The sequence below is a fragment of the Thermobia domestica genome, chromosome 3 (genome assembly GCF_964235325.1).
Source record: "Thermobia domestica chromosome 3, izTheDome1.hap1.1, whole genome shotgun sequence".
Classification (NCBI taxonomy): domain Eukaryota; kingdom Metazoa; phylum Arthropoda; class Insecta; order Zygentoma; family Lepismatidae; genus Thermobia; species Thermobia domestica.
This window is the reverse complement of record NC_137456.1, coordinates 13,431,217-13,575,395: the sequence shown is the minus strand read 5'-3', so window position 1 is coordinate 13,575,395 and position 144,179 is coordinate 13,431,217. Positions and strand designations below refer to the sequence as shown.

Genomic DNA, 144,179 nt, shown 5'->3' with positions numbered 1-144,179 from the left:
TACCGTGTTAATATAATACTATTTGTTTCTTCCTTACAGACTCTTAAATCAGATATAGATATCGAAGTACGATGGATAGAACCACGTATCAACTTGTCTGGTATTACAGATCCAAAATTTGTATATGTTCTGAGTCCACAGGAACGGGAGATTATATGGCTGCCTGAAATAGCAGTGTGGAAAATGAAAGAACTTAAAACTGACCGAGGAATTTTCAATTCTCGATTTCTAACCGTTTATGGACAGAAAATATCGTACATTATAAGGTAATACTTACAGACCAATACTAAATTGCTGGTTTATTACGTGAAGTTAACGCATAGAGGCAAAGGGGGTAATGACACGCATTTTTTTTTTAAAAAATTACGGAAATTTGAAACCTTATACTGCGTACAATTACCTTGCAGTTGAGGGTAATAGCACGTAACCGTTGAGTTCTTAGTTAAATTCTTTTTTAAACGTTCATATGATGATATTCTCCTAAAAGTATTTGCTTTCTTCGCTCTTTTTGTTTCAGAAGACCCTTATGACGCATTGCTGTTAGAATTTCTGAGCTTTGGTGGTTTCCCTTCTGCTTCACTGACGATGGTTTTTACCTAGGAATTGAAGAAATTGCTGTTAACGGGACTATTGCGGAGAATTTTTCGGAATTGATGACTTCTCTTGATGGTCCAGCGACTGACAGTTCAGAAACGTCATTAAATGTTTGTTTCGTCGAGTCCATTCCATCATGAAAAAAGGTCTGCTTCCATATTCTCCTCAGTCTGACTACAGCACCGATCACTTGCAGCAAAATGAGAAGCTATAAAACTTCTGGATTCATGGGGAACGTACCACATTTTCCAAAGCCTGATGAGGCATTTTTAATCACACGCACTGTTGTGTTCACTCGTGCTATTACCCCAAATCAGGCCATCTTGATGTTTTTGTTCTTGACTGGCATGAGTAAATATTATAACAAAATTCTAACCCTATATTTATTCTAAATTGACTATTCACACATATTGACTACAAAAATACCGTACTCCAGAAGTAAGTTTGAACTTAACCACTAAAGAAAAACTCAATATATGGTCACACTCCGCAGTACGTTCTCTGCAGCGCTCTCCCACTCAAGTGAGGTTCGTTGGGCACGTTGTTGGTAGGGTTGAGAACCATGCAGGCCTTCTCCTTTTTCTGTTTCTTTGTAAACAGGGATGTGTGCAATTATACCCAGCGTGCCATTACCCCGTTTTCCCCTATTATGTTTTACATACTTTATATAAGTATAAGTGATTAGACTTGTTATCACATAACCAGCCCGGTAGCCAGCCCAAAAATGTAGCGGGTGCTCGGTAGAAGTTAGGGGGTGCCCGATCCAAAAATATTATAGTTCATTACCATATTATAGTTCATTTGCAAGCCTACCGTGAAACTTTTAGGGGGGGGGGTAGACCCCATGGATAAGGGGACTGCACATAACACAAAATAAGATAATTACAGTTAATCTTTTTATAAAAAACACAAACATATCAGTACGTAACCTTGATTCCTAGTACTAACCTGAAACGCTAATTTGTGTCGCAGGCTGTCTCCATACCCGATTTCAATAGATGACAATATATTGCATGGAATTTGCGAATTTAAAACTATTGAGATGCTTTAATTGCAATCTAATACGAGGGCTCTCCAGAAAGGAACAGACGTTTTGAGGCTTAAAAAGGTAACAGAATGATCAAAGCAAATTGTGTTATATACATTTGAAAGGCACACTTTTAAGCTATTTTTGCAAACAATCGCCGTGCACTTGTCATACCATGGCACAAGTTTTCCAATAGCGTCGCGGGAGAAATCTACCGCCAACGATTTCAACCACTGGCTTACACCGGCATGCAGTTCGGCATCAGTATCAAAGCGTTGTGTAGCGTGCCTTTTCTTCATCGCTGGGAAGAGGTAATAATCGCTTGGCGCCGAATCCGGGCTGTATGGTGGGTGATCGAACACATCCTATCCGAAAGCATCTAAGGTGCGGTTGGCCGCGTGTAGACGTGCGTTGTCGTGAGAAACAACACCTTCGGGCTAAGTTTTCCCCGGCACTTGTTTTGAATCGCGCGCCTTTACTTTTCAGTCTTTCAAAATACCGGGGTTTTGAATTATAGCGCATATTGCAACAACTTACAGAAAGCACAGTAAGAGCGTGACAGTCCTCTAGCTACAACAGCTGCACGCGTACTGAGTGTAACACCAAGATGGCGATTCTAACCCCGCTCACTACAGTGATACGCCAAATCATCTGGTACTTTTTGGACAGCATTCGTATTTGCAATGTTTTAATTTAGTTATTTGAAAATCTCGCAGAAATAGGAGAAATTTTGATTCAGTTAGCTAAGGACAGAAGTCATTTAAAAGCTTTTGCAAATATAGGGTTGAAAGGCCATAGAGTTAGTTAGTTAATTATTTCGGAATGGGACATTAGCTGTTACACCATATTTTGATTTGAGGGTTAATATTTGTGCAACCGAAAGTTGATTGCTGGACAAATTAAGAAAAGACCTTAAAGACAAAGAGCTCTTAATTAAGCACGATTGTAACCTATAGTATAGAACAGGCCGAAGGCTCGGAGTCAACAACTAGATCAAATAATAAATTGTGTTGCTAAATCTTAAACAGAGACCAACTTACCAGATGTATTCTAAAAGTAATAACGGATAAAATATACAGGATGTATTAAAAAAGACTACAACTGGAAACTGGATCGCTGCATATTTTGGTCCCGAGTGTGCGTGCTCTCTGTGTGTTTTGGTTTGAAGAGTCTGCAACAACTATGCAACGTAATTTTCATATCAAGTGTGGTAAAGATCCTCCAGTAGGCCTACTATTTATCAGTGGCATAAATGTTTCATTGAAACTGGATGTTTGGTAAAACACAACAAATCTTCAGATCGTCCCCGTATGTCTGAAGACGTTGTAGAGCAAGTGAGGCAAAGCTTTATGAACAGTCCTACAAAATCAACCCGGCTTGCTCCTCGACAGCTGGGCGTTCCACATATGACAGTTTGGTGTGCGTTGAGAAAATGGTTGCAAGAGGCTAATGACACCACAGCAAATTTCGAAGAAGTAGTGAAAACATTCATCTTCTAAATTTAAAAAAAAAAAAACAAATTCTAATTATTATTATTATCTCTTTCTGACCCAACATAGCATAGAAATGTCTCTTGGATGTTCGTTGCAGCATATTAGGATGTCTACTGGAATGCCCATTTTTACCAGTGGATGCTCAATGAATATCTAATAAAACTCCTCGTTTTCGCTTACGTCCCGGAAATGGGGCTTCATATATAATATTTCCGGCCATTTCTTGAGGAGTAACTATTGCTGACACATGACGAGAAGAACCGTAAAACAGGGGAAGCGGGGAAAGGTCAACGACACGGTCAAGTCCATTTTCGGTTTTTGAGGTGTGGTTTATACTTAGATGTCGTCTGCTACTCCGGGTAAAGTTATATGTGAGCTATTCCGTGGTGTCATTTGAAACCCCGTGCGAAAAGTGCGCGAGCCCATACCTACGTCATACTACTTCTGCTAGGGCTCTTCTCGTCATCTGTCCACTGTACATGTTGGTCTTTTGACATTCAAATATTGTACCGTAACAGGCAAATCTCATTAAAAACCAGAGGAAATTTGCTAGGTATCTTAATTAATCTCAAAGTTTTTAATCCAAATCGGGCTGTCCTGGGGTAAGTAAGATATCTGTGGGGCGTTTAATAGACAACTTATGGGCATGTTACACCGTGTGGAGACATCATAACTTTGACTTGTTCACTGAAACTACATCTTTTGAGACTATACGACTCACTACAGAGCAAGTGTTACAAATATATAACCATAACAAATGTTATCTACTGAAAACTATATTCTCTACAACTACACAAGATAATGTATCGTCTTCGTTTATTCACCCATCAAGGGATTATGCAACATGATAACGCAAAGCCACATACTGTTGCGTTGACACGTGAAAAAATATCGGAGTTTGGTTAGGAGGGTTTATCCCACACGCCTACTCCCCTCAGTTTGCCCCATTATACTTCCTCCGTTTCGAGATTTGCGCACCTCCTTCACTGGAAAGATTTTTATTTATGTATTGGCTGTGGAATGGCTTACGTGAGTTCTTTAACTCCAAATTCCCGAAGCTTTGCTAACAATTCGTTGATCATGTTAGACAGTCCTATGTGAGTTACATTTTGTGTTGTTTGTACTTTCATATGCACATCAAACACGAGCAGAACTTTTGCAGATCAAACCTACTCCACCTAATAATTCAAGTTTCCGCAATTGGAGCTTACCACTATGTTCGCCCAACCACCTCATACTATATATATATATATATATATATATATATATATATATATATATATATATATATATATATATATATATATATATATATATATATATACACATATATATATATTAGAGTTATAGTAAGTATGCAATTGCTATTATAACATGTAAACTAAATTTAAATTGCTAATTATCAATTCAATAATGTCTCTCGTATCCTTGTTTGTGTGGTAATCATAATGTTGCATTTATCGAAAACATATACATGAAAAAATATATTTATAATAGCTGTGAAACTAAAATTTTCTCCACGTTCTAATTGCGAAAATTCTATTTTAGAGGAATCCTGATCGTGAAATGTGATTTCGATTTTCACTTGTATCCTATTGATGTACAGATTTGTACTTTGAATATTTTAATAGGTAAGTTGAATATTCTGTTTCTGTTCCGTTTTCGTTTCTTTCTTTCTGTTAATACTGTATTCGAAACTGCCTTGTATTACTACAGTAACTTGTACTTCTAGATACAGCTAAGTTTCTTTCTGGTGAACAAATACCGTGTGCGTGAGTTTTCTTGGAGTTTTCCAATTTTCTTCATTCCAGTATCACCACCCATTTCATCATCACGCATTCCCTTAGCGTCGATGCACAATCGTCGGACGTTGGACTCCAAAATAAAACATAGTCACAACATAGCATGGCATAGATCAAATCACTAATATTTCAGTTTAAATATTACGTCACAAGCCTAATACCTTTAGGCTAAGGGAGACGAATGATCACGGCAAGTGAATCATGATGGACGAATTTGTGGAATGAGAATGTGGATGGGGGAATGGGAGTACCCCCAAAACAGGCATGGACACGAGTCAAAAATATTAATAATACGTAGGTTGACCAATAAAGACTGATGATCAATGTTTATGAGGTGAATAAAACAAGACACATAAAATAAAACACATCTGTGTAGTGCGAGAGTTTGAAGGCCATGACGTCAGAAATGTGACCTTGTCAGCCGTTCAAGCATACGTAGTTTCATTTTCGCCTAAGGCAAAATGAGAGTGACACTCGAAAAACAGTACAGTGCATTGAAAATTCCGTTTTCGTTTGAAGAAAACATCAGCTAAAGAATATGGGATGTTAGAGGAGGCGTGTGGGGAGTCTATTCTAAAGCACAGCGCGAAGATGGTTCAAAATGTTTAGAGATGAAACACAATCAACTTCAAAGATAGGTGGACTCGGCGGCTTTCCAGTAATGGCTCTGACAGAAGTGAACATCAACACCGCTGCTGTGATAGTGAGAGAAGATCGTCGAACCACGGTAAGAGAACTAACCCAAAGAATGGACATTTCATTTGGTTCAGCTCATACGTTGCTCACAGATAAACTGCATTGTCACGTAATTTTAAATAAATAAATAAATAAATATTAATAGCCTATATGCACTTTTCTTGTTCCCTTTCTATCATATCCAACAATTTCTCCCATTGCTCGTGTATATTCATACCGCTTGTCCAATTCATTAAGTTCTCCTCTTGTTCTCTCTTTATTCTTCTAGCCTCTTTCCACTTTCTAATAATCTTCCTCTTCTCTCTCTCTAAACCTCTCTCTCCCAGTCTATTTTATGTCCCATTTCCTTCACTTGTTCGTATATAGCGTTATTATCTCTTTTCACTCTAACATCATCCTTATGTTGTTTTAATCTGTCCATAAGCTTTTTCCCCGTCTCCCCTATGTATTTCACGTCACTCTCACTACACTTCACTTCATATATCACTCCTTCTTCTTGCTGCTTTATATGATTTTCCTTCCTTTTCCTTTTCTTCCTTATGCACTTCAACAAAGTTTCTCCTCCTTTTCTATAAGTCTTCACACCACCTTTTCTTAATAACTTCTTCAGCACTTCGGTCTTTTCGCCTATGCTCTGAATTCCATACCACGTCTTATCTTCCTCTTCTTTTCTATCTATATTATCTTCTTTCCTCTTTCTCCTAAACTGCTCTATCCTATATCCATTATTGTTCAATTGTGTGTAGAATTTTTCCAAATCTTTTTTCTTTCCCTCTTCCTCGCTATTGATGTTGTCTATCTTTCTTTCCATGTTCCTAATGAAATTCTTCTTAGTTCCTTTGTCTACATCACTTCTCCAGTGGCAATAAATACCTGCCCAACACGGTTTCTGATACCAACTGGTAGTCACTTTCTCACCTTGTTTCTCTATCTTTATATCCGTGAAATTGATAGAGTTATTTTCTTCAACTTCTAATTCTAACCTTATGCCTTTCTCTTGGTCGTCTATACTTTCAACATATTTCTCCAGTAGATTTCTATTCCCAGTCCATATGCCTAAACAATCATCAACATACCTGCAAAAGAACAGTAACTTTCCTTGAATCCAATGTTTAAACCTTCTTTTATCTTCACTAGTCTTTCTCCAATTATGCAATAGCTATTTTCCCACAGAGTCTTAAGCGCTCTTATGACTTTCTCTTTTTTCCACTGACGTATAACTTTCCCTTCCATCTCCTCTTCTATTGCCTTTATGACATAATCCTTTCTTATACTGGTGAACATAGCTTTAACATCTACACTAAACATTAACACCTTCTCCTGATTCCACTTAATCTCATCTATCCTCTTCCTCAATTCTTCTGTGTTCTTCACTCTGCATGTCTTTTGTCCTTCTCCGATGTCGTTCATTATCTCTCTTAATTCCTCCTCTAGTGGTTCAAAATAGTTACCTCTGCAGTTCAGTACTTATCTTAGCTTCACGTCCTTCTTATGTATTTTAGGAAAACCTTTCATGACAGGAATCCTTCCTTTTTCGTTGATCAACTTTTTAATTCCGGCCTTCTTGTACTATCTTCTTCAACACTTCATCTTTCATGTCCTTGTTACCGAGTTCCTCATATGTCTGATCACATAACACCCCTAGCTTCTCCTGGTACCATCCTTTCTCCATTACTACCAATGCGCCTCCTTTGTCCGCCTGTTCCACTACGATATCCTTTCTTTTCCTTAATCTTTTTAGTCCTTCCTTCTCTTCTTTCCTTAAGTTACTCTCCTTCTTGTTCATATTCTGCCTAACAATCGACAATGCTTTTCTCCTTACTCTCTCTCTCTCGTTTTTATCCTTTATGTCTACAAGGGCTTGTTCTACTGTGTACACCAATTCCTTCTTGTCCACTTCTTCCTCTTTAACCTTAAATTTATGTCCTAGACATAAGGACTTCTCCTCTTCTTCCGATAAAACTATGTCGCCTATCACTACCACTCTGTTCCTATTATACTTTTCTTCTCTCCAACCTAACAATGTTCCTTTGTTGGCTAATCTGGTATTAACGTTTCTTCAAAACTCCTTTCCCATTCTCTTAAATCTCTTATCACTGCTTCTCTCATAAAAATACTGACACCGTCCTTTATACGTTCCATATGTTGGTTAGACACTTCCTCACTTGTTTTCACTTCCTTACTTCTATTCCTTATGACGTCCTAGATCACTCCTTTTTCAATTTTCTTAACTAGTTTCTTGAAACTCACTGATTCACACACTAATCCTTTCTTTCTCACCCGTAGACCTTTTGGAGTAATTCCCTCTTCCAGATACCTCCTCAAGAACTTGATCTGCTGCACATACGAGATTTCCTTCCTCCTTTTGTCTTTCCACGTGTTAATCCCCCTTTTCAGACTTGGAGGTAGATCATAATGAACAAACTCCATGGCTCTGGATAAGTAGAGTAACAAATAAAACACAGTTCTGACCAGAGCAGAATGAAATATATTAAAAACTATACTTACAATGTGTTACAGTTTCAAGGACCTAAAGTCCTCTTCATCAGACACAAACACTGAGAAAAGACAGGTAACGGCTTTCTCGTGTATATAATGTCCGCTGTCTTTTCCATTTTCATGTCAAATAGTATTATTTCGTGGTCGCTGAGAGTGAGTTTATCTTCATCTGCCAATTTTCAATTCTACTTGTTATTTCAAATGTTCCGCATGTCTTATCAATATGAGAGCTGCCTCTATTCCCTACAAAAGTTGGTCTGTTTCCTATGTTTGAGATTAAAGTCCGTTTTGCATTACAAAATCTTTAACTATTTCTCCTCTATCATCTGTTTCCGGGGCACCCCATAAGATTGATTTTGCATTTGTATCGGCAAGGATTAATATTTCCGTATTATTCCTCTGCCACATTATCTCTTGAATTTTGTCTATGAAGTGACGTGTTTCTAAGCTGTATTGGAAATACGCATTTATTAGCCAGAATTTCATGTTTCCACACTTAACTTCAGCTGTTGTTATCCAATTGTTACTATATTGGGTTAGTTTAAGTTCTTCTATTTCTCTATTCATGAAAACTATAACTGTTTTAGATTCCTGTCCTCCGTACATTATTTTTGAGCTTGCTGGAAAGGTTGTTAATTTCCCTTTTAGTAAATATTGTTCTTGTATTGTTACGATATCAATCGTTTGGATTTCTATTAGTCTTCCAAGTTCCATTGTGGCTATTTTACTTCCTTGTGCGTCATTCTGCATAATTTTTAAATACTTCTGATTTTAATCCATATTTCGTATATATGTAGGCATCCGTTCCTGATTTCGTTGGGTCGAAGTATACTCTACCATGCGCACGCATCAGTTGTTTGTAAAAATTTTCTAGCGTCCAGTATATCCCTCGTCTCTCAAAAACCTCATCCATTAGATCCAGTAACTCCCATCCGTTTGCTGGGAGATCATAAATTCGCAGTTCAATTCTATCGGCTTCCTCCAAGGTTGGAAATGTTATGGTTTTTCCATTTATATGAATATCTCTTACTTTCTGTCTTAGTGCTGTCATTACGATTTCTTTTTCTTCAAATTTTGCTAACCTATACATATGGTTTATATTTTCGCATAATTGTACATTATTTATTAAAATATTTTCATTTAATGGGTTTACTGGAGTATTTTCTGTACTTGAAACTTCCGGATCTTGGATTTGTTGTATATGTTCTTCTTGAATTGGGAAAAGATATTTTTCTTCACCGTGGACAAATGATTCATTAATTTTCGGGGTCTGTTGCATACATTTATAATTCTCTTCGTTAAATTTCTTTTTCCTATTCTTTTTTCTATTTTCTAGAAGTGTTCCTAGTTCTCCTTTTTCCTTTTTGTTTTTCGTTCTTTCCCCATTTCGTTTTCTTCAGTTTTTATTTTCGATTTTTCATTTTCTTTTGTATCATATGTTTGTGTTTCTTTATCTATCTTTTCTTTAAGTAGTTGTCTTACTTGGGCTTTTTCTCTTTGTATTTACTAATTCTTTCTTTTTACTCTCCATAGTTTATTTTAGAAATTATCCTTTCTCTGGCTACTTTGTATGAGACACGTTCTTCCGTTTGTGGGTTTTGACATACTTTGTGTCTTAGTTTACATGGTATACATATCTTTTTTCCTTTGTTTTCACATTCGTCGCTTTTATGTTGCAATGAGCCACAATATCTGCATCTCACTATTTCCTTATTGTCGCAATATTTCGTAACATGACCGAATTCTTGGCAGATGAAGCATTGTGGAACGACCAGGAAATCTTTTATTCTATGTGCCTCATAATCGATGTAGACTTTTTTCTTTTTCCACTAATAGTTTCCTTATCTTTGGTTCAACTTCTATCACCAAGTGGCAATGTTTTTCTTGTTTCTTTCCTGCTCGAAACCTTGCTTTACTCTTTTTGGCTTCTTCCATCTCGTTTTCATCGAAATTCTGTTCGATAAAAGCTTGGAGTAGTTCTTCATCCTTTAATTCAGACGGTACCCCATATATGATCATCAGCGGGTTTTTCTTCTTAGTTTCTTCGCACTTGAAGTTTTTCCTTATTTCTTCTTTAGCCATTATTTTCCTAATGTCTTCTTTCGTTGCGGTTTCAAGTACTACCATATCTCTGGTAGTTCTTAAACCAGTTATCTTTAATTTCTCCTTTCGTGGATCAATAACTCCCGTTAATTTTTCCGCTGTTTGCTTTGATGTCTCTCCTTGATTCGGTTTTATTATCAATGCCGGTTTTGTTTTTGCTTGTATTTCCTGTATCTTCAGTTCTTTTTCAGTAGGTTTTCTTTTTTTAATTACGTCTGTCCATAGTTGTTGTTTGTCGTCGGTTTCCGTTTTTTGCTCTTTCATGCCTTTCTTCAATCTTTTTGGTTAGCGTTTGTATTTCATGTATAACTATGTCTGTGTCGGTCTTCTGTTTGTCTGTTAATTCTACGATTTTATCCCTATATATGTTTCTTTGTTGTTCCCATGATATCTCTGCTCGTCCGAAAGCTTGTTGTGTATTTATTAGTTCTTCTTTTTTTCTTCAAGTTTTTTTGTTAGGTATTTATGTTCATCTTCTAATTTATTTAACTTCCTTGTCTTTTTCTTGTAGTTGATTTTTTAAGTTCATTTCTGTTTTCTGTGAGTTCTTTAATTTCTGTTTCCAGTCTTTTATACTGCCTGTCTCTGTCATTCTTAATTTCTGCTTTTTCCTGTTTTAGCTCCTCTATTTCCTTTTCTAATTTCACGTTTATTTGCCGTAACTCTTCCATTTGTTTTTTCTCTTCAATGCGGCTGCCTTTCTGGCCTGACATCATTTCCATTTCTGTTATTAGTTTTTCTTTCTGGAGGTTGTCATATTTCTCCTGAAGTTTACTATTAAGTTTCTCCATTTGGTCTAGTTGTCCTAAAAGCTGTGCCCTGTCCTTAACCCATACTATGGCCCTCTTTTTTAGTTTCTCAAGGTGGGATCTTCCTATCTTTTTTCAATCTAAGAGATTTTCTATGTAATTCATTTCTTGCTCCAATTGCCCCATTGTGTCGAATCCTGTATCTTTCAAGGTGTTTTTTCTTAATTGATTGTTCGGATGTCGTGGATTCTTCTCTCGCTATTTTTCTTTGTTCTGTTTTCTTTGTTCCGTCCTAGTTTGACGTACTGTAGGATTTATTGGTGACTGGTCTCTAGCTGGCGTCCCTGTAGGGGAACGATACATCGCCATTTTTTCCGTATTACGCGTTTATGTTTTAGTTTAAATCATTAAAATTATAAATACTATTACACTTAGAGTTAATTCCGATAGGTAAAAGTTTTTAGTTTATGGGCCAATTTGCACAAAACCTTGTAGGGACACTTTTGGACACCCTTCCCGATCGATGGGATACGAGAGGGGTAAGGTTCCTGGGGGGGGTCACCGATATTCTTCCGAAAATGGGGTCAAAAGTCAAGACCTATCCCATTTTCGGTCGAAAATAGTTCAGAAAGGCGAGGGGGAGAGGGAGGACATGGGAGGGAATGAGGGGTTGAGAACCCACTTCCATAGTTTCAGGTCCCTGTTCCTTTCGGCCCGGGTGCCATAGTGTCCCAAAATTAGCTTAGAAGCCCATATTATATCACTTCGTGCTCGAGAGAAAAGTTAAGTCCAGGGCAGTGAAAAGAAAAGTTTAAAGATAATATTATATCCCAAACAGGAAATACTGTACTTACAGTTTTCATTTTAATGTTACGTCTAATTTCAACCAAGTATCGTGAACACTAGTGCACTCCAAACCTTCTAAAACCGAGAATCTATTCGACAGTTTAATCTTGCTCCCCTCTCACCTGACTCTCCTCTATTTTTTAAAAAATAAACAGCTTCGTTTTCAGATATTGAATATTGCCTTTATTGAACGATAGTCTGTCTCTTACTATCACAATCAACTCCTCTGAACGACCGAACATCAGTTGTGCTAGACTGTTCTTTTCTGTCTACTAAAACGTGATCAGTTTGAATATGTGTTTTTCCATCTGATGAAGTCCAAGGATATTTACGACTGTCGTGATGTTGGAATTTTGTGATCTTCACGATAAGGTTTCTGGATATTCACGAGTCTAATGCCATTGTCACAACCTTGCTTATGCAAACATTTCCTATAATAGGTTTGAAAATACCCTCTGGTCCTACCTTCGCATTGAAATAACCTAACAGAATTTTCATATGGTATTACAGGAGATTATCAAATACCCGTTCTATTTTTTCGTAAAAACTATATTTTTTAAATCGCCATCCTTATTGTCTGTTGGGGCATGTGCATTTAAAATAATATTACACCACCGACCGACCCTTAAGAGAAGTAAAAGAAATTTATATCATTAACAAATTCAACCTATGTAATTGCTGATATTACGTATTCGTTTGTGAACGGAAAGCCATGTTTCTAGTTGGTAATTTTTAATTTGTTCCCCTTAAAAGAACGTAAAATTTCCCGACTTCACTCCTCCATTTCTTTCTCATCTAATTTCCTGACATCCCACTAGGTCCAACCTCTATTTCTAAATTCATGTTTTACAAATTTTAACGTGCCTGCCCTATAGAGACTTCTTACATTTCATGTTCCAAATCTTATGTCGATTTTACTTTGCGCAATTCGTGCCAAGTTATCAGTTCTGATCCGAGGATTCTGCGAACTTATCTGAACAATCCGTTTTTTACAGGATGAGGTTTTTAGCCTCACACAAAATTCTCAAGCTGGATTATCACCCCTTGTCTGTCCGCGACTGCTTACTCACAAGGAAGGTCACGCAGTGGCTCCGCTGCGATCCGAACGAGACAATTGTGTTTGCATTTGATATGTAATAACTAGATGAATCGCAAAGTTATATGTGCCACCGGGCGGAATGTCGTGAGTTACAACATATTTTGTAATATAAAAGCTACAAAGCTGGCAGAATAGTTTGAACCGAATCATTTGTTCGGAAACGGTTGGGCAAATGAAACACTCGGATAATAAGTATCCCGTCATTTTCAAGGACACACTTTTTCTGATAAAAAAGTTTGCCCAGGGTCCTCGCAGGGTCCCAGAAGGGGTCCAACTCAAAATTTTCAAATGGAAGGAGAGGTTAAGTAGCACATCGTTTGAAAGCTGTTGTAAAATGAAAGAAAATGCAGCAAGTCTCGACTCTCTACGACAGCTCTGTGCAAAATGGCGGAGGGTCAAAATGTAAACAAAAACTTAATTGAAAAGTCTATGGCCACCCCTATAAATCGGAAATGGTAAGACAAATGTGAAAGTAGGAAAAGAAGTATGGCATTATTTTCAAAGTACAACAATTTAAGTTAAATCGTCTTGTCCCAGGGTCCCCACATGGTCCCAGGTGGGGTCCAACTGAAAAGTTTCAAATGGCAAGACGGGTTAAGTAGCTCATCGTTTGCAATATCTTGTTAAATGAAATTAGATGGAGCACGTCTCTACTCTCTACGACAACCCTGCCCAAAATTGCGGCTGGTCAAAATGTAATTAAAAGCTTAATTGAAAAACTATGGACACCTCGAATCCAAGATGGCCGCTTAAAAGTTACGTCATTCATAATAGTACAAATCTAAATCTCTATTTTTCTCTATTATGTATTTAGAAAAAATAGGAAGATTAAAAAACAATTGAACTTCGATTCACTTCAACTATAATTTCGTTCGGTAACAACACATATATGTTTTGTTCTTCATGCACTTTCGTCGCGGTTCCCTCGACATCATTTACTTGAATATAATGAATATGCGATGAACACACAACTCCGACTTCCTCTAATTATGTCATACGTAGTTCATGCATAAAGGACTTGCTGCACCAGTAGGTTGGTGGCTCTATTGTAACGTATTCATGGCGGTTACATTTGTATGTCATTCGTTGGTTTGATCGCAATACTCCAAGCAATACCAAATATACAATAAATAAATAAATAAATAAAAATCATTTACAAAATTGGCGAGTAGTACCAAGCCACGTGTAAGTCATTTCAGTACTTCGAGCTGCGTCAAACTTTGTTGGTTTAGTCACAATATTCCAAGAAATAACATATTTATATACAAACTCATTTTTCACGCTGGCAGCCATATCGGATTACAGATTATACTCTTCGATATTTTGTGGATATCTATTATTAACCATAAACGTAAATACCATATTTTGCTTCTCCAACACCAGTGGTTTGAGCTGGACATGCGTTCGATACATACTACGGCATTTTGAACTCAAGACTTTTCGTTTTTGAACATTTCGCATCTTTTCGCCACCCACTGATCAACATTCATGTCAAATTTGGTTTTCCTAGCTTCAGCAGTTTGGTATGCCTATCCTTTCGATATAGATTTTAAGCGCTCATCTTGGATTCAAGGTGGCCATAGATTTTCAATTAAGCTTTTGTTTATATTTTGACTCGGCGCAATTTTGGACAGGGTTGTCGTAAAAAGTTGAGACGTGCTCCATCTTCTTTTACTTAACAACAACTTTCAAACGATGTGCTACCTCTCTTGCCATTTGGAACTTCTTAGTTGGACCCCACCTGGGATCATGTGGGGACCCTGGGACAAGACATTTTCATTTAAATCGTTGTACTTTGAAAGTAATGCCACACTTCTTTTCCTGTTTTCACATTTGTCCCACCATTTGCGATTTATAGGCGTGACCATGGACTTTTCAATTAAGTTTTTGTTTACACTTTGACCCGGAACATATCAAATGCAAACACAATTGTCTCGTTCCGATCTCAGCGGAGCCACTGCGTGACCATTCCTTGTCAGTATATTCGCAGCTAACCTTTATATCCCAGAGGCCTTCTCCTCGATCCACAACCTGAGGACGCGCCGTGCCGTGGTGACAGGAAGACTACATTTTACGGAAATTAATACACCTATATTTCAGAAATACAACAGGTAATTATTATCGGAACACTGCTTTAAAACACACAGGAACAATCAATATGCTCGCATATATGGATGCATATTAAGACTGTGAAAGCTTCGATGCCGTAAAAATCGTAAATTAGAGACTAGTGTCAGTATAGAATTACATAAATGCATCGTACGTTTGACTATCCGAACTATTCTTGATGTATCACATTGTTTCGTTTTATAGCTATATAACGTTATAATATTTTTCCAAGTGATTATACTCTATTTTCCTGTTCTCTGTCAATAGCAACTGTATGAATTTATAATACAAAACTGAAATACAGAAGATTAAAATAAGAAAATAATGTGATATTTCACAGGGCATCCTACATAAAGGGCGAATTGTATTGTTCACAGGTTCTGTACTACCAGTCAGTATTTGAATTTATTAAACAAAGCTGGTATACAGGATAACTAAAACCACTTATCTATAATGTGATGTTTCGTAGGGCGCGTTATATAAAGAGCGCACTGTACCTTTCACGGGTTCTTCGCCAACAGTAACTGTGTTTATTTATTGTACAAAACCATGCTATACCAAACAGTAAATAAAATCGTTCATCTTTTGATGTGGACTCGCAAGGGCGCCTAATGTAAAGGGCGGACTGCACCTTTCACGGGATCTTTACCAATAAAACTGTAAGAATTTATTACTAAAAACTTGTACCATTATTTATAGTGTGATATTTCGGAGGGCGGACCAGGACACGTCCCAGTGTCCCGGTGGGCCAGCACGGGCCCGAGTGGAACTGGATCGAACCTAGAATTCTATCACATTAGTTTTCCCGTGAGAATTCTCTAGAATTTAAAAACGCCTTATTATTCCAATGCGAAATATCAGTTAAAATATTTCATTACGAAGGGTTAGTTTTGATAATTTGAATTGCATAGCAGGTAGGTTTCTTTTCTTTTAAAACACATTTGTATTTTATTTCCACAATTTTAACATGACATTTAATTTCGCCTTAAAATATGCAACAATAAAATTATTAACTAAGAAAGTAATAACAGTTGCTAGTTCGAGCGGGAAGTGTTTTAAAAAATCTTATAAACTGGTTGTTGTTCGTCAATATAAATATGGCTTGTAAAAATATTTCAAAAAATTATATAATATCTAGGACTGACGTTGAAATGGCTGTCAGATGAGTGTTGAAATTTGAGACTAACTCTTTCTTTCAATTTTTATTATTTAAACAATTTCACTTTTAGACAATTTATTGTTTGTTTCGACCTTTAAGTAATATAGAGAAATTTAAATATATATTTGTCGTCATTAACAAGTAATATATATATAAAGGTAAGAAAGAAAGTTCGTTGGTTTATGTGGAGTGCTGTCTTCCATTGGCCCTCACACCGTGAGCCGAATGAGAATAGAGATAAGGCGAAGGTAGTTGTTGGTGTGGGTAAATCCAACATATTACCTGCTTGTGCAAGTTCAGTTACATTGTGAACTTGCGTAGCTTGCGTAGAACATGGGACCTCCACAGAGGGAGATAAGTGCGTGTATGCTGTACGAGTTCAAATTGGGGTTAAACGCCGTTGCCGCGGGCGAGATATATACCAAGCCTTTGGTGAGAATATCGTAACAACGCGGACAGTGCAGTGGTGGTTTAACAAGCTTAAGGACAGTGGCGAAACACTCGAAGACCACGTGCCGGAAGACCAACACATATACAAATGAAGATTTTCAGACAGAAGTCGAGGCGAACGGTGGCCAGATATGTGAGGACCTGGGACTACAATTTAGTATGAGTGGAGAAACCATTCGGCAGCACCTCCATCAACTTGGGAAGCATTAAAAATTGGATCGATGAATCCCACATCATTTGACCCCGGTCAGAAGGCAGCAGGAACAGACACCCGTGTTTCTTTGCTGTCTCGTCTGAGGAAGGAGCTATTTCTGGACAGGGTGTTGACATGTAACGAGAAGCGGGTCCTGTACAAAGCTCCACGTCGCCGTCATCATTGGTTAGCATCCCATGATCCGGTTCCTAAACAGTAGAGACCAGCACGGCACCAGAAGAACGTCTTAATTTGTGTTTGGTGGGCTGCTCGCGGCATCGTGCATCAAGAACTTCTACTAGCTGGTTAGAGCATCAATGCAACTTGTACTGTCAGCAGTTGAGCTGTGTTCAAGAAAAAACTTAAAACTCTGTAGCAGCACTTCTGAATCTCAAAGTGGTCCTCCTGTTACACGACAACGATAAGCCCCATGTGGCTAGGGTGACCAGGGAAACCATTCTACGCCTTGGATGTTAAACGCTATTCTATCCGCCATACTCTTCGGAGATTGCGCCGTCCGATTATCGCCTGTTCCGTTCCTTGGACAATCACCTTAGAGGACGCCAGTTCAAATCCATAGCAGAGGTAAAAATGCATATGATACCTTCTTCGCTTCACGGCGCACCAAGTTCTATTGTGATGGAATCCATGGCCTTCCAGAACGTTGGCAGAGCGTTGTCGATGCTGATGGGTGTTATTTTGATTTTCCAGGTACATCTTAGTTAACATATTGATGTTCGAAGTTGGGGGTTAAGAAAGCGACAGAACTTTCTTAGTTACCTTGTACTTTCGATAAAGTGGATACTTTCATCTATCTGGAATCAATATTAACAGACCGAAACTATGTACACAAAAATTAAATATCGAGCAAATGCAGGGAATTCGTGTTATTATTCAGGTCAAAATATTTTGTCGTCACGAATTCTATCGAGGAATTTGAGGCCTAAAAATATATATAAAACGATAGTTATGCCTGTTGTGCTGTATGGTTGCGAAACGTGGTGTCGGACAAAACGCGCTTACTCTGAGGGAGGAACGTAGACTGAAAGTATTTGAGAACAAAATTCTGAAAGGGATATTCAGACCCAAGAGGAACTTGAATGGAAAATGGCGGAAACTTCATAATGAGAAGCTACATAATTTATACGGTTTACCAAACATTGTTAGGGTCATCAAATGTAGGAATCTTATTTTGGCATTCCATGTAGTCCGAATGGAAGAAAATAGGAACGCTTTTAAAGTTTTAACTGGAAGTCAAATTGGAAAACGACCATTAGGAAGACCTGGGCGTAGATGGGAGGACAATATTAAGATCGATCATGTAGAAACAGGAATACAAAATAGAAACTGGATCCAGTTGGCTGAAGATAGAAATTAATGGAGAGCCGTTGTGAACGCGGCATTGGATCTCCGGGTAGGCCGTGGAGTTAAAATTTAGTGAAGGCGAGTTAAAATCAGTAACGAATGAGTTAGAGAAATACAGGATAGACCTAATAGGAGTTCAGGAAATTAGATGGGAAGGAAATTGAACTGTGAATTCCCGAAAGTTTACGTTCTTTTACGGGGAAGGAAACAATAATCACCAATTTGGTACAGGGTTTTTCGTTCATAAACGAATTATATCAGCAATTAAGCGAGTTGAATTTGTTACTGCCAAATTTCATTTATTACTCTTAAGGGTTGGTGATATGATACTATTATTTTAAATGTACATACCCCAACAGAAGATAAGGATGACGATAAAACAAGACAGTTTTTACGAAGAAGTGAAACAGATATTTGAACTAGTCCCGTGATACCATATGAAAATTCTATTAGAGGATTTCAATGCGAAGGTACGACGAGAGAATATTTTCAAACCGATTATAGGGAACGAAAGTCTGCATAAGGAAAGTAATGACAACGGTGTTAGACTTGTGAACTTTGCAACATCCAAAAACCTTATCATGAAGAGTACGAAATTCCCACATCGCGACGTTCATAAATAAACTTGGATCTCACCAGACGAAAAAAACACATAATCAAATTGATCACGTTTCAGTAGATAAAAGAAGACAATCTAGTATAACTGATGTCCGATTGTTTAGAGGGGCTGATTATGACACTGATCACTACCTAGTAGCAGCGATAATTAAACAGAGATTATCGTTGAATAAAGGAAATATTCAATGTTCGAAAACGGAGAGACTTAATTTAAAGAAATTAGGAGAGAGCCAGGCAAGAGAGGAATATCAAATTGAACTTTCGAATAGATTCTCGGCTTTAGAAGATTCGGAGTGCATTAGTGTTGAGGATACTTGGATTGAAATTAGAGGTAGCATTAAAATCTCAGCAAAAGAAAAACTAGAACACGTGGAAATACGTAGGTCAAACCATGGTTCGACCAGGAATGCATAAAACTAGCAAAGAAGAGAAAACAGGCAAATTTACGTTGGATACAAAATTCGAAGGAAATAACTACACAAAATTTCTGAGACATCAGGCGGGAAACTTCCAAAACTTTTAAAACAAAGAAACAAGATGTTTTGAAAGCAAAAATTAAGGAACTTGAATATAATAGTAAAACTAAAATCATTCGGGACATCTGTAAGGGGATCAACGAATTTAAGAAAGGATGTCAACCTCGTGCTTATATATTAATGAAAGCTAACGGAACAGTTCTCACTGATACAGATAGCATCTTAAATAGGTGGAAAGATTTCTTTGACGATTTGCTTAACACGCAGCCAAAAACTAATGTGCGTGGTTAAATGGAAGTACACACCACAGAACCGCATTCCAGAACTTAACGGAATAGAAATAGGAATAGCTATAAAGAAATTAAAGAAACACAAATCTCCGGATGTAGATGAAGTTCCGGTTGAGTTAATTTAGCTGGAGGCGAGAAATTGTGGAACAAAATACACAAACTCATTTCCCTTATCTGGAACAAGGAAGAATTTCGACAAGAGTGGAAAGAATTAATCATTGTTCCAATCCACAAGAAAGGCAACAAAGCTGACTGTAATAATTATCGAGGCATCTCTCTTCTCTCAACATCTTATAAAATCCTTTCAAACCATTCCATTAACAAGATTGACTCCATACGCAGATGAAATTATTGGAGATTATTAGCGCGGATTTAGATGAAATAGATCAACTATCGACCAAATGTTTACCATTCGCCAAATACTCGAAAAAAATTGGGAATACAATAACCCGGTACATCAACCGGGTACCATCTGAAAGTATTATTGCTTTTAGAAAGGTTTACAATTCGGTTAGGAGAAAAAACATTCTGCAATGTTCTTACAGAATTTGGAATACCGAAAACGCTAATTAGATTAATTAAGGTGTGTTTAAATGAATCCCAAAGTAAAGGCCGAGTAGGATATTTTTCCCCACGAGCTTTCACGTCGAGAATGGCCTGAAACAAGGAGATGCATTGTCGCCATTATTATTCAACTTTGTCCTGGAATACGATATAAGGAAAATCAAAGATCGCAACCAGGGCCTAGAATTGAACGGTGTTCACCAGGTTATGACATATGCTGATGATATAAATTTAATAGGAGATGACAGAACAATAGAAAGAATGCACAGGTGTTATTAAATGTTGCAGGGTCACGGGTTTAGAAGTAAATACTGAGAAAACTAAATACATGGAAAAGAGTTGGGATAGTAATACGACATATTATGGATGCGTTTAAAAATTAAATAATACTTTTGATAAAGTGGATACTTTCAAATATTTAGGATCAATATTAATAGACGAAAATCATATTCACGAAGAAATTAAGTGTGGACTGAAAGCAGGGAATTCGTGTTACTATTCGGTTCAAAATCTCTTGTCGTTGCGAATCCTGTCGAGAAATTTGAATCTTAAAGTACATAAAATAATAATCATGCCTGTTGTTTTGTATTGTTGCGAAACATGGTCACTTACTCTGAGGGAAGAACATAGACTGAAAGTATTTGAGAACAAGATCCTGAGACGAATATTCGGACCCAAGAGGAAGTGCAATGGGTAATGGCGGAAACTTCATAACGAGGAACTACATAATTTATACGGTTTATGAAACATTGTTAGGGTCATCAAGTCTAGGAGGCTTAGGTGGGCAGGTCATGCAGCTAGGTAGAAACGCTTTCAAAGTCTTAACTGGAAGACCAATCGGAAAACGACCATTAGGAAGATCTGGGCGTATATGGGAGGACAATATTAAGATGGATCTAGGAGAAATAGGAATACAAATTAAAAATTGAATCCAGTGGGCTAAGGATAGAAGTCAGTGGAGAGCTTTTGTGAACTGGGCATTGAACCTCCGGGCTCTATAAGCCATAGAGTTAGGTAGTTATTTAGTTTAACAGCTGATGAGAAGTAAGCACCTAAAATTTAACAAACTTAATTAATTTTTGTGTTACTGAAGGTCAATTAGCTTTTATGCACAATTAGTTACATTCTCTTTGCTCGATGTCTAACATATGTTGTCAAGAAGGACACATAAACTTGGTATCAAGTGAAATTAAAGAAGAGAACAACAACAAAATGAAATAATATAAAAATTAAGCAACACTAAAAAAAGTAATGACTTACAACAATTAATCCAATACTTTCTCATCCTTCCTTTAATGCGTGCGGGAAGAACAAGGAAGCAACTATCCACGAAATTTTAAGTGATCGACAATTTTCTTCTACCGAAAGCAAAGAACATGATTTGGTCTCGGCTTTATATTTAAAGAAATTACTACTCTCATTAAAATCGAGTAAAATCAGAGTATTTAACGACTATGTTAGGGCTTTTGCTAAACGAAAGTCGCACCCGTTTTCCCTGTCACTCATTGAAGAAAGCCCCCTCGGCTCCACAAGGCTCATTACTTGATAAACAATGCTTACAGGCATAAAGCATTATCAAGAACAAACTTATTTGAGTGGTACTAACTCTTTCATGAGAACAATAAGTCTATGAAGTAGAACGAGCGAATATGACGTCCAAGCACGTAAACATATATCAAAACTGAATTCGGAAAGAAGTTTCCTTTCTGACGAAAATAATCGGACTTTACTAGAAATTGCTAATGTCCTTGCCAACACGTGTTTCATGCGAACTTTGGGAGGAAAAGCAAGTTTTGAACCTGTTTTATATCGTACATTCAGAATTTTGAATATAACAGCATCGACCATCAAGGCGAAGTGGGTTCTTTGCAAAATAAACTATTGTCACTTAGTTACAATATCGTAAGGATTCCCACATCACAACATGAGCACATGTTTAGCAACGACACGTGCTAACGTTTACAAACAAGCAGACGATACACCGAACAGGAAGACAGGAAGAGAAGCGAAAGAAGACGAGCCAATCGAAGAGGTTCCATAAAAGAGGAACCACAGAGAAACGAGGCATCAGTTGATCACTGATGGCCAACCCACTACAGCTCTAGAGGTCGCTTCCATCCCTGGAGGCTGCTCTGAAGCGAAGGGGATTCCTCAACACAACCGTACCTCACGAGGCTGCTATGAACTCAGGTTCCCTAGGACCATAACCAAGAATCACCATAAGACACCCCGGTGGCTGTTATGAGCAAGGGGTTCCCGTAAGAAACGATATATCCTTTAACCTTGGTCATAAAAGAGGTTCTGTTATAAGAATTTTGTAAACACATTTTTTATTATAAATAGGTGAAGGGTTAGATTCCTGGTCCGTTATTGACTCTACCTACAAAGTATTTCAATATAATGTTTCAAGTAAATCTTCTTAACAAACGACAATCATTGGCTTGGGACAGTCTTGGGAAACCAGGACCAATCAAGGTTCATAAGCAGAAGTCATGAGGCAAGTCTTCATTGATTGCCTTCTTTAGTGTCAAGGCTCGCTCTTCACGAATTTGTTCTAGACGGCAGATTAACAATACAAGTTTCTATCTAGAGGCCATACAACAACTCCTCCAGGAGACGACCCATATTCGCTGCCACAACTAATCAGCTCCAGAAATTGTAGACTTCTCCAAGAAAATAACACCAGGCACATTTCGGCCAGAAAGTAGATGAACAACATTCCATTTTTGTCATATCTGTCTCTAGGGAAAGTTGGAGTCAGGGGAAACATATTTGTGGATGAGTAACTCATCATGCGTACCATGATAAGGAAATTGAAAGGTATCCAAGAAGTTTATTCTCCAAAAGCACACTGCAGACACTATACCAATGACCAAGGTAGTTGCATGAAGACTGTGACTACGTAGACACCCGAAGCAACATATACACAATTCTCTTACTGCACTAAACCAGTCCGAAAACTTTATAAGCACGGCATGATATATATCATATACCAAAGTAACACATGATGAAAAAAATAGCTTAATTGAACAATAAGTGGTGTCCCAAGCAACCTTAGGTTTCCAACGCGTTTACACTATGCAATATGAGTCAGAAAAAGGTGCCTTGTAAGCTTAGAATTTGTAGAGCGACTAACGTATCTTACGTGAGGGTAACGAAGGTAAAACCGTATCCATTAGTGTATGGTGTCATTATAGTGACCATCTTGAGTCCACCATCTTAGATTCAGATCCAAAATTTTGTAATAGGAAGTGGGCCTATGACATGTTTTAAAGTATTTTTCACCGAAAACACACATCTAACGTAATTCCCAACATAAGTATCTTTAGTAATTTAGTATTTCTACCTTCATAATATGTGTTTATGAACTTACCATTTTTTCCCAATACCGTATACTTCTGTTCACAAGAACCTATACTGCTTTCCAGAGGATATGTCCGAAAAATGATCCTAGCTTTTATGAATTCCCTTTAGGTTTATATACTTTTCCCTTCATTTTACCACAGTCAGAAATGTTAAAGGATACACATTAAAGACAATAGAGAAAGGAGATGATATTTTAAATATGTATGTTCTAATATACTGTATTAAATAGCTGTGTTATAAATTTCTTACATGAATACATGAATGTTTGTTGTCAATAAAATGAAATTCTTTATATAAAAAAGCGTACGTTTTATAGTCATTATTCGAACCCATAACATTATCCAGTATCCCAGTAGCGAATGACGTTGACTCTCATTTGTTAGTTTTTGTTACTGCTTTGTTGACAATTACTCTCCAAAGTCTTGAATTTGACATCATGCAGAAGGCCAGTTTTTGACTTCTAGCTCCTTTTTAAAAAGTCATACTTGTATATTTCGATTGTTTTCTACATGCCACTTGTATATTTACATGGGAGCAATATCAAGATAGTCAATTTCTATTAAAGAATTCGCTTGTTGCTTCGTAACAGAACGAAGAGAATATACAGAGTTTGACCGGAAAGTAGTAGGACTATTTTTTTTATCACAATTTTGACACATCGTCTTAATTTTTCAAAATATGCCCCTTCTGAATCAACACAGCGTTTTCAGCGACGCTGCTAATCACTGAAGGCTCCCTGGAACACAGAAACTGGAATGCTCTCCAGATCCCCCGTTACAACCTCTTGAATGGCCTGGACCGAGCCGTGGTGCCGTCCTTTTATGACCATTTCCAATCGGGGAGGAGGAAAAAGTCTGCAGGAGCGACATCTGGGTTGTAGGGTGGTGGGGAAGCTGTGTGATGGCATGTTTGGTCAGGAAGATCATGACAGCAAAGGTAATGTGACTCGGCACATTCTCGTGATGAAGCTTCCATGATCCAGCGATTGCTGGACAAACGCGCGCCACTTATTTTCTGAGTCTTTCAAGTACTTTCATGTAAAATGCAGCATTTACGTCTGACCAGGCGGTACAAGCTCTCTGTAAAACACTCCTTTGCAGTCAAAAAAATGATCAACATCAAATTCATTTTCGACTTGCTCAATTTGTGACAGTCAAAAACACTTGATCGACCCATGACATCACTACCATAAGCAGTCTTGATCATGTCATGGTCTCATTTGCAGTTTTATCCAGTTTGACGCAAAACTTCATCGCATAACGTTGCTTAAACAAACGATTCATTGTGGAGATGACAAGACACCTTGGAAGGGGTTCCCTTAAGCTCGGTCTACACTCTTTGAAGGCTTGGGGACGACTGATGGCTGGTGCACAGGTAGCTAAGACCACTCAATTAGTACAGTAAATCAGTCCTACTAATTTAATTACAAACCTTGTATATTTCGCTTGTAAGCAAACTGAAAGAACGTAAGGAACTAAGTTCAATTTTTAATCTTAGTGTCTGGAAGGCTGTCATTTTTTTTTTATCAACAGAGGTGTACATGCATTCAAAACGTGATCTCACTTGGGACACCATTTAATAATAATATCTAATGGATTTATTTTCACATAGATTTCTTTGGATTGATATAGAACATTTTAAGGATGAGAGTAGGAAAAGAAGTAATACGTTGAGAAATAAAGAAAATCCTAATATATGTATATATATATCATTTGTATATTTCTTTACACCAGTGAAAACGACACCATGCCTTACATTCCAAATTAATGACTATTTATTATTAATAATAACTGAAAAATAAAATTTAGATGTTTCACAATGAACATTTTTACTAATAAATGGAAAAAATAAAATGTTCCTTCCATAGTTGGAATATACGAGGAGAATAACATGAGATTTGTTTGGTCAAAGAAAAATCGAGTTCGAAGAGAAGAGGAAGCGCTACCCTTGTACTATGTTAAAATATGTGCAGAGCCAAACCCGATACGGAGTAAAAGATCATCTGGTAAGTCTTTAGCAACACCAAATTGAATCGCTTTCTGTTAAAAGGGCGTATGTGCAATACTTTTTTTTGTCGGGAACTGAAAAAAAAACTGTGTTCTTGCCAAACGGTTTGGTTTATGAAAAGAAGAAAAATGCCTTATGTTTATAACACGTTACAAGAAACACACGTCCTTTTAACACTGTTACATCTGTATCTAAAATATTCATTTCTTAAAAATGTTAAAATTGTGAAAAATGTTACATACGCCCTTGGTGGTGTTTGGTTATAAGTAAACTACAAGGTTAGCATACATGATTTATTCATTTTTTACTTTTTATTTTTTTTGCTAGCCGGAGCTAGCACCCACCCAAAGGGTTACGCCCTTTATTTGGGAAGCGGAGTAAATAGGAACTGCAGGTGTAGGTTGATTGTCGTGAGGCAAAAGAGATTTTATAAACTTTATTATATCCATGTTTCATTCAAAATGAAAGGACATTATGGCCGTTAACCATAATCATCAGGACAGGGAAACATATGTACACTGGCGAGCAATTCATCAGAAGAGCGTGAAAGCAGAGCAGTGGTGAGAAATGAGACTATGAGGTGCACTTGACATCACAACACAACACTGAGAGGAGTGTTAGAGAGACGAATGAATGTTATCTTCTGTCCAGTTGCTACTCTGGACGTAATGGAGACGAGTGGAGCCCTGTTAGTGCGGTGAAGTCACTGTGCAACATAAGATGGAATGATGTATGGTGGGGGAATTGCAATGAGGAAGTCTTCGAGAAGTTGAAAGTCGGGACTATTTGGTGGGAGAACGTAGTGGTACAGAGTAAACAGCAGAGAGAGTGGAGAATGTCGGAGAATAGTTGAAGGATTGCGGAGAGTGACTTCGTGGTGCATAGCATCAAAGAGCAATAGGTGGTGAGTCTGGAATCGCTTCGTAACGTACCGGAGTCTGAGGTCTTCGAGGTGATAGAGGATTTGTGGAAAAGGTGTTCTCTCATATAAGTCGCGTGTAGGGCTTGGTAATTTAATTCTAAAGGCAAGGCGTAGGGCATGGCGCTCAAGAATTTGTAGCCTGCGGTAATATGACTCTGGTGCTGATAGCCAGGCTGTAAAGCCATAAGTCAAAACAGGGTGTAAAAAAGCCTTGTAGGTGTTGAGAAGTATGTTAGGTTTCAGGCCCCAGGTAGTCCCAGTTAGGCGTCGCAGTAAGTTCAGACGGTTGGTCGCTTTAACAGCAAGACTCTTGAGATGAGCAGACCATTTCAGATGGGAGTCGAAGATAATGCCCAGATATGTGACTGTGGGACTAACAGAAAGTGGTGTACCTGCAATCTCAATACTGAGATTGGATGGATTGCGATGAACCCGACTGCGTTTACCTGGTGGTAGAAAGACAATGGCTTGGGTTTTATTGCCGTTAAGTTGGAGGCGCCATGTTTCACACCATTGAATGAAAGCATCAATGGCAGGCTGAAGGATGCGATTGATGTGTTGAATAGTATTTGCCGTCGCCAGAAAAGCCGTATCATCCGCATATTGAAATAGACTGACGTTGGTAGGAAGGGCAGGAAAGTCAGCAACATACAGTAGGTAAAGAAGTGGAGACAAAGCTGATCCTTGAGGAACACCAGAATGGATAAACACAGGGTGTGAGAGAGCAGTATTGATGGAAACATAGGTCAGGCGACCTGAGAGAAAATGATAGATGAACCGAATGTAACACACTGGAAGGCGGAAAGAAAATAGTTTGTATAGAAGACGTAGGTGCCAGACTTTATCGAACGCCTTTTCTAAATCGAAAAGGACAAGACAAGAAGGCTTAGATTGGTTAAACTGAGCAGTAATGTATGTGGTCAGCTGAGCAGTTGATCGTTAATACTGAAGTTAGGACGGAATCCCGCATGATGAAGAGGAATAAGGTTGTGAGCGGTGAGATGGATGTGTAGGCGTGAGACAAGAATTCGTTCTAGTATCTTGCTGTAAACAAGGGTGAGTTGTATTGGGCGGTAGGAAGACACAGAAGGAGCTGTTTTTTTGGTTTAAGGAACATTAAAGTTTTTGATGTTTTCCAATCGGTGGGGATAAAGCCAGTACGGAGAATGAACGTGAAAATGAGAGACAGAAGATAATGGAGAATGTACGGCCCTTCTTTGATATGGCGGTATGTAATAGAATCTAACCCTGGAGCAGTGTTACGCTTACGAGCTATAATGGTAGTAATGTCTGTGACAGTGATAGGAGATGTTAATGGTGAATCGTCGGGCAGAGGATGTTCGATATGAGGTTGAAGTGATGGTGTATTGAGATTCAGCCGAGCTGTAGGATGAAGACGAGGTGTAAGGGCAGGTCTAAGAGGCGTGAAGACACCCTGAAGTTGGTCAGCAAAAGCATTGGCTTTTTCCTCGTCAGTGTGCAAGGGCGTATCATTAAGGATGAGTGGATAAGAAGTACGAGAGGTTTGACCGGTGAGCTGGTGAAATCGTTTCCAGTACTTAGTTGGATGGGCTGTATCGGAGAGAGTATTACAGGTTTTGATCCAGTTTCTGGTCTTGTAGGCAACAACATAGTTATGTACTGCCCGTTGATATTGGCGATGTTGCCAAAGCGATTCCAGATTGCCTGTGTGGGTAAAATCTCGGTAGAACTGGCGGGAACGGCGTATTAATGGTAAATACTGTGGCGGTAGCTTAGGTCTGTAGGAAGTTATCGTAGTCTGGGGTATGAACTCAGCGGATGCCTGGTGTATACTGTCAGTGATGGTATGTAAGGTATCGTAAAGTTCTGCCTCTGTAGTAGGGGCTGATACAGATGTGAGCCTATTAGAAAGGCATTCCCTGTACTTAGGCCAATTTGCACGGTCAAAACGAGCTACTGAACGGGGAGGAGCAGTTGGAGGTGGTTGAATAGATCCCTGTTGTTGAAGAGTGAGTCTGATAGGGACATGATCACTCCCCAGAGGATCAAGTACAGTCAAGGTAAGCTTACAGAAAAGGTTGGGTGAAGTTACGACTATATCAGGAGTTGTGTTGGATGCAGGCCTTGTTGGTTTAGGGATAGGATGTAAGAAACCTGTCGTGTGGGTCTGAAGATAGTTGCGAAAAGTAAGCTTTTGGTGATCTGAGCGACTGTGGTAGTTAACATCGGCCATGATAATGTAGCTGCGAAAGTTGTCTGAAATATACTGAAAAAAACTGAGAGGAATAGGTTGGCCGGGTCGTATATAGATGGTGGCTACCATGATGTAGCAATGTTTGAAATATAAAGTGGAGATAAGATGTTCAGGCAGCGTTAGGTCTCCTGTAGCGTGTATTCGATGAGAGATAGATGATGGAAAGCCAATAGCGACACCGCCACTAGCACGGCGAGCTGGGACGAGATTGTCGTGGCGAAGATGGAATATAATAAGATGGAATTTTACAGGAGATTTTCGGAGTGAGGAATGTCTCATTAAGTTGAAAGCAATGTATGTGTTCCTCAAGGAGCAGCTGTTCAAACAGAGGCCTGTTTTTATGGAGAGAGCGAATGTTCAGAAATAAACACTGAATTGCCATAATGAAGAGTAAGAAAATTAGATGGATAAGGAAATTAGACTGCAGATTCATATACAGTAGAATGGAAGTGTGCGTAGTTGTTGGAGTAGGTGCCCGTAAAATTGACATGCAAGATGGTTTTTGCGGCTAGTTGTACTTGGTGCAGAATATGTTGACGAAGGAAGGGATGAATGTTTTGCAATGTGACAGTAAGAAATGCCAAAAATTTGTCAATGGTAATCAGTTGATGTGCAGAAGTAGGGGGTGGTGTAGTAGAATCGGCGTTATAGATACGTATAGGAACGGTGAGCTCTGGTTTAAGTATCTCAGCAGCAGGTTTGGCCTTACATTTATAACTGTATGTGGGATGTTGATCCGGGCAAGTTGAGCATTGCGGTGCATTAGTAAGATTGGTGCACGACTTAGTCGAATGTGGGCCGGCACAGTACCCACATTTGAAAGGGTTCCTGCAGTCGTTGGTATGATGTGAGTTATAGGATTGACAGCGCTCACAACGCACTGGAAGTGGCGGTGGTGATCGAGAAGGTTCTACTCGATGCCGTTTGAAATATATGAACGCACCGTTACTGATGAGATCGTCCACGGTCTCTTGATTATTGGTTAGAACACTGACCATGTAGGTTGGTCCGGATATGTTCTTAATGCGAATGCATTTAATGATTGAATGACCCTCCATGTTGAGTTCCTCAGCGATCTCAGCATCAGTATATTGGGGATCAACTCCTCGGATAACTACAGAGAGAGCCGGAGGCTTGCGAGGAGGTGGAGGCTGCTTCGCTTGCTGAGAAGTAAGCTTTTGAAGGTTCGCCGATTTGCCAAAGATCTCAAAAGAGTAAGTATTGCGAAGTGTTGTTGCCATATTAGGATCTGTGGATCGGATGATAATACCATTCTTGGTGGGTATGAGCTGCTTTACGTCCGATCGTGGCACGTACTTAAGTAAGCGTAAGTAGATCTGCTTTAGATCATGATATTTGGCGTCGTAGTTTGTGAGGAGAAAAGAATGAACGATAGTTTTAGATGATGTTGCGTTGGCAGTAATCTCGGCATCCATCGTGCTAGATGCTGACGAGGACTCACTCAAAGTATGATGGCGTTTCTTTGGAGGTGTCATTTGGAGTGCAGCAGCAAAAGTAGCAGCTTTTGCAGATTGACCCATTGGACTGCTCGGTTCTGACTCCTGGCGGGCTTTGCGCTTATCAATCTTTGCCGCCGTCAGAGAAAAGCAGTGGGCAACAACAGGAGGTAGTCCATAATGACCGGTGCCTTGTCCAGATGCCATAGCAGGGGTCGTCTATTCAAGTAGGTTGCAGGTCTGAAAAAGACCACCCGTTTGGATAGTGGTCTAGGTGGGCCAAAGAAGCTATCAACCTGCGTAGGTATTTGATGAGTTGGGCTAGATCAGTCTCTCAACTAATACACACAGAAATCAAGCTTCAGAGACCAGGATAGTGGAAAAGGATAGAACAAAACTCGTCACTATGCTCAAGTGGCGCTTCAGAGCAAAGCAAAGCAAAGCTCTGGGAAAGTATGTTATTCATTTTGAAAATGCTATATTTTCAAACGTATTACACGTTCAGACACATGAAAGATATATGAAAAGAGCCATAAACTCACCAAGTTTACACACTCTCTACAAATGTTTACCGATATGTGCCCCTTTTGTCTTTTTTCTTGCTTTCCCTCCGGAAAGATTATATGGATTCGTGCTGCCACCTGGAATACACAAAACAAAATTGGTGAGTTCGAAGTTCTTTCCATATACAGTATCTATATATTTCATGTGCGTACGTGTAGTACTATGAAAATATAGCCGTTTCAAAACAATTGAATCATTTATGCTAACCCTGTATTATTTAGTGTTAGCTATTTGTCATTATCAGATTTGAAGTGGGAATATGTAACAGGCTATTTCGATTGATTGCACTAATTGAATTTAAGGAGAACCGAATGAGATATGACACTTCAACATATTACACTTTGATTGCTAATAAACAACTGTTAGTTTTTAAAGGATTTGATTCAAAAATGTAAATCAATTACGTTATCACCTTACTATAGACTTACAAGCGAAGTCACTGAAACTTTCAATTAGCATTATTTATTAAGTAAGTTCCTTGTGGATATCGAGTACAATATCTTACTTTTTAGTAAATGTATATTACTTTTGGCGTTGAATTTACATTCAACATTGCCAGGAAATAAATAAATAAGCAAACGATGGTTTTAAGTAAGTGACATTTTAAATCATAATTTGTAGGTTGTAATATTTAGATGTTAGTAACCACAGGCTCCTATACATATGGAAATAATATGCAGGGCGTTTCAAAACAACACCGACAACTTTTGAGAGGTGATTCCTCACACAAAGATATGAGAAAAAGTATGGACCAACCTGGGTGCACAAATGCTTTCTTTTGGAGTTATAGGCTGCCGAAAAAATGAACTTTAAATGTCCATAGCTCCAAAACTATGGGACCAACCGTAGTCGGGTCAAGACTTCACTTAGGAACTAGTATGTGCCATATCCAAATACCTAAGTTTCAGAATCTTGCGGTACTTTCGCAACAATTTTTATAGAGATAGTTGGTGAGTGCTTCAAATTATAAAGCTGTCGCCGAACTCACTTTATAAAAAGTGTTGCTTGACTACCTTAGGATTCTGAAACATGTATTTTTGGATAGCGCACATAGTAGTTCCTAAGTAAAGTTTTGATCCTACTATGGTAGGTCCCAAAGTTTTGGAGTTATTCACCTTTAAAGTTCATTTTCTTCGAGTTTTCGCCAGCCGTAATAAAGGATTTCTTCACCCAGATTTGTGATAACGATATCTCATGTAAAATAATATTGTAATGTCCCATCTGGTAATGTGTACAAACAACGTTTCACGCTTATGTGTATAAACATCACCACATGGTTTTACGACGGGATACTACAGACCACGTGGATCCACAACTACCTGCAGACGCTGGAATTCTGGCTCCTCTCACGGATCAGACAATGACAACGGAGCAGCAGCGCCACCGCTGTCTGGGGATCTATAAATTCACCAGCCGGCAGCGGACTAGTACCAGTTCTCTGGTGTCCCTCCTTCTGTTTGCTTCGGAACATTTGGAGTAACTTAACCCCAGGCCTAATGTCTCCTTCTGGACTCTTGGCTTTCCCTTTTTCCTAGCTTAGTTTGTTTTGGGGATCTGTTGGGAATCCTAACCTCAACCGCTTAGCCTGCTTTGGGGCTATGTGATCACCTAACCAACCAACTGCTTGCCACGGAGCATTGGGAACCGTAACGCCAATCTGCCTAGCCCGTTTCTTGGCTTAGTGGAGATCCTGTCTGCGACCTCACGGTAAAAGACTACCTATATCTAACCTTGCAAACTTATTATTCTTGTAGTATTTTTGTATAATAAAGTTATAGTGAAATTTTGTAATAAAAGCCGGTAGTGGGAGTCGATTCCGGACGCTCTTTTTTTATTAACGCTCTACCTACAACCTATATGGGACAGAGTTTTACATGGTGGAGGCGCCAGGTACCGATATCGGTATCGCATATAAAATAACATTGTCTAGCGAGCTCTTGTTCCACTTTTCGATTATCTTTTATCTATTTGAAGATGTCACATAATTACTATAAAATTAGCGGCATTTTAATTTCGTTGTGATGAGGCCTCTTAACCTTTATTCTGGAAAATGATGATAAATGCTAACTATTTCTGTTAGTAAACAGTCCTTATGTTAGAAGTGGCTATGAAGCAATGAGCCACAATGTCAAGTGCACGTATATTTATCTATTATATATTCACATATTTTAAGCATTTAAAGTAATTATGTTTTCTCTTTCTCCAGGCAAAACTGTACTAATCCTTAGGGTGCTTGTAAGTTTAGAACGTCAGATTAAGAGTCATCTGATACAGTTATATCTTCCAAGTACTATCTTTGTCATTCTGTCATGGGGAAGCTTTGCTGTTGCACCAGAAATGGTTCCTGGGAGAATGGCGCTACTCGTAACCAATCTACTGTCACTTATCACAATGTTGGTAGCTAATAGGTGAGTTCACAGTCTATATCACTTCATTACTCTATCTTCATATCGGCTATTTTACTATATCTTACAAAATACATTTTGATATAACACATAGTTATCAGAATAAGTTACATTGGAGCAATATGTTACATACATGTCCATGTTACATACAAAACCAGCTTTCTCTAACTTCTAGGTACACTCATGTCCAAAATGATTCTCGCATATCTATAACTGTCTTCTTGCGAGACTATAATTTGATAATGATTTTGCAGGGTATTTTTAATACTGATACTATGTGTGTAATTGGGAAATGTATATTTGTGGTAAATTTCATAGGAAAAGAATTATAAATACGAAAATAAGAATGAGTAAAACAAAATGTTGCTAAATGGACAAGAAAGATTTTTTGTTTTATTGTTCTTATTTATATGGACATGAAATTTGCCACATATATACATCTCTTTGCCGATTATACACATACTAACATTATAAGAAATACTGGTCGAATTCGTTATCAAATTACTTTTCTATAGCAACGTATTTATAGACATGCGACAATAATTATGGACATGAGTGTACATTCTAACTTCTTAAGTACTTCTTGTACTGACTTCGTAGGTACATTCCGGAAATAAAAACTGCGTGTATACCAATAAATGTTGAACCAGATGTACAAAGAAATATCCAAAACTAGAATAGGTATGATTTTTTGCCATCATGTCTACATTGTAGTATATTATATGCCATTTATTGTTAATGCTACTCTACCTCTTAAATATCACTTCAATGCAGATATCAGCATTTAAAATTGTGGGGTCAATATCTTACCGTAAAACTAAGAAAGAGAGTATACAATTCAGAATTAATTGGAAATCAGTGTCATAAATAATGACAAAACATCTCAATTTTGGGATTTAAAGAATTCAATTTACGTTTTCTTAAAAAAAATAGTCAGTGGAAATAGAAGTCTTGTATAATCGTGGTGTTTATAGTCTCCGGCATAGAAGGTACGAGTATTTCAAGATTAACAAAGATGTTACTCTGACGGAAGAACATAAACAGAAAGTATTTGAGAACAAGATCCTGAGAAGAATATTCGGACCCAAGAAGAATGGGAATGGGGAATGGCGGAAACTTCATAACGAGGAACTAATTAATTCGGACGGTTTACCCAACATTGTTAGGGTCATCAAGTCTAGGAGGCTTAGGTGGGCAGGTCATGTAGCTAGAATGGAAGGAAGTAGGAACGCTTTCAAAATCTTGACTGGAAGACCCATCGGAAAACGATCATTAGGAATACCTAGGCGCAGATGGGAGGACAATATTAAGATGGATCTCGCAGAGACAGGAATTCAAAGTAGAAACTGGATGTTTTAACTAGGGATAGAAGTCAGTGGAGAGCTTTTGTGAACGCGACATTGAACCTCCTGGTTCCATAGGCCATAGCGTTAGTTAGTTAGTTAGTTAGTTCTGTATGTGTAACACATAAGTTTATTTTTGATATTTTAAATGTATAGTATTATCTGTCTTTTCATTTTCCAGGGCATCTTCACCTCCATCGCTTGGCATAACTTGTGCTGAAGCATGGCTAGTAATCTGCCTCATATTCCTCTTCTTAGCTGTAGTGGAATACATATACATCCTAATTTTGACCAGGAAATCAAAGATGAATAAAGTCATGTACAGAAGTGAGAATTTAGAGTTGTTGGCAAGGAGGAACCTTTTCAACATACAGACCCAACAGACGGTAATAAAAATAATTTATTTTTCTCATCCCTTCAGGTTAATCCATACAATCAAACATACTAAGATAAAATAAATACCTTTGAAACAATTCGGATTTAATTCCAAAGAAGAAATTACCTAACACTTCAGCATAGTAAACAAATACATGTTTGCTTTAATCCAACTAGAGCTAAGTTTCTCAAAATGGGAGTCGCTAGAGGGTTTCATGGGGTCGCGAAAATAAGCGGAAGCGATAAATATAATCTAACATAATTAGATTAAATATAATCTAATACCCCGAAATATATTTAAATATTATTTTGAATTTAGTTCTGATAGGCATATTTTTATTTTTATACATACTCTTAAACATAACATAAAATAGTTCTACTAAACATTTTTAACAGGTGTAGAGTTGATTAAAAATCAATTTAAATGAGAGAAGTACAATACGGAACCAATGATACCTATGTGTTGAAATAGCAGAAAAATACAAATGCAATAAAACCTGCATATTGAAATAGAATTAAAATTGGAAGCTAATAAGATACCTAAGCATGGTATGATTTCTCTAGTGCAGCAATGTCCGGTTTCTATCTTCGTGACGCACATTATCAAGTCATTTTCAACTGATTAGCGATTTCTTGTCTCTGTTTTAATGTTTATCATGGAAGAAAAACCTCTCCGGCCAATAGTATTCATTTTGAAACAGTATGACAGATCGGATTCGATATTTGTAATATGAATGAACTCACCAAATTAGGTTTTAATCCATTCGCTTTTAGGGGAGTTACTGAATCCACTATATACAAGAAATGGATTCTACTATTATAGAAATAGATAGATATCGTGAGGTCTCCGCAATAAGTATATTAAAAATCTTATACACGCTTATTACAAATCAGAAATTATAAAAGGGTCTCTGGCAAGTGGATGTGATAAAATGGGGCCGTTATGGGAATTACGATAACAACTGAATTATACTAAGGAGTCTCTTCATGACTTTTCATCAGCCACATCCAGCCATAGATCTATTTGAGAGCCCCTCATTATATTTTATACTTTATTTGACTATCATTACAAGTGAATTTGCACATAATTTGGTGCTAGACGGAAGCTAGCTAATTCTGAGCATTACAATAGCGTTTGGAAATCCTTCCTTAGAAGTTGATGCGTAAACTATACTTGTATTGAGTGTTAACTAAGATAATATTTAATTAATTATGCATACATTTTGAAGTGGATTTCCTTACATCCTAATACTCAATCTAAAGAAACAGGATAAGTTACTGAAACCCTTATTCACACACAAAACGTGTTATCATTTAAATTTATGCAAACTACTTTCATAGCAGGTTAGAACAGAAAATACAACCTTTTGATTTACTTCGGAGGTGCCCCCATTAATATGTTATGTATATAAGTGCCTATTTCTTGCAGAATTAACGGATTTCATCCCATTTCGAACTTGGACAATCTTAATCTGCATTGACTTACTTGCTTGCACCACAATGCAAATACGTACGACATATGTATTAATATATCTTAAAGCATTGCATGTTTACTTTTGGAGATCATTATTTTTAGTTCAGTTTTGTACGAAGCTAGTTATTTAATTATACAGTTAATGATTATGATCACATGCTAAACAAAGTTAAGTTTGTGTGCCTGTGAGATTGTATTATACCTCTGCAAGTATGTGAAATGCAAAGGCGTTTTGCGAATATTGTTAAATTAGATGATTCGGGAAACTCTACCAGAAGACCAGATTTACTACATTATTTGTGTTTGCATGTGTTCAAACTGTTGTTACTCTTTGCACACACAACAAACAACGGTGCTGATTAAATATAAGGTTCAGACAAATGAAAAGGTCCAATTGCAAATATCCGGACAATGTGTTGAGGAAGATGTTAGTCCTGTTTGCTGTCTATATCCACAAATGTGTAGGTCATGATAAATGTTACATTTGTTGCTCACAGGAGTAATGTTGAACGTTAGCAGAGGTTGGTTACTTATCAATGTTCCTTTCTCTCCCCCAAGTAAAACGTGGTGTCATGTAACACCAATGGACTAGCCCTGACCAACGTTACCAAGGAAGAACAGCGGGGTGTGATACGCTTTCTTTGTGCGGAAGGTGACCATCCAGCAGACATACACTGGAAAATACAGGGTGTGTATGGTGCGAAGTGTGTTTCAGGCAAAAGTGGTGTCGGCCTTTTCGTGGTTGCAGGGAGACACTGACCAATGATGCGCGACCTGGGCAAGTGGCGAATCGTATTCCTGATGAGAGAGTTGCTGCCATTGATAATTGCATTCAAACTGATACACGTGTCTCCTTGGTCTCCTTGAATGCCATTACTGATCAAGTACAGGTGTCCCATGACATTGTGCGCAATAGCCTTGGTTACCGAAAGGTTTGTGCTCAATGGTTCCCCAAGTGTTTGTTCGATGAACAGCGATACAATAGAATGGAAATATCGCTGAACCATTTGACGCGATATTCGAACGAGGACGACGATTTCCTTGGAAAGATCATTGCCAGAAATGAATCCATAAACACACTTTTTCAACCGGAATCCAAACGTGAGAGTATGCAGTGGAACTATGCAGGGTCGCCTAGACCAAAGATAATCTGTTCCACAACACGAGGTACTAAGGTTATAGTGACCGTTTTCTTAAACGAGCAGGGGCGTCTGTTAGTGGAGTTCCTCCCCAAAGGAGAAACAATAAACGCCAGCAAATACAGCGACAGTCACCGTCGGCTGCGACTATCAATCAAGAATAAATGCCGGGATAACTTCATAAAGGACATTTTATTGCATGACAATACCCGGCCTCATCTTTTGGCGACACAAGGTCTTTTGGCGGCTTAAAGGTGGGAAGTGTCAAACCACCCTACGTATAGTCCTGACTTGAGTCCCTATGATTTACATGTTTTTGGGCTACTCAAGAAACACTATGGATCGGATGAAGACATACAAGCAAGCTGTGACAGAGTGGTACCACACTCAATCCAAAGAGTTCTTCTTCCAGAGCATTCATAATCCCGTGTCAAGGTGGAATAAGTGCCTCAACAGCAATGGTCATTATATACACGTATAACTCTATCCAGTAATAAAGTCCGTATATGGAAGTGGACTGTTTTATTTGACTTCACCTTAGATCCTATATAAATCCTCCCTTACAGGGCCGAATCTAGGTACATTGACAATCTAGCTGATGTTATATTTTTCCACAACTGTTAGATTTGTTCGCCCTCTAATTTAGTGATATTATTGATTCTTTTTACACACAAATAACTTTCCCCTAAACAAAAATATCCTCTTTACCTCAATGTAAGTTAATGTTATTTCCATTGCGATCAAGTACACTGTAAAGCTTGTTACAACTTGTTGTCATATACGATAGTTATAACAGTGGTGCCCAACCCCCTCATGTCTATGACGCACCCCCCCAATTGTCTATCCATAGGTGTTCTTCCATGAAAAAAATCTTCTTTTCGATTAATTTTACCCCCCCATCAAACATATTTATATAGATTTTTAACCCCCCAAATATTTCAATGACGCAGTTTGCGTCATAGCCCCCCCTTGTGAGCACCCCTGGTTATAATGTTAAAAGTTCTTACATAGCTTTAACTATTTGCCTTATTAATGTTACGAACTTTGCAAAGCAATAAATAAAAAAATAAAAAAAAATCATGCTTCAGAGTGCCCTAGGGGATACCTAATTAGCCTATTTGGACTAAAAGACTCTGCTTTGGAAACGCATCCGTTACAGGTCTACATTCAAATGATAAAATCTGTACTGTATGACATATCTTTGGTAGCTGATGAAGCAAATGAACCAATAAAATACGAGGTCGGTTGCCTTAAGTGATGTAAAGAGTTCCATTCATCATAGTCAGTGCTTAAAATGCATTCTAAGCTTTAACTACTTGACCTTTATCCAAGGAATGATAGGGAGCACAAACCTAGCATCCGAGAGGTTTTATGTCAGCTTTTGAGTAACCACACCTCGTGGAACTATATGAGTAAAAACTCGATATATCAGATCAGAGGCCGTATCAGATTTGTGATTTTATCTAACTCAATGTTTGGGCAGTGCTTGGGGTCCCGGGTTCGATCCTAGCTCCCGACAAGTGAACTTTGTGGTGGACAAACACCGTGTGCGTGGGTTTCCTCGGGGTTCTCCCGTTTCCTCTCACTTTCTTTATTCCGCCATTTCATTCATTACCCATCATCTTCGTCGTTTCCTTTAGCCTAACTGGCATAATCGTGGGACGTAAATCTCAAAGATTCCATTTCATTTCAATATTGGGGCATTCCTAGGGAGCTATCCGCCGTTGCACACAAAATTTTCCAAAACATTCATGTTTATCGCAAGCTTTATTTAAAACGAAAACTGTGTGATTCCACAGAATTGATCAAAATAACAGAATGAATTAAACACTTTTCGATACGAAAGTAATGAATGATTTTTGAGAAAAAGAAATACTACTAATTTTTTCACGTTTTCATTAACTTGTATTTAGGTAATGAATCTCATTTCAGAATCATGTCTTACACTTTATCGTCAAGTTTAATTGAAACACGAGTACATGTTATAATAGTTACAATATTATTAGTTGCTGACTCCTGATTCCAATCTGAAAGAATTTCGTGCTTTGGGGCTCAGTGTAAATAGAAAACAAATGAGTATCTTTTCACACTCTAAAGCTACGGTTGACTTCCAAACTGTGGGAATTAAATACTCAACCTTGAAGTTGTACACCTAGAACTACTAAATGCAATAGATTTAATAAGATCAAAAAAAGAGCCTGTTCCTTGTACATTGAATCCATATAAAAAAGCTATTACTTGTTATGCCTTATTGTTTTGGTTCTATGACGATAAAGGTTAAATCGGAAATTGTTAATTTGAACCGAATTCGGATCGAATGAGCAATTATGAATAGAGATATAACCTACTCTTGGGAAGCTAAATCGATTGCAAGAAACTGCATCTGAATAACTCTTATCATTACTGCTCTACGGAAAATAGTGTTGAAACAGGAAGTAGCAGTTATTTTCAACCGCTTCCGGTTTTCTGTATCGTGATGCAGGTTGGAATGGTATGTACATTTGAGAACCTGAACAGATTGCAGGAAACCTATTCGCTCTATCTATTATGATTTTTGTTGTGTGGCAATAAAAGTTGAAATCGAAAATCAACCACTTTCCGATTCAATAGAGAGGTAAGGGAAGAGATAGAACCTACTATTGGGAAGGTGAATTGATTACAAGGAAAATGCAACTCGATATCCCTTACTGATTTTACTCAACGGAAGTCAGTATTGATCCTGGAAGTAGTAATGCATTTGAACCTTTCGGTTTTATAGAGTGTTGCGGGTTGTGATGATATATTCTCTTAAGATATTGAATTGATTGCAGAAAAACGTTGTCGATATATTGTGTAAGTGTATATTACCGTTTTTGCTCTATGGCGATAAATATATTGAAACCGCAAATCATTAATTTGAATTACTTTCGACTTGAGTGTTGAGTTAACGGAAGAAATGTAACTTTTTTTCTTGTATTTCTTTCTTTTCTGCTGAATCGATTGTACCAAACAACATCTCGATATCTCTTTTGTAGTTTTTGTTCTGATACCTGTCGACTGACGGAGGGGTAGAAACAGTTCTATAGCACTTCCGACGCTTATGCATAACAAGTGCAAAAGCTTAATTTTTTAAAATATGTTTTATTTCTGAAACACATTTTTGCTTTAGATAAATGAGAAAACTCTGTGTAAAAACAAAGATGAAACTAATTATGCTAAGAATGTGCTTAGGTTAATTTCTAGTTAGATCTACGTAGTAACGAGAAAACAACGGCGATATTAGAACCTACGCCTCAGCGCCGTAACTTGCAAGAAGAAGGCAGACTTTGGTAAATAAACTTCGGGGCCATTTTTTGCGAGGAGGTAGTGTACATTTAAAGAGTTAATATTACAAACTGGGAGAGCGCAATGGCAAAAATAACGGAGAAAAACCGTCTTCCAAAGTTTTCTACTCGCCACGTATACTGTTTGACGCGCAAATTTATCAAGTGACGGCGTGGCAGATTGAGTAAAGTGTGCAACTCATATTCAGAGGATCCCGGGTTCGAGTCAATCCTTGTTTTGTTTTTTGCTTCAACTAATAAAGTAACCATTTGTAACTTTAAATAAAATATTAAATTCACCATATGTTTATAATGAATAAAATAATAGAAATTTTAAAATCACGTGTAAAATCTTTCAATATTCCATGTTAACTAGCAAGAAAATTAATTCTATTCCGTAAATATACTGATATCACGAGTTGTATTATGGTTACGACACTCAACGGCGCCCATTTCTCTGTAAATTTGAGGGGCATTAAAAATAATACATGCAACAATACATGTAACAATAAGAAATACATATTCATAAAAATACATTTGGCACATATGAACTTGGGCGGGACGGGTTCACCATGATCGGCGACAGTCATTGTGTAATAATGTTCTTGACGCTTCGTGTCTACATCTGTTGAAAGTGTGCGGTTTACAAAGGAGTTGAGGGGGGAGATCCCCTTTTCCCCTTTGCTAATACTGGATGTTGCTATAACCAAAGCAGATTTCCCCCCTCATTTCCCTTGTAATTCTCACACTGTCAGCAGATGTAGACACGGAGCTTCAAGAACAATTTTTACACGACTGTAGTAACAATAATATTTACAGAATAGATTAAATTTTGTTCCTAGTTAACATGGAAAATCAAAAGAATTTACAAGTGTTTGAAAATTTCTATTGTGTTATTCATTATAAACATCTGGTCAATTAATATTTTACTCATAGTTACAAATGCTCACTTTATTGGTTGACGCGGTGGCTCAGTGGTAGAGCGTTCACTTCCGGTGCTTGGGGTCCCTGGTTGGATCCGAGCTCGCGCCGTGTGGACTTTGTGTTGGACAAACACCTTGCTCGTGGGTTTCCTCGGGGTTCCCCCGTTTCCTTTCGCTTTCTTCATTCCGCCATTTCATTCATTTCTTATCATCACCGCCTCCTTTAGCCTAACCGGCATAATCGTGGGAAGTAAAACTGAAAGATTTCATTTCATTTTATTTTTTTATTGGTTGAAGCAAAAAACAAGAAAAGAAAGTTTGACTCGAGCGAGAATCGATTTCGGGACCATTTAAACTTGAGTCACTGATTTTTCTCACTCTGCCACCCCGTCGCTTCAGAACTGGCGCATCGTACGATATATGTGTCGAGGAGAAAACTTTAAGACGGTTTTTCTCCGTCATTTTTGTCCATTGCGCTCTCCCAGTTCGTAATATTAACTCTTTAAATGTGCACTACCACCTCGAAAAAAATGGCCCCGAAGTTCACTTACAAAAGTGTGCCTTCTCCTTGTTAGATTTTTCTGGGGGGAGGGGGGCGCAAGCATTAAGACGTGTATTTGGGCCCATAGAAAATGTTGCTTTTTTAATTCTTGGGCCCCCTTTTTCCATCTTTCTGTTACTCTTTATGTGTCCCCGTAGCTTGTGGGCCTTCTCACAAAGCAAGGTCTCTGGGGCCGTTAGTTACGCCCCTGGGTCCGTTCATGACAAATTAATTAAGGGGACAATATTGACAAATCACAAATGCATACGAATTAATATTGTTTCTAGGGCCTCTATTATTGGCCTTTTTTCTGAAATGGGCCCACGTTTCATTTTTGTTTTATTTGCTTTTTGTGTGCTGTTTTGTTTATGTAATGTAGTAAACCTGTTTGATGCTTCATTTATAATTTCATGAGTAAGAGAAAGAAATTGGAGTAGAACATATGGAGTAAGAAAATTTTGTCTTAAAATGGGTCCACTAAAAGGGTGGGGAGTTTCCCTGGGAGAAAGTAGTTCCCCCTGTCCCCCACAAATTACGGCTCTACTATGCTTCCTATAATTTGTAGAAACAACTTAATGAACAAGGAGAAGAGTGTACACTACATGAAAGAGTTTGGATTGTATGATGCGACAATTTTTCAATCAATGCTGACAATCAAGTGGTATAATATGTGTACCATTTCCGGTTTTAATAACCAGAGTAGAATAGAGATGGAATATATTCTTGGGATGCTTAGTTGATCCCAGGAAACTACTTCTCGCTATCTGTTACCGTTTTTGCTTCTTAGTGATCAATGACATAACCAAAAATGATTGATTTCTAACACTTCGTGTTTGAATTTTTTTGGTATTTATTTATAACATTTCGTATTTGAATAGCATTTATATTCGTTTCAAACACTTTGCATTTGAATACCATTTCTATTGATTTGTGACACTTCGTGTTTGAATACAATTTCTATTCATTTGTAACACTTCATGTTTGAATACCATTTCTATTCCTTCCTAACACTTCGTGTTTAAAAACCATTTCTATCGATTTCTAAAACTTCGTGTTCGAGTATCATTTCTATTGATTTCTAACACTTCGTGTTAGAATATCATTTCTATTGATTTATAACAATTCGTGTTTCAATATAATTTCTATTGATTTATAACACTTCATGTTTGAGTATCATTTCTATTGTTTTCTAACACTTTGTATTTGAATATCATTTCTATTGTTTTCTAACACTTTGTATTTGAATACCATTTCCATTTTTCTAACACTTTGTATTTGAATACCATTTCTATTAATTTCCAACACTTTGTATTTGAATACCATTTCTATTAATTTCCAAAACTTCGTATTTGAATATAATTTCTATTGATTTATAACAATTCGTGTTTCAATATAATTTCTATTGATTTATAACACTTCGTGTTCCAATATCATTTCTATTGATTTTTAACACTTCGTGTTTGAGTATCATTTGTATTGTTTTCTAACACTTTGTATTTGAATACCGTTTCGATGGTTTTCTAACACTTTGTATTTGAATACCATTTCTATTAATTTCCAACACTTTGTATCTGAATACCATTTCTATTAATTTCCAAAACTTCGTGTTTGAATATCATTTCTATTGATTTATAACATTTCGTGTTCCAATATCATTTCTGTTGATTTCTAACACTTCGTGTTTGAGCATCATTTCTATTGTTTTCTAACACTTTGTATTTGAATACCATTTCCATTTTTTCTAACACTTTGTATTTGAATACCATTTCTACTAATTTGAAAAACTTCGTGTTTGAATATCATTTCTATTGATTTATAACACTTCGTGTTTCAATATAATTTCTGTTGATTTATAACACTTCGTGTTCCAATATCATTTCTATTGATTTCTAACACTTCGTGTTTGAGTATCATTTGTATTGTTTTCTAACACTCTGTATTTGAATACCGTTTCCATTTCTTTCTAACACTTTGTATTTGAATACCATTTCTATTAATTTCCAACACTTTGTATTTGAATACCATCTCTATTAGTTTCGAACAGTTCGTATTTGAATACCATTTCTATTAATTTCCAACCCTTTGTGTTTCAATATCATTTCTATTGATTTCTAACGCTTCGTTTCTGAATACTATTTGTAACCACGAAGCCGATTGATTTTGATTGTTAACAACTTGCTCAAAATTGATGGCGATTTATAACTAGTTCTTGAGATTTTTGTCTTTCGAACGGACAGACGGACGGTGTGAATATATGAAAGAATTTTGGTAAACTAAACCCAGTAAATAAATTTAAAATTTATATTAAAATACAACTTAAACAACCTTGAAAAGATACATGATAATTATTTTTACATACATACACTTCTTGACGTTTCAAACATTATTTAAAATGAAATAAGAATGTATATTAGAATAAGAATGTATATTTTTAATAAGAATGTATAATAAGAATGTATCATTTTAATAAGAATGTATATTTTTAAACTTTCTAAAAATTCAAATGTAAACTAAAAATATAATAATTTATTATTATTGAAATCTTTGAGTTTTACGTCCCACGGTTATGCCGGTTAAGCTAAAGGAGACAGTGATGATGAGAGATGAGTGAAATGATGGAATGAAGAAAGTGGGAGGAAACGGGAGAACCCCGAGAAAACCCACGAGCACGGTGTTTGTAGACCACAAAGTTCACTTGGCGGGGACTGGGATCGAACCCGGGACCCCAAGCACCAGAGGTGAACGCTCTACCACTGAGCCACCGCACCCCCCTAATTTATTATTATTGATTGGTTATTATTAATTGATATTATATTGATAATTTATTATTATTATATTGATTGGTTACCTAGAACTAAAGGATACTGATACAATGTTTAGAAATTATAAGAAAATATAGTGTAAAAACAAGAACTCAATCTTATCTCTAGATAACTTTTTAGAAGTTGTAAGACATAATAAATAAGTTTGTGTAAAAGCAAGAACTCATTATTTCTAGCTATATTTTCTAGAAATTATAAACTTAAAAAAAAAGAAGTTTAAAGAACAAGATAGAGCTATTTCTAGATAATCTTTTAAAGGAACTATAAAATTCGAATTCAACTATTATAAAACCGAAAGCTTGTTGTATGTTACAATATTAAAATTACCCACACACACTAGACTCTCACTAATCCGGCCATTCCTCGCACATATGGGTGCCGGATTCGCGGAAATGCCGGATTATTGAGTTCTTTCCTTTTGATGTCATAAATAGTTACTTGTCCAACATTGAACTCAGTAGCAATGGCTTTCTGCAAAGAACCTCGATTTAACTTATCTAAAATTTCGAGTTTCTGTTTGAGATCTAGCGTAACGTGTTCCTTTTTAGAACACATGATTCCGAACTGTAAAACAATGCTACAGTTTTGAATACGTACAGTATATAAAGCATTGTTTAACTAAGCATTGTTGCGCATGCGCACGAAAATTCATTGTTCACGCGTTTTTTGGTTGGATGTGCGCCTGATTGCTGACAGGCCGGACTACTGAGGGCCGGATTAGCGAGAGTCTAGTGTATTAGATAAAAATTTTGAAGTTTCCGAAACCACCAAATCTGAATCGTGAATCTCCATTGTTGTCTTATCGTTCCCAAGAGAATTAATTACGAAGAAGAGGGAACAGGGGATCTGAGCTATTTACATAATACAGTATTTTTCTATATTATATGTGGTTTTTGTTTGCTTATGTAGAGTTGCTTGTTAATATTATTTTAAAATGTATTAAATATAAGGGAATGTGATTCTATTACAATTATGAATCTTACATATCTATATAATTTGATTGTTTTACAGTTGATTGATTAAATTCCACGCATTTTTCTTCTACATAAAAAAACAAACTCTGTACTCATACATATGTGTCTCTAACAGAAGGCCACTATTCATCATTTTTTTTAAAATAACGTCTTGTACAGTAAATTCTAAATAATTTATTCTCTAAATTCCTGAAATGAAGCTAAAGTTAACTATTAATTACTTTACGTTGTTCCTATTTCTTGCTTCCATGGTTACATCTTATCTTTGTTAAAATATTTTAATGAATCCGTTGACTAATTGTAAGAATTATTGTGGTATAATTAAGGAATCATTCCACAAAGTGATATGTTGAGAAACCTAATTAGTTTTATTACATATTCAGTGTACACATTATATATAGAGTAACATAGCTACATATTCAGTGGCTACATATTTACTTTGTCAATACAATTTATGAATTACAAAAACAATATAATCTTTAATTTCCAGGGCGTTAAGAAGGATGTTCGAAGTGGTTTTATGAAGAGGATGTCAACTGCAATCAAACGTTGTCTCACATCAAGTGAGGAACAATCTTGGGGTATCCAAGACAGAATTTCTATATTTTTGTTCCCCATAACGTTCCTGGTGTGTTCATGCATATATGTCACATGTATTATGAATGAGTATAATGTAGAGAATGCTTCTACATGGAAACCAATTCACGATTGTTGGAAGGAGCAAGAACTTCGCATATAATCATATATTATGGTGGCATTGGAAAACTAAAGTCACTCCAACACTATGAATGAGCTAATTTGGGTACCTTATGGGGTGGTTAATTTAGATATGAATATCTGTACTATATTTATTCAATGCAATAGTATGTTTTGGAGTACCTTACACACATCAGATGACAAAATACGATCTTACGAACCCTAAATATTTATCTACCGCCGTAAAATCGGTGATCTAATATATCTATATTCAACTACCTACATAAAATCAGTGTTCTAATAAATCTATATTCAACTACCGTCACAAAATCAAGGATCGAAAATATTTAATTTCATCTACCTTCATAAAATCAGTGAAATAAAATATCTATATTCATCTACCGTCATAAAATCAGTGATATAAAATATCTATATTCATCTACCTTCATAATATCAGTGAAACAAAATATCTATATTCATCTACCGTCGTAAAATCAGTGATACAAAATATCTTCATTCATCGACCTTCAAAAAATCAGTTATATAAAATATCTATATTCATCTACAGTCATAAAATCAGTGATATAAAATGTCTATATTCATCAACCACCTAAAATCAGTGATATAAAATATCTATATTCATCTACCGTCATAAAATCTGTGATATAAAATATCTATATTCGTCTACCGTCATAAAATCAGTTATATAACATATATATATTCATCTACCGTGAAAAAATCAGTTATATAAAATATTTTTTCATGTACCGTGATAAAAGTAGTGATCTAAAATATCTATATTCATCAACCGTGATAAAATCTGCAATCTAAAATATTTATATTCATCTATCGTGATAATATCAGTGAAATAAAATATCTATATTCATCTACCGTGATAAAATCAGCGAAATAAAATATTTATATTCATCCACCGTCATAAATTCAGTTATACAAAATATCTATATTCATCTACCGTGATAGAATCAGTTATATAAAATGTCTATTTTCATCAACCTCCTAAAATCAGTGATATAAAATATCTATATTCATCTACCGTCATAAAATCAAAGATCTAAAATATCTATATTCATCTAGTGTGATAAAATCTGGAATCTAAAATATCTATATTCATCTACCGTCATAAAATCAGTGATCTAAAATATCTATATTCAACTACCGTCATAACATCAAGAATCTAAAATATCTATATTCATCTACATTCATAATATCAGTGATACACAATATCTATATTTATCTACCGTGATAAAATCAGTTATATAAAATATCTATATTCATCTACCATCATAAATCAGTTACATAAAAATCTATATTCATCTACCGTCATAAAAAAGTTATATAAAATATTTATATTCATCTACCGTAATAAAATTTAGAATCTAAAACATCTATATTCACCTACCGTCATCAAATCAGTGATATAAAATATCTACATTCAACTACCGTCATAAAATCAGTGATATAAAATATTTATATTCATCTGCCTTCATAAAATGTGATATAAAATATCTGTAATCAACTGCCGTCATAAAATCAAGGACCTAAAATATATATATTCATCTACCGTCATAAAATCAGTGATATAAAATATCTATATTCATCTACCGTCATAAAATCAGTGATATAAAATATCTATATTCATCTACCGTGATAAAATCAGGAATCTAAAATATCTATATTCATCTACCGTCATAAAATCAATGATCTAAAATATCTATACTTTACTACCGTCATAAAATCAGGAATCTAAAATATCGATATTCATCTACCGTTATAAAATCAGTTATATAAAATATCTATATTCATCCGCCGTCATAAAATCAGTGATATAAATTATCTATATTCATCTACCGTGATAAAATCAGGAATCTAAAATATCTATATTCATCTACCGTCATAAAATCAATGATCTAAAATATCTATACTTTACTACCGTCATAAAATCAGGAATCTAAAATATCGATATTCATCTACCGTTATAAAATCAGTTATATAAAATATCTATATTTATCTACCGTCATAAATCAGTTACATACAAATCTATATTCATCTACCGTCATAAAAAGTTATATAAAATATTTATATTCATCTACCGTGATAAAATCTGGAAACTAAAATATCTATATTCATCTACCGTGATAAAATCAGTTATATAAAATATCTATATTCAACTACCGTCATAAAATCAAGGATCAAAATATCTATATTCATCTACCGTCATAAAATCAGTGATAGAAAATATCTATATTCATCTACTGTCATAAAATCAGTGATATAAAATATCTATATTCATCTACCGTGATAAAATATCTATATTCATCTACCGAGGAATTACTAGCGTGTGTTCACGCACCATCGACAATGGCTAATTTGGTATGAGATCATAAGATATACAGCACGCTTCTTCTGAACTTAATTCCATAATTTATAAGAAATGTTTCGTCCATATGTGTTGTAATCGATTTTATCTTTAAATGTGGGTGAATATTTTGCTGAACTCCCAACATTTAGTAGAAGATCACGTGTTTATATACCACTGAGTCAGTCCAGCGTGGTCTTGACAGAATATGCTTTCAACCGACGCTGGATAGGTCTCACTGCGGACCTAAGCCCTTTCAGAATGTGAGGATGATAGTGAGATAATACCACATGTGCTCCGGCAACGCCAATTGCCAGCTACGTTTAGGTTTACAGCAAGTGTCGATTGCATTGTGATACATAGATATAAATTTAGCATCAACACAACATACTACCTGTTGTAACAACTGCTTGTCCGTCAGTTCACTATAACTACACGTGCTATTGAAGTGAGATAAAGGTAAGTGCATCATTTTCTAAATTCTACATAACATGCTGGAGACACATTACTCGAGGTTACCTACCATCATAATGCTATTGTGTACCAACTTAGGTTCAAACCTAAAATTTTATCCTACGTGCTCTTAAATGCATTTCAAATAGTGTCTCATGGGTTAGGAACGACTGTAACATGTACACTCATGTCCATAATTATTGCCGCATATCTATAAATATGTTATTGTAGGAATATAATTTAATAACGAATTCCCCCGTATTTCTTATAATGTTAGTATGTGTATAGTCGGCAAAGACATGTACGTGGCAAACTTCATGTTAAAAGAGCAGTAAAGAAGAACAATAAAACAAAAATAAAACTTTCTTGTCCATTTAGCATAATTTTGTTTTCTCATTGTAATTTTCGTATTTATAATTTTTTCCTATGGAATTTACCACAAATACACATTTCCCGACTATACACATAATATCAGTATTAAAAGTTCGCTGCAAAAATCATTATCAAATTATATTCTTACAAGTAGTTATAGATATGCGACATTCATTTTGGACATGGAATGTAATTTTTAAGTTTTACGTCCCACGGTTATGCCGGTTAGGCTAAAGGAGACGGTGATGATGAGTAATGAATGAAATGGTGGAATAAAGAAAGTGAGAGGAAACGGGAGAACCCCGAGAAAACTCACGAGCACAGTGTAAGTCCACACGGCGCGAGCTGGGATCGAACCAGGGACTCCCAAGCACCGGAGGTGAACGCTCTACCACTGAGCCACCACGCCCCAATTTTGGACATCAGTATACATAATATTGTTTCTGGATTTATCACATATTACTCGTAAAATGGTACTGTTTAGTTAACCTTTAGGAATATGAATGTAGTGGTTATAATAATACGCTTATGGTTAAGAACAATTGTATATTATTAATTATTCTTTGACTGTGTAATGTGATACACTTCTTTCCATCTAAATTGGATAGATGTCAATATTATCAATTTACTTTAAGGCGCAAAATATGCCACTTGTTGCCAATAATAAATGATAGATGTGCCAATGATATACCAGGTCCTCAGATAGGTAGTGCTGTATTTGCACTGTATACGGTTGCCACTTGTGCTTCTGTAGCAGCCTATAAACTGGACTGGAACTCACGTTACATTGGATGGAGAGACGACGTGTGCTCCGCTTTGGTGACATCGAGAAGGAGGTTAGCACTGCCGTAACTAATGCGTCTTCTATTGCTGTCCGCGGTCGTCCACTATGGTGTCTGTCTGCGACCGTGCCTGTCTTCTCAAATTTGGTTAATTACTGTGCGACTGCTACATGTGAGACAGGTAGACACAGATGTAGTGTGTTGTGAATGACACTGATTGAAATCGGCTGCTACTGCAGGGGCACTTTTCCCATCCCACAGTCTGACGATCTGGATGCGTTCCTCAGTTGTTAAAGGTATGGTTCATCACCTGCAAGAAGAGGAATAATCACATTGAGTTGTCCATAACTTCTCACCAAATAGAGACACCAAATAGATTTCAGATTTGACATCCTGAGAAAATTCTAACCATGCATCGCATAAGCTAGCTATCGTTTGAAATAAAAAATTGAAATTCAAGATGGCGGCCGTCAGCGAAACACCATCCGAAAGGTTTGCTCTTGCCCTGCTGTATATTGCCTACATCAAGTTTTATATATATATATATATATATATATATATATATATATATATATATATATATATCAAATAATGGAAATACATTGTAAAATAAACTTATATTGCAGTTCGCAACAGTTTCGTTCTTGAATTAAATACACACAAATTCTATTGAGAAAGTGAATTAATTATTATTTATTATCATTTCGCTCAACACGTTCAGTCATATTAACAAACCAAAATCACTTTAGGTATTAAATAGATATGTAATATTAATACAATATATCTACTTTGTTGTATTTTATTAATAAATTAACAAAATTAATAGTACTCATGGAGAACTGCTGTGACATCTCAAACCCATAACCTCTCCCGACTAACACATTTACGTAGAAACATTTAAAATATTAACATCGTTCACCACTCGCTCAAGGAAAATTTCTATCTAATAGTAATTGAAGAGATTATGGGTATCGGCGCAGAAAACACATATATGGCTGGAATTGGTTCTGATGATGAATCCTGAAATGTGAAACCAAGCATTGTCATGGTGTGAATACCACTGTCTAGCTGTTCATCTTTCAGAATGTTTATGACGACGGATCTACGCTAATGGTTGTAACAAATGTCAGTAAAACTTCTTACTTACAGTTTAACCATATGGCACAAACTTGTGATGCATGATCCTCAACATATGACAAAAAAGAAATATAACTTGTCTATCGTTTTTGGTATCTACGATCCATGTCCCTTCCATTGGGATGACATTACATGGTCATATATGTAAGACCATTACTCATTTTTTGCGATGATACTAGCCAGGGCGATAGGAACGTTTATATTTGCTTTCTCCTCATTGATGGTGAGTGTCTTTTTAGTATTGCGTACAAATCTTCGGTACAAATTTCGCTCATATATGATCTATGCCAAGATCTTCGTGTAAGACTTATTGATATGATACGATGGAAGTATTTACTACAAAGTGTACAACTTTGCTTCCGCCGTTTTCCGATAAGTGGCTACAACGGTAAGTAGCGTCGAAATAAACAGATCGCAGACGTCAGGCAGTTAGCTTGGACCTCTGTCAACATAACCCCATTCAAGCATTAGTCGATTTGTGTGTGCATTGTAAAGTTATTCTCGATTGAAAATGTCAGGTTACGAGCCAAATTCTCGACATTTGGGGGAGGGTCTTCTTTTTTGTTTTAATATGAAGAAAACTGCGGCTGAGTCTCATCGAATGCTCTCAAGTACTTATGGTAAGGACGCTATTAGTGAGAGAACGGTGACTTTAACGTCGAAGACCGGCATAGTGGTGGAAGACAGAAAATTTTCGAAGATGCAGAATTGGAGATATTGCTGAGTGAAGACTCGCGTCAAACCCAAGAAGAATTGGCATGATTATTGGGAGTGACACAGCGAGCCATTTCAAAACAACTCAAAGCCATGAGTATGATTCAGAAAGAAGGAACTTGGGTCCCGGATGAGTTGAAACCAAGAGACGTTGAACGGTGTTTGTGTTTTTGTGAAGAGTTGCTTCAGAGGCAAAAACGGAAGGGATTTCTGCATCGCATTGTGATCGGGGATGAAAAATAGGCTTATTACGATAACCCTAAACGCAAAAAATCATGGGGATATCCCGGCCATGCTTCCACGTCGACGGCCAAACCGAATATTCATGACTCCAAGATCATACTCTGCATTTGGTGGGAGTAGCTCGGCGTCGTGTACTATGGGCTGTTAAAACCAAGTGTAACAATCACAGGTGATCGTTATCCAACGCAATTAATGCGTTTGAGCCGAGGATTAAAGGACAAACGGCCGCAATACAGCGAGAGGCACGACAAAGTGATTGTGCAGCACGACAACGCTCGACCCCACATTCCAAAAGTGGTCAAAACGTACTTGGAAACGTTAAGATGGGAAGTCCTACCCCACCCGCCGTACTTTCCAGACATCGCTTCCTCTGATTATCACCTGTTTAGATCGATGGCGCATGACCTGGCTGACCAACACTTCCGATCTTATGACGGAATCAAAAAGTGGATGGATTCGTGGATCGTCTCCAAAGATGAAACATTTTTGCGACGCGGCATTCGTACGCAGGCCGAAAGATGGGAGAAGATTGTGGCCAGCGAGGGACAATACTTTGAATAATGTCTGGGTAAGCAATTTGTTTCATTAAAGCGTCATATTTTGGGGAAAAAACGGCGGAAGCAAAGTTGTACACCTTATACCTTGCAGTTCAGAAACAGTCAGTTTCGATTGCCTCTAATAAATGAACTTATCTGGATAATTTTCTCTCCATTCTTACTGATCAACGTGCAACCTGGAGAGTCATTACCCTCCACGAACATTCATGCAGCTGGAGAAACATGCATACCAATGAAAAGAACGATCTTTAATACATGTTCGAATGCTACATGAAACATATTGTACGTATTTGCAGTTATTTTGTCAAGTTTGAAACGGCACTTATCACAGATTATCATTTTTCTTACAATCAATCATTTCGAATTTCAACATGGCTCACACAACACGGCGTACACAATCATGCTTCAGTCAAATTTACCTGTTAGGGGCCGCGGTGGCTCAGTGGTAGAGCGTTTACCTCTGGTGCTTGCGGTCCCTGGTTCGATCTCAACCAAGTGAACTTTTTGGTAGACAAACATATTGTGTGTGGGTTTCCTTGGGGTTTTCCCGTTTGCTTCCACTTTCTTCATTTCACTTATTTCTCATCACCACCGTCTCCTTTAACCTAACATGCATATACGTGGGACGTAAAACTCAAAGATTTCGTTTTTTCAACCTTTCCTGGACTCACATTATAAAAAATGCTGTGACGACATCCTGACGCATTGCCATACTAATTTACGTAGAAAATTCTGAGAGACAATAAACGTTTCCCAGAAAAAGAACAATGTGAAATTACATGTAAACTAAGAGCTGATGTAAAAACGGAAATTCAATTATAACATTTTTTTTTCAGGTACTCACTACTCGAGTTTCTCCATTATATTGAAAGAACTAAGAGACTTGTAACAAATGTATAAATCGTATTCAGTTCCAATTTGATTACAAGAAATTTGAGAAACACAGGAAACAAAAATGTGGCATTTACATTGACACATAATATCTTTCACTCAAGAGAAGCCCAGAACAATGAATCAAAATTCTTGATTAACTTGAGTTCATCGTATATGTTGATCTCGGTTTAAACATCAAACTTTAGACAATAATATTACATTGTGGTGTTATTACGAAGCATAGCAGACGAAAATACAACGCAGTTACCATCTAATGCATTACAGCTTATTATCTTTCCACAACAACGATGCCCATAATGGACACAAGCAGGGTTGGATCCAGGATATTCTGAGGGGGAGTGCACCAATAACTACCAATAACTACGCGGGCTGGGATCGAACCCAAGACCCTATGCACCAGAGGTGAACGCTCTACCACTGAGCCATCAGTAAAAGTTGGTCAGAATAGCCAAGTGGTTTCGATGCGTTCGGCTACAGATCATGAAGCGCAATCCACTGGGATTTCGACTCGCTCTGAAGAGCATGGTCGAAATTTTTACTGACCTGAATATATTTGTGTTCGTGTCCCTTTCAACTTCGGTAAGGATTAATATCCTCAACGAGAGAACTCGGGTACTCAGGAAACTAAGGAATAATTGATTGATCTTTTTTATTTTTATTTTTTAAAAAAAATAGAACACTTACCTATGGTGCATGGATCTGTGCTTCGATCCCTGATCAAATATCTTGGGGTGTTCCCCTTTTCTCCCACATTGCCATTTTACCGATTATTCTATTATCATCCACTTGCCTTAGTCATCTGTTCACCTTAGCATAAAGGGCCTAAACGTGGGACGTTAAACTACGAGTTTTCATTTCCTTTATTTTTAGTGTTACAGTTTAATATCCTGAAATGTATTTCGTTAACTCTTATAGGTAATAACGAACAATGGGCATAAAACAGAATTATTATTTTATTATCCTTTGAAGTATTCTCTGTAGTTTACATATCCACAAGTCTTGTTTATCATTTTATGTTTCTCGCGTGTTCAATTCACGATATGGTTGGTTATATTGATTTGTGTGGTCTTTCTCTTCCTATTGATATCACACTGTTGCTCCATAATCATACATTATGCATATATTATTATTGGTATCGTGACTGTACGACGATAATGATTTTGAGGTCTTTCCAGGTTATATCAATTCCACATATGAATCTATTTTAGAGCTATGTATACGGGAAGTGAATATGTCTTATAAGCAACAGCATAAATTTGTTCTTGAAAGGTAATATGTTTCAATTATAATTTTCAAAATATGTATATTACAATATCACTCTCTTAAGAGACTAAAGATTTAAATAACATATGCTTCCTTTAGAAAAGTTTCCAATAACTTATATTTGTCTGCGAACCTTTTTTTCAAAGTATATTCAAATATTTATAAATTTGATGGTAAGAACTGTAGTCAAAAACAGATCAGATATCAGGGTTGCCATTGGTTTTAGAACAAATGCAGAACTATGCGTGGAACTGTAGAACGGCCGTGTGCAGAGAACTGAGCATACGGTAATAGTGTAAAATGAGTGGTATATCTGATTTTCAAAGAGCAAGATTGTTGGCACTCTGTTATGTGGTGCAGGCGAGACGCAATTTGAGTGTGTCAAGAGGGACAACGCCCAAAGTAATGAAAGCCTACTTAACACACAGGGAAATCACATCGGTAATGAGGAACTCTGGTCGGAAGAATTTCCGCAGCGACAGATCCTGCCGAGCTTCAAATGGAAAGTCACTCAGAACTGTCATGTAACTTCGGTGAAGGAACTCACGCAGTTCCTTTTACAATCTAAGTAGATAATCACATTCCGCATCGAATTACGTGAACTTGACGTATAAGATCAGGTTACATGGGGTAAAGCACTGATATTGGGCTATAACGGTGTCATGTCACATGAATCACTGACCACTGGAAATATGTGATATGGTCTGAACGTCATTATTTGCGTTCTCCACGTTGTTAAAGTGTGGAGAACGCAAATAATGGCAAATGATTTACAGTGTTTTCGCCCAGGCGTGAAACAAAGGCGCTGAGTCTGTAACACTTTGTGTCGGAATATAATGGTTTTTGCTTAGTCCTGTGCTGACACTTACCAATGATGTCACTACCGTAACAGTTACGGAATGGGCCATGGAGCACTGAGTAAATTAAGTCATTTGGGTCACAATTTTTATTCGATTCATTTGTGTTCAAAAGTTAGGTACAAAGAGTTTCATTTTTAAGAAAAAAATTATTACAGAGTCAATACATTTGCTAAGAACTTTTCTATTTTTATATAATGTCAAGTTTTGTCAGTATTCAACACGGTTACTTTAGGTTGAAACTATTTAGAGACGAAGATGATCCACTAATCCTTATCCTTAAGAATGTAAATTTTTAACGAATATAATGATACATTTTCTACATTATTTTCATGAAATATAACATATGATCTATTTGTGACTTGAGAATTGGGTATATTTTGTAATGGAATCAAAAACACACATCGAAGCGAGCCCATTTCATGTTTCGAAAGTACACAGTAAAAAATGGTTTGTTAATTCAATTCAATTTTAACACAAGGGAGTGGTTCCAGCGTCACTACCACTATGCGGTGTTAGTTCAGCACATACCCCGCGGTGTTGGCGTTTAACACAGGGGTGTGTTATGTCTTCAACACACAACCGGTGTTGAGCCGTGCCATAAGCGTTAATGAACCACAAAACTACTCCCCCAAAATATATTAAATCGCCTATATGCGTAATGTGTTCACATTATGTTGAGTCTAAAAAAACACTTTAAACAAGTAAAAAAATGTATTCAAGTTGCGGGCGAGATTGCACGAACTACCAACCTTTCAATTACTAGCCGCGTGCTCTTCCGACTTGACCACGGAGGCGATGAAGAAAACGTCGCTTGTAGAGGAATAAACTGTTGAGGTCTTTTGAATTTGGCTAATCAGAATGCACCTTTAAGCCGCGTATATTCGACGTTAACCGTTCGGGATAAGATAAAATCTGCTCGCCATATTTTATAACCTAATTTTATAACAAAGTCACGACTGTCTATTTTATTCCATATTTACTTTCAAATGATCGGCGCCAGTTTCCATCTAATAAAGTTGATGCGTTTGTTGCTTCTAGTACACAATCGCGTAGAAAAAGAGGCAATAAATGCATCAAATGTGGGAGATGAATTTAGAACACATAAATGGCACATGCCTAGCACATCTTGTGCTGTTAGAGTTTTTCAGAAACATTATGTAAAACAATTGAAAACACATCGCGCAGTTTGCCTTTTGAAGTTTTGCGGATTTGTTTAAGCATTTATTTCTACTGTGTTTGTCTGTAGCTTCAATTCATAAGCCTTTATAATTAAATGCCCAACATATTTGGTAATCACGCAGAACACAACACCGATGATTCTACACTTGTGCTAATTTAACACTCAGGCTGTGTGTCATTTCAACTACCGGCATTTGCCACACAACCTTAAATAGAGAGCGAATTATTCTAACCACTTGTTTGTGTTATATTTTAACACAATCGTGTTAACACATATGTATGTCGTTGAAATAATACAACGATTTTTTACAGTGTAACATGTTTAACATGAAATATGATGTGCCCTTTTATTAGGCTTCTCAATCTTCGTTTATTTACTTATTTCTTTAATTTTACCATCTCTTTCAGCATAAAGAGTTTATGAGCCGGGGATTAGCAATTTACGGTGGAATTCAAAATACTGGGTTCAAGGTGGAATCCAAACCACCGGGAAAAGTAGTGTTGACAAGTAACGGGTCCAAATGGATGAATCTAGTTGCGGGATGACACTTAGTGCAACTGTTAGAAAACATGAAATGAAATCTTTGAGTTTTACGTCCCAAGGTTATGCCGGTTAGGCTAAAGGAGACGGTGAAGATGAGAAATGAATGAAATGGTGGAATGAAGAAAGTGGGAGGAAACAAGAGAATCCCGAGAAAACAAACGAGCACGGTGTTTGTTCCCACAAAGTCAGCACGGCGCGAGCTGGGATCGAAACAGGGACCCGAAGCACCGGAGGTGAACGCTCTACCACTGAGCCACAGCGCCCCCTGCACCTGGTAGAAGATGTGAATATATATGTGTGCAAAGTTGTAGCGGCTGAGCGCCATAAGAAAAGTAGGAGGTCAAAGTTGGTGGGGGAACGGCTACGCTATTGAACCGTGAAAATAGTAGAAGATATGCAACACAAACGGTGGTAGTTTTACACACTGGCAAAAGAATAATGGGCAGAATTCATTACAAACCTACGCCGCCATTTTGAAATCTGTGATTTTTTTTGAAATCGAAATGTAATCATATGATATATTAATTAGGGCCAGCATGTTCAAAAAGAGTCAATTTTGAGCTTTAGTGATTGTTGTCTTCACTTATTTGGAAGATTTAATATATCTTTATAGTTATTTACGAAAATGTAGGAGACTGATACTCGTATGTTGAAAGTTTGGATTATCACGAAAGCACGTTTAAGTTAAACATATCTACAAGCCAAGAAAATTAACAGTGAAATTTGAATAATAATATTGTAATAATATATAACGTGGATTTGGCCTAAATCTTCCAAATAAGTGCAGATAACGATTGCTAAAATTCATAATTGACTTTCTGGGAACACGCTAGCTTTAATTTATATATCACATGACTGGCTTTCCATTTAAAAAATATCACAATTTCAAAATAGCGGATTTTAAGATGGCGGCGGAGGTTCATGATATACTCTGCTCATTTTTCTTTTGCCAATATGTAAAACTACTACCGTTTGCGTTGTCTATCTTTTTCTATTTTCACGATTCAACAGTTTATTTGATGTATTTCAATAACATAGCATAGCCCTTCTCCCACCAACTTTGATCCCTCCCCCTCCGTTTCTTATGGCGCTCAGCCGCTATAACTTTACACATATACATATTTTCACATCCTGTACACAGAAATCCGTTCTCCGGGCAGCGGTATATTGTACAAATATACGGTATCCTCTTGCTTACTATAGAAATCAGTACGGAGCATACGTTATCCGTATGCTACATAGGCAGTATACTTAGATGTTACATCATGCCGTTGCAGAATGTCTGACATCTAACAGTTTTCCATATATCACATGCATATAGTTATGTTACCTTCGTCAGCTATATGTTATATACGTCCATTTGTATGTGAGATCCTGACCGCCTACATTGTTTCATACAGAAAGTACGTATAGATGGAACACTTATACAGCAAGTATTATAAAACATGCGTTTTCAGTTATACGTCTGCTGTACGTTAAGTGTAAAAACTACAGGAATTACGCATGTAACCTATCTTTTTAAGTACGCCACCTACATTTTTTCTCAGTGTATCAGGTGCACTGTGTTTCATCCCTCAACTTGATTCATCCATTTAGACCCTTTACTTGTGAGTACCGATGGACTATACACTCGCCAGTAGACTATCGGTGAGGGATCAAGCTTCCTAATGGAAACGATTGCTCCATTTGTAATCAATCAAGGACAAGGAGTTGAGTTCATCGTAATTACAAGGGTATTCAATACCACCTTCATCTTGGATATGTTGCGCTCATTAAATTATACGGGAAACTATTTTACTTTTTGCGCCGAAGTAAGACGGAAATTGAAGATTATGATTGTACTGATTTATTCTGTGTAGTTATTAGATTATCCTAGTTTCCTGAAAGTGAATTTATTTTGTACATAAATATAACATTATTGAAAATAGCAAAAAGTAGAAACTTTATAATGATTTGAAGTATTTCCTTCAGTTATGCTTGGAAATTAAAAGAAATGAGAAATATAGAAAGATAGCACAATGTCTTGGGAAAACAAAAGTTATAATATTAACGAGTTAGATTGAAGTTTGTGGGTTAAATTAGTAAAATTGTTATCATCAATTACTCATTTGTCTTATCTGTATCTCATATTGGCATCTGGTAGTGCACTAACGTACTCTGTAATAAGTGAAAGTTGGTCTGAGGGACGAATATGAAGCACATATTGATTCTGCTGTTCTCAAGCGCTAAATTCAAGACGGTTAATATTTGTTTGAAGATCTGGTGAGTGAAAATTAGGGATGGGCAAAATCGGTTTTTATAAAAACCGAAAACCGGTTTCTATAAAAACCGAAACCCGAAAAACCGACATTTCGGTTTTCTCCAAAACCGGTTCGGTTTTCACCGAAACCAGTTTCGATGAAAACACATTAAACTATTTCTGTGGAAGTGGATTCGGTTTCCGGAGAACAACGAAACACCATTCTGGTCAGAAATAGAACAAATTTTGGAAAAAAACCGGAATCGGTTTTGAAGAAAACCGAAACCGGACCAGGTAAAAAACCGAACCGGTTTTGTAGAAAACCGATAACCGGTTTCGGTGAAAAACCGAACCGGTTTCGAAGAAAACCGAAACCGGTTTTTCTAAAAACCGGAAACCGAAAAACCGGTTTTTGTGCCCACCACTAGTGAAAATCCAGCTGAAACAAACCGTTCGAAATGAAAAGCGCTCCACACACAATTGAAAAGCTTTCGGGAACGGCAAAGACCGGGTTCTACTTCCGCTCGGAAATCCTTCATATATTTGAACGTATTCTGATGGTTCGGATTCTACCTTAAAACTGTAGGTCCACACAAGCCCGTAGCCAAACATTAAGAGAGGGAGAAGTGAGTCCTTGTTTTGGGTGCTAACGGTCGAAATTTATCTTATATTTTTATATATACATACTAACAGAAAACTATGCGTCTCAGGAATGGTAAAGGTGGTCAGACCCATCCACTCTCTAACTACGGGCCTCAACGCTAAGAAGGAACCTAACTCAACCAGTAAACGATAAACCAAACTTAAGAGAGCAGATCACAGCGATTGTGTGATAAATTGACCAGGGTCTCTGCCGGTCAATAGCATGCACTTGAACACCTACATTATGGACGATTCGTATTCTACCCATATCCAGTGTGATGTTAATAAAATAGGTCTATTTTTTGTTGGATAGTTGGAATTTAATGTTCCTTTTCAGTACCAAAGATATATGTCACGCCGAAGAACAGTTCAAGATGGATTCAAAAATCAAAAATGTCTTAAAATTTCAAACTCTCTGGCTACAAGTTGAACCTTGCACCAAAGCTGAGTGCAGTAGAAAATAATGCTTTCTTTAATTTTTTGTGATCTCTATTTCCCGCACAAAAATAAGGAAAATAAATGTAGATCTTTCTTTAAAGAAATGATGCAAAAAGTTGTACAAAAATTCCTCCACTCCTCATTAAGTATACAGTGTTGTACGGAAAGTGATTAGACTGGCCACCGAGCAGCCCTTTAGTCGTCAAATGTTGGTGCACAAATGTTGGTGCACGAATCGTGGTTAACCAGTGCTACCTCGATCAGTCGTTGCTGAGTATTGGTAGAATAACGGTCTCTTATCGTGCGAACTATGTTTTAAAACTACGTCAAGATTTTTGGAAGCTCAAAATGCAGTATTCGCTTGAGAAGCAATGATGTCATTAATGCATACTTCAAGCTTGGGTAATCTTCTTCGCACTAAAAACTAACTAACTAACTCTATGGCCTATGGAACCCGGAGGTCCACTGCCGCGTTCACAAAAGCTCTCCACTGACTTTCTATCCTTAGCTAATTGCATCCAGTTTCTACTTTGTATTCCTATCTCTGCGAGACCCATCTTAATATTATCCTCCCATCTGCGCCTAGGTCTTCCTAATGGTCGTTTTCCTATGGGTCTACCAGTCAAGACTTTGAAAGCGTTTCTACTTTCTTCCATTCTAGCTACATGACCTGAACACCTAAGCCTCCTAGACTTGACGACCCTAACAATGTTGGGTAAACCGTATAAACTATGTAGTTCCTCGTTATGAAGCTTCCGCCATTCCCCATTCTCGTTTCTCTTGGGTCCGAATATTCTTCTCAGGATCCTGTTCTCAAATACTTTCAGTCTATGTTCTTCCCTCAGAGTAAGCGACCATGTTTCGCAACCATACAGAACAACAGGCATGATTATCGTTTTATATATTTTAAGCTTCAAATTCCTCGACAGAATTCGCGACGATAAGAGATTTTGAACCGAATAGTAACACGAATTCCCTGCTTTTAGTCGACATTTAATTTCTTCGTGAATATGATTTTCGTCTGTTAATATTGATCCTAAATATTTGAAAGTATCCACTTTATCAAAAGTATTATTTAATATTTTAACGCCTCCACAATTTGCCGTATTACGGTCCCGATGCACTTCCATGTATTTAGTTTTATCTGCATTTACTTCTAAACCCATGTCCCTGCAAGCGTTTAATAAGATCTCTGCATTTATTTCTACTGTTCTCCTCTCAACCCCTATTAAATTTACATCAGCAGCATATACCATAACCTGGTGAGTACCGTTCAACTCTAGGCCCTGCTTGCTATCTTTGATTTTCCTTATAGCGTATTCCAGCACAAAGTTAAATAATAATGGCGACAACGCATCTCCTTGTTACAGGCCATTTTCGACGTGGAAGCTCGTGGACAAAAATTTTCCTACCCGGACTTTACTTTGAGATTCACTTAAACATGTCTTAATTAATCTAATTAGCTTTCTCGGTATTCCAAGTTCTGTAAGAACGTTGTATAATGTTTCTCTCCTAACCCCGTCGTAAGCCTTTCTAAAATCAATAAATAGTTGATGTACCGGGGTATTGTATTCCCACTTCTTTTCGAGTATTTGGCGAATGGTAAATATTTGGTCGATAGTTGATCGATTTCGTCTAAATCCGCACTGATAATCTCCAATAATTTCATCTGCGTATGGGGTCAGTCTTGCTAACAGAACATTTGAAAGGATTTTATAGGATTTTGACAGAAGAGAAATGCCTCGATAATTATTACAGGATCTTCTTCTTCGGACACATCCCTGTAATCTTCTTCGGACACATTCCCCATAATTAAATAGACCTACCAGAACGCAGTATAAAAATACCGATAGTAGTCAAGAGTTAAAGAGACCTACTAGGACTAAGTCCTGTCAAGAGCTGAGGTTTTTCGTTAGTATAGAGAGTTCAAGAATGGACAGGAAGACGTGGAGGACGACGAACGCTCTGGACACCTTTCCACGAGTCGTATGAACGAAAATCTCATCAAAGTGAGTTAACTCGTCGTAGAAGACAGAAACTAACTAACTCTATGGCCTATGGATTCCGGAGGTTCAATGCCGCGTTCACAAAAGCCAGAGATATGGATTAAAAAAAACTAAAAATATATATATGAGAATGGATAAAAAAAAAACTTAAAAATATTACATTAATGTTGCGAAAGTATGGTGCCAATATAGGAGCTTGTATATCACTCGCCCACTTTTCCATCGAATAATTATAGTTTTAAGCTCATGGTAATGCATTTGGTCTCATTTCAGAAAAAATGACATACAGCATCTCCCATTCAACGTTTGATACATTTGAAAATCATTTGTATTGAAAGAAAGAATTTAACAGACACACAATAATTTCAGAAATGTAATACTAAGCTAAAATGACCAATATTCAAGGATGTATGATCCTAATTACTTCTGGCTATTACCTGGCGTAAGTATTTCACTTATACTAGACTTAATATTATATTATAACTTTGGATAAAGAGCTCCAATGATAGTAAATACTAGTAGCCTATCCTAGAATTTTTTTTTTAGTTTGCGAACCACTACAACGAACTTGATATTAAACTGTTTAATTAATGCTTGAATTCTGGCTATTTACTATGCAAATTGTTTTCAGTATAAGCACATATTTGTATCTAATGCGTTCAAGTTATATGTCTAGGTTAATACATCCTCTTTAAACTTCCTGAAATTGATCATACACAGTTCTATTGGAATTACTGAGAAAATGAAATCTTTGAGTTTAACGTCCCACGTTTATGCCTGTTAGGCTAAAGGAGATGATGTTTAAAGCAAGTGAATGATGATGGAAGAATTGATGGAGGGAGAAAATAGGAGGAAACGAGAGTACCCCTGGAAAACCCACGAGCACGATGTTGTCCTCCACAAACTAACTTGACCGGGCATCGAATCAGGGACCCCATACACCAGAGGTACCACTCAGCCACCGTGACCACGATTTAATAGGAAAATTTATAGATAAATCTCAATTATACCTGAACCACTGTATCTGTATAGTTTCTATAATGTGATTAGAATGTAAATGCATAAAAAATGTCCACAGATGAGACATACCAATCTCATTAAATTGAACAAAATTATATGGGTGAGCCTAAAATCTCATGAGCATTTTGTAAGAAAATTGAGCAACAAATTTGTTTATAACTCAAAAATAAAAGTAGTGCAAGAACTACGTCACTAATTAAAATGAATCTGATACTGGAGTATACACAGTCATTAGTATCTTTATTACGACATTAGTAAGATTACAGAACAAAGTATGGTTAATGAGCTCTTTCCCAATATTCTGGTTAACACTTAAAATATAATTTGTGTTTCACAAAAATAAAGTCCAAAGCTGATACATAGTGAATCGAAAGGTGAGGTTCAGCTGGACATTATATGACTGTCTGAGAGTAAATTCTTATTTGTTGGTTGTGAGAAGATTGAATACACGGGGTTGGTAACCTTATTACCTACCGTACTGGATATCATAAGATGATATGTAGTTGGCAGTCATATTACCTGGTGAACATCACATGGTGACATGGAGTTGGTAGGCCTATTACCTACTAAATACCATATGATGACATGAAGTTGGTAACCTTATTACATATTGAATATCATGTGATGATATGGAGTTGGTAGTCTTATTACATGGTGAACATCATATGTTAATATGTACTTGGTAGCCTTATTGCCTACCAAATATCATTAGTCTTATTACCTGATGAACATCATATGGTGATATGTCGTTGATAGTATTACCTACGTATTATCATATGAAGACATGGAATTGATAGTCTTATTACCTGATAAACATCATATGGTGATATGTAGTTAGTCTTATTACCTATTGATTCTCATATGATGACATGGGGTTGGGGGTTGGCAGTCGTATTACCTGGTGAACATTATATGGCAACATAGAGTTGGTAGCCTTATGCCCTAGTAAACATACAACAACACCGAGTTGACAATCGTATTGCCTACTGAAGAACTTATGCTGGCATGGAATTGCCATTTTCATTACTCATGAACGTCATATGGCACTCTTATTACTTGGTGAACATCATATGGTAGTAAGAAGTTGGCCGTGTTATCGTGCAGCAACATTTGAACTCACCTCGAAGTGCTTATTTAGAAAGTTCCTTGTTGAATGCAGTGTTCACACTCTCATTGGCACTGACGAATTCATTAAAGGAACATAATTGTCATAGAAGGCGAAGACCACTTGAGTGACATTGTGCTTTCTTAGTCAACTCTTTCTGGATCGCGGCAATACGGTAAATACAATTTTATTATTCACACCTTGAATTTTGAATTGAATTAGTATAATCAGGTTCCATATCTTGCGTGTATTGTGTGGAGAAGGAACAGAATGTAGTTACACATGATAATAAAATTTCCAGAGATTTCTACCTGTTTTTCTTCCTGCTTATCTTTCAGCTTCTGCTGCACAAAGTAGAAAAGTAAATTTCACTACGAAAACGAAAATCGGTAAAATAAATTAATAATAATTACCCAAATCCTCCAAGATGTAAGAAAGCTTGAAAGGCAGTCGGTGAGTGAAAGAAAGTTTTGGAAAGAAAAGAAAGCGAGAAATATATAGTTTGTTCCTTTGATTTATTAACACACTATAGAACTCAAAGTTCATATTTTAGTAAAATTAACTTGATTCATTTCAGCAGTATGTAGAGAAAATATTGTAGTCGAGTTGTAAGCTAATAATCGCCATCATTGAAATTATTACATTGTATATAAACAGTTTACAAGTTTCTGATTAACTTTAATGTCTCTATTTTTTCTTTCTTGGTAGTGTAATTGTTCATCTGTGCAAGGCTCGAAACGAATTGGAACTACCACCATTTACAGTACCTGAAGGTTACAATAAGAAACTACCTCCATATCAAGTGGTGGACGGAACAGGTAAATTCTTAACAGATACATTTTTAATATATAATTTCATTTCTTTGGATGAAAAGATCCACTATATTTCAAAGGAAAAATGAAATGAAATCTTTGAGTTTTACGTCCCACGATTATGCCGGTTAGGCTAAAAGAGACGGTGTGATAAGTAATGAATGAGATGTTGGAATGAAGAAAGTTGAGGAAACGGGAGAACCCCGAGGAAACCCACGCACACGGTGTTTGTCCACTACAAAGTTTACTTTGCGAGGGCTGGGATCGAACCCGGGACCCTAAGCACCAGAGGTGAACACTCTACCACTGAACCACCGCGGCCCTTTCTTCAAAGAACTTAACATGGCTAGAAAAGATAGAGACTGCATTTAGTATTATCTTTACACTTTAACCTTTCTACGCCCGCCAGCGATTTGAACAAAATTGTAGACTCTCGCGTTGGGGGCCCTGTTAACCCCTTAATTAAAACAGAGTCAAGATTGATACATCATTGGAAAGCTTATGGAACACGGATTCCAAAGGGGTAACGTTTGTGCAATTACCGATCTATTCGTAAAAGAAGAACAAACAAAAATTCCTAACAATATGAAAACAGAATTTGAGGGGGGGGGGCCTTTGCCAACATTCGAAGTCACCCTAAGCCGACAAAATGATGCTAATGTGTAGGCAACATATTTGTGACAATAATATAAAAAATAGCAATTGGTGCAATACAAAGGAAATATTCTCAAAAAAATTATTCGTAAAAGTTAGTTATTGACTTTGATATTCGCCCCCATAAGATAGTACCAGATTATATGCACATCATTTTCGCTGCGCACATCATGTACAGCAACAAGAATTACGCTTCTAGACCAATTCTAGAAAAAAAGACATCTTGTATTTTATGGAATTCTCCTGAAAATAAATGTAATTTACGCATAATAACTGAGACTCAAAAAATTGGCCAATTTTACCCCCTCACCTCTCCTACATAAGAAACAAGTACACATACATGGTATTATCATGTAGTGGACTACTTCATTGCTTTACATACTAATTCTTATGAGTGTTACCCAAAGGGAGGAATGGCCCCTATAAAGCCTGATACAAAAAAAGCAAACAAAATAACACTAAATTTACCCTCCCCTCCGTCGTAGTATCTCGACACACGTAAAGTGCATATAGGCGAAAGCTTCATTCTTCAGAAACAATACCATAATTATCTTTCTAGCATAATTAGGGGCTGAGATATTGAGGTTTAAAAGTTTAACGCAGCAGATGAGTCAATGCGCATTTAAAGGTTAAATAAACGATTAGGCCTATTTTCTTGAAAAGAAAATACACATGGAGTCTGATAGATCTTGAAATACTTTAATTATTTTAGTAATTAATACTACTATGTACCCAGAATATGTCTTAACGAGGTTAGAGAATGTTCAGCTTATTGATTAATATGGGAAATATTTCTCTGTTTTCCATGCAATGAACTGAATTATGTTGCATGTATTCTACTGACGAAAATACTGACGAAAATAAGGTCGATCTGTTTCAAAAAGCATCTTCATCCTGCAATGATGAGTAAACGACGAGAGCTTCTAACTTTCAGCTATGTTGCCTCTTCAGAACATCATCCAACCTCTCACTATCAGCTTCACTGTGTTTACAGTCTAAGATACCAAACTTGAGTACCTCACACGCTTGCGCTATTCTGTATATTTTGCGTCTACTGATTCCTGATTTATTACCTCTCAAACAGGTGATGACAGACAAGCATTTACTAATTAAATTGAAAACTGCAGTGGACAAGTAGCAACGATCACAACAAAACATTTCTTCTCACGCAGTATTCATGCACTTTCAATCCATTGGAATACATAGGACCTACGCCCACTACGCCGTGTTTCTTAATTTCCCATCAGCGCCGTGACTTAGATTTTTTCTAGGTTAGCAAGCAATAATACGCGAATTTCGGACACCTAGAATTTTTTTCTATTTCTTGGACGCCTCATTTCACCTTTCTCTTACTCTTTATGGGCCCTCGAAGCCTGTGGGCATTTCCACACTGCAAGGTCTGTGGGGCCGTTAGTTACGTCTCTGGGCCCGTTCCATACATGACAAATTAATTAAGGGATAACATTGAGTAATCTCAAAGTCATACGAATAAATATTATTTCTAGGGCCCCTAATAGCAATATTTTTTTTTACTGAAATGGGCCCACGACACATTTTTGTTTTATTTACCTTTGTGTGCTGTTGAGTTTATGTAATGAGGTGAACCTGTTTCATGCTTCATTTAAAAATTTTGTCTTAAAAATGGGCCCCCTGCGAACGGCGGAGAGCTTCCTTGGGGGCAGTTGCCCCTGCCCCCCACAAGGTACGGCCGTGTTTCCCATATCAAAGAAATGATATTAAATATGTTCTCATGTAATATGTATTTTTATTACTTCCTCAGCTGCAGTTGAAGGTGTTCAGAATTATCTTGTTCACGGTATTAGGATGAAGGTTCTTCCTGTTTGTTGCAACATTCTCTGGTTTTTGATAACAAAGCCAATAACAAATACGGTTATGGATGATTATTCACACTTCCAAGAAGGTTTTGAATGCAGTTTCAACTTTTTTCAGAACAAATTTTGGAATTGAGGTTCATAATTTGTTAGCTTGGAGTTTAATTAATTTCGCGCAAGAAAAGACGGTGTTATCAGTTTACAGCTTTACAATAACTTTACCAAACCCAGTGCTCATTAAATAACCTAAACTGCGAGTAATGCTTCTAGATACAAATAATCTACTACTAATATGAATTGGAATGAAATAAAATGTTTATTTTAACTTCAGGTAAATGAGCGAAGATAAAAGAAACAGTAATGATAACACTATATGTATGATTGTAGGGAGGAAGCGGGGGAACTGGAGAACTCCGAGAAAACACATACATGCACAAGACGTTTTCATTACAAAGTGGATTTGGAGCAAGATGGGATCAAACCAGAGACGCGATGCACATGAGGTGAAATTCTACAACTGAACCACTGCGATTCCCTGTTGTTAATAATGGGTGTTTCAAGGGGCACTGTGGCTCAGTGGTAGAGCGCTCGATCGATCAGCAGCAAAGTAAGTTTGTGGTGGACAATATCGTATCCGTGGTTTACTCGGGGTACTCCCCTCACCCCACCAATTCTTCTATCATCATTCATTTGCTTTCACCATCGTCTAACTTAAGCTAAAGGGTATAAACGAGAGACATTAAACGGAAAGATTCCATTTTAAATAAAAACATACACAATTAAAATATGAAATCAGTGCAGTATTCATCATTAATAATTAAATAATCTGTACTCTCGTATATCAGGTTGCTTTAAAGTATTTGGTCTTTGATTGTCAAAATTGAGAGTATATTTATGAAATCACAAAATGCACCATCTTGTTCGATGTCCCTCTGTCACAATACTTTCGTCACTATAGAAAATTTGTTGTATCTGGTAAAACAAAAAACGTGACACGTGGTTTTCACGGGCTTCATCTGAAGCCAACCTAACACCATTCAGAAAGCACCACAGAGACCGAAATAAATTGTAGTTTAACAGTACACAGTCCAGGTTATACGGTGCGTGCATTAAAACTTCTCAGCTATTTCGTCACAATTTCTGTCGGGTTGTTCAAAATGTAAGTGGTCAGTACTTCTCAACGTAGTATACGACACACTTTCTTTGGACAAATTTCAGACGTTTCTTTTGAATTGCCAGGCACAGTCGCGATAGTTGTTGACAGTAGTTGCCCTTTGGCAGCAGCTCGAGATGTAACGATACACTTCCACCCCCCCCCCTAACGTAAAGCATAACTTTCATGGGTATCAGTTTGCTGTCTGTGTTGCTTTTTCTCCAATGGAACAGGAACATTTTTTTCATATTATTGTCGTACTTTATCCACTTTTCATCACTCATGGTCAACCGATTTACAAATGACTGTTCTTTAAGTTCTCGTAGAAGTATTCAGATAGGAATTCGATCTATTAAGTGTTCGAGTCAGATCATGTGACACCCAAATGTAGAGATGATTTTTGTATTTAGTTTTCTCCAAATAGTTTAACACCATTAACAAACAAACAGTGAAAACGTGACTGACTGGACCGAGATTCAAACCAGGGACCTCCGCCATACCATTAAGATGGGTTAACCATTACGTCACCCAGCCCATTTCCCCGATCAGTCACTCATTGTCTCACTCTCAAGGTTAGTGATCTCATCTCGGACCGGGTGGGTCAGTGCTCTCATGTTGTGATTGGACAATCCTATGTCCATATACCGAGCACCTTATGACGGTTGTGATATTATATGCACTAATAAAGGGAGGTAACAACCAATTTTTTACACACTAGAATACTGCATAGGTGCGAATTCTATAACGCACAAAGAATGAAAAAGTGACTGATTGAACCGGAACTCGAGCCAGGGACCTCCGGCATACCAGGCCGGAACATTAACCACTACATCACTCAGTGGGCTCTTCTGGAAAGCGGATTGGGTGACGTAGTGGTTAAAGCACCGATACGGTATGCCGGATGTCCTGCGTTCGAGTTCCGGTCCAATTAATAACTTTTTCACTCTTTGTGTCTTATAGAATTCGTACCTACAGAGGATTCTGGTATGTAAACAATGTGTTGTTTCCTCCTTTTATTAGTATAGTTTAACATTGTTTGGTGATGGAAGTTTCTGTGATTGGCGGTATCATGACTGCTTACATGCCGATCTTGTTAGGCTTTTGACAATCAACCATTTTATACTGATTGGTCGCTCATTGCGAAAAGCATCTTAGATATCTAAATTTCTAGAACAAAACCAACTGAACCATCTATTGACGGTTGCTTTTGATAACGTACCTTGGTCATAAACAACAGAAATTTCTTTATGGGTCTGCGCAGCATTTGCGCTTTCATCGATGTAAAATTATAAAAACGTAGATCAGTTTTGCGAAAAGTTCTTTCATCTTCATGGTGCAATAATTTTTCGTTTCATTCCAACACTATTTGAACGGCTACTACCATCAACTATCAGTTGTGTAACAAAGCTAAATCTAGCCCGCTTAGACCTTTAGGGCCCTATGCAAAGTCGTTCTGACGTTTGATTTGTGCTATAACAAAAAGTTCGACTAACATGTGTTTCCTGCAGTAGTCAGAACTTTAGCATGACGCTAATCATATTTCAAAGCGACTCTGCATAAGGCGCATAATCTCCGAGATTGGGAGATTAAAGACTTCTCGTGTGAAAATGTTCAATACTTTCTTATGTTATTTGATAAAAAATACTATTACTATTTTCATAATATGTTCTTTCTAATTTTAGTACACCCAGCTCAAGTGTCGTTTGCCCTGAAAGTCGCAAGGGATCCTATAATAGAAGAAATGAAACAGGTTAGAAGATAAGTTTTGGTTGCTTTGTTCAAGAATTAGCCAATATTGGTTCAATTCTAGTAATCCGTCTTTGTACATACTGTTAGCCTAGTCTACTCTAGTTAAAAGTAAATGTAGGGATTGTAGCTTGAATGAGAAGACCTAACTAAACTTAGAGAAACATCTGAAATTTCTCTCTTAAACATGCCCCTGAAAGTTTGGCAAAATGTGTAACATAAAGGTTAAGAATAACTTATGTTGTAATTAATGAAAATGTTATTGAAATCAGAGAAAAGCTTATCATTCATTTTATAACAGTTTATTGGTCATTGAATTTAGTGTTCTTAGATTTGACTTGTTTAAATGTCTGAAAGGTTGTGAGGAATAAAAGTAAGGAAATCTGGCCATAAGAATATCATACCTTTAGTACTTCTGGTTCCATGTTGTCAACAATTTTACTCTGCAGTTCAGCTTTTGGATGTTATAAAACGTCCATGGAAAGATGAAACTTGACACTCGTAAAATATTCGTAAATAAGACTTATATGTAACTTTCCGAAAATTTAAACTGAAATGTCTTATTCCGTTCCGTTACTTTATATATAATCTCGTACTGTAAAGTAACATGTTCGTTTACTAGTTCGACGCGTGTGATTTTGTGTTCCGAGTTTTCACTTGATCACTTTATGACTTGATCTAATCTTCTGATCTTATCTTAACTTATGATTTCTCTTTCCAAGGAAACGGTTTTATATAATCGAGAAATGAGGTTGCAGATTTCAGAGATATTTCATGACAACAACAGACTCCAGTTAGCACGTAAAATTCTTGAGAAAACTCAGTTGAGACAGGAATATTATGCTGACCAAAAATCCTTAGAATCTCCATGCACAATCTCTCGGATGATTTAAATTTTGTTAATCTAAGAAATTTCTGAAACAAATAAATACAGAATTCTTACAATGTTACAAACATTCTGTACTCAATTCTGAAAGTAAAATGCTGATCCAATAGTGATTGTTTAACGGACATAATAACCTCATTATGTGAATTCTCTTTTGAACATAATGCTAACTAGGTTGCAGTATTTGCTTTTCGTAATGAAGATAATAATGCATCAGCAAAGTAAATAATTTTCATAACATGATGTCCTTCTTTTTATTTGTATAACATGATTTTAATGAACAAAAATGATAATGTAAATAAAATTAAGTTAAATAACATAAAATATTGTAGCTTTACCAAGAATCGAAGTCTAATACTATGACATCTAATAATATCCCATAAATATCCTAAAACATCCTATAACAATACTTTTGATTGATCTTTAAAAGCTCAAAAGTACGTTACAAAGTGCTACAGCGCTCACTACTTTTAGTGTCGAAATGAAATAATTGGTATCCAATTTGAAAGAAAACCATGTTTGAAAAGGCATTAACGGAATAGTTTTATGAGATTCAAACAATAATATGCTACTAAACTATTCAGAATTTTCTTAAATAGTACGTAAATTAATATAACTATTCTATCTGGCCTTGTTTTCATATTGTCAAACTAAACACAACAACACATTGAACAAGGCTATGTGATAAAAATATATAAAAACACAAACATGTAACAGTTTCAACACACAAACTGAGTCTCTATCAGACTTCCTCTCTTGGCTACTTGATAGTCACCACTTATATAATTTCTAAAAATCAACTTTCAGTTAGGTTCCGCTCCATTCGACAAACGTAATGAATGGTGGTATGTTGGTGAGGAAGTGAGAAAAATTCTCTAGTTATAATAATAGCTAAATTTAGATTGTAAAATTTAAGTAATAAATCCTCGTGCTACACAGACTCTACAGTTCCATTAAGGTTCTAGAATGCACGCTCTGCATTGGGCTCTGTAAGTGTTTTGTATGTCATTAATGATAGAAAGAAGCTAATTCATCGTAGAATGATCAGATTTAAATGTTTTGTGTTGTTTTAATTACTTACCTTCTGCGAAGTAACTGTGCAGTCTGTTTTCTACAATATTTTCAAATACCTCGATAGAATATTTGTAAGTGATGTTTATCATAAATTAATAGTTTTGTTAGACAATTTGCCTTTTATCGTTATAAGAATTATATTGGATATATTCTAGGCGCTTAGTATATATATCCAGTATAGTTGATTCTGAACAAATCAAGTAATATTTGTGATAATATAGTGACCATGCTTTACAGTATTTTTATAAAATCACGACTAATTCTGTGTTTGTTGAGCTTTGTTCCCTCTATATTTGATTATATCGGTGATCTTATCAGTTCTTTCCGAATAAGAGCTTAACTTCTCAACATTTACAGATATCTGACTAAAGATGACTTTTTATGATATTCAGAATGTTTGATGTCATCTTGAATTGGTAACGTATTTGGAACATTTTTAAAATTGTCGTTGGGTAACGCAACCGTAGAATTAATTCTCCTTGTTATGAAAAAATACATGAGATTTGATTTGTTTAAGTTTGCCTAACAATTTTTTCTTCGTTTTAGGACAAATACATTGTTGCGATTTAAAGATGCTTTTGCAAGCAAAGATATTTAAATTTTTGGCAAAACATTTAGAAATCTTTAGATATAAAGCTTTATAATTCTACAATACGAATTTAATTACAATTTCGTATAAAGGTAACCAAGAAAGTTCCGTTCTTTGTACACCCATTATCTTCGAACATCGATATATCACTTAAGACGTACCTGCAAGATCAAAACTAGTCCCCATCAGCATCGAAGACCTTCTGCCAACGTTCTGGAACGCCATGGATTCCATCGCGGAAGGACTTGGTGGACCGTGAAGAGAAGAATGTATTAAGCGCATTTTGTGCCTCTACAAGGGATTTGAACTAGCGTCCTCTAAGATGATAGCCCAAAGAATGAAACAAATGATAGTCTGGGGAGTAAGGCGGGTGAAAAAGTGTTTCCCATCCAAGGCATAGAATACACTGAGAAAAAAAATTGTAGGTGGCGTACTTAAAAAGATAGGTTACATGCGTAATTCCTGTAGTTTTTGGACTTAACGTACAGCAGACGTATAACTGAAAACGCATGTTTTACAATACTTTCTGTATAAGTGTTCCATCTATACGCACTTTACGTATGAAACAATGTAGGCGGTCAGGATCTCACATACAAATGGACGTATATAACATATAGCCGACCAAGGTAACATAAGTATATGTAAGTGATATACGGAAAACTGTTAGATGTTAGACATCCTGCAACGACATGATGTAACATCTAAGGGCAGTGCCTATGTAGCATACGGATAACGTATGCTCCGTACTGATTTCTATAGTAAGCAAGAGGATACCGTATATTTGAAGAATATACCGCTGTCCGGAGAACGGATTTTTCTCAGTGTAGTGTCCGCGGTCATCCTAGTCACATGGGGCTTAGAGTTGTCTTGTAACATGACCCCTTTGCGATTCAGAAATACTGGCTACAGAGTTTTGAGTTTTCTTAAACATGGCTCAACTGACAGTACACAGTTGCACTGACGCTCTGACTAGAAGGTAGCGGTTCCTGATGCACGATGCCGCGAGCAGTTCACTAAACACAGAGGAGGAACTTTTTCTGGTACAGAACTGGTTTTGGCTGTTTTGGAACCGATTCATGGGAAGCTAACCGATGATGACGGCGCCGTGAAGCTTCTTACAGGATTCACTAGTCATCACATGTCAAAACCCTGTTCAGAAATGGCTGATTCCTCAGACGAGACAGCAAAGAAACACAGGTGTCTGCTCGTGTAGCCTGGAGTCAAATCGTGTGGGACCCAACTTGTAGTGCTTCCTAAGTAGGTAAAGTTGCTGCCGAATAGTTTCTCCATTCACACTGAATTGTAGTCCAGATTCCTCATGTGTTTGGCCACTGTTCGGCTCAATTGCTGCCTGCAGATCTTTATTTTGTATATGTGTTCGTCTTCCGGCACGTGGTGCGTCTTCGAGTGTTTCGTCACCATCCTTAAACTTGTTAAACCACCACTGCACTGTCCGCGTAGTCACGATACCATCATCAAGAGACTGGCATATATCCACCTCGTTGCAGCGGCGTTTGGCCCCATTTTAAACTCGTACAGTATCCACACTCTTATGATGCTCTGTGGAGTTCCTATGTTCACTCTGTCTTTAAGCAAGTTCACGGTGTAAATGAACTGCCACAACGACCTAGTGTGATGGATATACTCACACCAACAACTGACCTTTGTCTTATCTCCATTCGCATAAAACTCAAGGTATGAGAGCCAATGGAACACAGACCTCCACAAAAAGGGACATATATTTTGGTTACCTTTATATATTTGATTGAGTGGACTCTCAAAACTCCATCTTAAGAATTCGTATATTGGGAATAAAGCTCGAAATATTGAATATCTACAAGTATGAAGGATTATTTTATGCTTAAGGGTTCGACTATCATTAACACATGTACTATAAAATTATGTTTACTTCGAAAATTTTCTCAAATATCTTGCAGGAAGTTATAGTGGATACAGATCTCTATTTTGTATGGAAAGATCATCGGTTGGTTTTCAATAGAAAGGACGAAGTCTTGATTTTATCAGAAGAGTTGGCGAGTCAAATATGGATTCCGAAAATTTCATTTTATCCAATGAAACACCTTAACCTGATTCAAGGAACAGACAAGTTTCGACAAGTTTTGCTAACTAACGAGACATTCATTTATGCCATGAGGTAATTTAATGATTACCGAATTAGAACATAAGTAAACTTTGTTTAGTTGTTCCATCTTACGCGTAAATAAATGTAGAATTCTGTAGGAGGAAAATAATGGTGTATTCTTTTACTAGGCCGTCCCAAAAGTTCTGCACCATACAAGGAGGAAAACGAAACACGAATATCAGAAACAAACCTTTATTCAGCAAAGTATTGGCCATCACGTTCGACTACCTTTACTCATCTTTGGGACAACGATTCAATCTGATGGCGATACCAGATGGCAGGTTTAGAATTGAAAACCTCGCAACAGGCAGCATGCACCTAATCATATGAATTGAATTACCGACCACATAAGAAATGTGTGAGAGAGCGAAATCAACCCTAAACTGAGGGTGCAACATCTGGACTCTAGGCAGGACGAGGTAACCACCGGCACCCACTTCTCATCTCCTGTCACAGTTCTCGTCCAGAAACGAAGATAATGCTGGTTTTCTGGCAAAGCCTGATAGAAATTTCTCGGGGCTGTTTATTGACGTAATCCATGTCATGCAATCGACGGTTTACTGTCGGTTTGGATGTCCCAACTACTCTTGTTAACAGATGTGTACTCAATTGTGGTTCAGCGTTTACAAGATCTTGCAGAGGGTCGTTAATGTTCATCGGAGGTCTATCCTTGCAGGGCCCCGATGGTTGAATCATCCTAAGTAAATTTTTGAACCAACGGGAAGGTGTCGATCGATACAGTACTGCTTTGTCCTCTACACACGCATTACTTGCCTTCACTTGATCCCACGAACCTGTCCTCTATGTCTGCCAACAGTTTTCAGTGGTGGCGCCAACTATCTTCCCAAAGTTTTACCTTATGCAAGTCAATGTGCTGATGGTGCAGAACGATTGGAAAAGTCTGGTAATACATTAAAATTTGTGAGAAATGGCTTTACTTCTCTAAATGCAATTAATATAGTGGAACATTTATAACATTCTAAATTGAACACATGTATCCTGAAGGTGAATATTGTTTTCGCTTACAATATTTATTCAGCAGTACATATCATTTATTATTCTTCGAATTCTACCCTTCATTAGAAAAAATCAATAAGTAATTTTTATCTGAAGTATTTATATGTTGCAATGAAAATGCACTTGAACTCAGAGTCTTCTCCAGTACCGATGATATATGAGAGTTGGTCCTACAGGTTGATTGTGATCCTAACAAAATAAGCTCCCTGGAGAACCAAACTTTCGCCTATCACGCGTACCATGAGGGAGCTCGCATTTATTTGAATAGTGAAACGACCACTTACAATCGAAAGGCTTTTAATACATTGAGAGTTACTTCTATATACAGTACCTTATAAGGAGTAACGTCATCATCTATATTTAGTAGAGTGTGAGAGTTGACGACTTACCTAATAATGTTGAGGGCTCCGTTTCATTGGATCACTTCATGAACTCTCCTGGGAAGAATTTTATTAAGTTTGTGAGAGCAATCAGATGGTTTGTTAACAACCTAATCACTGGTCTATGTCGCATTCAGTGCGGATGATAAATAAGGAAGATAATGACGTTAAAAATGACCCCACAGATACCCCTTCAGATTGAGATTGTGACACTCATGAGGCCTACCTAAACATTTCACGGATTAGCTAAAATATCGATAATCGGTCACACGGATCACTGCTATTTTGATTGGAACATTATACAGTTAAATAGATTGCCAAAGTGAGGGATGTATAAAATTGTCTGTAAAGTGCAGGTACTGTGCATCCGTGCTCCCTTTCTTATTACGTTATCAACCATTGACTTTTAACGTTGATTCAATTAGATTGTAATATTCTCCGCTGTCATACGAAACAATGGCGGCATCCAATGACGAAGACGTTTTGAAAATCACATAATTTGTTCCTGTGTGTAATCCTAAGGCAAACCGAAACCCTACAGACCTTTAGGATCACAATGAAACGTGCTTTCGTTTGACGGCGAAAACCAACAAATTTGTCCCATTAACGGATATACTGTAGATTGTATCGTGTTCTCTTTTTCCTCTCACAATATCCAGAATCACTTTTCAAACAAAACCGTTATTCATTTGAGAACATTTCATTCGAATATCTGCCTTATTCGGAGTGTACGATGCTCTCTAGATCATTTTAATTTACTTTAAGCTCTAGATCGCTTTAATTTAATCTCCCCGAAATTGAAAGAACACAAATCATGCTTCCGTAGTTACTTTGAATAAAGGTATCATAGAATTCTAGATTCATCGAAAATAGCTGTCCAAATTGATGATTCCATACAGAACACATCACTAGATTTTATCAGAGAAAAGTGAAAGTAAACGAAATTAAGCATGAGGGAGTGACAAAATTTGCCGAAGATCGAACAAAATTGTCAAGATCAACTGTATTATATAGACCGAGCAGACTGTAGTACTCAATCCTATACTCAATCGAAATGCCTAAGTCTGCAAGCACAGTACTATAAAAGCTGCATTATTTCAGTATCCATTCTTGACTTCGGATTTCCAACCATGTGCTAGCAGTTGTGAGAGTATGCAAGTTTATAAAAGAAAATATAATAATATTAATAGAAAATATCTAACTAATTTGAAGGCAATATGTATTTGAAGTATTATAGCTTTCGATTTGTGTTTAGCAAGATATACCGCGTATTTGTCAGGCGTAACAAACTCTATAGCCTATGGAGCCCAGAGGTTCAATGAAGCGTTCATAAGAGCTCCACATTGACTTCTGTCCTTAGCTAACTTGATCCAGTTACCACTTTGTATTTCTATTTCTGTGAGAGTCACCCTAATGTTGTCCTATCATCTGGGCCTGGGCCTTCCTAATGATCGTTTTCCGATAGAATTTCCAGTTAAAACTTTAAAAGCATTCATACTTTTCTTCACCTCTGGTAATATGACCTGCCCACATTAGACTCCAAGACCTGTTGATCCTAACAATATTTGGTAAACAGTATAAATTATGCTGTCCCTGGTTGTGAAGATTCCGACATTGCACATTCCCGTTCTTCTAGGGAAAAACATTCGTCTCAGTATTTTATTATCAAATATTTTCACTCTGCTTTCTTCACTGAAAGTAAACACCATGTTTCGGAATCACAGATCACAATATACATGGTTATCGTTTCATAAATTTTAGATTCAAATTCCTACACAGAATTCGAGACGACAAATGATTTTGAAATAACATCAATTCTCTGCTTCCAGGAGACATTTAATTTCTTCGTGGTATGGTTTTGGCCTGTTAATATTGGTTCTATCTGAAAGTATACACTATGTCGAAGTATTATTTGATGTTTTGACGTATTACGATCCTGGCGAACTTCCTATGTTTTGTTTTCTCTGCATTTATTTGCAATCTCCCGTTCCTGCAGGCACTTTATAATACGTCTGCATTTTTTCCCGTTGTTCTTCTACCATCGCCTATTATATTTACATCACCACCACGCGCCAAAACCTTGTGAATACAATTCACCTCTGGATTGTGGCTATTATCTTTGATTTCCCTTATAACGTACTCCAGAATGAAGTTCAATAATAATGGAGACAACGCAGCTTGTTTAAAACCATTCTCGAGTGAAAGCTCGCGATCAGGCTTGTTTCTACTCGGACATTAGTTTGGGATTAATCTAAACATCTCTTAATTAATCTAACTAGCTTTCAGGGTATTCCACATTCTGTAAGGATGTTGTACATTGTTTCCTTTTAATCGAATCGTAGGCCTTTCTAAAATCAGTAAATAATTGATATACCGGGATATTGCATTTACACTTCTTTTCGAGTATTTGTCGAATTGTAAATATATACTTGATAGTTGGTAGATTTGTTCTAAATTAGGAATGATAATCAACAATAATTTTATCTGTGTATTTGATCAATCATGCTAATTGAACGCTTCAGAAGATTTTATAAACTGTTAACAGAAGAGAAATGCCTCGTTTACAACCAATTTTGTCGCCTTTCTTGTGAATTGGAACAAAGAGTAATTATTTCCACTATTGTGGCAATTCTTCCTTGTTCTAGATAAGGAGAATGAGTTCGTGTATATTTTTGTATATTATTATTATCCTCCAGCTAATATTAACTCAGTCGGAATTTCGTCTACACCCGATTTCTATTTCTTTATTTTTTGTAGCGATTTCTACTTTCTTCCATTAGCCTCTGTAATATGAATTTCAGTTATATGGATCTCACTTTCTCCACGAACATTAGTTTTTGTGTCTGTGTTAAGCCAATCGTGAAAGAAATGTTTTGATGTATTGAATATACCATCCGTGTCAGTACGATCTATTCGGCCGGCTTTCTTGAAAATACAGGGTGATTTTTTTAAACTTACGAATTTCATTTGGGTCTAGAATTTCTACCTGAAGTCCGAATTTCATGCGGTTTGTGGAAAATGATCAGGGAAGGATGGTAGATTTATGAAACTATGTTCACTGGTTTAAATTTATTCGGGATAATAACGACGACAAATTAAGAAAAACAGGAAATTTTAGCCAGTGTACCTTACAATTGGAATGAGGTACGGTGCGGTGTGGAGATTTGAGTTTTCTTTTTTTAGATGGCAACCTCGCCTAGTTCAATAAGAAACAGGAAACTTGGCCGTTGTATTGGGAATTTTTCTGTACAGTTGTGTGCCACTATGTATGTTCAGAACACAGTGAGAATAGTGTACTCTTTGGAGCAACATGAGTTTAACGTTAAAAGTTTTTGGAGAACGGAATCTGTTGTTGCTACGCAAAGGGCATTTAGAAACAAATTTGCCTCACGTTCTGCTCCAGACAAGAACATAATACGATTGCCAGTGAATAAACTGGAAGAAACAGGATCGCTTCTGAGTGAGACGCAAAAGTATCGGCCCCTGTAGACAGCTCTTGTGGAAGATGTCAATTATCGACTCCTTGGGTCGCCCAAGAAATCTCTTATTCGTTTGTCACAAGAAACCGGTTATAGCTATTCAATATGTGATTTATGGGTGTTACCGGTAACACTTAATTTGTATTCTCAGTAAAACTTAATTTGTATTCCTCAATTTCGCTTCAAAAATCCAAAACCTCATTCCAATTGTAAGGTACACTGTAATATTTGCTGTTTTTCTTGAGGCCTGGACGATATTAACCAATTTAAACCAGCAAACATAGTCACATTAATTACCCATCCTTCCTTGATCATTTACCGCAAACCGCATGAAAATCGGACTTCAGTTAGAAATTCTAAGCCCAAATGAAATTCGTGAGTTGTAAAAAATCACTCTGTATAAGCGTCAGGTTGATAGCTTTTCTTAAATTTGTTGATACTCTTATACATTTCGCGAATGTATTTTTTTTAAATATTATCTTTAAGTTCATTAACTTTAGCTTTCACAAAATCGAATTTCTTTGTTCTAGGTGTTTTGAAAGCTTTCCGCTTGATGTCAGTAAAGTGTGCTGGAGTTATATCTTTCAGATTTTGTAGCCTTTGTAGATTGGGCTGTTTTTTGGTCTCTTCTAGTTTAGTGCATCCATGGTCAAATCACAGTTTATTGCTATCTATTTCTGCATGGGCCAAGTTATCTTTTGGTGAAATCCAGAACACTAGTGTGCTCCAAACCTAAAACGGAGAATCTATTCGACACTTCAATCTGAGATTCTCCTTTCATCTAGCTCTTCTCTAATTTCTTTTAATTTAACCGCTTTCAGATGTTGAATATTATATCAGATATTGAATATTACGGAATCTTATTATAGCTGCTACCAGGTAGGGATCAGTGTCACAGTCAGATCCTCTGAACAAGCTAACATCTATTAGGTTAGACTCTTCTCTTCTACCTACTAAAACGTGATCAGTTTCCTTATGTACTTTTCCATCAGGTTAGGTCCAAATATATTTGTCAGGTATATATTTTTATATTTCTACCATATATTATGTATTGTTTTTATGATATTTATAAATAGTATATTTTTAGACTTACAAGTTAGTTCACATTTTCAGACCTTTTACAAGCAACATTTGAAAAATATTTGTTTCAGTGCCTCACTGGATCTCATTTGCGAAATGGAGTTTGAATTATATCCTGTGGATGTACAGCTATGCAAATGGTATATCTATTCCAGTAAGTTGAGTTTGGCAACTGAAAAATATAGTTTCTTCTAATGTTAATATCTAATATATTTTCAATTTTATTACACATGAAATAAAATAATATCCATTTATTCCCACCGTAAGTAATAGTTTTTCGAAAGAGTTCTCTCAGTTGGTTCGAAATAACTAATTAAATCTCGAACAGATTACAAAAGACGTTTTATATCATAGATCAGTTTTTCTCAACCTTTTTGAATAACGGTACGCTTTATTGAACCGTTCGGAACATCACCACACACTTGTTTGATACTTTTATTATAAATAATAATAATAATAATAATAATAATAATAATAATAATAATAGTGAAACCAATTACCTTTTATAGCGACTCTATATAGCAATGTGCATTATGGGATCACTGGTAGTCTGCCACGGTTTTAACTAATTATTATTAAATTCTTCATGATTTTTAAATTCTAAAATTTTGGGACAGACCTTAAAAGATTGCGTGACACATCAGTGTATCGCTATACACCGGTTGAGAACCACTGTCATAGACTATACATACTTATATACTTTATCGCATTAATTATAGAAGGTAAAACATCCATGATGTCAGTAAATGTCATGATATTACAAGTACATATAAGGAATCATTTCAGGAGTAGCTAGATCTCATGATAATCAAGTTTTGTGTTGTCCTATAAAACGTCTACTTAGTGAAAACTTATTACATGTGAAAAAGTATTAATTATATCTTTATTATGTTGAAGCGCACGTTGGTGTACTATTTCAGTTTGATTTTAAGGATATATAATATACATATGTTACTCACATTTAATTTCATTTTATTCTGAACAATGTTCAATGAACACATCGAAACCTAGTGGAAACGTTGATAATCGTATGGTTACAAATACCTAGATCACCTAGCTCTAGGTGTTTATCTAATTGTACGAATATTGGTGTTATTTACGTGGTCTTGTTATATGTTAATCGATTCCGAGGGGAAATCTTGTATTAGATTTGTTACATGGTAAGACATGCTCATTACTTAAAATACAATGGCAGATTGATTGTAGTAATACTAACAAGGAAAGGATATGAAAATGTCAACGGGACCTCCTAATCAAACCTAGTCCATTAGATAAACTTAACAAATGTATGTTTATGCACGAAATATTAGATCCCATGGACAACGGAGTAAGTCTCTGGGGTCCATTGACCCTGTTAGTGTAAAGGAATTCGTAGACTCAGAGTGACATAGCTATTGCATCAACACTGTAGAAAAATCATGATTTATAGTTCTCTTTAGCATGAAACAAGCTTTCCAGAGATGCTACGTGTTCGGGCCTATAACGTACTTAAACAGGGAAAATTGGGAGAATGTCCGGAAAATTCCCTTCAGGAATCCCTCCCATCAAGTTTGGACCCGGCCGGAGTGGCCCTCGGTGAGAACACACAATCCAAATATATCTCAAAAGTTAGTATAGGGGATAAGAAATGCGTATACAAAGTTTTTATTGATAGAGAGAATAGATAAGGGGAAAAGCTTGTATGTCAATACACGATTTCTCTCATACCTCTTTTCTTGGAGTTTTCCCGTTTCTCCAACTTTCTTAATTCCACAATTTCATTTATTTCTCATCATCACTGTCTCCTTTCGCTTAATCGGCATAACCGTGGGACGTAGAACTTAAAGATTTTATTTCATTTTCATTTCCGCTGCTGACGCGAAACGTCGTCTAAATTATAACATTCCTAGCTTCTTCCTGTTCTATTTGCCTTTGTTGTTCCTTTTGATCGAACATCGGTTGCTTCTCAGACACCTAGCGTTTGCACTAATACTGAGTGTTTCTACAGCCAAGAGCTCTGAACTAAAACCACTGCTGTCAGTATCTCACGGATTATCCACAACATCTCGTCTTGGTAAAGGTGGTTTGATGCTAACGCCACCTCATTGACAGTACCGTATTTTGCTGCCAGCAAGGTAAGCCAGCACATTCGTCGACGTAGTAGTGAGAGAATTCTCTCTCAGGTGAAACCAAAACTTACGGCAATCCAACAGGCTTCTTCGATTTTAGTGAAACTAGATATGATGAAAGACCAAGTGGTGGATCAAGAGTGAACGGTAATTGATTTACTAGTAAACTCTCATCTTTCACGTTAATTTTATCAATTATGACGCTTCTATTGTGGAATCTTAACGTATTTGGCAGTCATCTTGAAGAATTAAACAAATGTAATCTTACTACCCTCTAACTGATATCTGATTTTTCATCCTATTAATTAAATTGTTTATTTCATTACATGTTATACTGGTGTAATAGTCACGGTACTGGATATGTAGAAATTACTAAACTGTGTGATTTTCGTTAATATGAAGTCCCGCTTCAGGCAGTTACGATAGAAACTTTCATCTTTGTGACATCAGTATATGTTCGACGTACATTCATTGTGCTGGAGCTTCTTCGCAGCGAATGTGATTCATCTTTACAATGAACTTAAACTGTAAGTGTTGATTGTCGGAAATCTAAATACATAATAAAATCTATGGGGCTCTCCTGATGACCGTGGCCATCACGTGACAAAAATTATTGGATGAGAGTAGTATCGTTTTCCTTAGTGTCTGTAGTCGTACTCACCTTCCTACTGTATCGAGTACCTACTCGTGCATCGACTTCTTTCTGAGCAATGCAATATCTTCTTCACATGAAAAGTGCGTCTTGATCTCTGTGGTAATGATCATTTTTCAGTGATCACTGATGATCTTCCAATTAATAATTAATATCATATTCCACAATTAAACACGATATGTACTAATTGACGGTGAGTTTAGTTATTTTATAATTCAGATGATTTCGTTGTATATTCTGCTGCTAGCAGGCAGTTATGCTGTCTGTGGTTTTATTTCAGATTGTGAAGGTGAAGGTCCAGAACGGTGAGTTCAGTAGTGATCTGCACAAACACCTAAAGCTATCTTGCCTTGTCGACATGCTCTTGACTTTTTAAGCTAGCTCTTGACGATCGTCGATAATTTAGCCTTATTCGTGTTATTGCCTTATTCTAGTTCTTTCCTTAAATCCTTGAAGCACCCAAGTTTCAAAGATTATGTAACAGATCTTAGTATTTGAACGCCTAGTCAGCTGTACGCAGTCGCATTTGGACTATAGATGGGACACAATTCTAGTACTAGTGTCCCTGCTCTATCAGTAAATGGGTTTCCGGACACTAATCTCACAAAGATATTCAACATATTGTGCTAAGTATTTTCGTTTATCTCTAATTCTGCACACTATGTGGTCGATTTTAATTGCTTTTCTAAATCTAGAGAACGTATTTAAACTTCTGTAGCGATATTCGGAGGACTACAAAGTACTCTTTACGGCTATCTAATTCATATTACTCAGATTGCATTGTAGTAGCTCCTCAATCATGGCTGGGAAGAGAAGCTGCTCAATAAAATGCCAATCAGATCTTTTCGATCTTAAAACGAGACAAAGCCACAAAGAATACCACCAACTGAAGTATGATTGCTCTCAAAGGTTTGTTTGTAAGGTGTTTGAGCGGAGAGTGGACAAGCAACTGATGTGTTATTTGGAGTCGGCATTTTATCGTGATTTTGGCTTTTGGTCTTTTTCGTTCCACTTCTGACAATCATGACAATGTCTATAGCAGTCAAGAGAAGCATCTTTTTCCATTGTGAGCACCTTGTTATATTTCTCTATGTGGAAGAAAAAACTTATGACAACATAGTGTTACAAAATTTAAAACAATTTCATGACTGAGATCTTCGTGCTCATATAGCTATATCACTAAGTAATTTACTACATTATTTTAGTGTGTGTGTGTGTGTGGGGGGGTTAATCTCTCAGCTGTCGCTGTCAACCGTGTTCTATCTCAGTCCACAATCTGTTTGTGGTCAATTGAACGTTGATGATTATTTACTGCCGTTTAAGATGTCCTTGGAATATTACTGTACTTCAACTTGCATCAAATCATCTTATTCGCTAGGCAGACTAGGAAGGGTTTCGGTTTGTGGTAAGAAAAATATGTATGCGCAACTTTGCTCCCAACGATACCGACTTGGTTATTTGAACTTGTATTTCAAGTCATTCGTTTCTGATTTGTTGGAATAGTTCAATTTGTTTGTCTTTGGTTTAATTTTTTAAAATTTTTATTGTCGTTTAACGTAGGCACCCATATTCGAAATCAATGTTTTTTTCCGCATCCGCATGTCTCCTACACCGCATCTGGGATGCTGGGAGACCAGTTCTGTTACTCTCATGTTGTAGCCTATATCTGTCTATGTAGACAAGCTTATATAGTTTATTTATCAGCCTGTTCTCTGGTAAAACTGTTTAACATGGCACATCACCTGTTACTTTAGCTAGCTTGTAGTACTTTTCGGACTAATCCTCTGCATAGCCTTTATGTAGATGCACATACACTTATCGCTAGCTTACAATCGCGAAGGACTTCTCATGAACTACACAGTCCATTTGTTTTGTATTTTTCACTACTCTTGCAGCTTTATTTTGTCTGGTGCCCATATTTATGACAAACATGCAGGACGTTCTCGGGACGGATGCTTTTGATGTGTTCGTGGTTACGAGAATCTCAGAGTACACATATTCGAATGGCAATCTTATTGTTTGCAACGAATTGGTGCTGTTCCATCATTGTTTCTGACTCCACTAATAGTCTTTTGTGGCATGTTGTCTCACCAAACAGCACACAAGTACTCAGAAGTTCTAGCAAGAGTTTCCGAGAATTACTTGAACAGTACCCATAGTTTCATGTGATGTATACGGATGATATAAAACGAGATAATTCGTCGACTGTACTTTTGTCACGGAACATTACAGTTATTAAAAGTATCCGGAATGTCTTTAGCAAACACAGGTTAATGCAAGATTCTTCGGAGATGTCATTAGCTATAAGAACATGGCTGTGCTATTGTTGTCTACTTGGTAACGGGACAAGTTAAGATTATTAAACAAGTTAACATCATTAACAACAACTAAAACTGAGCAAATGACAGTAAGCTTCATCATTAAATCCTCCATTGGAAAATTTGCGAAGGTCATTAAGCATTAGCCACATTAATAAAGTCAACTTAACTATCTTGAGTATCGATCACTTATCTAACACTTTTTTATTTAATGAGTGGCCTACACTGTCCTAATTATAAAGCTTGTATACATGTCACTGAATATTCTTTCTATTAATGTAGAATGCGATTAATCAGATTTCGTAGAATGCTTGGGAATGCCTGAAAATCTTGGCTTTGAGGAATAATACTGTTTTTGGGAGCCACAGTCTCAGTTTTGTTCGTGAAATTGGAATAGTAAAAGCACTCTGAGGAGTATTTATTATATTAATTATTTAAATATATTATTTCTTTAAATACATTTTTGTTTTAATATTCTATTTTGTAGTACCTCGCCCGCAAATGCACCCTTTTAAAGCGGTTTTATTTTCAAATGTTAATGTACAGTATGCGATGATAATTGCCCTTATCGTGACAAGGGAAAATATCCTCGTTGCTGAGGCCTCCACTAAACTGTATTAATTCATTAATTAATATACTGTACGTATCAGACCATGAAACTCGTAGTGCATATGTTTCAGTCCAGTTGTGGAGAGGTATTGATTTCTGATTCCATGTTATAAAATCCACAGAACCCCATCACAGAACAGAAATGTTGCGCAGTTTGTATAATCGTAGTGCTTTAGTCTGACAATATTGTCAACACCGTAATACAGACAGTTGAGAATCCCTCGATGGCGAATATCTTTCCGTTCGTCTACAAGTTATGTTATGTTGTGAATTATCTGTGAACAGATCAAAAGGGTTGTGGGACTTTAAGATTCTGTGTATAAAAACTCTTTTGCGGTGTAAATTGTATTACATGTCAAGATTCTTAAGCAGTATCCGGGATATACTTTGTGGATGTATCATTTTAATTGTCATGACCTTTCACTTACGTATCGGAAATTGTTGCATTACTGTCAGGATATTTATTACAGGTTGCGCAGTCCTTACACTGCATGCACCCCAGTGTGAACGAGTAGTAACCGCTTGAATATTTGCATTGTCTATTAGACAACTACATGATAATCCTAAGTGGTTCCAGGAGATTCAAAAATTCATTCGGATATTTACAATGAAGTTACTCCGTTCTCGCTCGGAAATTATGTACTAGTGCTCAGTTTAACATTTTATTCTATTTACCTGCTACAGATCCACTCCATTATTCAGTTTGCCTTTGTCCCCACTTCATTTGTAACAAATAGAAATGGTTGAACCGTCGTAGTCTCAAACCATGACAGATATATTATAAATGCCTTCAAACAATTTTATGCGTTTTGGCAGCTTCTATCTAACGACTTAATACGGCATGAAATCAGTACCAACACTTCTGTTTAGATTCGGCGTCACTTCCGACTTCACTATTATCAGTTTTTTATTATCTTTTAGGTGAAGCATCCAAATATATGAATTTATCTTGGTATCCGGGTGGAGGATTGAAACTGAAAAACAAATCTTGGGCCGCAGTGGAGATGGAGCTGCCAGCATTCAAATGTCGATTTAAAACCGGCAAGGAGAATGAGTTGTGGCGTGAGTACTCAAAATGTTACATATTTTCATTATACACAATTATTTTAATATAAAGGCATATTTAGTTTGCCATAAGAACCAGACTGAGTCACGTGGTCAGTCAAAAGTCACATTGCATGCTAAATCGAGTCTGGAGATTCCAAAGCCAAGATATGAAATATTTCAAGCACATAGCCTCCGCGTGTGGTGACCTGTGTAATTCGAAGAAGATGCACATTATTAATTTTCCTCAAACAGCTTGACTTATGACAATGTTCTATCCATATTTACCTTACGTACTGTACATTGTTTTGTTTTAGCTGTTTATTATATCTTTGCAAATAAGTTTTCAATTAGCCATCTCCTTATGATAGTTTCTGAGATGACGATTTCGTTTTTCATTAATTTTCCATTGATTTTATTCTTTATCGTTCGTGATTTTTTGAGTGCATGCGATCCATTTTAGGACAATTTGCTTTTGGAATATAGAATCTATAGAGTCTCTTCTATATTTGAGCTGAATCTCAGCCATCTCCCCCGAAAGTCTGTTCACATTATTCCAACCGGATAGACTCTTTGCTATCATAAAAATTAAGAACTATGTCAACCTCGGATTGGAAGGACATATTTCGGTTCTTTATAATATAAATCAATATTTTGTATACTTATTTTGGAAATTCATATTTTAAGTTGTATGAACTAAAAACTAATACAATCAATTCTTAAACATTTCATATATTGGAACATTATTCTACAGTCCTTTGAATCCAACCTGTTTCTTATGTATTTATTAAGAAGTTACTGTACCGTTCTTTTGGAAATTATGTAAAAGTGGTCAGTGTAACGTACAGTAATGAATTACATTCTGGAAATCAGTGATCTACTGAAATGGAAAACAACATACGAAGTCTATGAACAATATTTCTTTCTGGAGATAAGTAGAAAATGTACAGATATATTTTATAGACTAAAAGGAACATTAAAATTACAAAGATTTATTGGAAATTTCTTATTTTATATATAAAATATTACAAGCAGGCTCGTAATAGAGTATCGCCGAATATGATTGTTTCAGCCATATTTGATTGTTTTTAATATGTTTAGTTGATTCAACTGTGACTAGTGTTCACAACTTTTAACGAGTATAGGGAGTAAAGGGCAAAAGTTGAAGACTATTGGCATTCCGAAGACTATTAGCATTATATGTAAACAAAATCCGAAGATCTATAAAATAACATAAGCTACAGGAGCTTAAGATTGACAAATCATTTAACAATACTTTAGGTAATTCCCTAATTATTACGAATAGTCTCGCTTGTCACTAGCGATGCAAATGCTCCGAGAGAAACAAAGTTCCAACCTTTGTTTCCTTGGATTTTTTTCTGAACATTTCTACTTTAATGAAGAGATAACAATACATTCAATTCTCTTTTAGCATTAAACATAACTAACGAAAGCAAAACTAAAAACCATATTCTGAGGAAAAATCACGAGAAGGTCACTAATTAGGGATAGTCAGTCATTTGATGGGAAAGAAAAAAGGGAGAATCAGTGAATAAAATTAGTTTTCTAGTTCTTTAGAATTATTTATAGAGCTACTAGAAAAATGTTCAACGACAAATCGGTTCTGATGAGAATTCAATAATATTAACAATAACAGTTCTATAAAAGAAGTAAAACAGACTTGTCATTTAGTACAACAAAATTCTCTTTACAATTTATTCATACTTATACTTGAGTTAATAACGCTTATGGAGCTAAAGATTAGGTGTAGTTGGGCAGGCTAAAGACTAGGTGCTGGAGGCTAAAGACTAGTCGCAGGTTAAAGACTACGTGCCGGCAATGAATGTTCCTGGGCGCACAACTTTCTGCAGTCAGAAATTCAATGACACACTACTGTTTCAACCGGACATCACCACTGGAAGCCATGGATTGTTCCATTACTCTAGAACGAGAAGAGATAGGAAGGTGAAACAAGTGACATTCTATAGCTTAAGCATCGCTGCATTAATTATGAACAGTTCAGAATGTTTGCAGTACTATTGGTTAAGTAGTGGGATTTGAGGCATTACTTTTTGATTAGCCCTCATATATTAAGTACCATTATTCTACAGTATTGAAAATAATTGTATTGAAAATAATTTAATCTCTACGAAAATAGATGTTTAATAGTATGTGGTTTATGCATGTGCAAAATTTTATTAGTGCTCAAGCCATCAATGAGGATTATAAGCTTGGATAATTTATCACGAAACACGACTACAGTTTCTAAGACATTTTTTACAATTCAAATATCGAGAGTTCCGTTATTAGATATACTTCACAATGTATCAAATTAACTTTATCGATAACCCACATTAAAATTTTGCTTCTTTCAATTACCGTTACATCAGGTTATTACATACTTCAAATCAGAATATTCAAGACATTAGCTACATTGTTAAATTCTTATTTAGTGTTAGTATGGATATACAGAACTCTAAAAAGATAGTGAGTTTTCTGCGCAAGAGATCGCGGTTGTGTCTCACAACTCAGAGTATATAGTCGCAGTGGATCAGGCCTATCATCATTTGATAGCCGATAGTCGAACTTAGTACATGAGTAAAATGTTCTGTAATTCATGTAATCACACGTATAATATTAGTAGTAATCGCGTCACTTCGCCTCACTTTGGACTTTGACCCCGACCTTTGTGACGTCATAGGTCAAAGGTCAATGACCTTGGCCCGGGGTCAATGACCTAGGGGTACCTAGGACCACCCCCTCTAAATTTTGGCAGGGGTACCATGGCCCACCCCCTAAATTTTGGCAGGGGTACATAGGACCCCCCCCCTTAAATTTCGGAAATTGCCAAATCTAAAAATTTGGTATGGTAGCCTAGGACCATAGTATGTACCTCTATCCGTATTGGGGGTCTATGTCGTTCCCTTTCATGGGTAAAAAATTGCCAAAAATTCAAATTTCGGAGGGTTTTGACCTAATTTATCCCCTTGGATGAGGTGTTATTACCCTATATGGTTATATGGGCGTATACAGGGGTCCATTACCTTTCATAAGACATGGGAATATTAATGCACCCCTTGAAAAATTTGGGAGGGGTACCTTGGCCCACCCCTTAAATTTTGGAAATTGCCCAATTTAAACATTGGGTATTATAGTATAGGACGCTAATATGGATCACTATAAATTTGGGTGGTCCACCTCGTTCCCTTTTAGGGGTACAAAATTGCCAAAATATAAACGTAAGCAATACGTTGTACCACGTGTTTTGTTTCGACCTAAGTTATCCCTTTGATGAGGTGTTATTACCCTATATGGTTATATGGTCATGTATAGGGGTCCATTACCTTTCATAAGACATGGGTATATTAATGCACCCCTTTAAAAATTTGGGAGGGGTACCTTGGCCCACCCCTTCATTTTTAGAAATTGCCCAATTTAAACATTTGGTATTATAGTATAGGACGCTAATATGGATCACTATAAATTTGGGTGGTCCACCTCGTTCCCTTTTAGGGGTACAAAATTGCCAAATTTTAGTACAACCACGTGTTTGGTTTTTAACCTAATTTATCTCCTTGGATGAGGTCCTATTACCTTATATGGTTATATGGTCATGTATAGGTGTTCATTCCCTATCATAAGACATAGGTACATTGGTGCACCCCTTTAAATTTTTAGGAGGGGTACCCTGGCCCACCCCTTCAGTTTCAGAAATTCTCCAATTTAACCATTTGGTATTATAGTACAGGACCTCATTATGTATCATGATAAATTTGGATGGTCCATCTCGTTCCCTTTCATGGGTACGAAATTGCCAAATTTAGGTACAACCACGTGTTTGTTTTTTGATTTAATTTATTCCCTTGGATGAGGTCCTATTACCTTATATGGTTATATGGTCATGTATAGGGGTCCATTTCCTATCATAAGACATAGGTACATTTTTGCACGCCTTTAAATTTTTGGGAGAGGTACCTTCGCCCACCCCTTTAATTTTGGAAATTGTTCAATTTAAACATTTGGTATTACAGTATAGGACCCTAATATGGATCACTATAAATTTGGGTGGTCCACATCGTTCCCTTTTTAGGGGTACAAAATTGCCAAATTTTAGTACAACCACGTGTTTGGTCTTTTGGCCCAATGTATCCTCTTGGATGAGGTCCTATTACCTTATATGGTTATATTGTAATGTATAGGTGTTCATTTCCTATCATAAGACATAGGTACATTGGTGCATCCCTTTCAATTTTAGGAGAGGTACGTACCTTGGCCCGCCCCTTAAATTTTGGAATTTTTTTTATTTAAGCATTCGGTATTATAGTACAGGACCTTAATATGTATCATGATAAATTTGGATGGTCCACATCGTCCACTTTCATGGGTACGAAATTGCCAAAATATAAACGTAAGCAATACGTTGTACCACGTGTTTGACATTTTGACCCAATTTATCTCTTGGATGAGGTCCTATTACCTTATATGTTTATATGGTTATGTATAGGGGTCTATTCCCTATCATAAGACATAGGTACATTTGTGCACCCCTTTAAAATTTGTTAGGGGTACCTTGGCCCATCCCTTAAATTTTAGAAATTGCTCATTTTATATATTTGGTATTATAGTACTGGACCCTAACATGTATTATGATAAATTTGGGTGGTTTACCTCGTTTCTCTTTCATGGGTACATGTTATATGGGTATGTACAGAGGTTTATTACCTTTATATGTTTATGTTCCCTTTTAAATTTGGGGAATTATCAAATAACAAAATTCGGTAAACCTTTTTCTAGGACCCATTGTAGATGTTGGTGTTCCTCTTATGGCCAAATATTCAAAATTTAAAGGTTATTGACCGGCTTTATTATTGAATAAGTACAGGATTTATTACTTTTTCATAACACACAGGTGTATTTGTGTACCAATCTTAAATTTTGGGAGGGGTACATTTCTTATTGTCATATCAATAATTGGTAATGGTTCTTAAAATTGGATAGTATCTCATTCATTGGGTAAATCATTATGATCACGTAATCAGTTATTGACCTATGATGGAATTAGGAGTCCAGGACATTGGAACATTGAAACTTTGTAGGATAATTTGAGAATTGCGTCATTGGTTTTGATTATTCCCGCCAAATATAAACGTAAGCAAGACGTTGTACCACGTGATTGTCCTTGATGAGGTAGTGTACAGGGATTCATTTCCTTTGTTGTGGTACTTCTTAAGTTTGAGTACACACACACTTCTAGAAAACAGTTGGTTCTACTCAGGTAAACAATTGACGGACATTATTGACATTATTGAACATATAATGATATGATTAACTCTAAGACTTAGGTATATCAAGAGAAGTATTCTTTAAATTTGGGAATGGTGATAAACAGAATTTTAACATAAGGTGCGAAATTTGAAACAATACATTGAACTTTAGTCACAGCTCATAGTCTAAGATCATTGGTGGTGATTGATTTGAAATCTGATAGCTAACCTTATTGAATTTTATGACTCATAGACGAAAGGCAATACATGCTACAACACTGGCAAAGTTATTGTTAATGCAATTTGATTGGTTGATCACTATCTGTCGTGCAATCTGATTGGCTGATCACTATCTTTCGTGCAATCTGATTGGTTGCTGATTTTCAAATCTTTGCTGTATTCAGTTTTAAGTTTTGTTTAACATTTAAAAATCTTGGTTTCGTTCAACATTTTGCACTCACTGATAAATATGATCAAAACCGTTTATTTGTTAATCGAATAGTTAAAAACCGGATAAAGTTTGACGGTTAACCGTGAAACGTAAAATTTTTTTTAGTTTGAAATTTTTTGCTTGAAATTTTTTGTTTGAAAATTTTTTCGTTTCCAAATTTTTTTTGTTTCAAAATTTTGTTTGAGATTTTTTCGTTTGAAATTTTTGTTTTAAATTTTTTTCGTTTGAAAATTTTTGTTCGAAAATTTTGTTTAAAATTTTTTGTTTAAAATTTTTCGTTTCCAAATTTTTTGTTTGAAATTTTTTGTTTCAAAATTTTGTTTGAAATTTTTTTCGCTTCAAAATTTTGTTTGAATTTTTTTTGGTTTGAAAGTTTTTGTTTGAATTTTTTTCGTTTCAAAATTTTTGTTTCAAAGATTTTTGTTTGAAATTTTTGTTTCAAAGTTTGTTGACATTTTTAAAAGTTTGTGCACTTATTAGTAAAGAACTGGAACTGTTTAGAACAAAAACCTTTTGACAACATTGTGGTGCAATAGTACACGTCAGAACCTGGGGTTGTACTTGAAATGAAAAAACACAATTCATTGAAATGGATCATTTTATTACACTCCACATACATCCATACCAGATAGTGGTTCTGGATATTGTCGATACAATGTATTTTGAACTTCTTGCACTAGTTTGTCTTTAGCATATAATTTTAATTCCAGTTGAAGGCTTTTAAGATCTATTGCAATATCAATTGATGGAAACTCAATGTCCATTTGATCACAAATAAACTGTTTATCAATACAGGTATGCACTAGCCGGAACTGTTTAGAACAAAAACATCTGGCAACGTTGTGGTGCAATAGTACACGTTAGAACATGATCATGTAACGTCATCAGTTTTGCATCATATATAAGTATCGTTCGAGTTAGTATTCATGATAACATCATCATGGCTACTTGTCTGCAGTTTCTAAACACACGTGATTTGATGAAATCATTTACCAAGATTACTGATTTACAACAAAATGTACCTTATAGAATCTTAGCTAGCCAAATGATCCCTACAAAGTTTGGAGTAAGAATCGTAGTGAAGCTTGAAAATGATAAGAATATAATTTTACCAGCAAGATATTTACCCATGGAACCATCAAAACAAGAAGAACTGCTGCGTTTCTTAAATACTGGATCTGTATCTTTATGTTACAAAGGATTCCTGGGTCGAAGTCATCAACTTGAATTTAGTACACAGCCAGATTCGTCAGCAATTGTGATGAAATCATGAATCAGCACATTTCTTTCCAATGACGTCAGCTGTAGTTGTATGAATTTGGTTGGTCGGCATGACGTCAGCAACTGTGATGAAATCATGAATTCAAACGTCAGCACATTCCTTACCAATGACGTCAGCAATAACTATAAACCAGCAAATACAGTGTCATCCCACGAAATCATTTGAGCAAGTGCTTTTCAGGAGGAAAGATGTGTACTTCTAACGATAAAGAGTTCATCTTCGCAAGCTATTTTCCAATAAATATATTTCAAACAAAACATGTGATGATTGGTATCAGTGCTAGAACATTTGACCCAGTGATTCGATTGGGCAAAGCAGAACAATTTGGTGTACAACTGACCTGTGAAGAATGGCAAATATTATGTTCACGAATCGACCAAATGAACGATTATTTTCATGATGAGCTAAATGTGACCATAGTCAAATCATTAGGCTCAAATCATGAAGTGGTGCTGCGTACAGTCCTCGAAGAGAAGATGGTGCTGTTACGTAAAAAGAGTACATTTCATGTCCCTCGCAACATGGTGTATCTAACACAAACTGAATGGAACAAATTTATCAGCGTATTTCAGTGTGTGAAACATGCAGTGGAAGTGTGCAACAAAACTAGTATATTCCTGAAAAAGTACTATTTTGAAAAATGTGTTATGCATATTGTACAACATGTATCTAGATATTGTGATGGATGTCAACATCGTTCTTGGGTGCATACCTGTATTGATAAACAGTTTATTTGTGATCAAATGGACATTGAGTTTCCACCAATTGATATTGCATTAGACCTTAAAAGACTTCAACTGGAATTAAAATTATATGCTAAAGACAAACTAGTGCAAGAAGTTCAAAATACATTGTATCGACAATATCCAGAACCACTATCTGGTATGGATGTATGTGGAGTGTAATAAAATGATCCATTTCAATGAATTGTGTTTTTTCATTTCAAGTACAACCCCAGGTTCTGACGTGTACTATTGCACCACAATGTTGTCAAAAGGTTTTTGTTCTAAACAGTTCCAGTTCTTTACTAATAAGTGCACAAACTTTTAAAAATGTCAACAAACTTTGAAACAAAAATTTCAAACAAAAATCTTTGAAACAAAAATTTTGAAACGAAAAAATTCAAACAAAAAATTTCAAACCAAAAAAAAAATTCAAACAAAATTTTGAAGCGAAAAAAATTTCAAACAAAATTTTGAAACAAAAAATTTCAAACAAAAAATTTGGAAACGAAAAATTTTAAACAAAAAATTTTAAACAAAATTTTCGAACAAAAATTTTCAAACGAAAAAAATTTCAAACAAAAATTTCAAACGAAAAAATCTCAAACAAAATTTTGAAACAAAAAAAATTTGGAAACGAAAAAATTTTCAAACAAAAAATTTCAAGCAAAAAATTTCAAACTAAAAAAAATTTTACGTTTCACGGTTAACCGTCAAACTTTATCCGGTTTTTAACTATTCGATTAACAAATAAACGGTTTTGATCATATTTATCAGTGAGTGCAAAATGTTGAACGAAACCAAGATTTTTAAATGTTAAACAAAACTTAAAACTGAATACAGCAAAGATTTGAAAATCAGCAACCAATCAGATTGCACGAAAGATAGTGATCAGCCAATCAGATTGCACGACAGATAGTGATCAACCAATCAAATTGCATTAACAATAACTTTGCCAGTGTTGTAGCATGTATTGCCTTTCGTCTATGAGTCATAAAATTCAATAAGGTTAGCTATCAGATTTCAAATCAATCACCACCAATGATCTTAGACTATGAGCTGTGACTAAAGTTCAATGTATTGTTTCAAATTTCGCACCTTATGTTAAAATTCTGTTTATCACCATTCCCAAATTTAAAGAATACTTCTCTTGATATACCTAAGTCTTAGAGTTAATCATATCATTATATGTTCAATAATGTCAATAATGTCCGTCAATTGTTTACCTGAGTAGAACCAACTGTTTTCTAGAAGTGTGTGTGTACTCAAACTTAAGAAGTACCACAACAAAGGAAATGAATCCCTGTACACTACCTCATCAAGGACAATCACGTGGTACAACGTCTTGCTTACGTTTATATTTGGCGGGAATAATCAAAACCAATGACGCAATTCTCAAATTATCCTACAAAGTTTCAATGTTCCAATGTCCTGGACTCCTAATTCCATCATAGGTCAATAACTGATTACGTGATCATAATGATTTACCCAATGAATGAGATACTATCCAATTTTAAGAACCATTACCAATTATTGATATGACAATAAGAAATGTACCCCTCCCAAAATTTAAGATTGGTACACAAATACACCTGTGTGTTATGAAAAAGTAATAAATCCTGTACTTATTCAATAATAAAGCCGGTCAATAACCTTTAAATTTTGAATATTTGGCCATAAGAGGAACACCAACATCTACAATGGGTCCTAGAAAAAGGTTTACCGAATTTTGTTATTTGATAATTCCCCAAATTTAAAAGGGAACATAAACATATAAAGGTAATAAACCTCTGTACATACCCATATAACATGTACCCATGAAAGAGAAACGAGGTAAACCACCCAAATTTATCATAATACATGTTAGGGTCCAGTACTATAATACCAAATATATAAAATGAGCAATTTCTAAAATTTAAGGGATGGGCCAAGGTACCCCTAACAAATTTTAAAGGGGTGCACAAATGTACCTATGTCTTATGATAGGGAATAGACCCCTATACATAACCATATAAACATATAAGGTAATAGGACCTCATCCAAGAGATAAATTGGGTCAAAATGTCAAACACGTGGTACAACGTATTGCTTACGTTTATATTTTGGCAATTTCGTACCCATGAAAGTGGACGATGTGGACCATCCAAATTTATCATGATACATATTAAGGTCCTGTACTATAATACCGAATGCTTAAATAAAAAAAATTCCAAAATTTAAGGGGCGGGCCAAGGTACGTACCTCTCCTAAAATTGAAAGGGATGCACCAATGTACCTATGTCTTATGATAGGAAATGAACACCTATACATTACAATATAACCATATAAGGTAATAGGACCTCATCCAAGAGGATACATTGGGCCAAAAGACCAAACACGTGGTTGTACTAAAATTTGGCAATTTTGTACCCCTAAAAAGGGAACGATGTGGACCACCCAAATTTATAGTGATCCATATTAGGGTCCTATACTGTAATACCAAATGTTTAAATTGAACAATTTCCAAAATTAAAGGGGTGGGCGAAGGTACCTCTCCCAAAAATTTAAAGGCGTGCAAAAATGTACCTATGTCTTATGATAGGAAATGGACCCCTATACATGACCATATAACCATATAAGGTAATAGGACCTCATCCAAGGGAATAAATTAAATCAAAAAACAAACACGTGGTTGTACCTAAATTTGGCAATTTCGTACCCATGAAAGGGAACGAGATGGACCATCCAAATTTATCATGATACATAATGAGGTCCTGTACTATAATACCAAGTTTCCTCGGTCGAGTCACATCACACATTAAATCTACAATATTGGATCCATGTAGTTTATTATCGTTGATGTACACTGTTGCTTTATGATCCCACGTAATTGCGTCATCTTGTTTTAAACGACGGAATAGTAGTTCGGCTTTCTTACGATACATTTGTGGTATTGCGGCTAAAATTTCTTGTTTCGTGCTATCGTCAACATTCGGAACGTCACCATTAGGTTTCATTGATGTAATTGTAAGTGGTATTGGTTCTTCTTGTTTACGTATCACATAAAGATATTTCTGTAATATTCTATTGTACTGATTCCATTTTTCTTCATCACTTGGATACGATGTATTCAATATAGATTGCATTTCACGATCGAGATTAGATTCTCGATTTTCACTCACACGGGATGATGATGCATGCATTCGTTGAAGCATTTCTGGTGGCACTAAAACCATCTTCTTGCTATGTTCCATGATGTTTATTGTTTAAACAAAATACTGGATAACACACTTCCTACAATAGGTGCAAGTAATGCAGGTAAGAATCCTCCTTGTTGTACGGCTAAATGTTTCTTCTTTTTATCCAATGATTTTGTATTGTCTACGAGATAGCGGAGCGTGTTCTTGTAACGCTTTAATCTTGACTTCTGTGCACTTGTCAGTGGAACATTGCCTTTTAAGACATTATAACAACATTCACAAATACTATGAATTAATGAAGCGTCTGCATTGGCAATAATAGCTTTACGCAATCTTGGTTTAGCTTTGTGCAGAGCACGTAACAGATCAGCGTGTTTCACTGTAGGAGACATCGTGACAGACTAAGTCATTCTTTTCACATGCACAATAATTTAAACATGTTTTGTTGGTACGTAAACATAATGATGCAAATCGTCGGGAAAAATATTTGTACGAAATCGCATTTCATCGGGTGTATCTTGTTTAAGATCCATCAGTAAATAACCATGTGGATTTCTTGTTGCGTCTACATAACTTTCTTGTAGAACCAGTGGATGCTCAGGCATGATTTGATAACTCATATGCTTGATTTGTGACTTGTCACGTGGATTTTTAAACAACACCAAATACGAACAATTTAAACTCATATTTCTATTTGCTTTACTTTGATGAAATACATTTTGTGTTATAAAAATCACACTAATATTTCGATGATGTGATCCTTTTGTGAACATATCAACAATATCACTATTCACTTCTCGCATATGGTCATCAATAATAATCAAATGTGGTCCATCTTGAGGCTGAAAATCTTTCATTCGTGGAAGTCCTTCGTGAAATTCTACTGGAACCGGCATTGTTGCATACACGTCTTGCCATTCTGCATAATACCAGTATATCTTACGAAATTTTGCATTGATCATGGTTGGGAGATGTGACAGTAATCGCTTCACAAAATACGTTTTTCCACACCCACTAGGCCCTGCGAGAATACAGGTAAATGGATGTTTCCACTGTGTATCCATGATGAACACTAACACATTGTTTCAAAAATGATGCGTATTTAAAGCGAGTACAAATTTTTTTGTTTTAGTTTGTAAATTCTTGCACTCACTGGTGTGAAAAGGAAAGAAACAGTTCATCTGTTTATCGAGTAGTTGAAAACCGTTTATTTGTTAATCGAATAGTTGAAAACCGTTTATTTGTTAATCGAATAGTTAAAAACCGGATAAAGTTTAACGGTTAACCGTGAAAGCTGATCACTGTTTGATTTAAATTCTATTTGAAAATTTTTCGTTTCAAATTTGTTTTGAAATTTTTGTTTAAAAATTTTGTTGAAAATTTTTTGTTTCAAATTTTTTTCAAATTTTTGTTTGAAATTTTTTGTTTGTAAATTTATTCTTTCAAAATTTTTTGTTTGAAAATGTTTCGTTTCAATTTTTTTTGTTGAAAATTTTTGTTTTGAAATTTTTGTTTTCAAAATTTTGTTTGAAATTTTTTTCGTTTGAAAATTTTTAATTTTTTTGTTGCAAAATTTTTTGTTTAAATTTTTTTTGTTCGAAATTTTTGTTTTGAAATTTTTCGTTTCCAATTTTTTTTGTTTAAAATTTTTTTTGTTTCAAACTAAAAAACTTTTTGTTTGAAATTTAAGTTTAAAAAATGTTCGAATTTTTTGTTTAAAATTTTTTGTTTGAACATTTTTGTTTCGAAATTTTTTCGTTTCAATTTTTGTTTTCATTTTTTTTAGTTTGAAAAGTTGAAAAAAAGTTTTAAATGCCAAGAATCTTTCCTAGAGAACATTGACCAGGGACCTCGTCGCGCATCAAAACCAAATCATTGATCACGTGACCGTACTACACCCGAAGGGTACTACCAAATTGAAAGGAGATACCGTCCATACCTTATCAAATAGGATAAATTGAGTCAGTAACCGAACACGTGGTTGTACTTAAAAATTTGACAATAGGACCACCGAAACATATTGAGGTCCTATACTATGCTTAAATTGTACAATTTCAGTGGACCCCCATTGCCAAAATTTAAGAAGGGTGCAACAATATACCCATGTCTTATGATAGGATATGGACCCCTTGTAATCATAGGATCTCATCAAAGGGGATAAAATGGACCAAAAAAAACAAACACGTGGTACAACGTTTATATTTTGGCAATTTTTGTACCCCTAAAAGGGAACGATGTAGACCATCCAAATTTATTATGATACATATTGAGGACCTGTACTATAATACCAAATGTTTAAATTGGGCAATTTCCAAAATTTAAGGGGTGGGCCAAGGTACCCCTCCCGGGGTGCACCAATGTACCTATGTCTTATGATAGATAATGAACCCCTATACATGACCATATAACCATATAAGGTAATAGAACCTCATCAAAGGGGGATAAAATGTACCAAATACCAAACACTTGCTTGTACTAAAATTTTGGCAATTTTGTACCCCTAAAAGGGAACGAGGTGGACCACCCAAATTTATCATAATACATGTTAAGGTCCAGTACTATAATATCCAATGTTGAAATTGGGCAATTTCCAAAATTAAAGGGGTGGGCCAAGGTACCCCTCCCAAAAATTTAAAGGGGTGCACAAATGTACCTATGTCTTATGATAGGTAATGGACCCCTATACATGACCATATAATCATATAAGGTAATAGGACCTCATCCAAGGAGATAAATTAGGTCGAAAACCAAACACGTGGTACAACGTATTGCTTACGTTTATAGTTTTGGCAATTTTGTACCCCTAGAAGGGAATGAGGTGGACCACCCAAATTTATCATAATACATATTAGGGTCCTATACTATAATACCCAATGTTGAAATTGGTCAATTTCCAAAATTGAAGGGGTGGGCCAAAGTACCCCTCCCAAATTTTTAAAGGAGTGCATTAATATACCCATATCTTATGAAAGGTAATGGACCCCTGTATACGCCCATATAACTATATAGGGTAATAATACCTCATCAAAGGGGATAAATTAGGTCAAAAACCCCCGAAATTTGAATTTTTGGCAATTTTTTACTCATGAAAGGGAACGACATAGACACCCAATACTGATAGAGGTACATACTATGGTCCTAGGCTACCATACCAAACTTTTAGATTTGGCAATTTCCAAAATTTAAGGGGGGTGGTCCTATGTACCCCTGCCAAAATTTAGGGGGTGGGCCAAGGTACCCCTGCCAAAATTTAGAGGGGGTGGTCCTAGGTACCCCTAGGTCATTGACCCCGGGCCAAGGTCATTGACCTTTGACCTATGACGTCACAAAGGTCGGGGTCAAAGTCCAAAGTGAGGCAAAGTAACCCCATTACTACTATATTGAACTGTAAATATTAATAAACTTTGGGCAAACGCGCACTATTTATTTTGATGAAGATGCAAATGCTACAAATGTATACAAAGTAATTAGTACTAGTTATTGGTAAAAGCATTATGAAAAACAACAACCCAAAGATTGTTCTATCGCTTTCGTTATTCGAATTCGTTGAAAGTACTACACGAATTTCGGGATTAACAAGTGGATGATATGCTGACAAAATTCGATCAAGATTGCCGTGTAAGGAATCATGACATTGTCAATAACTAAACATCCATTACTCTTCAGTGTAAAAATATTTGAAGAAACGGTTTGCAAAGGGAAACTCGACGTTTAGATGCCACATGATCCTACTCGAAAATATTTAGTCGATTAAATTTCTACCTGTGAATCTATACTGAAATGTAAGGAATTTTAGCCGTTTCTGAATTGGTTAATGAAGAATTACGAAAAGCGGAAAACTTATATCAACAAGGTGCACACAGAATATCATGTTCGAATTGAAGTGAAACACCACAGATTGCAACAAAGCCCATACTGATCCAAATAAGAAGATCTTGATATGCGTTTAGTGTAATAGAAAGTGCACCACGGATCACGAGATGCTGCCATCCGATAAAGAAAACAATATCAACAGAAACTGTTGATAATTACCGCAACTGTGGAATGCAAAGGAAACGACCGGAACTGGTCAACTACACTCATTTTATATAAAACGTTGACAACTCCAAACTACATATATATTTAACGTCTCGTCAGAAATTGAGAGGACTTGGTGGAAAGATTTTAACGTATCCACGGAACCTTCATAAGCTGAACTTGGTTGTTATTTCTATCAGACTGTTATTTCTTTCGGTCTCTGAAGAACTTACTGAACGGCGTTAAGCTAATTAAAAACTAGTTTTGAAAGAACCACTTGTAAAAAACAATGCCTAGAAAGAATTGAAATTTAAGAGAAACGTCTATGGTGGTCACGGTATGAGAAAACGGCAGAAGGTAATGAAACAAAATGATGTACACTCATGTCCAAAATTACCGTCGCATGTCTATAAATATGTTGTAGGAATATAATTTGATAACGAATTCGTACGGTATTTCTTATAATGTGAGTATGTGTATAATAGGCAAAGACATGTATGTGGCAAATATCATGTCAAAAGAGCAGTAAATAAGAACAATAAAAAGAAAATAACACTTTCTTGTCCATTTAGCAACATTTTGTTTTACTCATTCTAATTTTCGTATTTATAATTATTTTTCTATGAAATTTACCACAAACATTCATTTCCCGATTATACACATAGTATCAGTATTAAAACTATCCTGCAAAATCATTATCAAATTATATTCTTACAAGAAGACAGTTATAGATAAGCGATAATAATTTTGGACATGAGCGTACCTAATGTTACTTCTGTATTACAACAAAAATATTCTCAAATTTGATCTGTAAGGAATTTGCATTTTTTTGACAATTTAATATTTTAATCTATGATTTATCAAGCAACAAAGCTTCAAAATTTTTAGTAAATGTTGAATAAAATTAATATAGCGAAACAGTACTGAAAATGATTGTATATGAAGTGTTAGTTCACATTTGCTTAAAGTATATTTTACCAAATTTAAATTTATGTCCTAAACTTTAATCACCATTTCCTGCATTTTATAATCGTATGTCAGAATATTGTAAGGTTCCGCATGTCTACACGTCATGCAATTACCACGTGTGAACTACATGTGTTAGTAATAAATAACAAGAAACAGACGACGGTCCCGAAGAGGAGTCGATCACCATCGCCAACAGTCGGAAGGACGAGAATCAACGAAGGAAGCCGACAAGACAGGATAAAACGGACCTGCACGCCTCGACCAACATCAATCTTCCCGGATTGATCGAAACACCTAAAACACCTCTCACGACGCTTGGTCACCGAGAGGTACCCATCTTTATACCCACGACGCTTGGTCACCGGGTTCCTTTCCTCTTTCTCACGTCGCACGGTCACCGAGAGAGAGATACCTAATCTACACCCCTCTCACGACGCACGGTCACCGAGGGTACCTCACCTCAAAGCCCACGACGCTTGGTCACCGGGCTCCTATCTAATCTTACCTAAATATTAGAGGAATACTTATTATAATTTGTGTACATAAAATATTTTTTATAATAAAAGGTGAAGGGAAAGTCCAAATCCCGTGTACATTTTATTGCTCTACCCAAGAAATTTTACAATATAAATTGAGTCAGCTAGTTATTATAGCTGTTCTATCTTCAAATATCTTTTGTTTTTTCTACATTTATTTTACTGGTGATATAAACGTACAATTCAGCCACAGACATTGACTAAAATTCCCTATCAATCCACGGATGTTATTGGCATTCATACAACATAAACTTCATTTTAGATACTGTTATTATATTTTGCTTCAACGGACTCTTTCAATGAAATCTTAGCTCTTTTTGGAGGTGTATTACTATGCATCATTGCGAGATGTATTTTCTGATGTATTTTATACATTTTTACACTCTTAAAATACTACTTTTGCAGGTGGAATTTACAGTATATTAACTATTTCAATGGGATTACACCGAGATCTTTCTACAAGTATAATAATGACCTACTTTCCAAGTGGTCTTCTGGTATTTGTATCCTGGTGTAGCTTTATCATCAATCCGGATACCGTACCTGGAAGAATTGCTTTACTTACAACCACACTGCTTACTTTGGTTACCATGTTTAACTCTCTCAGGTAAAATATTTCATAGTTGATTGCTGCTTTATTTTATTTTTTGCGGTCTTTTCGCTTCACCAAAATTAATATCTGAATATTTAACATTATATTATTAGTTTTTCTTAAGGCATAGAGATTAGAGAAATGATTGGTGTAAAAATTAATGAACAGCTTTCATCCTGTATTCTACATTCGATATTGAATATGTTTCAGTTTTAAAGATAATTTAAATTTCTTTGTGTTTACAGATGTATTTCCTAAAGCACGAGAGTTCTAAAATATGGATACAACGTGTTAGATCAGATTAACTTGTTATATGATATATATTAAGACAATATGCTGTTGATTTGCTCATAAAAGGATTGTGTGCTCAGATTAGCTTGGTACTCAAATACGTTTTCTGTTAATAATTATTAAGATATGAAGGTAGTCTGTGAAAAAGGGCAGGGATGTCAAAGAAGAATTATACTGTCAACGAAGCCCAAGGACAGACGAATGTTGGTGAATCTTAGACAGCAACATTCGAATATACAGAACAACTTGACGAGGTTGGCGAAGTAATAGAAATGTATATGCATAAATCTAGAGAAAATATTAAGGTCTGTATACATGATAACTTGTTATGGCCATCTCGAATTTGTAATTAAAAGAAGAAATATTGTATAATATTTTGTTGTAGATTCACTTATGTTGTAAGATGCAATTGTATAGATGCTTACATATATATAAATCAAGATCTATTTACAGCAATACGTTGTTGATACTGAAAGTCCGCTGCATTTGGTGCACCGAAGTAATATTCAGTAGGAATTTGAAATGGCCCTGGATGCTTGTCAATATACAATGCTTTGAAATAAAATTTCGGAAACAGGGAACTGGAAACGTCTGAACGCTTGAAGGGGGATAAAATTGTGTCGATACCAGATATTGTAATCATCGATGGACAGTAGTGTGTCTGTTACATTTTTTACGAAATTTTTGTAAGTTCTGAAACAGCCAACATCTAAAGGCTGGATAAGATCTGTGAACTTTGGAGGTGTCAGCTGTTTGTGGAACTGAACACCAGTAGAAACAGTTGAACTGATTAATTCGTCGTGTTTATTACATGACCATGAATCAACTGAAAGCATGAGATGCTTCTCTGGTTTATTTGACCAGAAAACATCTTGCATAAATATTTTCGAAACCTCCTTGGACATATTGGCTGTCTTTCTGACACATGATTTTATATTAGGATGATTGCTATGTTTGTTAGCGGGGAATTTGCCGGTGGTTTCAGCAAACAAGAGAAACATAAAAGACTGGATAAATCCATCCATTGAGATGGCCGTAATGATCATGTAGAAGAGAGAGTAGGCTCTTATTGAACCAAAACTTGCATAAATAATTTTGATTGCCTTTGATGCCAAAGTTCTTCCGAAATGAAGTTCTTTATCAAACCAGCTTTGATCTGCTTTGAACACCTGATGTGGTTGAAGCTCGTGACAACTTATTAGGCATTTGTTTTCACAATAAACTCTTCTGCTGTTTTGCGCAGATTCTGTTCATGTTGCGAAGTCTTACTGATAGTGTGTAATTTTTCGCGACACAATTTGGTTTCGTTTGTTAAATTTATTTACCCATGACACGGACTTCTTGAAATTTGGGGTCTTGTTTGAATTGACTTGCTTTTTCACGTGCAACGCTCACATCCCAAGAGTATTGTCATGAATAATAGCGCTACTGTTTCTCGCACTCTTAAAGATATGTAGCACCTCATTATTTATTTTCGTTGTAGACGGTCTCTTTATCTTTTGCTCGAACATGCGCAGAGAATTCAAATTACCTTGCAAAAATTTATACCTGTTGAACACAGACGAAGGCTTCCTTCGTTTCCTCGATATTGCTTCTGTTTCGATCCAATAGTTGTACATTTTTCATTGTTGCTCTTGGGTATAACGCACTGGACACTTTCATGCCGGGTAAGGTATATATGAGGAGCTGCTACTTTGTTGCGAACAACAATCTTCTACAGCTTCAATGGATGATTCTAATTTAGAAACATCTTTTTCTTTTAAATCAAAATCGGTGTTATCAACATCACCATTTTCATAAAGTTCCAAGTCGTCATAGATCAACAATGTTTAAATCTCATTTCTCACACTTCAGTTTTGTTCCAACAATTTTTAATTCTTTCAAACACACTGTATTTCTCCGACGATGGATCATCATTACAAGTTCCGAACTCGCAAACCAATATTGTCGCAATAACCGAAGGCTTTATATTTCAAACAAACTGATGAAACATAATGCGAAACGATATACACTCGAGAATGCCACCTCACCCGATAACTTATTTTCCATTACAACTTCACTGCTGTATTCGACTGCAGTAGTCCACTTTTCATCCAGATGTTTGCTAAGCTCGTCCTAAGTTGCTATTGCTTACGAAGGTGGACAAAGAAAGTTGTTAAAAATATAGCAATTGTTGCAAAAATAGTAGTTTACGTACAGTACATAATAATTGCATTCCAATCTATCAAATTTCATTGTGTTATGGCTTCTCCACATTGTTTCCGACCAAATGCGCCAGAAATAATAAAACAAAGTAAACTGTAGTAATGTCATAAATAATAATGTAATAACACCAATTTGGACATGAAATTTCACTGTCAGTTTTCTTAGCTTGTAGATATATTTAACTTGGGAACCGGTCGAAAGCCCCACAGCCAAAACACCCACACTCAAGAAATGTCAAAACGCCCACACAAACGGTCATAACCCCCACACGAATGGACAAATCTCCCAAATACACGAACGGTCATAACCCCCACAGCCAAAACCCCCACACTCAAGAAATGTCAAAACGCCCACACGATCGGTCATAACCCCCACACAAATGGACAAATCTCCCAAATACACGAACGGTCATAACCCCCACAGCCAAAACCCCCACACTGGTAATCGGTCATAACCTCCAACGGTCATAACTCCCACACAAATGGACAAAACAGCCAAACATAGCAACGGTCACAATCCCCACATAAATGGACAAAACCCCCACACAAATGGACAAAACTCCCACATGCAGAAATTGTCACAACTGTCACACAAATGGACAAAACCCCCACACAATCGGACAAATCTCCCACACTCTGAAATGATCCTGGTTGCATGTCTTGCCCTTGTACTTTTTAATAACATTTTTTATTCCACTTAAACTGATGTTGCAACTATTTTCTTGCACTGTTTTCTAATGACAGAAACACTAAAGTGGGCATCATAAAGAGCCGCAACAAAGACGTGCAATCACGATCATTTCAAAGTGTGGGGGATTTGTCCGATTGTATGGGGGTTTTGTCCATTTGTGTGGCAGTGGTGACAATTTCTGCATGTGGGAGTTTTGACCATTTGTGTGGGGGTTTTGTCCATTTATGTGGATATTATGACCGTTGCTATGTGTGGCTGTTTTGTCCATTTGTGTGGGAGTTTTGACCGATTTTGTGGGCGTTTTGACATTTCTTGAGTGTGGGGGTTTTGGCTGTGGGGGTTTTGACCGTTCGTGCGTTTGGGAGATTTGTTCATTTGTGTGGGAGCTATGACCGTTTGTGTGGGCGTTTTGACATTTCTTGAGTGTGGGGGTTTTGGCTGTGGGGGTTATGGCCGTTCGTGTATTTGGGAGATTTGTCCATTTGTGTGGGGGTTATGACCGTTTGTGTGGGCGTTTTGACATTTCTTGAGTGTGGGGGTTTTGATCTAGACCCTTTAACTTACATGTATTTTCGTGATAATTCAAACCTTTAACATACGAGTAGGATCTATCAGTCTCCTAGATATTGCTAAATAGCTATAAAGATAATTCTAAATTTCCAAATAAGTATAGATAACGATCATTAAAGTTCATAATTGACTTTTGACTTTTTGAGAACATGCTATATTACATGACCTTTCTATTTCAAAAAAATATTACATATTTCAAAATGGCGGCGGAGGTTCGTGAACTACTGTACCCATTCTTCTTTTGCCAATAATGTGAAACTACCACCGTGTGCATTGTCTATCTTTCATTATTTTTAGGATTCAACAGTTTATTTAATGCATTTGTATAATACAGCATAACTCTTCACAAACAAACTTTGATCCCACCCCCTCCGTTTCTTATGGCGCTCAGTCATTATAACTTTGCACATACACATATTTTCACATTATATATGAGGTGCACTATGTCTCATCTCGCAACTTGATTTATTCATTTCGTTCCCTTACTTGTTAGGGTTTCGTGATGAAAGTTTCAGAGATTTCTTTTTTTTTTTAAATAAACCTGCTTACTATTTTCATTTTTCTTGAAATATCTTTTTGGAAATATGCGTTTTCTTCTTCTGCAAGATTCCAAGAAGACATGAAATTTTCGCTCACAACAGAGTTACTTATTTATGTTATATCTAGAAACATAGCTTTCGAACATGAAGGTACACTACGAATTAAAAAGAGGCTTCTAACAATTTAGTTCTATAAGCATCTATTATTATAATATCTTCATAATAACATAGTTCTAAAGTATGTTATACATAATATTCTAGTACCACACTTAATTTCGTTAGCACAATTAAATGTTAAGCACAATTAAAATAAAACTGTTGTTATATTAGCCAACATTTCCAGAAACTTACTAACCGTTTAAAAGTATAATTTACTTACAATTCTTGTTCGCATTGCAGACACAACCTTCAAGTGTCGTTAAAGGTGAAGCCAATTGAACTGTGGGTAATCGTGTGCATGAGTTTTGTTGTTGGAGCTCTTACGGAGTATGCAATCATTCTTTGTATGCGTAGATACAGAAACACTTGGAAAAACAACGACGGTGTAAGGGATGGTGTTAACGTTGGGAAAGTGGTCGTGTTGAGTCCTGATGTAAGTACCTAGGTAGTTCTTTTATAGTTCTTAGTTTATCTAATTTATATTTGTAAAATCACTATATGAAAATTCTTTTACCATTGATAGTCCCTTCAATTCTAATTTGTAAAGTGTTATTTCCAGCTAAATTCTTCATCCCCAACAAAACTCAATCCCTTAATTAATCATTGTGATTCATTTCGTTGATCGAATATCTTTTCTCAATCTCTGATCGAATATCCTTTGATTGATCTAATTTCCTTTGTCTACACCTTTGCAGACAAGTCCTTCTTCTATTTTTTCTTGGGCTTCAAGCAAAGAAAACAATATCTACAAGAGATCGCAAACCGAACTGTGGAAGTGTCATTACTATGTCTCCATTCAAAAAACAACTTCAGGATTCAATCGACAAAATAATGACTTCACCTGTACGTAGAAGAGGTCGTGGACAAAGACGAGCTCACCAAACACAATCGCGTCAAGACACACACACACACACAAAAAAAAAAATCAAAATTTTCAATAAATCCATAGTACGTTATTATTTGGTCATATCTGATTTTGTTCCGTTTATTTGATAACTTTTAGATAACTCACTGCTAGTAACATACAAGGGTGCCGATTTAGGCTGTCTTTTTCCAGATTCATGCATTTGATTGGTTTCAAAAAGAAAACTTCATAGCTTCAACCATGTCAGGTCTATCAATTTGCCACTACCAACTGGACATAAGAAACTTGTTTTTCTTATTTCGAATTCTAAAAAAAATGTCAATTTCTAATTCTGCCAATTTTATGGCAGAGAAACAAGATGTGGTGCCGGATTTGGCTACTTTCCTCTAATATGACAAAGGAACGCCATTTTGCACTTCTACGTACTACAGTAATCGCATATAAGCTAATGGAGATTGTGCTGATCAGTAAGTATGAAGTGTAGGAGTGTAGAAAGCGGGAGGAAATGGGAGAACTCTAAGAAAAACCACTCATCCGGTGTTTGTTCACCACAAATCTCCACTTAGCACCAGGTGACGTCAAACCAGAAGAACTACGTACCAGAGTTGAACGCTCTGCCAGTGACTAACCGTAGCCCCAATCTAGTCAAATCGAAGATAAAGGACTTTAATTAGGGAAAAAATCATTATGATGAGACGGATCATGTTGTTTATTATTGCATTTAGTATACAGTGTTATGTTGCTTTTAAGAAAGAAAGAAGAAGTGTGTAGATGTAGTTGTTGTCGTATAAGTGAAAAAAATTAATTATCTAATAATTAATGAGTTTATACTAAAGAAAGTAGTAACAACTTGTTGTGAGTAAATTACGTTGTGAGAAATCCAAATTTGAGGCAGACTGATGTACCTTACTGCAACACTATAAGAGAACCCAGGTCGGCACACGGATATGTCTGCATTATCAATTTAGTAGGCGATTAGAAGCAATATGAATTTATTTTACAAAGGACTAGATAAGTTAGTATTTTTTTTTTTCAAATCCGTTCCATTACGACTATTTAAACACATCCCAGAGAATGCGTAAACAAATATTTTTCTAACATGTTTATCCTCTTTTTAGAACTGTAGTTCCTGCAAACTTTTTCTACTTCCTGATCAGTTTTATGTTCAACTTAGGTAATTTTTAGTACTTTTTCGTTCAGAACCACATTTCTAAAAGAAGTTATGAGTTGATTTGATTTAACTTTAGCGCCCCTTTCAGCAGCGAGGTGTGAATCTACTGATTAACGTGGAATCGAACCCGGGTCTTCCACGCCAAAGGTGCGTACGCTAACCGCTGAGTCACAAGAGAGCTATTCTAAAAGATGTGCTTAGGTTAATAACTTTGTAATAGAATTGATTATTTCTAGTACCTACTTACAAGACAAAAATAAATGTTAATTTTCTTTGATAATAAATCATTCAGAATACTTTGGTTAAAGAATTGGATCTTGAAGTAATACATATCTATATCTATCTATCTATATTTATATCTATATCTATACCTATATCTATATCTATATCTATATCTATATCTATATCTATATCTATATCTATATCTATATCTATCTATCTATATATATATATATATACATATATATATATATATATATATATATATATACATACATACACCAAAGAACACTTTTAGATATTATTAGGAAGAGGAAGAGAAACTGGTTGGGACATTGCCTAAGAAGAAATTGCATCATGAGGGACGTCCTAGAGGGTATGGTGGTGGGAAAGAGAGGGAGGGGGCGAAGGAGACTACAATTAATGGATGATATTAAAACAGAAAGATCATACGCGAAGTACTATATATTACTTTAAATACTTTAAATAAAATCTGAAAAGAAAATCAATAAAATGTTAGAAAAAATGAGAAGGGGCTTTGAAGAATATGTGATAAAAATAAATGTTAGAAAGACAAAAGCCTAGGTGATTGGAACAAAGGGGTCTGTGTCAAATATAAAAGCAGGAGGGGAGAAAATAGAACAAGTGAATAGTTTTCGATACCTGGGTAGTGTTCTTAGTAATGACATGAAATGCGAACGTGAAATAAAAGTAAGGATAGGAATGGCGAAAGAAGCCTTTAAAAGAAAGAAAAGTCTGTTTTGTGGGACCTTGAACAAAGAGTAGAAAAAAAGACTCATAAAATGCTTCGTGTGGAGTGTTGTGCTGTATGGGGCGGAAACGTGGACATTGCGTAAGGGTGACGAAAATCGACTGGAAGCCTTCGAAATGTGGGTGTGGAGAAGAATGGAAAGAATTAGTTGGGTCGAGCGGAAAACGAATGAGAGAGTGTTAGAAATGGTGGGTGAGAAAAGAACACTTTTAGATATTATTAGGAAGAGGAAGAGAAACTGGTTGTGACATTGCCTAAGAAGAGATTGCATCATGAGGGACGTCCTAGAGGGTATGGTGGCGGGAAAGAGAGGGAGGGGGCGAAGGAGACTACAATTAATGGATGATATTAAAACAGAAAGATCATACGCGAAGACGAAGAGGTTAGCGGAGGACCGTGGAGCATGGAAGCTTCTCCGCTGCGGCAAGTGACCTGCTAATAAAGGCAGAATACCTATGATGATGATGATGATTAAATACTTTTATAAATGTGACTTTCTGTCCATATATAACACTAGCCTAAGATGGTTCTGTTTTTCAACATTTGCTGATGGATTCCTATGTATCTTGGTGCGCTTAATCTAAAAAGGACCTTATTTTGTCTCTGTCAGCTAAGATTTTTTTTTATTTTTTTGCAAATTGCAATGTACCAAATGTAGTATATGTCAAAAATATTGTAAAAATGTCGCAAAAGTGTTACGACTATGGACTTAAGGACGCAGTCCTTTTGTTATGTAAGATACGTGGTATTCTGCGGCTTAGAAATCAAAAACGAAAATAGAATAGGATATAATAGAAAAGAAATACTCACGATTTTAGTCGTTGCGTCGAAGTCTCTTTAGACCAGTCATGCTGTGTTTCCGCCTTTTCCGCGCGTGTTCTTTTCTGGTTTCGTGTGTATGCAAGATCCAGCAATAGTCCGCCATCATTATTTTATTTTATTGTCCTCGGTAACGCTTTTCGATTTCTTTTATGTCCTGATTGAATATCCCATCATTTCTTTCTTAACAGCATCCAGATTCTCGGGAATGTAGGAAATGAACCTTTAAACTCATAAAACATTCTACCTTCTTCGTAGTTCTGCAGCATAGTATCAAATCGTTCTTGTTGCTCAGAAACTTAGTTAATACGTCTTTAAAGTCTACCCAGGCCTTTCTTTCACCAATCTCGATATGTTGATCATTGCAGAGGTTTCTAATGTTTGCCCTGTAAAGACACCCTCTTTTAGTTTTGCGGTTGATGAGGCTGAAAATTCGGTCGACATGTACTAGAAACATGTGCTATCCTTTGGTAAGGCTTTCATAAATTGCTTCATTAACCCTAGGTGGCAGAACTTTCGTCGCCTCGATGATAGAACTTTTGAGTACTTTTTTTTACTTCAGATTCCAATGACAGTCATTAGCCAAACTTTCCGCTTCCAATGATTGTCCCTGCCTCTGATATCCCACTCACATTAAAACACGGAAACTTTTTGTACCCGACTTTCGATATCGGAGGATACGTACGAACGGTTGTACTAGCACTAACAGTTGCAGTGTACACCACGTTTATTGACGAAAGTGCTGCAATTTCCCGGTTTATGTTGTCAATGATTTGTTTTCATCATAAACAAACAAATGGGTGCATTTACTATGAACTAACATCTGTCCGTACGGCTCATATTTGTGTTGTTTATAGACGTATAAAACATTGTGACACGTTGCAATTCGCAAACAATTCAACTACGGCCATTTTTGGATTAAGCGCACCAAGAAAGATAGGAGTCCATCATCGAATGTTGGAAAATATGACATAACCGAAATAATGCAGGCCTGTGTAATTAGAACTCTTGAATGACAAGTGGCTCAAATTCGAAAAATAAATAAATGTGCTATTGGCTTAACTTATTTCTATAGGTTGGTTCCTTTTTTTTAGAAAAAGTAAAAACTGTAAATTGCAAGATCATAAACATAGTTGTGGTTTGTTTGTTAAAACAATAGAAATATGAATTGTTTTGTGAGGTATTGAATTTCAAGTTTGTCTCTTCAATTTTCCTTACTCTCTATCAACTTACCTAAATTTGTTATGCGTAACTTATGCTCTATTTCTTTCTACAGACAGCTGCAAAGAAAGCGATGAAGAAATTGTGCAAGTTCAGATTATTGAGGAAGGTATATCCACTGATGCAGAGTATAGTGAAGAAGCAAGGAATTCTGGATATCGTTGCATTGATCACATTTCCATTTGTATTTATGATATTTGCCATTGCCTACTGGAGATACTATCAAAATCTCAAGACAGAATTATGGGAGAATCTCGTGGAGCAAGAGCTTGGGAAAGATGAATATTAGCTGAATTTCAAAATAAGATTTTGAAGACTTTCTTTAATTTTTAACATTTTGTGATGTCCTTAATTTGTTTCTTAAAGAGAACCTTAGCTGGAAACTACCAAAATTCATCTAACATTTGCAAATGACGGTCGTTAAAATAGTTTTCAAATTATAACAGCAAAACATTGTAAGAATTAATGTTTTATTTCATGAAATGTGCTAAAGAGGAATAGGTATCGTACTCGTGTGTATTGAAATGAACAAATGGGACTAAAGTTAAAGATATTTACGTGCTCTTCTTAAGTTTGAGAGTTAAAGTTTATCTAAGTATCAGGTGAATCGCTTACTGTAACCCATTATAATCATTTACGTTTACTAGATATATAATTCATCACATTAAGCGATAAAGATGCTTTCATTTCTAGGTCTATTTCGTGATTTTCACAAACTAAAAGAAATATACTTATTAGGTAATTTAATAACATAATTGTATGTAAAATTTTATTTACGGTTATTATTGTTTAATTTTCATTATAAATGTTCCGAGATTCAATTAGTCTTTTATGGAACTTTAGTTGAGCATGCTTAGTAGATACAATAGTATGTAATTATATTAACTACTAATACCTGGTAATCTAGTTTAAATTTTAACGAAGAGAGAACCATTTTAAAACGCATCGTTGAAGGAAACAGTTTACAATTTCAGAACCAGTATATAAATCGTCTCAAACTAGTACTAAGTCACGTTGCAATCTATTAAATGAATGGTAAATCAACTGACGTTGCCTTGAGTCCAAAGTTTAATATTTTTTTGTAGATTAAACCATAATTCTCAGTTACATTCTATGTAGCTAATAAGCAATCAGTAATCATGTACATTTACACATATTTTTCGTTTTTCATCAACCGTATCGACTCGTGAAAAAGAAAAAAACAGTTTTTTGTCATTTCCCGAAAATTGTGTTTACTGTACATACGCCCTTTTAACAGAAATCGATTCATGTATGATATAATTATATTTGAAAATTATTATATATAATAGCCAAAGTATATTTTGGATTTTAAATACAAGCATTAAACATATTCTTCATCTCCATGGATCACTATAGAGAAATTCGTAAAGAAGGCTCCTTCTGAATTTCCGTTACATTTCGTAAAATATTTTCTTTCTATTTTTTTGCCGTAAAAGAGTCAAAGTTAAAATTCTTTTTCTGTGATCACATGTGGAATAAAATTACAAAAGATTACAATTATTACTGGAAATTAATGCTGTCACACTTTTGAACATTTTAAAAACACATAGTTTCTATTGTATTGAAATGTCATTTCTTATCGATAGTATGAAACGTTGTAAATAGTTGTAAACTTCCATAACTATTCTCCAAATGGATTAGTATGCAACGAAAGGTAGTGTTATCAAGTTTAACAAAAAGTTCAAAATAAGCCTCTTGAAAACAGCTCTTATTTGTAAAAGATTATATAATGATAATTTTGGCTGTTGCAATGGCCTGTCCAAGGAGCTTGATAAAAATTTAGTGTAACATAACAACAAAAACTGCTTCTTTTATATGTTAAAAAAAGAAGCTTGGTCAAGTGAGTGTACGGGGGCACCCAATTCTATTTTGCCTCGAAATCTCTAAATATGGCTCTGCTCCTACGAAGTATCATGTATGATACATTGAGGCACTCGTGAGACATTACCATGGTTACTCTGATTTGCTGAATAGTTATATCGTTTTTATTTTGTGCTGAATTTACGTTGTCCGATTTTCGGTTCTGTACTTAATTTAGATGACAAACTACTAAAATTAACAGCCTTGAAGTGCTTGTGAATAAATATGATGTTTTTATCTTTGGTTCAAGTATTCTTCAAATTGAATCTTACACATAGAGAAAGGAAGTTTCTAAGAATAGTTTTTAAGAATAAGGGACCGTAAATATTGTTGCGCAATAGCGTCAATCTTTTAAAAAAGACGCCTAAAAGTCGATAAAAATGTTACGCGACATTGCATTCAAATTTTTATTTTAAATTAAGGAAAAATATATCCCATCGCTTAATAAAGTGTGGTGTAACTCATTCAAATGAGTAGTGTACTTTTGGTATTCTAATAAGAATATTTGAGTTTAACCTCTGATTTTCCCATCAACATTTGATAACCAACGGTAATACTTTCGTACAGGTAATCTTACGATTGGATATAGTGCTAACAGACATACCATGGAGGAGAACAGTTGCTACTTAGGTATAAATACGGTTTTATAGATATATGAATTAAAAGGAAATTAGTTTAGAGGTGGTAGATTGTCATTAAAAGAACGTAGTCATTCGAATGGTGGCCAATGACGAATAAGACAAGTTGCTGAAACCTTCCGATGATACTGACTACTGAGCAAGAGAACTACTACCTCACGGTTCGGAGTATTAATACTCATCTTTTCAGTCGTAAAGTACATCTTGAGTGATAGACCTCATCATGTTGATTTGTCAGTTCGTTCTCTCTTTAGATTTGTTTCAAAAACAAGCTTGTATAGTACTCTGATCACAGAATGTTCAATGGAGAATTAAGAATGCATATCCCTTATTGCATAAAGTGTAAAGTATTGAAAGACATGTGCGGAAAGATTAGAAAATCAGCTGTAGTAGTAATCGTCCAGGCCCGAAATTTTCTAATGTGAACAAACACAAGAAATACTACAATGTAGAAGGTTAGAAACGAGATAAGTGATTTCTTCAGGATTGGAAGGATGGTACTTAGCATAACAAGGAATAACTCATTGTACACTTACCTGTTGTTGGTCCCGTCTGAAGATTAATGAGCTAATAGTTGAGAGAAACGAATATATATACAAAAATGATGAAACAGTAACACTGAAGTTCGTAGTTTCGTTCGGACACCGTTCGAGTGATTATCAACATATTTGCTTGCTTTCGTGATATAAAAAACGAAGTCGAGAACTGAAATGGACACACGATGACCATTCAAAGTGACCAATAATCAGTAGTGACAGATGGTAGTCACCTTTCCCAATATATCGCCTTAAATACTAAACGTAATGGAATTTGGTGGTACACAGGATATTTCAAGACAATATTTTGAATTTCTTTTACCATAGAATATTGCACATTTGAACTTACAATGTTTGTATCTAATCTTGTACTATTTTCACAAAGTAATTGCTCACACCATTTGTAAATATAATTCATAATATACTAAAATTTAATTCTGTGACTTGAAACTTTCAAACCTATAAAGCTGCTGAATTTTTGTACGTTCATGTTTTTACAGGAGATTTTTTTGACATAGTCTGTAATATCATTCGATTAACAATGTGGATACCGAAGCAAAAATTGGTGTTGTTTTTTTTCAAGAGAAACTACGTTAGATTCCAAATAGTTCAAATCTGCATCTTAAACGAAAATTTACAATATCGTGTCTGCTATTTAGTGTTACAAATTAAAGACGCTAGAGTTTTGAGAAAATGAAATTTTGAAAGGCTCCAAAACAGTAGTAACAAGTAAGATGGCCACTGATAAGCATACTCTAACTGCCTTTAGATCGATCAATATGATCACATGACGTATAAAGGTATAAAGTTACAAAATACTAAAAAGTCAACTTTCTTAAAAAGGCCTTATTTCAATAAACAACTTACATAAATATCATATTGAATAAAATAAATGGTTTTGAGTAGCCTAAAAGATCATAACGTTGTTCAGAGCTATTTAATATTTCTAACCATTATAGTGATATAATAAACAGTGTATGATATTACTATATTTCTTAACATAACATATTTCAGGGAAATATGTAAAATGTTTGATGTTTTTTAATCAATTTTTCTAAGAATGCAGTTATACTTCTTTTGTACCTGGATAGATATTACATAATTCTAAGCAATGTTAGCAAGTTTGCAATTTTAAAGAGCTTTGTTACGGTTTAAGATATCTTATTAGTGTATAATGCACCGTGTATGTGATTAAATGTAATACTAATGTAAGGAATAATTTTGAGTTTCTATAAAATATAATAATCCCTATAATTGGTTCTTATTTATTCGAAGCAAGTCATATCACGAACATAGTATTCATCAATAAGGTACTTTGGAAGTGCATTGCTTCATAGGTATCACTTACATTATTATCGTTAAGAATGTTTTCAAAATTAATATGCTATATTGTAGCACCTTAGTTTGTGAGAGTGGATAACAAATGTTAAATTGTACCGTATATCTTCGTTAATTTGCAGATTACAAGTATTATTGCGATGTCTCGAAAAACTGTTAGTGCAAAATTGGTAACTTTCTAGGAGTAGTAAAAAATGATATTTTTCAATAATATATGTTATTACCAAATGTCATGCTTTTTATTTTATTATGAGAGACTATTAAGAATTCACATAAAGGAATGCAAAAGAAGACGCAACACGACTTCTCCTTACCTTGTAGCATATATATATATATATATATATATATATATATATATATATATATCATTTTGAACGAAATTGTCACATAGAAGATTTTCGAGGCGCAATAATGACATCCAATAATCTGATATAGTATAATCTGTAAAAAAGGTTTTATTTAGGGTTAGCAGGAATGTTAATCCGGTAGAGTAGCAGAGTGCAGCAATTTTCTCTTGTCTGTATTTGCATCAAGTATTATTTCAACAGTTTTTTCTACTAGTTTAATAATTACTATTATTTTGTGCTGTTTACTAAAAAAGTTGTATTGTGTAAAAATACAATTGTAAATATGTTTGCTTACATAAATAAATATTGTATTTAAATTCAATAAAATCCGACTTTGAGAGTATATATTCTTTTTCTATATTATATATTGAGTGCAAGTTTTATGTCCAGTTACTTTCTTGAACGTTTACAAATGACTATGTGTAAAAGGAAGAAATGTGAATAATAGTACTTTTAATACAATTACATTTTAAATAAACAATTTTCCTTTAACATATGATAAACTGTAAAGGCAATATCTCAAACTAATTATGTCAATTAATTATATGCACAAATTCTAAGTAGTTTTTGTAATTAAACTTTTCACTTGTAAAAGTGATCACTAAAAATAAACTTATCACATATGTATGATTTCTTTGAAGATACGTAATATGAGTTAATTGTTTCTTTTAAATTCTATTTTTCTATTACATCCTATATTCTAAATTGTTCTGTAAGTAGATATATTAGTCAAAACAATATGCAGGGTGTTTCAAAATATCAGTGATAGCATTTGGTAGGTGATTTCTAACATTAAGATGGTACAAAGGTATCCATATCAATCTATCGGAAAAAGAAGTTAGCTTCGCAGCTAGGGTTGTACGAAGGCTTCGAAAGCTACAATGTAGAACGTATTATTTTGAACATGAGAATAGATAGACTGGTGACCCGTATTAGGATATTGGAAGTCACATATATCAAATGGAAACAGGCATATTTCAAATTGGGTGAGTGTGAGTCATTGATTCTCTACAGGCCATAATTGCCAAACTTGTTTAAAACAAAATTCTCATATATGCTCTAATTTAAAGCTTGGCCTACACTAGACAAAAGATTATTATTCACAGCAGCGAATACGTAACGCGTCAGCAGAAAACCTGAAGTATTAGGAAGCGTCAGGTCTACGATCGCTTGTTTTTCGCGGTGCGATGTATCGTTTGACTCTCAATTGTGGAAAAAGTGTTAAATATCGCGTAAACCGATATATCCTAGCATATTATTTCGAACGCGAAGATCTCGGCTTGCGTTCTCTAACACTTGAGAGTTTTCCTGACGCATTCCATATTCAATGTTATCAAAGTTTACCTTTTTCTTACTTTGGACCAATGTTTGAATCACAGCATATCTGAGAATTCTGTTAAGAGCACGTCTGATAACTATGCCCTGTAAGAAATCTCTTGCACACACATTACGGTACATATTACTGAAATATGCATTTTTTGAAGGCATATGTATAATTTCCTTCTAACTGATATGGGATACTACTCTACGCTGTTCGAAACAACGCGTTTTACAAAGTAAGGTCTGATACTTTCGGGAGAAGTTAGCTGTGAAACTAACCACATTTCCTCATAGGCCCATATGAATGCTTTTATGATCTTTATGTCAGAAATCAACAAATGTTGTTTTTGTTTTGAAATATCATGTATATTATACATACATACATACGTACACACACCGCATCCAATATATATATATATATATATATATATATATATATATATATATATATATATAATTTCACTTAGCTCCAGCTATACCATCAACTAGTTGAGGAACAATGTAAGTGAATTCTAAATCTTAATTGATGATCGTTCTACATCTCACTTCATACTATGGCATCAGTCATTTATTACGTTTTAACTATATGCTGTTTGCGTGATATCAACACGAGATATATATTTTCCATACAGCTTGATACAATGTAATCATTTCATTAGACACACATATGGTAATAAACATCAAGTGAACAGCAGAGAAAATTACAATTCTTTTATTATATACCAATATTACGGTTTTTTTACATTTTTCCGAAAATATTTTAAGCTATATCTTGATCATCAACTGCGTGAGGGTGGTACAGTCCGCAGCAAAAAACCTGCAACATAAGCATGTACGTTTATTGTGAAACTACGACTAACAACCCAGGGAATCAATATACGCCTAAGGGACACGAATCACGCCAGAGAAACCTTAGCGTCTACGACTGCACACTTATTTTGGAGCAAAAGACTTCGTCGTTTCACAATAAACTTACATGCTCATGTTGCAGGTTTTTTTTTTAATGCGGACTGTACAAGTTATCCTTTCTTTAAATTAATGTGTTTCGTAGTTGAACGATTTAATGTAGATCCACTTGTATACTATTCAACGACTCGAACTGTGGTTTGGGTCATAGATAACTTATCCATATATATAAAAAGAATTTTCCTTTTAAAATTGAAATTTATGCGATTGGAACATTCAACATGTAATAATAACTTAATATTACATTTATAATTTGACGATTTTTCTAATAACTACAAAACATCTAAAATTTCTGTTGTACCTCCAACGCTTGATACAAATGTTGTTTAACTTATTAAATATGATGATTCACTTTATTAGTATTAACTTATAGTTCACATAATAGTTAAGGACATGATTATTAAAACTTTTCATTGTTTGGAAAAGATGTTGTTCCATTTCATAACGACGAAGTAAGAATCAGTGTTGCATTGGAAATTTGCCACTAATAACTTACATCGAAAATTTAAAGTTACGAAGTTGATTTTACGTTGATGTCAGGGGGGGTCAAGAGGGGCGATTCGGGGGTCAAGAGGGGGCAGTTGCTCTCCAACTTTTTTGAAGTGACCCATTAATATATACAGTCTCATTTGGAAATATAAAGTTTTTGTATGTATTACTGGCTCATAAAAAAATGGTGCCACATGCCGTTGCATGAGTACGTATTGGTTATTTATCTTTCTGTGAAGTTAAGAAAACTACATAAATTGCATTTTAATTGCAATTCAAAGCAATTAATATTGCAATTTCGTATTTCTTTAAATGTCGTAGTATTTAACTTGTAAATGCTTGCAGTATTTATTGTCTTTCATTTTCTAGAAGAGTAACATACATTTAATGCCATGTGTGGAATTAAAAATATAAGTTGTTCAGTTCCCCAGTTTCAATGTAACTTCTACAAAACAAGCCTCATTATTCATTACTATGATTATTACTGTCCTTTCTATTTATTTGTTTTGTAAATTTGTTATTAAATAACCTGATCACACAGTTTTCCAGATAGAATTTTAAGATGTTCATGAGCAAGGAATCAAATCTTTTCTTACACCTTCGTTGTTTATGAGTATAAAGGGTTACTACTTACTTGCGTTGCTCTCGTTAATTTACTTAATAAAATGTGAAATACAATATACAATATTTTACCTAAAAAAGTTAGTATCCTATTAGTTATACAACCTTTCGTCAAACAAAGGATTAGAAACTACCAGGAAAACTAACAGTAATATAAAAACAATCAGATCATGTATTGTCCCCCTACTTTAATGTCCAATCGCCGCCACCGGTTGATGTTATCAATGTATCAATGTAGTTTCATCTCTATAGAATTCACTTCACTAGCGTAGTGTAGAAAAATGGAGAAAAGGAAAATGTAGAAAAATGAATAAAACTTAATAACTCTTGAACCATTTGTCCGATCTCGATCAAACTTTGAATATAGATAAGGTTCGGGCCTGAAATGTTATTGTCATTTTACTTTTACTGTGCAACATAGGAGAGGGGAAAGCTACAGTATACGTAAAAAATATAAAAATGGAAATGAATGTACCAAGTTTTATATTGATAGACAAAATAGGTATGAGGAGAAATTGGTCTACAAGCTTATTCCTCATATCTATCCCGTCTATCAATATAACATTTGGTACATTCATTTCTTATTCCCTATAGTATTTTTCGAGATACATTTGGATTGAGTATTTTTACCCGTATCCATTCCAGAGGGGTCAAAGTTGGTGGGAGAATTTCTGGAGGTAATTTTCCCCACATTCTCCAAATTTTCCCTGTTTAAGTACATTATGGACCCCAATACTAGCATGTCTAGAAAGCTTGTTTCATGCTGAAGAGAATGAACTATAAACTCTGGGATTGTAATGAACAGTATTGACGCAATATCTATTTCAATATGAGTCTATGATTTTCTTTATACTAACAGAGTTAATGGGACACAGGGACTTACTCCTTTGTCCATGACACCTAATTTTTTTATACATGAACATATCTTTGTTATGTTTATCGAATGGACTAGGTTTGATTTCCATGTCCGGATGACAGGTTTCTGTCTCTTCCTTGTCAGAACATAATAGTTAACGTTTACGAATAATGTACTTTCGCTCAGAATTGCATAAGTAAAACAGTAATAGAAAATTGAGTTTTCATAATTAGAGTAGGTTTGAGGTAGTTATTTAGTAGCAAGTGAATATAGGAAATATATATATATATACAGATGGTGATCAGAAAAATGGAAACACCTGAGCGAAATTGCAACTTACCAGATTAATATGGTGCCGGGCCACCTTTCCCCTTCAGAACAGCCTTGATGCGACGTGGGATGGAGGCATAGAGGTCGTGAATGATAGCAAGTGGAATTTTACACCATTCCTCGTGCAGGTCATCGGCCAGTTCTGTGAGAGAGGATGGAGGTGGAAATCGTCGCCGGAGTCGCGTTTCCAAGACGGACCACAGCTGTTCAATTATGTTGAGATCTGGGGATTGGGCGGGCCATAGGAGGTGTTGAACTTCATCCCCATGTTCCTCAAACCACGCTGCAACAACACCAGCTGTGTGAATGGGTGCATTATCATCCTGGAAGATGGCATCATTGTCCGCGAACAACATCTGGACCATAGGATGCAAGTGGTCTCCTAAAATTGCGACATAATCGTTGGCAGTGATTCGTCCGCTAAGTGTGACCACAGGACCCAATGAAAACCATGATATGGCGGCCCACAGCATCACCGAGCCGCCGCCATATTTCACAGTTGACACTGCAGCTCATAAGCTTCTTTGGGCGTTCTCCACACATAAACACGGCCCGTGGTTGGGAATAGGGTGAAGGATGACTCATAAGACCATATCACACGTTTCCAGTTCTCAGCGGTCCAAGTTGCATGGGCGCGGCACTATTTGCGGCTTGCGAAAGCGTTATGGTCCCTGATGAGCGGTTTGGCCCGTGCAACACACCACTGCCAACTCATACATCTGACGTGTTGCCTACAAGTGTTTCCATTTTTCTGATCACCATCTGTGTATATATAAAAACATTATAACAAGGTCTTCTAAAAGATCCTTCCAATTTTCAGAACTAAGGGGCCGTGGCCCCCTAGCAAAATATCCTAGTTACACCAATGATATTGGTTTAACGTTGATATTACAATTTATTTAAAATGAACTATGGTCTGCTGACATGTTAAAATACAGACCACTGCTTGCGTTTATGCATGCAATGTTATCGGCATTGAAACTTTGAGTCGCGAACACAGAAAGTATGAACGTAAACAATATAGACACAAGGAACAGTGCCTTTCTTGATAGTATTTGTAGAATTCATTTACGTTTTACATTTTGCGATGTTTCTTGTAAGTTTGACTCAGACTGTTTTTCATTGCAAAGAATGTATTCTAAGCATAAGCAGATATTTAATATATATTTTGTTAAATATGGAATAAAACCAAGTGGAACATAATTTCTATACACCAAAGTAAACCAAAGCTTATTATTATTATTATTATTATTATTATTATTATTATTATTATTATTATTATTATTATTATTATTATTATTATTATTGCAAATTAAGTGGCTGTATTTCCTGTAGTATACTTAGCGTTTTATAATAAGTACTCTATACAATAAAGGAAATAGTAAAGAAGGCTTTTAGTCTTTTTGTGATATGTTATTTACAATTACGGTAAAACGAAAATTATCCACATAAATTGAATTGAATTAAACATTGCCTGTGTTGCTAAAGTATTTGTATATAAACATTGATTCACAGATTTATAAACTAATCCATGAAAAGTTTTGTATTTAAATGCCGAATAGCAAATGTTTGTAACTGTCTAAACCAGCAAATTATCCATTGCGTCAAGTTAAAAAAAAAGTACTCCAACGGAAAGTTAGTGAGAAATCGTAATTAATAAAACCAAAAAGCAGGACTTCGAATCTACTCTAGGAAAAGTGTATTTTCCTAGGAAAAAAATAATGTTTAATTGAAAAGATTTTGGACAGGTCTAAAAAATAAAATTATTTTTCTAATTGTTTTTTTTTTTTTTTTTTTGAAAAGAGAGGAAGGTTTTTCGAAATACAGTATTGAAGACATAATGACACATTGCACGAGTCGCCTCTGACATTTGTCTTATCTCGTCCTGGGTCCCATAATCCGTGTCTTGTCTCAAATTTTGTCTCGCTTTCGATATATGTATCGGTTATTCGCATTATGAAGAATTGAGACTGGATTATATTTCTACTCGAAATATTAGTTCTGTGTTGGACAAATTATAATAAAAAAAACGTCAATATAATTTACAATTCCTTTAATGGAATTAACTTTATAGTATTACTGCTGCTACAATAGCAGCAGCAGCGATAACAACTTGTATTATTACTATTAATGTTAGAATTGTTAATATTATTATTATATCATTATCATCACTTAATATATCATGATGAACGTGGCTGTTTAAACGTGTCCTGGATGAAATTCTCAAGATGGCACTGTTCAAGTCTAGCTAGTCACACTGTTTCAGGATTAATACCTCTCAGCGCTGATGCTGGCCAACAGCTTAACATAAAATCCGAACCACATAAGAAGTTCCCGGGAATCGAAAGAAAGTTATGTGATAAGCATGTAGTGAATAGGCAGCAAAGTCATTATTAACACTGTGTCAAATTATGCGAACGCATGCAAAGTATTTTAGTGGTTTTGGTGCAAAAGTAAACATACTTTATTTGTTTAGATGAATAGCGAATCACCATGGTTAGAAAATGAAGAGAACTTCTCTCTTTCCTACATAAAAATGTACCCTTATGCATGAGTAAATGGGCAATTAATGAAAGTGAAGAATTATAATTTGGTGTAATGGAAATGTGAAAGGGAACAAAATTCTCGAGAAATGCTGCGAGTACGATGTTGTCTACAACGAATTCACACGTTCTGGGATCCAACTATGGACCTTGCGCACACTAGATGTGAACTGTCTACCACTAAGACACTATTTTTTCAAATATGTATGGCAAACCGCAATGGTTAAATGTGCTTTGCCATAAAAGTATATATATATTTATATATATGTATCCGTGTAGGTGGATTAATAAATGCACATTACTGAAGAAAGGTTGTATCTAATGGATTCCTTAATAGTTTCCTGAAATGTAAACTGCTTTTAAGTCCATTAGTGCATGATATGATCAGTGATAGGGTTAAAATGCAATATAAACTATGAAAGTAGACTATCATTCATGTAATCTTTACTATACGTCTATCCACGTGTATCCATTAGGAAACTATTACCTGTTAGATCCCATTAGATTAGTGCATGTTAAAAAAAAATTCTATAGTCATGCCATTATGTAAAAGGAATTTTCAATATAGTGGATCCATATTGACACACACACTCCTTTATAACTCACGATCAGTTGTCAAACTCTGCTGTGCTATTAGACAATTGTATGCGCATACTCATAGAGCAGTAAGTACTTTATTCTTAAAGTTTCTTTCTGGTTTATTGTATTAGTAGTGGTTAAAACTTGCCAAATGGTTTCATGTTATTAATCAGTTTGAGGTAATGTCTGCATTATTAATAGCAACAATTCTTATTATGAATAAGATTAAATATGTTTACTATAGCTGTTAGTATAATGTGTCAAAGAAATGCATTTACAACACGGTAGATACATAGCAGCAACTTTTATCCTCTTTACTTTCTGCAGAAATACGTTTTACAAAGTTTATAAAAGTTCTAAATTGTCGAGGTTAGAATTAATTAATTTATATTGCACAGAAGTTGTTTAACCAAGAGTAACCGATTTTAATGTTATATTTTATTTTATTATTATTATTATTATTATTATTATTATTATTATTATTATTGGCGAAAAGCACCTTCACTCATATCTACAATTTTAACGACAGTACTACACCAAAGAAAAAATGAGTAAGAGTGAATGAATTTCCAGTCATATTGAACTAAAAGTTGACATTCAGAAATTCAATGGTCTTTGAAAGATGGTTATCATATGATTACCATGTTTTTATACATACACACTTAACTTATATATATCACTTCCATTAAAACCCAAATCCTAAGGAAGGAAAAAAATGTGTAAAATCACGCGAAATCATGCTAGTTACTTGGTTGGTATGTTCGGGTTACGGTATTCGGTATCGCTTTGGAAAATTCCGCCTTTAGGATAAATGAAAAACCTTTGGACATTTAAAAATCAGTTTTTGGGCATACATGTATATGTCGATCTGGGATTTTATCGTTTGAATTTGATTGGAATACAAGTTATATAGACGATTGGTACCAATCAAATTTTCACAAAGCATAATGGCTGAAGTGTCGACATACATTAATTTTTAAAGTTTAGGACTTGGATCGGGCTGAGTTTTGTTCATTCGACTCGATGCAAGTAAGCAACGTAAGATTCAAAGATACATTTAATTATATTATGTAACTTTATTCTCACCACGTGTTGTTTCTAATAGTTTTTTATATATTAAGAAAAATATAGCAATTGCCTTTCTTATCTCCTTTGTAAGTAGACTTTCATAAAATAAAGCAGATACCAGTTTGCACTTAATTTTAATAATGAGTTTATATACTAATTTTACTTTCCACAACTAGAGGACCTCGTGAGAGACTATACTTTTGCCATACATTTTAAGACCTCATCTGTCTGTCTTATGACATATACAACTCTTAGTTTTATATGAAATTAAAGTATTAAATTAAAATTTTAAAAAAAGTTAAAAACATAACATGGAAGGCGCTTAGGCTTAGAACGAGCTGAACACTAGTCGAGATTCGACTGCGAAACGAAATTTTTTTAGAACTGATCATGGACGGACTGATGCATCGATTGTATAGTTTCTGACAAGTGAAGGTTACGAATTGGCTTCGCTGAGATCCGACCAAGTCAATTGTGTTTGCATTTGATATGTTATAACTAGACGAATCCCAAAGTTATACGTGCCACCGGGCAGGATATCGTGAGTTACAACATATTTTGTAATGTAAAAACTACAAAAAAAGAAAAGAAAAGAAAAAAGAAAAGAAAGAAAGAAAGAAAAATAAAAAGAAAAGAAAAGAAAATACCCGGGAGAATAGTTTAAACCGGATCATTTGCTTGGAAACGGTGGGGTAAATGGAAAACTTGCGAACACGTATCCCATCATTCACAAGGGCAGGCTTGTTGGGGTAAAAAAGTTTGCCCAGGGTCCTCTACAGGATCCCATACGAGGTCAAACTCAAAAGTTTCAAATACCAATGGTTTCCTTAAAATGTTATGATTTCATTATTTATTAATTTTTTTAACAAAATAAAATATTAGAAAAAATACTTTAAGGATGAATTTTCAATTATATTTGTTGCAGTTCAGTGTTCAATCCGCCATTCATATTGGGGTATTGATATTCCCAGTTTCACCCTTTTATGTCGATATATATTCGTTATTGAAAGACAAAAGGCCAAAGCCATTCGTTTTCTTAAGAATAATAGAATAACGTTAATGTTAAATATAATTAGAAATAGTAATGTGCATATATTATTTGTTATACTTCTACAAAAGATATAATTGGATTCAAATTAGTACTGCAAACTTTCCTTGAAGGTAAAATAGATTCATGAGTCATATAATCTTTAATTTTAGTTCATGTGTAAGAACGTAACGTGATATAATTTATTGAACTTCACTCATGCAAATATAATTTACATTAAATCTACTCGTGTTAAAATTTATCATTAACTACAATTTTATACTTAAAATTGACTTCCCTTATTTGGTTGTAAAATGCGTATAGCAAATGCAGTGTAGAGTTCTTAATTAGGAGTATTTTGGTAAAAAGCTCGTGGTAGTCCTAGATAATTTTGAATTGCTTGTGGTAGATCCCATAATTTTTAAGCAATGTGACTCCTAACTCTAAGAGCTTACTTTTCGTAGTTTTCTACACCTTTTATGTATTAGAGAGACATAACCAAGCCTTAGATTCCTTATTATTTTTTTTGCCTTTTTTTAGATAACTTGGAGAACGATTATATCTGTGATCACAACTTGTCAGCATCCAATTTACCCAGACCCACCTACGCTGATATTTGAGAATTATTTGCATTTAAAGACACAAATAAACCAATTAATTCATGACACCAGAAATGAAATATTGACAAACAATGGCAAATACTCAATATTTGGTGTCTGTTTTAATATTTGCCTATAACCTTGCGTAAGTATATTTTTTAAAAATTTTTAGGATATTAAAAAAAAGTTAGTAGTTACTTAGTTTCAATATGTGAAGTGGCCTAAGTATAATATATTTTAACGTTGTAAAAATACTCAATATACAAATATAAAAAATAATGTTAAAATATTTTGCATTGGATGCATCATTGCTGGATAATCACTGTATAATCAAATATATTCAGTGTATGCTCAATCTTGTGTCAAACTTATTTAAGGTAAATGTGAAGGTTCGTAAATCCTCATTGAATTTCGGGGAAAATGATTGTTTGTGTTTCGTTATATTTACTGGTAGAATTTCTCACTCTATTGAAACTGAAACATTACTACCTGTATATGCTTTTTTAAAAGCTTTTACTAAAACGTGTTGTTCACTGTTTGACCAACATGAAACATTCCTTGTGGACAGTGAAATTATTGTCGAAGAACTTGTAGAACAATATCTGGTCACTTGGTTTTTACACTAATGGATCGAGAACTAGTAGCACCAGAAATATCAATTATTGATAACCGACCACCTTCATTTCTTAGTACGCAGTTCGCATTGTGTTCTCCTGAGCTATAAAATAAGTGATAAAAAATCAAGTGCTCATCAAATTTCTTTTCCTTTAGCCACGAAAGGACAAAGGGAGAAAGTTCATGATTTAACACGTTGACTACCAACATCCCATATATGTGACACAGCGGATTTTACGAAGGACCGATTCATAAACATAAACCGCCAATATAGACCGGTCATAAGAAAATTACCTCACCCACAGACCATCTGCAAGAACGTGCCCGAGCGTCTCATATATGGGACGCTGGTCTTTTTGAAAACCAATGCGTCCCAAATATATTTTTGTGTCGGTAGCGAACGTGTTAAAGAATTTATTTGGATTTATACGAGGGTAAGTCAAAAACTATCTCCAATTTTGATATAACTTCTTACATTGTTTATACTGACCATCTCTCCTCCTTTAATTTATTGTTAAACTGTTGTGGTCATGCTATGAAATGTGGTCCTAATTCCTTCATTTGCCTTCCTTCTATTGTAGACAGATCATTGCCACTGTATTAGAAGTTTGCATCAAAGAGGAATAATAAGCAGTGATTCGGTTCTTGTGATCTGAAGTAGGGATGGCCACATTTTCCGAAAAAAACGGAAAACGGAAAATATTTTTTTTCCGGAAACCGGAAAATTTTCCGGAAAACGGAAGACGGAAAATTTTCCGGAGAAACGGAAGACGGAAAATTTTCCGGAAAAACGGAAAACGGAAAATGTGATTTCCGGAAACCGGAGAACTCTTTTTCCGGAAATGGCCATCCCTAATCTGAAGGTGTATCAGAGGACAAAAACCATCAAAGACTTTCGGCGCAACACGGGAACAGTTTTTTGCCGCAAAGAGAGTGTCTACGAGTAGATTGAAAAATTCAAAAATGGCCACACAAGTGTTACGCACGAGGAAGGAGCTTCACGACCAGACAAGTGTCTATTGATGAAGTGGAACATCATCTGGAAATTAGTCATGGTTCTTGATACAACTTCCGACCACAAAACCCAGATTACTGCTCGTTGTTTCTCTTTGGTGCAAACTTCTAATGGTGCGGCCATGATCTATCTGCAACAAAAGGAAGAGAAATGGAGGAATTGGGATCAAACTTTCACAACATGACCACAACAACATAAATATAAAATAAACAATATCATAGAGACAATATAAACAATGTAAAAAGAGTTATGTCACAATTGCTGATATTTTTTTTTACTTACGCTAGTATATTAAAAAAAATATCAAAAAAGAAGAAAATGCTCATTAGGGTAAGAAAGACAGAAACTTTATTCAGGAAAATGTAAATCAGACGGTTTGGAACTTGTTTCATTAAAGATGTGTTTTAGGTCTGAATCGACCAAGTCAATCTCAGGGAATAGGGTATTAGTGTGAACCATAGTTAACAAAGAAACTAATAACGTAATAAGAAAATTGGGGGCGATCATGTGTATGAGGTACAGAAACGTTTTAAGGGAATGATTTCACGAAATAATGATTAACTGGCGTGGGAGACCCAGTTTCGATTCCCGGCGGGAGCTCATGTGGTTCGGATTCCACGTTAATCAGTAGGTCCACGTCTCATATAGCCTCGCTGCTGAACGGGACGCTAAACTAAAATCAACTCACCTCAACTCGTCATTGCGACACGTTAAAACTGAGATGGCTACGCGCTTTTCGTAGTTACAAAAAATAAATCAATAGCTAACTCATGTAGCTGATATTTTTATTTCTAGCACAAGAATAAAAAAATATTGAAATAATGTTTTTGATGTTATGGATAATGTTGTCAATTGTTTTGTCAAATCGCTAGGTCAAAGAGCGTAAAGGATAAGAGGAATTCACAATCTGCCAATATTGTGAAAAATATTACGTATTATGGGATACTGCTTTTGCTGGTTATAATCTAGAAAGATCTTGTTACACATAAGATCGCACAAGAAGACATTCGGAATCACTGTTCTATTCTCAAATTTTTTTTTTACCTTTGCTCAAACAAAAAAAAATATTATTAGAAGATAGTGGAGTCAGTACTAATTACATATACTAATAGTTTTCTTTCTAAAACACAAGTAATTCTATCCAGAGGCAGATCTAAACCCGGGGCCGGGATGATTAGGGCTCTAGTTCTTTGAATGACAAAAGTAATTTAATATATTTATATATTTAAGGAAATTTAAAATGAATTAATGATATATCTTTCATAGTTTGAGTTCTGACTGTCCACCTCCAGTTTTTATTTTCTAGGTCTATGTGAGTCTAACTATTGTACTGAGAAATATTATCTTATCTTATTTCTCACACATGTAGGAAAGTTGTATGTACATCCTTAAATTAGCTCATATATATATATATATATATATATATATATATATATATATATATATATAGTGGCGGATCCAGGATATGATCAAGGGAGGGGCTAGACCATAATTTGCCGTTTTATCCAGTGTAAAGCAGAATTGAAGCCCATTTTATCCAGTGTAAACCTGAGCGTCAAGGGGGGCTATAGCCCCGTAGCCCCCCTTGGATCCGCCCTTGTATATATATATATATATATATATATATATATATATATATATATATATATATATATATAATTATTTCAACTTAGAATTCAGTAATTACATTTTTCTGGAAGTAATTTTATAATATTCCTGACTACGTAGGTTAAATGGATTAGTTATAATTGGAAATTAAATTTAAGTGTCATTCATGAAGATATTTCTTTATGTCTAAAGATCCAATTATTTGTCATTAATTATGATTTTTCTTCATTATGCCACCAGTGCAATTCTTTATCTGTGCCAAGCTCAAACTGAATTGGAAATGCCACCTTTTACAGTACCTGATGACTACAGCTGGAAAGTGCCTCCGTATCAAGTAGTAAACGGAACAGGTAAGTTATCAATAACTGTTGGTCTGAAAATTCAAATTCTTTTTTCTTTTTCTTTTTTTTGTAGGTAATATTTTAATTGCTTTCACGAAGACTAAACGAAATGTAGAGGTAAACCATAAAGGTTAATAGCTTATAAATGATATATTCATTAAAATTTGTAGCCAACTTAGCATGTTCACTCGAGGAGATACTGTTTCTAAAGACCCCCTTCAAGAACTCAATCTTCACAAACTACAGGTAAAAATGTACATCGCGTGAACATCGTTGAGTTGTTCTGTTCCCTTGAACAGTATGATAGGTAAGAATCTAGTGGTAGGGGCTCCCGGATAAATACCCGAGTCAGCAAAAATTTTTGTAACGTCATAGATCAACGGTCAAATCCCTTGACCCACGGTCAATGGCCGAGGGGTACGTAAACCCATTCCCTCTATATATTGGCAGAGGTCCTTGGCCCACCCCTAAATTTTGCCATGAGTACATAAGACCATCCCCTTAAATTTTGGAAGTTGCAAAATCTAAAATTTGGTATGATAGCCTAGGACCAGGTTATGTACTCTATAAGTTTTGGGGATCCATCTCTTTCAGTTTGATGGGCAAAAATTGACAAAAAATTAAATATCGGAGGTTTTTGACCTAGTTTATCCCCTTTGATGTGTTCTTATTACCTCATATGGTGAAATGGGCATGTGCAGGGAACCATTCCCTTCAATAAGACATAGGTACATTGGTGCACCGCTTTGAAAATTTGGAAGGGATAGATTGGCTCACCCCTTAATTTTTTTAATTGCCAAATTTAAAAATTTGATATAGTAGTATAGGACACTAGTACGTATCACTCTAAATTTGGGTGCCCATCTCGTTTCCTTTCATGGGTAAAAATTACCAAAAATTAGTACGTCCACATGTTCAGTTATTGACTCAATTTATTCCGTTTGATAAGGATTTGACACGTTATATACCTGTGTACAGGGGCCCATTTCCTTTATAGAATATATACTTCAATTATGTATAAGGCACAGTAGCTCAGTGGTAGAATTCTTATCTCTAGTGCAAGAAATCCCTGATTTGATCCCCGCCCTAGTAAATTTGTGGTGGACACCACTGTGTGCGTCAGTTTTCTTTAGATAATCCCATTTCCTAACACATTTTCATTCCAACTTTGCTTCCATCATCATTCAGTTGCGTTAATCCCACATCTCTCCTAGGTTAAAGAACATAATCGTGGGAAATTAAACTAAAAAAAATATTATTTCATTTCATTTAGTTAGGAACTTTTATGAAGATATAGTATATGCCTGAGTGAAAGTAAGTGAATCCGCCGTTACCCTTTACAAACCATAAGCACTTGTACAGTAAGGGACACTTCTGGATGGTACACCCATACGGTAATTTACGGCAAAAGTGTACCATCCAGAAGTGTCCCTTACTGTACAAATTTCACAAATAATACTATGTTTTCTGTTCGTTTTCTTATTTTCATTTGCGCTTATTCAGATGATTTTCTTTCAAAATGATAGCTACGTAGATAATGATTCTTGATGTTATTGTATAAATAGTAATAAGAACAAGATACATGCTTAATACTATACAGACACAGTGTTTCATTTCTCAATAAAATAAGTAAATAGATCTTCCGAAAATCTTTTGACTTATCACAAATGTTTAGATATTTTGTCTGCCTATATTTTACATTACTTTTATCTACTGTTAAAATTTTCATGTCATGTTATTTATGTTTCAGTAATTCCAGCTTCAGTACTTTTGATTATGCAAATTGCAAGGGATCCTAGAATTGAAGAAATTAAACAGGTATGTTTTCTTATATTTAATACATTTCTTTAGTGTTTGCTTCACAACTAGTTGCTTATTCGAGGACGCTGAGGATTCAAATTTAAGTTTCCAACATAATTATTGGAATACATTCTTTATATATGACTTTATATTATACTTTGCAGTGTATAAGAATACTTTACAATATTAATTTAGAGATTGCATCACAAAGAGCGGAACTTGTATCAAGACAGTGTTCACTAGAGATTTTTTATGAATCAGACGTACTAGTAGGTCTATAAAAAAAGTTGCATATGATTTTCAGTGACATAAGCGCTACCTCGCTCTTCACCTCTTCTTTGAGTGGTGAATGGAGGTGTTATTCTTCTTACAGCGGTGAACTTACCTACGAAGGACATAAACTTCAAACAGGTTATACGAACTTGCAGACGCTGCGGAGTCCATGTATATCGTTTGAGTACTAACCGGTTCTCAAACCACCTTAGATATTTTTCAAACTAACAGATCAGAAATCTACAAGAGAAGGAACAGACTCGAACTTTCATTCCCCAGCTCCTCAACATCATATATATACAACCGCAACGTGTCTGAATATCATCATCTGCAGCTACCGTTCAGTTGAACACTCGACCCTCACATGTCCAAATATACAATGACTGAACTGTTCAACTTGTCATGGATAACATCCGACATATAACTATAAGTGCAAGGGCAAATCTGCCTCTCTAGAAGTTTGCTCTGACTACATAGCAACGTTACGCATTAAGAACTATTCCACTCACGTTCTATAATCACTAGATTATCATATAAAATACAGAATCTGCTTGCTTTTCTCACAATTGATCTTCAAAACATTCAACCATTTCATCGTTTGTTTGTTTTAAACAATTCACCGACACACCAAAAGAAATTTCCCATGCTATGTTTCATGCCACTTATTCTGGTTGAAATACCAGGTGTGTTAGTTGAAGTTTGCCGGTTTTACCGTTAGATGTCTCTAGCAATATGTATACATTTCTATGATGCGGCATGTACGTCATTTTTTCTGTAAACATTAACCTTCAAAAATACACAAGTCACATTCGGACAACAGAATAGCGTCAGAGTTGTGTACCTCAGTGAGTAAGGCGAGTTTCGTTCCAAGTAAATCGCATTTGCGGCATGTTCTTATTTCATAAAAAGAAAAAAGCAGCTGAAGCTCATCGGTTGCTGGTAGAAACCTACGGTGAACATGCTCCAGTGATTAGAACATGCGAGACATGGTTTCGTCAATTTAAAAGTGGAGATTTCGATTTGACAGACAAGGAACATCCCGGTGCAGCGAAAAAGTTCAAAGACGAGGAATTGCAGGCGTTATTAGATAAAGACCCAACCCAATCGCAAGCAACATTAGCACAAACACTAAATGTGACTCGAGGAGCAATTTCCAAACGTTTAAAAGCCATGGGAAAGATCCAGAAGTATGGAAAATGGGTGCCACACCAACTGACGGATAAAGAAATGGAAAAGCGAAAAACCGTTTGTGAAATCCTGCTTCAACGGTTCGAAAGGAATCATTTTTGCATCGAATTGTCACGGGGGACGAAAGATGGATTTATTTTGAGAACCCGAAGCGAAAAATTCATGGCTTGCACCTGGTGAAGTCGGCCCATCGACGGCAAGGCCAACTCGCTTTGGTCGTAAGACAATGCTCTGTGTTTGGTGGGACCAGTGTGGTGTGGTGTACTACGAGTTATTAAGACCTCGTGAAACAGTCAATACGGATCGCTACAGACAACAAATTATTAATTTGTATCATGCGTTGATCGAAAAACGGCCCGAATGGGCCCGAAGACATGGCAAGGTTATCATGCAACATGACAACGCGCCGTCTCATACCGCTCAACTTGTGCAGGACACATTAAAAACACTTAATTGGGAAATATTACCGCACCCGAAGTACTCTTCACACCTCGCCCCGTCGGACTATCACCTTTTCGCCTCGATGGGACACACACTTGCAGAGCAGCGCTTCGCTAATTTTGAAGACGTCGAAAAATGGCTCATCGAATGGTTTGGCTCGAAAGAGAAAAAGTTTCTTTGGGATGGTATCCGTGATTTGCCTAAAAGATGGGCAAAGTGTGTAGAATCCAATGGTCATTATTTTGAATAAAGAAATTGTGAGATTCCCTGAATATTAAGTGTTTTCTTTTCGAAAAAACCGGCAAATTTCAACTAACGCACCTGGTATCTATTTCCATAATCACCTTTGAAACCATTGTCTAACATAGCCAGGCTCATTATGGATTTAGTCTGTATTTTTCTCATTAGCTGATCTATTTGACACAACTAAGTTTTATTTGAAACTTTCTTACTAGAGCTACAGTGTTCATCCTTAACAAATCCTTTCCCATTTCCTCTGTCACCTGTCATCTTTCTGGATATGCATTAATTCGTCGAGATACCGCCGTACAAATGGTAAAACAGCTGTTTGATTTTCTGCACGAATTCCATCACGTCCACAATTTTGTAACTTGTCAGATCGTTTTGAATATATTATCATTGCTTTATGCTTCCGTAACATAGCCATCGCCATTGCTACTACTTATTAAACACAATACTCTGCAATCTGATGCATCGTGCAACACATTTCCGATAATTATAAATGATTCAAAATCATTGCCGATTTCAACATACCTGTATAGAGATCAGAGGAAGATAGGCTCACCTTTGAAACCGTTCTCGCATCTCACACCACTAATATCATTCATAATCTTCCGAAATCAACTTGGCCTACATCACAAGTCACACAAAATATTGTCATTACTTCCACTAACCTAGTTGTACAAATCCACTTTAGAACCCTCGATCCACTTGGAAGTAACCATTAGGGCATTGCATGTAAGTATGGGAAAATTGAAAGTTTAAAAATTGTATGGTGCCTTCCCTCCTATATCGTTTCAAGTGGCAAAATCTGAATGCATTTCAAATTTTAGGTCATTTGGTGATGTTTTGTCCCCTCCCAAGAGCGATTGACTATTTACTTAACTTATACATATATCCTTCGGAACATTAAATATCTTGAAATTATAAAATTTCATTTTTTACTTTAGATTCCATTTTCAAGTGAAAAGATTTTTACGATAGAAGGATATTTGCTAAGACTTTCTTAATTTTGTTTCTGCAATGATTTGGTTTAAGGTTTTGTGGGAGGAGAATGTCAATTTCTTTAATTTCTCTTTTCAAAAGTTAGAGATTTGTTTGCGGTAATATTCGACCACGTGCAATAAAAACTGTTTATGGGTTTCATCATTGGTAACACTAGTTGAGAAGTCTTGGATTAGTTTCACAGCCCGTTGCGACAGATCATTCACCACTTTGACAGGTCGCATATATATATATATATATATATATATATATATGAGCTTCTTGGTAATCAGGATCATTGTGCCACTCACTAACAGGTTTTCCTAGCTCGTCGGCGTCAATTCCCATGCTGTGGAGCAAAAACCAGGATTTAGGCTCAATATGGGATGATAGTTTCGTACTTGGGCTAAGAATAGGAAAAATTTTATGGCCGCTTTCAAACATCTTTGGCCGAGGAATTAGGAGCAATGTTCGAGCTATCTGTTGTCGTTCTGAAGAGGATAGTCTGCTCGAAAATAGAGTAAACACAGCACATCCTTCGGTTAAATACCAGAAGTGCCTTTTCATGGCTTTTATGGCTGCATCCGCAACTTATGGATCATACGAGGCCTGTCTACAAAGTATCCGACCTTAATTTTTTCCAGGCAAAGTAGTGATTCTCAGGCGGCGCCACCGTGCACGGTGGAAGGAGGAACCTTAATGCTCATGCTTGAATTTTTTCACCGCGTTCGCGTGTGCCAGTCGTGAGCTGGTGGTCGCGAAGTGAGGTGCTGTTGGTAGTGTTCGTCGGATTTAGTGTTTCTCGCAAGATGACTGAACGAATTGAGCAAAGATACTGCATCAAATTCTGTCAAAGGGTGGGTGATTCTCAAAGCCAAACAATTCGTAAGATTCAGCAGGTGTTTGGAGAAGATGCGATGGGTGTAACACAAATTAAACAATGGTTCAACCGATTCAAAGATGGCCGCACATCAGTCGAGAGTGAGCAGCGTAGCGGCAGGCCCCAAACTGCTCGGAATGCAGCTGTTGTTGAGCGGGTGCGAAATTTGGTGATGGCAGTTCGCCGTTTGACAGTGCGGGAGATTGCAGAAGATGTTGGAGTGAGTAAAGATTCTGCACATGCAATTTTGCGTGACGATTTGAACATGAAACGAGTGGCTGCTAAATTTGTACCCAAGTTGTTGTCTCAGGAACAAAAAGACACCCGTTTTGACGTTGCGCAGGACCTTCTGGACAACACCAACACTGATCCTGGGTATCTGAATTCCGTGATAACTGGAGATGAGTCATGGGTGTACGGGTACGACCCAGAAACAAAACAACAATCGTCTCAATGGAAGCATCCCGATTCTCCAAGCCCGAAGAAAGCGCGGCAGGTGCGAAGCAAAATCAAGGTGTTGCTGACTGTTTTCTTCGATGCCCGTGGAATTGTGCATCACGAGTACGCACCGGAAGGACAAACAGTGACAAAGGAGTACTATCAAGATGTTCTTAGGCGACTCCGTGACGCAGTCCGGCGCAAAAGACCAGACATGTGGACAGCGAAGAACTGGCACGTCCATCATGACAACGCCCCAGCACATTCATCCCAATTGATCCACACGTTCTTAGCCAAACATGGAATTACAACCGTTCGCCAACCTCCCTACTCTCCAGACCTGGTTCCTTGTGACTTCTGGTTGTTTCCAAAATTGAAGACGCCTCTGAAGGGATCCCGTTTTGAGAGTAGAGAAGACATAATGCGGAACACGACGACGGAGCTGAACAACATTCCAAAAGAAGACTTCCAGCGGTGTTTCCAGCAGTGGAAGGATCGGTGGGCTAAGTGTGTGGAAGCACAAGGGGCCTACTTTGAAGGGGATTAGGGTCCCAAATCTGTCAGGTATTCGCAACTATTTTTCTGGCCAAAGGTCGGATACTTTTTAGACAGCCATCGTACTTGCAATACTTGTACAAGTCTTGCCATAGCTTGAGATCATTATACGCTGCATCGGCCCCAATGGATGAAGAAAGCCAGTTTACACCATAGAATAGGGCATTAAATTTACATAGTGCTTCCAGTTTACTAATCATGTTCTTGTCATATCCTGCTTCAACACTGAAAGCAAGCATCTTTGCAGGATACAAAATGGATGCCATCCATCGAGCATGATGCGTTGCAACTTAGCCAGTGTATTCCTCTTTCAGGTATCTCACCACGAGGTAGCAAGTTATTTTCATTTGAAGTAGAAAGTATTCTCTTTAGTGCTTGTTTAGAATTTTTCATAGTGCGTTTCAGACTCCTGTCTTTGATTTCCAGGTTCCTAAAACCAGCCCCTGTGTTAATAGTTGACTAAATAGAGTCTCTGAATTGAATAAACACGGAATTGTCAGGACCTGATGTTGCACCAAACAATTCTTTGTGGACAGAACTTAGGATTGTTTCAAGCTAACATAAACAATTTCTTGTCAAAGAGATTTTCCAACCAAACACAAGCTCCACTTTTCCATCCTGAGTTCGAAACTGTAGTGTCAAAAATAAGGGATCTTACATTATCTGAAACATTCCACTCATTTGCAAGGGAAAACGTAGCTCTTGCTTGTTCTTCACCTGTTGTGTTTGTAATTACTGGGATACCAAGAATTTTGCCTTCTTCACAGCCTGGGATATAAGATACCAGAATCGCTAATCTTTCTTTGTTTTCTTTTTTGAAGTCTGGAACCAATTTACCATCCCAATGTAGTGTTGAGTGCTTCGGTGCTATGAACGTAATCTTAATTATTTGCGCTAATGATTTCCTAACTTCATTTCCTGCTGTCCATGTACTTTTAATTGAAAGAGTAGCTTTTCCCAATGGAACTCCTCCTTCTGTAAGAACTGTTCCCATGAATGCTGTTCATTGACCACTTGAAAGATTAAGCCTGTCCCTCGTAGTTGATATGATATGGCTTGTAAATGGATTTCTGGATAGTTTCAAAACAATCAATGCACTTTTTCTACGAACAGTACCTGTACCAGCTGCGCCATTGCTTGTTGATGGAAATACAAACAGAGGATCGTCAGTTGGTTCAGGTTCAACTTCCAAGCTATCCGAATCACTTGAATCAAGGCTATCGATCTCATCAAGTTCCAGGATGGTATTTGTGCTTATTTTTGTTGAAGCTTCTTCTTGGCGAGGCTTCTCCCTCCTCAATTTCCTTTTCATGATGAGATAATTTGCTCATAACTTTCGTAAAATGTGTCTTGTCAAGACCACCTAATTCTATTTTCCGACATGTTCGTTGATCTTCTAAGAAGTGCATATCTTCCAGAACCATTTTCCTAGTTCTACATCTGTCACGTTCGATAATAGAAATAGCATTGTCGTGCACTATGTCAAAGAGTAGACGAAGAGATTTGAGAAAGCTTTCAAACTCAGCTGGGAAGTTCTTTCTTGTTTTATGTTTCCGCAGATTCTTGTATTGTACAATTGATTTATTGAGTTTTGCTTTGGAATGTCCCGATTTGATAGCAGTGACAGGAATGCGAGAAAGTTCCCAAAATTGTTCAGCCTTCAGCATAACGTGTTTTATAACATCATCTCTTTTATCTTTCTGCATGGGTCCACGATTGAGAAAGAGAAAGTAGCGAAGAACATTCCTATTGGTGGGCAGTTGAGATTATTTTCTCGGGGTCAAATCTTGCAATAAATTACCTAAGAGCCATGCTTCAGACATTTGTTTGTCATCCTTTCGAAGCACTGGTCGGTCTGGTGTGGTTGAAATTGGAGGAATCGCGTCCTGAGGTGGTTCTTTTTCCATACTTTTACTCATTTCTGTCTTGGTTATAATCTGTAAAGAAAAAAGCAAGAGCATTGAAAAAGTTACTTCGTGTTATGTATGTGCGCTTTCAACTGAAAACTACTTTTGAGGTGGGCGGGGGTCAAAACGTGGCCTACAGGCCTGAAAATTAGCACACAATGTTGTCTCAGTAATTGTAACAATATGGCAGGGGGCACAATAAACATTCGATTTTTTTTGCAATACCCTACTAACCATGTTCAGATTCAATTGCAACTCAATATTCATTCTTTGTATCACTCTCTAAAATACCAAAAAACTAGACTCTTCATCGACAAAGCCCAGTGGAGACTATGCTGAGCATATGTTTCAGCAGTGTGAAGGTTTTACATAGGTCTAAATTATGTAAGGGGGACACTTGTATTACAAATGTTAAGTAAAGTAATAAAATAAAATTGCTCAGTTCTTAGCCCTACCTGCTAGTTTATATGCTAATGGGTGATTCTTTGGTGCACGTGGCCCTGTGTTAGATTTCTGGTGGGAGAACTCTAAAAAATGAACTTTCACAATCCTTTGATAGGTAAATGGGAAGTCTAGGAGTTGTTAAACATCAGCGTCTTCACCATTGATAGGTTAAGGGAGCTCAGGTTGGCTTAACGGCCCAAGAGTCAATCATGATACGTCAATGACTTGTCAGGGCGGCTAGCGTCTTGAAAGAGCGAGCTTCCAGTGTTAATAAATGGGACTTGAGGGGTAATAGTGAAAGACTTCACTAAATGAGAGGCTGCAACTTTAATAGAAGGTTGGAGTTTACTAAGAACTACAAAGGATCGGAATTTTCCACCAGCCTACCAATTCCAGGGACTGGTTATCAGCCATGTTGCAATCTTCATAGTCTCATAATCCTAGACCTAAGGTCCAGGAATCGATACTGGGGTACGTCACTGCAGTCCCATTCTTTACTCATGTTGCTATGTCTTGGAGTTTAGTTTTAATATGCAATCAAGATATTTCTCCACGTCATAAAGATATAATTTTCTAAAACATTTTTATACTCTTCGGCGCTATACTCAGATTAGGAGATGTTTATTGTCTTAAATTTCTTGAAATGAAGTTCGGACACAAAATTGAGATATTGTTGGTTTATACAAAATTTTAAAAGTAC

The 144,179-nt window shown here is 36.0% G+C and overlaps 1 protein-coding gene across 1 annotated transcript; it reads left to right on the top strand.

The window, feature by feature from the left end:
• Nucleotides 1-31,957: 31,957 nt before the first annotated feature.
• On the top strand, nt 31,958-115,901 carry LOC145681676 (uncharacterized). The gene is made up of 7 exons (XM_081753296.1): nt 31,958-32,111; nt 32,891-33,092; nt 66,212-66,321; nt 71,637-71,704; nt 76,187-76,404; nt 110,786-110,978; nt 115,668-115,901. Exons 1-7 carry the CDS (start codon nt 31,958-31,960, stop codon nt 115,899-115,901), a joined length of 1,179 nt encoding a protein of 392 aa, XP_081609422.1.
• Nucleotides 115,902-144,179: the final 28,278 nt, after the last annotated feature.

What these genes read in the sequence shown, in the direction of transcription:
- LOC145681676 (XM_081753296.1), top strand. Translation starts at nt 31,958, where the DNA reads ATGGTTTTACGACGGGATACTACAGACCACGTGGATCCACAACTACCT. An exon ending in CACCAGCCGGCAGCGGACTA is followed by an intron (nt 32,112 to 32,890) that starts GTACCAGTTCTC and finishes CTCTTTCTCCAG; the next exon opens with GCAAAACTGTACTAATCCTT. An exon ending in ACAATGTTGGTAGCTAATAG is followed by an intron (nt 33,093 to 66,211) that starts GTGAGTTCACAG and finishes CTTTCTTGGTAG; the next exon opens with TGTAATTGTTCATCTGTGCA.